The sequence below is a fragment of the Rhyacophila brunnea genome, unplaced genomic scaffold, assembly GCF_057557595.1.
Source record: "Rhyacophila brunnea isolate RB1 unplaced genomic scaffold, BYU_Rbru_1.0 scaffold_4, whole genome shotgun sequence".
Lineage (NCBI taxonomy): Eukaryota > Metazoa > Arthropoda > Insecta > Trichoptera > Rhyacophilidae > Rhyacophila > Rhyacophila brunnea.
The window spans coordinates 40,511,115-40,655,293 of record NW_028233068.1 but is presented as its reverse complement, the minus strand read 5'-3'; the positions used below and the strand labels follow the sequence as shown (position 1 = coordinate 40,655,293).

General features: G+C 31.4%; 1 protein-coding gene across 1 annotated transcript; it reads left to right on the top strand.

Moving 5' to 3' along the window:
* Positions 1-30,125: 30,125 nt before the first annotated feature.
* Positions 30,126-121,800, top strand: LOC147067370 (protein Skeletor, isoforms D/E-like). The gene is made up of 14 exons (XM_085954271.1): positions 30,126-30,508; positions 53,937-54,074; positions 60,654-60,838; positions 67,150-67,312; positions 75,678-75,805; positions 76,514-76,645; positions 107,195-107,294; positions 109,074-109,258; positions 109,942-110,136; positions 111,109-111,336; positions 112,893-113,067; positions 116,987-117,180; positions 118,047-118,274; positions 118,622-121,800. Exons 1-14 carry the CDS (start codon positions 30,457-30,459, stop codon positions 121,289-121,291), a joined length of 4,773 nt encoding a protein of 1,590 aa, XP_085810397.1. The 5' UTR covers positions 30,126-30,456; the 3' UTR covers positions 121,292-121,800.
* Positions 121,801-144,179: the final 22,379 nt, after the last annotated feature.

Here is a 144,179-nt window from a genome sequence, read left to right as displayed (position 1 = left end):
ATTATGTACTAATATATGAGGCAAACATACATGTCAGTGTATGTTTACCTTTGGTGAGTGTACACAGCGCCTGAAGATGCCGAAAGGCGAAACCCGAGTCGCAAAAAACGACTCAAATGGAATAGTAGAAAACTTAAATCCATTAGAATTTAAATTCAAATTCCATCAAGTACCTTCGGTCGATAGTATTAATATTATGTAATTAGTTATACGTACAAACAATGAAAAATGAAACATTTGAAGTGTAATAACATGTCGTTCCACGAAGAATTAATTGAAAATAATTAATAATGAAATGGGTGTATTATTATCTTTTTCAAACGTTCGAAATACTTTCATCCCAATTCAGCGCTTGAAATTGACCGGAACGCGAGAATCCCCGAAACTTCTGCTCCGTCTCATGAAAAAAATAAAGATTGCACTCGAGTTATTTGAGGGAATTATTATGAAAATAATTACAGTCATTTACATTTTAAGTTTAATAAGAAACATTGTCTACAAACGATAATAAAATCTTGTGTAGTTTTGTTACAAAGCTTTTTAGGCGATTTTTTATCTATTCAATTTCGGCCTTCAGCGAAAAGACTTCGTTTTTTTGTTAGGCGTTCCTCATTTACTGTTTACACGTGCATGGATGTACTGTGCACAGTAAGAAAATGTATGAGGAAACATGTATTATTCTGCAGTTGGCAAGATTGCGTGCATAAATCAAACAAGATTGGAAGATTCCGAATTTCCAATGCGACAGTAAGATTATTTTCGATCTGCGCCTGCGCAGTAGAGCGATCGTAGCGAACCTGCCGGCAAAAAATTAACTACTCATTTTGAGCTCCGATTTTCAATACGACCTGTCAGATAGTAGGATAAAATGATAACATCGCGTCTCGCTTACAGTTTAAAATAAGCACAATTGCCGACAGTAATTCCATGCATACAGGTGATATTAAACTAGTAAAAATAATAATTACTGATTGATATACTTACTTAATTATACATGAATGCATGTTTAGTTGGTGTAAATAATTAATTACATACATCGTGAGTTTTGTACCATTCCATAGGAGTTGGGTTTATTATTCCAGGATTCGCCTTCCGACATCTTCAATATATTTGGATATGGTGTGATATTACTAATTTGACTAATAATTAAACTATTGTACATAATACCTACATTCTTTGTAATTACTAATTATAAAGCAGTAACGTCGCGTGGGAGTCACTGCTACATGTCACTATCACAAACAAATTTAATCATGCACTGCTCATATTATTATGCGGCAGATAAAGAAAGGTAAAATAATAATACCATTTTCGAAAGCATATTTTGTAAAAAATAGTTTTTTTCACCTGCGGCACTGAAAAACGTTGCCTGCCGCAAATCTTCAGTAGTAATATGTAATAGTGGGTATATTCTATTCACAAGGTGGCTATCGGCGGCGATCGACGATAGTTTATCATATTTATGTAATGATGTATAAAAATTGTTACAATAAGCCGTATAAACTGTCAAACTGTGTATCTCGCTTTAAAAGTTAGCACAGCCGAGAGCGCGGGGATGTTAAAACATAGCACTTTTTGACTGTTTAGAAGTTTAGATGGTTAACTTACTGTAACAATTAATCGCTTCAATACATAAATATGATAAACTACCGTCAATAGCCGCCTTGTGTATATAATAGCAAACAAACTCGCACCCCTTAAGGGGGTACATGCTCAGCGTAGGTCAAAATGGAGCTTTTATTGCATTTTCAAAGCATGATCCTGGACATTCCTTAAATGTTGTAGATAATCTATTTATATAATTTTGAAGTCTTATTATCCTTTATATTTATTTTAAACATTTGATGACTGCATACAGTATTTTTATTACATAACATAGTATTCTTTTAAACCTCTCGCTCTAATGTTTTAGAATATAGTCATATTTCAGTACATAAATGTGCAGTGGTGTTAAGATTTTTTACATTTATTAATTTTTAAACGCATTTATAAAACCATGAGTATAATATTTTATGTCGACATTATTATAGTGAAATATTTACGATAAAAATTTATGTTGATAATCTCTGTGATCCCAAATTTGACACGAATTAGGTATTTTATTATTTAAAAAATGGGCAAGATTAATACATTTGAAGATAATTCTAAAGATACTAATTATAAGCTATGTCTTTGACCATTCAAGTATGACTGATAATGATAAACATCCTACGAATTGCTTGCTAATATTATTACTGTGAATTGCTTTATAATAATTATTGATCTAAGAATAAGGTAGTGTTTTTTTGAAGTACGCCATTTCTTATGGCGAGCGCTCCGATTCATGAACTTTTTTTATTTCGGGCGCTGTCTTAATTATTCCAGTTGATTGAAGTTAATCTGTTGATTAAGGTTTCATGTTCGTACGCATATAGTTCGACAATATTTCTTCTCTAATCTTATCTTATTCTAAGATACTCGTATCGATACAATTACTAATTTAGTGATTTTTTTGAAAATACTGCATAAATACTGTTTATCAATATAGACGACCAGGTCAAGGCGATCTCTCCTAATTTCAGTGTTGACATACCTATTTGCACTTTTAAATTAATGTTTTTTTTATTTTATAAATTTAAATCACATAAAATTTAATGTTTTATAGAATAAGTATGTGCCTATATTTTTATAATGATAATTACGTGAATTATTACACTGCATTATTACTAATGTATTAAGGTAATGGAAATTGTTTATTACTACATTATTATTGTAAGTAAATTAAAGGTTAAAGCAACCTTGACTATTTCGATGAACCAATTTATTATACCTAAAAATAGTTTTGCGAATAAACAAGAGAAGAAAGAAAAAAAAGTAAGTAATATACGAGGTAAATTATTCAGGGCCGTATAAATCATTACGATAGTAGGTACATCTTTTATCTTATTTTAGACATAACCACAAGGGTAAATCTATGATTTATTACTTCACTACATGCTTTATTATACCGTAATGTATTGAGAGAACAAAAAGATTAATCACCATCTTTTCTTAAATTCGAAACAACAGATGAGAAATAAATTATTTGAAATTAGAAGGGTTGCTGACTTCATGTATTAGTCATAGGGTCATAGTGACTTCGGATATAATTGACCAATAATCGATAGTGTTGCTATTATTAAAATTATGTCAAATTAAAGCCAGATAAGATCTAATTTGCGTAAAATTTGCATCTGGCATGTTATTATTAATATTGTTCTATTGTTTATTGGAAACCCTGACACGCACAAAAAAGGTCTGACATGTTATCACCTGGTGAGAAATAGTGTCATTGTTTCAATAAACTACATGTGGGTTATGTAGTTAACTACTCATATTTTCTAGTACTAGTTGATGATGTAACTATGCGTTTGTAGAAGAAGTGGCGTAAGTTATGTTGACAGATATTTGTAAACATTACATTATTTGGGCAGTAGATGGGTACAGTTTACAACAGTGATGAAGGGTGGAGGTAGGTTGTTGATCCGATATAAATAGTGCGCACTAAACTTTGTCAGTCAAACGTATTTGTTTTCATTGAACTAAGGCTACAATGTGTAGATAGTGTTTGTTAGTTTTTAAAATTCAATTAAACCCTGCCCAATCCAGGCCATAGTAGATAATAATCGAAAAATATTCGTTTATTTAATAAATATCTAAAACTATACCATTGATAGAAGAATATTTTTTATCGATTACGGTTTGGTATACGCATGGCTAAATGAATTAAAAAAAAACTAGTTAAACTAACTAAACATAATTCAACGAAAACAAAGAAATATTTCTGAAAAAGTGTGCAATATTATTGTCGGATCTTCCATAGAATACCTAAACTTTTATGGTTTGGCAGGGTATAATTGAATTTAAAAAAAAAACTAACTAGAACCATCTGAAAATTGTATTCTTAGTTCAACGAAAACAAATAATTATGACTGAAAAAGTTTAGTGTGCACTATTTATGTTGAATCATAACAGCCTACCTCCACCCTTTACCACTGGTTTCAAATTAGGGTGTGTTCATATGCATAGCATGTTGCCAAAAACAGTGATGTACCTATCTATCGGTAATCTGCAGTAACTTTTGACCGTACACATACCTATTGCATTTCTGTGGAAATTTGTGGTAGAGCACTGCTACAGTATTTTAAATCTCGACATATTAACTATTTGTTACAAAATCAATCCAGCATCTCCAGTTCATAAAATTTTCGAGACGATTGGTCCTGAAAATATTTTTAGGTTATTCAATTTCTGTTCAATTTCGACCTTCTTTATAGGTAGGTACTTCCATATAATAAAACAACCCCTGTTAGTGTTTCACCAATGTGTGCCAACAAAATCATTACTTACACTAATAGTAATAATGAATGATTTACATAAATATAGGATTTGGGTTTAGTATTCCAGGATTCACATTCCGACATCTTCAATATCTCTGGATATTGTAGGATATTACTAATTGATATACCTAATTCAACGATCGTACAAATATATTATTTTTAAAAACAAAACTGTGACCTCGTACGGGTGTAGCAAAACCATGCACTGCAGATAAAGAAAGAAAAATAATATAATTTTTGACAGTATATTTTGTAACGATTAGTTTTTTTTCGTCTGCGGGGCAAAAAAAGTTGCCCACCCATATCTTTACCATAGATCCACCAGTATAAGTAAGTTATCCGTTGAGTGAGGGCGCCACATGTCATGCTAACATTTGGTATATAATTCAAAACTTTTTATACTGTGATCAGTTTAGTTCTAAATTCGAACTCCTGGCGATTTATGGTATATCTATAGGAGTGCATAATATGAGATGTCTAATGACTGTTATTGCATTTGCCCGTCTAAGGTAGGTACAAAGGTATATAAAGTATATAACAAAAAAACGGCACCCGCGCTCCTGTTCATAACCTTTTCTATCTCAAACGCTGTTTCACCCGGAACTGCAGGTAAATACGATTAGAAATTGTTTTAAAATAGTGAACAATAAACCCTCGTGTTGTTATACTTTCACATTGGATCTATTATTTATTCCAAGAATATTGTCTTTGTCTATCGAAATTATTCTGGTCTCTCTAGTGTTTATAGTACAGCTTATAATACGGATTCAATGCACATTGTCTATGTCCACAATTACTTATTTGAAAACCTCTCTATTTTGCAATGAACAATGAGGTTGAGTTGCATTTTGCATTCAATCTTTTTATCAAGGCAGGCTAGTATATTATTATCTATCATAATGAATATTAGTGATGGCAATACTGGAGAGAAATAACAATTTAATAAAGATAATGGTACTACCGGTATATACGGAAGTTGTATTATACGACATGTCATGTGAATAAATTCGTAATGTTTGATAAAACGTTTCATTTAAATGTGTCTATTTCTCGTGGAAAAGAAAATCAATTTTACTGAATCCAATCACACTACCCAGAGCTTGGCGTGCCGCGGGAAATCACATTGTATGATAATAAAAGCTTCAATAAAAATAATAGTCGTTTTTAGAAACCGTTTTACATATTTAGAAGAAAGTGAGTAGGTTGACTACCAGTTGTCAAATCCAAATGCCGCCTATGGAACGTTCTGATGGTTACGGTAGCAAGTCACGCCACCTTACGAAGACAGAATTAATACTTACGGCGGATACAAGGTGATTGCAGGTGAGAGCTATCCATGCAGCCTGTCAACACGTCATATAAACTGAAGATACGACGTTGAACCTGGCTCAGCTACGTGTTATGGAGTCTACTCGTTCTGACTTTTCTTAAAGCCAATTGCATATTAAGGGACGCTACTGGGTGTTGGCATGATCTTATAATATGCGACCAAATTGTTAATCTGAAATTTGGTAAACAATATAATACTTATTGTAATTTATAGTATATTGAAAACACACATCGAATAATATTTTATTTCAACATTAATTGAATTAAACAGTTTTTTCATTTCTTGTAAAATAACCAAAATATACCGTACAGCGATTTCTCCGCCACATCTTCGATGTACATTGATACGACCGCGTTACAAGCACTCGCGTTTGTCGGCTAACTCTTTAATGGTTGGGGATAGATGTAATCACTAATAGGCACTTCACGTGAGTGAAAAGTGTTCCAGATGTTGCTGTACAGTGTACTTACTATACTTCGCGCCCTTGTGATTAGGGATTGCAATACCGAATGAATATATCAATACCGGTATTTCGGTATTTCTTATTGCATACCGGTATTCGTCAAAACTTATTATAGAAAAAAAGAAGTAGGTACCTATCAATAAACATAACTACTAAAATCTATTTAAAATACTATTTTTTTGCAATCTACCTACATTTATTAGGTTGACCTTTATACATATCTATAAATGATAATATTTTAGAACTGTTAATTTTTACAAAATACTAGTCCGGGTACAAGAAAATCTTTCTGAAATACGACGTTTGTTGGATGTACAATCAATGTTGGATCAACAGTTATATAATTGGAGATAAATTTGACACGAATGTCTTCTTTTTCCAAATATGTTAATTCATAGCGACAATTCTATAAGTAAATTTGAGGGATTTTGTTTTAATATTATGTAACTTTTATTGATTTCAGTCAATATATTTGCGTTTTGGCAGCATAAATGTATACATTATAATATTATATATTTAAACAATATAGTAGTAAATAGTGAAAAAAATAACATTAATTCATTTTCGAAAACATAAACTTGTATGCTTTCTTAATACCGAAAATACTGGTATTTCGGTATCGATAAATAATTGAATACCGGTTTTTAAATACCGGTATTGCAATCCCTACTTGTGATACAGGGACGTGGTGATTGTCCGAAGAAAATGATACGGCCTTGTGTATGTCATATGTTCTGATAGTAAAGCGTGATAGGGTGGAGTAAGAAAATATAAGAATATAGGTATTGTCTCAAAAATTAATGAGACTTTTGAATTTACTATTCCTGTATTTGCAAATTAAAGTCACTGCAATTTTATTTTGAGAGTAGCCATTTACTTGAAACCTTCGTCAATATTTTTATTGGAATATGAACGTCTTGTTGTACCTTATTTGGGGCAGCGGCGCTTACCACTTTTCAACACGTTCAATGTAAGTAAATCCTCGAAATAATTAATTTTTAAAATGATATAAAAAGTTACCTCAGTAAAACACTTTGGAAATACTAAATATTTTAATATTGTAAAAATATTTACGTAGCTTACCTTAACAATATGCATGCTCTAAGGCTTTTTAGATACTAGTGGTGGTATAAGAGAGAATTAATTTTGCCATTGCATTATATTGTAATCTTCTTATCAATAAACTCGTGTCCAGAAATTTGAACGTACACACTGTAAGCTGTTGTATCAGAAATATATGGCCGTATAGTATCGATATAAAATTCACGTCTAAATAAAGTACGCAATAAAAACCACCAGAATACAAAGAAAATATGTAGGTATGTAAGTAAATTAGAAATATAATCATATCGTACTTATATATTTATATAAGATAGAATTCTGATAGGTGCTCGTAAGTATTGTGATAATAATCACAGTGTTATTATAAAATATTTGATACTAATCAATATCAAATTGATATTCTTATTGAATCTAATGAAATTGGAACATTAGTGTTTGCGGATACTTCACGACCAACGCATCATTTATAAATCTTAATGCTATATGACTATCTATTTCCGGTAAGTTAGCTCACGGTGAATTGACGTCCGATGAAATGGTGTATAATTTACATATAACCCAATAAACTATCATCTAAATCAAGAGTACCCAACCTTTTTAAGATTTGGGAGCTACTTTTTACAACGTTTTTCTTAGCTTGTATTCTTATTTGTCCGGTGGCTCTTTATCCGGTAAAAATCGTGCAATCGATCCAGTGGCCTCTAGGTCCACCTTGCGGGCGTTTTGTCCCTCTTGCATACCACTGGATGACTAGATTTGTCCAGCAATTGCCCCTTCTTCGAGCTATGTGTCCAGTCCATTTCCATTTGAGGTTTTTAGCGAATTTTATTACATCGCAAACCCTTGTCTGTTTTCTTATCCAATCATTCTGCTTTTTGTCTTTTCGCGTTGTGCCCAGCATGCACCTCTTCATGTCTACTATCTATATTATGCACTGTCCATATATTAGAAGATTACAATTATGTCAGCGTAACGTCATTACGTTACCTTACTTTGAAAAGGTTCTAACTGACATTTTGGCCTAAAATGACTTTTTGGTGTGAAAAGATTTCATTAGCCATATTCTATCATATACGTTCATTTCAGAGTCATCTATTGTCACATATGGAAATTAGCAGTATTCCGGAGTTATATCTACATGTCTTTTTATATTCAAAATATGACCATTCCAAATAATTTCAAACGCTCATAGCTCAAAACATGGTCAAGTGCAATTAGAACCTTTTCAAAGTAAGGTAACGATTTTGCAATTCAATCAATTGTAATTTGAAATTCCTCACATCCATTGGAAAAATCATTGCGATGGCTTGAACATTATTTTTATTCAAAGGTGGTGATAAGAAACTGTATAACTGTAGAAAACTATGAAATTCATTTTCATTTTCAAAATCCACAATCGTAGTAATTGAGATCGACCGGTTGGAAACCCTTGATCTAAATTAAATCTTATCTCTAAATTTATTTATAATTCTTACTTAATAATAATCTAATATTTGTTTTGGCAATATCTATATTTGTTATTCTCTGACAATTCTCAAAATCACTTCAATAATTAATTGATAATTTATTTAATTATATTAAAAAATATCCTTTTCTGAGATCTTCGAAGTGTTGAAACATCCGCTGTTACGTTGCGCGAAGGTATGCACAGTACAGTTACCAGTTGCCAGTAGTTAGTTGCCAGTAGTTGCCAGTAATCGCCGGTACATCGGTACTGAATACATCAGCTGGGAATGAAATGGCTCTAGGGCGAAACGAGACTCGAACTGACTACCGTTCAACCGGTGGCATTTATCAAATCACTTAAAACAACTTCGAAATTTGAAGACTTTAAGAAAACCCTACATTTTATAGAATATAAATAGACGAAGCCTAATTATATGACAGCAATGCAGAAAAATGGTTAAGACTAATTATTAAATGAGCCATAAGCCATATCTGTCAAAGACTGCAAGTATTTCAATACAATTTTAGATTCACTCAATCAGTCAATATGGCAGTAATGTGCAGACAATGCAAAGATAATCACTCAAAACTTGAATATGTTAAGAAAGAAGGATAGCATATCATTAAATGTGCAATACATAAAAATAATCATATGGTTTGAATCTGTAACCCATGTTTATTAAATTATTAGCAAGAGTAAGTACGTTATAGCCAAAATTTGGAGTGATCCGAGCGTCGCTTGAATAAAAGAAATAGTTTTTGGTTGAGAGTTAAGTAGGTACGCAAACTTTTAAAATTGGGCCAGCGGTCACTCTAATGCTAGAATCACAAAATTACGATTACGTCTTAAGGCTATAATACTTCAGCTCCATTTAATGTAATGTTTATTGTTCTATTACTAATAATAATAATATATTCATTGCCATGTTTTCCTTTTCAAGTAAATGAGTAACGTTTTTTAGTCATCTTTACACGATTTAAGAATATTATATTCCTCCGTCGCCATCACAAAACAAATTGACGTGTTTACAGCTCGACTTTCGCTCTCCGATTGCCAGCCAGTCCGAAATTTTGTCGCAACTATAGTTGAAAATTATTTGCCGTTTCACTGAAGTACCGTCTTAAGATACGTTCGTATTGATGTATTCATAATATGCTCCGTCTAACATGTTTAGTATCAACAAGTAATGGTACTATATTATATGACTATGAATCATAATTTGGAAGAAAAACTCTCAGAAGGTTGCAAGTAAGATGAAGTTTAAAACTATTTCGTTTAATTTTATTATGTATATAATAATATATTGACCATGTCCTATAAATACTAAGAAGATCATAGGCCCTCACACAGTGAAGGTTTGTATTAACAGATTTAAAAAAATACTTGGTAATAATTGTTTTATTATTAACACTTCATTAAACGTGTAACTGTACCGAATTATTTATACATACTTTTTCAAGCAACAGCTTTCGGGTGTGCAAAGTACAAACATTTATTTACTGAGCTCACATGTTACATCAAGACAGTATCAATACCGTTTAATTGTTTTAGAATTTCAATATTGACACTACCATTTTTTTCTATAAATTTTGATCCGATGTAAATGAATTATATTAATTATTATCGTCTGTACTTTGCATGGATATTATTATCGGTAAATCAAATACTTACTATAACATCTTCGCAGTTTACTCACTTGTCTTGGATAACATTACAAGTAACTAACACGTAAGATTGATGGATTAATTTTTATTATTATATTTTATTTATAGTATACAATATAATATTATGTTTATCGGTTAATTCACTGGGTATGCACGTAAAGTCTCACTGCAGTTTGTGGATTCTTAGTGGATTATATTTTTGTGCATTATAAAGCCTTTTTTTTTGCTATAAAACAGATCTAGAGTTCCGGTTCTGATAAAGTGGTAATCGTTCACTGCATATTTGAAAATTATAAACTCATCAACTTGCGGATTGCAACACATCTCAGACAAAATTAGATAATTCCCACTTCGAATACACATTTTAGAGGTCGAACGAAGTCACGAAGTGAAGTGCTCAGGATACAGTGAAACAGGGGCGGAATGGCCTTACACAGGGAAATATTTCTGTAGGCCGACGAGCCCTAATTGCACACTGTTTTGCTAAAAAATATTGAAACTCTCAATAAAAAGATCAAAAACAAATAATTCCTGTCGCCTTGTCGTTTTTTTATTTGTTACATTTTTATCGCCATCCGAGCCGTTTAATATTCAATAATAGTATTAATGTCCAATTTCATGTCAACACCGATTTTTTTTCGACGTTCATTTTTCACGTGGGTATAATAAAATCGACTAGTCAGTCTCAGGCGACCAATCAACCCTTGCAATTAGGTCTATGTCGTACAGATATAATATAACTAGTATATTATATATATTTAAATACTATGTTTTCCCGTATGTTACAAATGAATGATTAGGTCAATGAAGAAAGTAACAATTAATTTTATTTATTATCGCTCACAATAATATTTAAAGTCGGTTCAAAAGCTCCATCACATCTGCTGCTACCAGTGATGCCAACTGTAAATGCACGGCGTCGAGAACACTACTTACATGAGTTGCATTCACTTTCGGATCATTATGGTTAAAGTATTTCTTATAACAGTGCTCCGCAACCTTTTCTCACCCACGGCACACCAAAGGTCTTCTCAGAATTCCACGGCACACCACACGTAAAACAATTTATACACCAAAACATGGATCCCACATCCTGACTTGGCGCCCCCTACCTATCGCTAAGGTTAAAGACAGTGTGATACTCTAAAATAGCGTTTTTCAAAAGGTGTTCGAGGTAAAATTAATGGTATTGATTGTACGTTTAGCAACTTATGTATTTATTAATACATCCACTTGAATTATGTATGGATAGTTGTCGGGTTAAGAATAATTTTATTATTTGTCGAGTATTGATATAATAATAATAAATTGTATCTTACAATCGCATGTTTTAAAATATTAATACCAGCGTACTAAAATGGCACAGCTGACGACTTTTAAAAAAAAATATTAAGGAAAATTTGTAATTTGTGTTCTCTCACTAATCTGGTTGACTTGCCACGCCGGTCCCACACCCCTGAGCCTGAGCCCACAGGCTAGAGCCCTGTCAGCTCCCCCTTGTGGAGACCATGTACCAAAATTACATTAATTTATGTTTTTTTATTTGATAAATAAATAAATATACAAACAACATAACACACGACAAGAACTAAAAATGTACACATTTCCATGTATTTGTATTATCAATATAATAACTAATTAATGTGATACCTAAGCTTGTTTCAATGAACATATGTTTTGACTTAATATTTGAAAGCAACAGTTCTCGGTCAAGACCCTTCAAGCAAGACTGTTTATTGTTTTTAATTATAACTTGAGTTGAAAAACTTTGCTCACTTAGATATGTCGTAGGAAATGGGAGCTGAACTGCGATAGCTTTGTCGGAAATAAAAGGATATTCTTTATTAACCGAAATCCAGAAAATAGCCAATGGAGCATTGGCGAAGGTCAGTTTTAGCGTCCCGTTGTTTCTCAATCCAGCCAATTCCTCTCGAATTTATAGGGAAAGCGCTTCTACAGAATTTACAGCATTGGTTTCAGTCATATTGATTGTATGAAAGTAATGATGAAATTAATTTTGCAGCAAAGTTAAATGTTTTTAAGACGGATCCAAAATTAATTGTTTGTTTTTAATTGTGGTCAGGTAGGTCATTTGGTAAATTTGTAGAGATTCTTGTCTTAACTCCTTCTACTTTATCAGAGCCCGTCAATATATTTTCAAACAATGCATTAGCATTGTTTTATTAAGTTCAAACAGGTGCTCAAATATATTACCAGCCATGTACGAAAATTTGGCTATTAGTAAGTATTGTATAATATACAAAATTATTTGTATTTTTTTGGGAGCAATGCGCCGCGGCACACTTAGCATCGTCTCACGGCACACCAGTTGCGGAGCACTGTCTTACATGACGGTGTGTTTCTTTCAAATCTTTTGATTAAACAAATATTTTTAATGCATCTTTTCATTGTTTCTACGGATCAAATTTGTACGACTTTCTTTATCATCGAGGTCAATGTTAATTATATCATTATTTTCATATACATATTGTGGTTTTTTGTATTCAACATGCAATCAAATAATATGATATTGTTATTTTTGTGTTTTCCAATAAGTATGAAATTCTTTACTATTTTCATGGACTGGAACGGTAATAAAACGTGGATGTCACGAACGGGTACTCTGTATGGGCTGATGAATATCAATGGCAGATATATATTTAATTGGTATCTCTGCACATAAGCACGATTGCAAGATAATCTAAAGTAAAATGTCATAAATGCTCAATGAAAGCTATTTATATTTTTAAAACATTATTAGTACCTACCTAATGTCTCATTACCGTTGATCATATTAAAAATTCAGGTTTATGAGGGAATGCTTAAAAATCATGTCTGTTAATACACCTCTCACTGTATGTAGATTCACATCAATCTATTGCGTACGCCATCGTAATATTGAAGGCAAGTTAACTATGATATTACAGGGCAATAGTAAATTATGTATGACCACTTGTTATGCCACACATTTGAAAACATGATGAGAGCATATTTTACCGATTTACTGGTAAATAATGCAAACAAAATCATTACAGCATTACCAGTAAATTATATTTATAATTTACCGGTATTTTGGTACATTTATAAAATATATTTTTACCATAGTGGTATTAAATAAAAAGAGGGGCAAGGAATCGGCTTTCTCATACAACTGAATGAAGCAGGCCAATAATAGCCGATAACTTACGAGAAATAGCGACGCGATAAAAAAAATCAGGGCATCACGGAGGATTTACTTTGGTCATTATAAAGTACTCATATAATATAATGTTAACGTGTAAATTTTGCCACACATCGATTACCAGCCCACCTCACCATACTTTTTCACCATACCAGCCTACTTCACCATACTTTCACATAACCTGCCGCCCCTAGATTTTTACTTTTTATGTAATTAATGTAATAGGATTTTTTCTTATGTCCTGTGAAGACTTTTGATGAATTAATTTATAATGTTTTTATTAGGTAATTTAAAAACCATCGATTTTTATAAAAAACGAAAATATGTATAACTTGAAATCATTTTTATTTATATCGCGTGAAAATAATATATACGTGAAATGCCTCATTATGGTAATATTCGTCTCCATGGACTGGTTGTAAATCCAGTTTAGTTAGGTATAATAATATTAAAGTACCCTTTTCTGTGTGCCGTCTTGTATTGAAAGTTTTCGACTCACTTGCAGTAAACATCCCTTTGCCAGAATAACATATTTTCAGAATAATAATAATTGTAAATCTATAATTTTCATGAGCTCAATATATAGTTAGTTGAATGTGTGACCTGTACCTACCTATGTATATTATAAACTTTACTGTCTCATATGAAGACGTTTATTAAGGCATTACTCCACACAGAGCATAATGTATGAAGAAAGAAGGTCCAGACTGGTCGTGTCAGATCCTCAACGCCTTGGACGTTGAGCCACTTGACGTTATGTAGCCAAGAGAATTTCCTTCAACCTATGTTTCTGCTGCTCTCTATATTCCCCAGTAGTACGAGTTGGTGTAAGTAAATTATACTACGCATTGCGGAAAATATGGCCAAAGTATATACTTAGTAGTATATTTTTACGCATCATTGGTAATATGAGCAGAAAAAAACATCTTCATGGCACGCCGATAAAGCCAAATCTCGAAAGCCTCCAGGTTTATTATTGTCCGTTACTTTAGCGTCTTTAAAGTATAGAAAGAATAATTACAAGATAAAAAGAACTTTTTATATACAACGTTTTTAAATTTTCTGTTCAATTATTATGCTCAATATGCTCAAACTTGTACTTATGATATGAAGTAAATAAAAAACAAACACATATAGAATACTGAAATGTCAGTAACGCACGTATATATTAATAATTTAGTTGCTAGGACCACCCACTTAGCAACCAATAATAGTGGATTGGATTACGGATTTCTTCCGAAAAAACTTTTCATACAAAACAGAATTAATTGAAAATGAATTCAATTCTACTTAAAGATGGCTAAAAGTATTAAAAGAATGCATTGGCATCATGTTCTGATATATTCTAAAAGTTTCAAATGTCTAGCTAGTCGGGAAGTTAGTTAAAAATCGATTGCAAGATTTGTACTGGATAAACAACCACCGGACAAATAAGAATACGAGCTAATAAAAACGTTGTAAAAAATCTCTCGAAAGATTTAATTTAACCAACACTTCCATGATCATACAGTTTACAATGAAATAAAAGTGAGCTATGTTGTAATGCTTAAAATTGAAATATTAAAAAACTATACGTCGTGTTATATTATATACGCTACCGAATTTAATTATTGTGTTCTATGGCATTGCACAGCTAGTGTATTTTTTGCTGGGAAATTGAACAAACTGATTGTGGAACTTAATGGAGCGCAATCAAATGAAATTTCACAAGATAATTGCAATTAGTTATGACATTTCAAAGATGACATCTCTTCTGTAAGTAAATATGCCGATCAGCCTTATTTATGAAGACATAAGACGTAGGTATACGGTCTGATGAAAGTAGAAACAAAATAATGAATTAATTAATACGTGACCAAAGAGTAGCGGAGTATTACCCAGAGCATAGCTTACTAACCGGCGTCCCGCCAGATATTAAAAATGAAGGAAAAGGAATTAACTCTTCCTTAATAATATCTCTCGACGTTTAGTTTAGCGATATCCAGTTGTCTAAATTTTGGTAGACTGTAAAATAAGACTCTCTGTCTATTTTAGAAAAGGATTTTATTATCATTTGCCATCGTTATCCTTAAAGTTTGAAGACACTTATAATAATGAGTGACTCTTTTAAGCATCGATTCAGTATCTCAATTTAAATTTCGTGTTTTTTTATACTTCGTAAATATACCGCTAAGACGCGATAAAATCCACTGTAATACTACCCTACCCAGGGGTAGTCAACCTGGTCCCTACCGCCCACTAGTGGGCGTTCCAGCTTTCATGGTGGGCGGTAGGGGTTTTAAAAAGATTTTCATTATGATTATTTTCTTTATAAATCATCATTACTGTGGAACCGGTGGGCGGTTAGAAAATTTTACTACTAACAGAGATACAAAAGTGGGCGGCAGGTATAAAAAGGTTGACTACCCCTGTACTACACTAATAAATATGATATGTAATTTTCATATATTTCTATAATTTTTATAATTCATATAAGTTGTATATTGTTATGCTATTACAAAAAGCTTTATTATAAAGAATCACACATCATTTTTTTCTATTGTTTATACCTACGTGAAAAAAAATATTAAGAGAAAAGGTCTGGAAGCACTGACGTTAATTTATCGAAGAACCTTTACTAATAATTACTTACTTTACACTTGGAGTTTATAAGACCGATATTAGATTTCTTTGACATTGACAATGATCTTTTATCAAATATTTTATAGCATTCCTTTTAATTATTATACAACACTAGAGACTTAATATTACAATCGTAAAATATTTTATAAAAGTTTAAAAAATGGACAACAATTGTAATGTAGGTATTATTGACTTCTAAGTTTATTTTTCGGTAGGTATATTATTATTTCATAATATTCTTCAAATCAATAATTTTATAGATTAATTTCCTGCCGTTGTAAACGAGCTGTCAAAACTGTGACCAAGTGTTGCCATGTTACTGATGTTGCTGTAGATCTACTGATTGTTAATATTGGATTCAAAGTCACACTCGCGTGTTTTATTAAGATACTAATTGTGAGATTATAACAATATCACGCTTTGAAGGTAACTGATTTAATTAATAAATCTGCAGAATTGTTAAAATTTTATCTGGGAACACTGCAAAACACTCTATATTTTATTACACAAAGTTCATTTGATTGCATTTAATTAAATTTATTCGCGTAAGTAGACCCCCCAAAAAACACAACATACGCATACGGCAGAAGTTTTACCAAATTAGTATTAGGCAAACTACTTTCATGAATTAATATTCTTTGAATAATACCCTATACCAGGGGTCGGCAAACTCTTGGACCAAAAGAGCCAAATATGAGTATCACAACGGTTAAAATTTTTTTCGAGAGCCATACATAATATATTTTTATAAATATGATTTATTTCAGTGAATGTTATTGTTTATTTATCAAGTGAAGAAGATTTTTCAAATAAAACTAACGCAAATATAAGTTTTTCTATTGTTGACATTATAAATATAATTTTTACAGAAAATGAGTTACCTACATACAATTTTCACGCATTCCTTAAAACTAATGTGATCAATGACCTTCCTTGCATTTCTTTGGAGAGTGTCTGTATGTTTGGTATATAACTTATAGTTTTCAATTTTAAGCGTGACTCCGAATTCTCATCGGTTATTTGGCTTCTCTAAATGCTATTTATATTGTTCATAGTAGTATCTACCTTATTATGTTTTAGAGCGCTCCGCTGTATTGTGAAATTAAATTGCATTTTTCTCTCTCCAAATCCTTAATTTTGGTGACAATACCTACAAATTTGGAGCTACATAACTCTTTGCTTGTTAAATCCACCAAAAAAAAATATTTCAAAAGTGCTCGTATCAATATGAAATGGAGAAAAATTAAATTTGTCTACTTTTGCAATGGGCAGATTTAAAACGACAACAATCATACATTTTTTGTGAAAAATATGAACTGGGAATTTGGCAAAGAGCCGCACGTAAATACCCAAAGAGCCGCATGTGGTTCGCAAGCCGCGGTTTGCCGACCCCTACCCTATACCTACCTACTTAATTTGTGATCATTTTTTTTATATTTTGATAATTTATTGGTGTATGATTGGTTTGAACTATTTTTTCGACCATGTCCGATCCTAATAAAATCATATTGGCCTCCACAGAGTGGAGGTTTGTATTAATAAAATTTGTTTTTCCGAGAAATGGATGTCAGCCACTTGCTCAACCTATTAGGTCCATACTTTGACTCACACACAAATTCAAAAACAATATGTGTACTTGCTAGACACAGGATTCGAACCTGGGCCCCACGACGCTATAGGCCGATGCTTAAGCCGAACGGCCATCGGGGGTGTAGAACTATTTGGAGGTCCCCCTTTTAATTTTTCTGACGAATCGGATATGCCATTTGCCTCAAAGAAAATCGATGCTGTGTGCACCATTGGTTACCGATCACTGCTCTATACCATATAAGGTAATGTCGCGCTTTTATAAAACGCAACTTTTCTAAAATAATATAGTATATTATACTGTAAAAGATTTCATAAAAAAATATTCTTCATCAACGATATTTGTTAAAGATCTTTTTATATTGTAATTGTACTGGCATAAGAACCAATGATATTATTTCTATAGCAACAATCGACTTAATATTGAATAGTTAATTGAAATTTCGCAATACAAAAAACTTGCATTTTCATAATTTAATATAATTTTTATTTAAAGATTTCTACATATTATAATATGCAAGTGAGCCAAATTAATTGCAAGAACAATAAAAACAAAACAATGCCGTATTGTCATTGTCCGTTTTCCATAAATGGCATTATATCCAAAACACTGCAATATCTACATTCAAAACGAATAAATAATATATTATCCGGATAAGTCGCTCTCCAGCGAATTATTCACCATCTATTTTGCAAACGTAATAACAATTTGAGATGCAAAAAATCCATTCGAGAGTTTGCAATAGCTGAGCCAATACCGTGAGAAAAATCGCTGTTCGGGTCATTACCTGTTATAGGCCAGCACAACACATTATGCATTATTATAACATAACACTGCTTATTATATCACAACATGAAAGAAATTGTACACAGATAACTTTCTATACCTACATCCTAATAATTATTATGACGGTAATTTCAGATATTTTGTAAGAACAATACATCATAGTTCATTCATAATGAATGGATTATATACTGTTGCAACACTTTGCAACGGCTATAGTAACAATTATTATTGGACCATGCATCTTCTTACCACACGTTTTGTTGCAAGTAACTGTATATTAAATTTATATCAATGAAACTTTTTTAATTCACTCATATAGTAGCGGGGCTAGCAGGGTGTACAAGACAGCATAGAAATATGCACATAGTACAAAATCATATTTTCAGAAACACTAGTGCTAAGTCACTGTTTCTGAATAAAATAGTGGCGGGGATGGGCTGAAATCATAATTAACGATAATAAACCTTTTCTAATAGTTTTTTTTCAATATTTCGACAGCAATGAAATGATTATCAATAGTGAAAAGGGCAATAAACCTCCATATAATCGCTTCAAAATAAAACTGACTAATCGCTTCTCATACATCATACTCCTAGTTTCTTGGGAGTAAATACGTTATACTTTTATCATCTATATTTTATCATTTTGCCAAGTTAAAAGTTATAAAACCATAATAAATTGTCAACAGTCACATGATTATAAATTATCGTGTATAATATAATATTATTATTGCAAACCGACTGAAAAAGTGCCTGGACGTAATTAGTTTTGGTCCCGGGTCCTTAACCCGGCGCGCTCTGGCGCCACTACGATACTAGTCAGAAATAATTTTTCACAAGACTAGCAATCAATGGTAGAGCATCAATCCATGGTAGCGCCTCTTCATTTTTTCATTTCGTACGATATTATGTTCAGTGAATATGGTTGCTATGCCCTCACAGAAACGAGAGGTATTGAATCCATATTAACCCATAATTATGATGCGTTTATCGAATTAGCCATTAAGTCTACTCCCAGATAGAAGTTAATTAGCCTAGATAGGTACCTGCATTTTACAGTGCAAGACTTACCCAAGCTCATAGTTCCTTTGATACAGATATTCTCTGTTTGCTCTACTTACTGTTCAGAAGCTTTAAGCTTTAACCGGCGCATCTATGGATAGAAAGTTCATACCATAGTAAAAGATAGTTTAGAGTTTTGTAAAGCTTTCAAAATATTTTCTTAGGGTCGCTGTGCTGCGACTGAGCAATGGTCGAAGAATATATTGTGCCACTGCAGTGACGGAGAGTAAATAAAGGTGACGGTTGTTGTAGCAAATTAATAATATAATATGTTAGAATCATATCATATTATCTAAAAAAAATATTAGCACTTCAAGTCCTGTTTTCCTAATATGTACTGCAATTATTTAGCGTTACTATGACGACGAATTAGGCCAGGTCTTGATGACGAGCCATAACTTGGTAAACGCATATAAGTCATTTGACATTACGTTTATAGAGCAGGTTCGCATAGGTAAGCGTATTGAAAGGTTTTATATCTGTAAATTTTACGCAGATATAGATGTCATGTAAAAATTCATACATATTTTTACATATATATCGGCGTATTATATGGAGCCAGCTAAGGCGTCGACTAATGTAATACTATGTTGGCAAGTTCAGATTTTGATTAGAAAAACTTAACCTGGTCTATCTTTTTTAAAACTAGCAGAAATCTAGAGCGAAGTCATGTAAGCTCACCGAGATGACCGTATGGTATACGGTCTTCTATTTCCGATAAGAAAGTTTACGGCGAATTGTGCCACGGTGAAATGTAATACGTAAAATTTAGATGTAACCCTAAATTCCATCATCAGGGTGAATACGGATGGGCTACAAGATGCTGGTATCGCCTGAGAAAAGACGAGAATGCGTGCAAGCCATATGGATTATAGGAGGTGATAGTATGGATGTCTATGTAAGGAAAGGACGTGCATAGAGAAGAAATTACTTAGCACTTAACCAGTGCATATTTCTTATGTATTTAAAAGTATACTAGTATTGTGTCGATAGTGTAATACGGTGGGTATATGCAAAATATGTATTGTATTAAATAATACATTTATAAAAAAAAGTATTGCGTTGAAAAATTGACAGCGAAGTGAGTTAAACAAAAATGCTATAGGTAGGTACCTATGTAATAAAAATGTAATAAAAATACTAAAGACTATAATAATTCCCAAATTTAGGGTATACATTTCATAGCCAGTTACCTCCACTTATTTCGCTTTATTTAATAATAAGTATTTTTCTATCAGACTATTAACTGTCACATTAAGCTCCTTCCGAATATAACATTGAATTAAAATCTGGCGATTAATTGAATAATCGGTAACATCCAACAGCTTTTTCTTCTTCGTTGTGTTGGGTGTTCAATATCTACAATGTGTCGCTACATAAGACCATTTTCCTCGGCTTGTAGGACCTCGTCCAAATTGCAGCTTACTGGGCAAGCCTTTCATGAAAATTTGTGTTCCATGCTGTGTATTTCGCTACATTCGAAGGTTTGGTCATTGGAAAACCCCCATTTCATCATGTTGTCTCAGCTGCGCCCTACTAACAGCTGATATTCATATATTATTTAAATAATTAAAAATATCATATTGTAATTATTATAGTGTTTTTAATGTATTTTTTTCGCTGTTTGCATTTTTAATTATTTAAACATAAATATATATTATGCAAATATTTTATTTGCAATATTTCGTATGATAGCTGTTTTATACTCATGGCGGTAACTGACTTTGAAACTAGTACCCTTAATAATTGATTTGCATTTAAAACAGAATTAAAACGCAAGTCACGACCGTATTATTCTATGTCGATCTCCACGAAGATAGATGTCTATATAAAAATAAATTCTCTACCAATTTAAAAGTTTTTTATGCATATTTTTTAACAAGTATTCACTAACACTTCCTAGTGCACTCTTCTAAGCACGTTATTAAAAATGCCAAACGTTGGTACCTACAGGTTGGACTAAAAGCAATAGATGGATTAGTATGTACCTATAAAATTAATTCAATTAGAAGAAACTACATAAAATGACAATATAAATTAGAAATATTTTCATAATTAATTCATAATATGTGCGCACATGTAGTTGACATGAAAAGAAAGTTCTGAATTTACGGAAGTGTGCAAATGTTATAAAATCACACCAACACAAAAATAATATTATATTCTTTTTGTCGTCTACAATTTTATAGATATTCGTCGAAGCTTTTCAGACAATACTTTTTTATTATTTTACTATACTTATTACATCCGTATTGATCTATACAGCATCTAGAATCTAGATCTAAGCAGCGTTTCCCAATTAAATTTAGTCACGGAATTCTTTTATATTTTTAAAAATATTGAGTATTTATTAAACTATAAATATTTTAGCGCAATACATATTTTTTTTCAAGTAATGGAAAAGATTCTTATTTTTTTTATTAAATATTGCGAATATTTCAGAATTTTGGATCGCAACGATATGTTTGATAAACAATTCTCTCTCTGTCTCTTCTCGGTCGTATGAGTATCTTCATGGTTGAAGATTATAATCACTCTGAAATTTAGTCCTCTATCGAGCATCTAAGACTCTCTACTCCTCACGACCCTCTGGTTCTCTTAAGATAGAGTGAAGAATGCTCTTTGAAGGTCTTTCAATTGTTGGTCGCTTCAGCGCGCTTATACTCTTTATCACTTTCGCCTCTTCTGGAGACTACCAAAAACAACTATTCTCTCCAGGTTATCTGGTCTGCGCCAAATAACATGTCCAAAAACTGAAGAATGCGTCTCAGATACATTGTCGAGAGACGTCCTTTTATCTGGAGTCTCTTCTGATTCATTGCTCTCAGTACTCATAACTGCACACAAATATAAAGAACAATAATATTTGCACAAGCATCACTTTCATGGTTTTAAATTTCTCAATACTTCTATATAGTGGTAAGAAGTATTGTCGCATTTTTTCAAAATATGTGTGGGCCTTGTTATTTCCGCTTCAAATTCGTTTTTTTTTTTCCAATAATGGTCGATTAAAGATAAATACAAAATCGTTCCCTGTTTCTAAATTTCGGAGTGTATTTGTTGCGGGTAGAAAGTTAACCCGATCGATTTACAAGAACTTACAGGAATATACCAAGTTAAAACAAGCCACATACTTCCCTGACACTTACCTACAGATAGAACATACGAAAACAAAATACACTACACACAAATTCCACACTCTGGTATCAGACTTCTAGAAAACATAAGAACAGTTGACGAAGACGCTAAAACAAAATACCACTTCACAAGATTGGAGATCTACACAGATGGCAGTCTAATCGATGACAACGTAGGGGCAGCTTTTGTAGCCTACGAAAATGGAACATTAATAACCCCCTGAAACTTTAAGCTATAAAGCTACTGCACTGTTTTACAAGCAGAAATATTGGCTATCAGAGAATCTCTCGAGTGGACACTGAAAATATTAAAGTTCCACAGATACAACTATGTTAACATATTCTCAGATAGCCAATCCAGTCTGGTAGCTCTCCAAAATCCGTCATCCACACACCCACTAGTAAGAGACATTTTAACACTATCAACAGAGCTTCGAATGATAGGAACAAACCCTAGATTCTTCTGGATAACAAGTCACACAGGGATAGCCGGAAACGAGGAAGCTGATAAATACGCTAAACAAGCCACAACAGATAAAAAACCTTCAATCTACACACACTTCCCTCTAAGTCACGCAAAACAAAAACTAAACGAAGACATAATAGAGCTATGGAACCAAATATACACAACATCCGCCACAGGATCAATAACGCAGAATTTTATTCCAAACATAAACTCTGCCATCACTCTTGCCAGGAACATAAAAATATCACACGATCTCACACAGATACTAACAGGCCACGGAGCGGTGCGATCTTATCTAAAAAGATTTAAATTGATGGATGATGACTGTTGTCCATGTGATGGCAACACGTCTCAAACTGTGTGGCATGTCATCAATGACTGCCCTATACTAGAAAGGAAGCGATGGACTCTCAGGACTCGGTGTAGACAGCATAATCATGAAATTTACCTCCAAAAGCCTCACGAAGTACTGAACAATAGAACAAGACAAGAACACTACACAACATATTTAATCCTGGCCATAAAGAAAATTAAAGATATAAATGGAGGAACCTAATTAGCCCCACATTATTGCAACTAACCCACCCAACCACCTTGTACGAAAAAGAAAGGGCATGGTTATTACTATTTAAAAAAACCCGATCGATAACCATTGTTTGATCAAAAAGTATGCCATAAAGTCTTGTTGCAGTTTAAACATTATAACGTGCATACTATCTGACTTCTCAAAGCAAAAGCATGACCAAGTGGTGATCAACCCTTCTTCACATATAATTTTATATATAAATATACTTCGTTTAGCACAGTTTTAAGTGTGATTTTTTTGGTCTCTTTGTGAAAATATATAGTTATAAATAAAATCAGAAACCCTAACGAAATTCTTGATTGGATCTCGCGCTACCCATTTAGGAAACTGAAGTCTGGAAGTTGAAGAAACCCATCATCAGAAAACTAGAGGCTTTCTGATTTGGAAGAAACTGTGTGCGACAATGACTTGCTGGGCAGATCACGTTGTCACCGATGAGGAGATTTTAAAACGAGCCAATAAACCAAAACAGCTACTGTTAAATTAACGTAGAAACATCTGCATACTTAGGCCATATTTCCGTAATGAGAAATAAGATCTATTACAAGTCGTTGTTGTATATGATGCGATTCTCTTGACTACTCAACCTCAGTCAGTGGCTCAATGTTCAACAGGTTAATGATTTGATACGACTGGCCCAAGTTGAGATGCATTGCAATTTGGTCGAAAACTTTTGATATAAGATAGCACTAGTAGATGAAAAAAACACAGGTATTTTTTCATTATCATTAATAGATTCCATACAGTTTTCAATAATTATTTAATATTGTTGGGTCTATTATATGAAAAAGAAATCATCATAAACAAACTTCTGATTCTAGAGGTACTCTCTTCAGTTTGCTTATCCTAAAATCTTTATTTTTTCGGTCATATAGTGAGTATTACAACCTGAAAAAACTTGTGGGGCAGGTCGAAGGTCAGAGAGAATGAGGAAGAGCTCCGTCTTTGCTATAAAAATGGCTGCTTGACAGTGAAATATCCTGGTCACGATCCTCTATTAGTCATGCCATGCAGCCCCGACAAAAAAATGATACGATAATCAAACCAAACAGCATTGTTACAGAATATGGTAGTCATCGGTGCAATATGGATGGTTCCTAGGTAGAACTGAATAATATAATATAAGAGATAAACAAATGTCCATTGTGACATAATATACAAAATAAATAATTGCTTACACTAAAAAAATGAATCTTTTATTTTGTTTAAGTACAAAATGTTTCGAAACAGTTGAAAGTTTGACCGTAAAATAAGTTAAATAAACGTATTTATTAACTGCATTTATTTTATGCATCGCACTGTTGAATAAAGAAGAGTTATTTTTATCGCTTCCTGATTTTTTTGTTATTTCGGAAAACCTATTATGGAGTTAGGTGTTTTAGAAAATCAATACAATATTTATCAGCTTTTGACCGGGCATAATTGAGAATTATGTAAAAGTGTTCATGCATAGTGCATACCTGCAGAAGCTGCAATAATTTGTGTTATTTAATTTTTTTTACAGCCGTTGTAATTTGATTAACGTAAAATAAGTTGTTGCAAATGTTTTTATGATACTCCTGTTATGTGATTGATGTTTTTGATTATCTATTGCAGTATATTATTGAGCAAAAAAATCATGGTTAACACTGTTTTATAGACCGGTAAATTGAATTAAAAATATTTAATGCATTTTACCAGTGGCGATTGTATATTATGTTGATTATGATTTTGTTAAATTAGTATTATAAGCTGATGCTGGAGCTTCCAATGGTGTGAGAGAAAATTGTACCAAAATGATCAGATATAAGTTTGCTGCAGCAGTCATCTGAAATTACACATTGCAATTAGTACATAAATTATTTATACATACCAATGGCGAGGGGTGGAGGTAGGCTGTTAAGGTTAAGGCACATTAAACTTTGTCAGTCATATTTATTTGTTTTCATTGAGCTAAGAATACAATTTGAAGATGGTACTGATTAGTTTTTAAAATTAATTTAAACCCTGCCTAAACCGTATCATAATTAATAGTTTAGGTATGCTATGAGCGATCCGACAAAAATAGGGCACACTTTTTCAGTCATACTTATTTGCTTAACACATATAATATTATAGATGGTGTTAGTTAGTTTTATAATATTCATTAAGCCCTGCCGAAACCAAACAGTAATAGATTTTTTGACTATTATCTACTATGCCTATTCGGCAGGGCTTAATTGAAATTAAAAACTAACAAACACTATTTAAACATTGTAGCTTTAGTTCAAATGAACACAAACACACATGACCGATAAAGTTTAGTGTGCACTATTTATGTCGGATCTTAACAGCCTACCTCTACCCTTCACCATTGCATTCTATTTTTTTGTGTAAATTGTTATACCTGTTTCTCATTAAAATTGATCGCCATTGACAATATACACACGAATAACTTATATTTTAAAAGCAGGCAAATTTTAATGTTAATTTATTTATTTTGAGGTAAGTATTTGAATTATTCAGGAATAGGTTAAAATATAAAGGCACTGATGTTATTAATTTAATTATTGTCTGTCAACTCTATTAAAACGCTGTACAAATTTATAAAGAAGTAACTCCAATATGTAATATAAAACGTTATTTGTTGTAAAACAAAGTGACCAATACACAATATTACCTATTATTGTTAAGTAATGATTATTAATTTTCAGTATCATAGTAAGCGTGCACCCACGTTGGCCGCGCGGCTTAAGCGTTGACTTATTGCGTCGTGGGTCTCGGGTTCGAATCCTGGGTCTGATAAGTACACATATTGTTTTTCAATTTATGTGTTAGTCAGAGTATGGACCTAATAGGTTGAGTAAGCGGCTGACATCCATTTCTCGTAAAAACAAAATCTGTCAATACAAACCTCCACTCTGTGGAGGCCCATATGATCCTATTAGGATCGGACATGGTCAAAAGAAGTAAGTGTGTAATAGTGTTTTTTAAAGCCTATGAATCGGCGGATGAAAATTTCGGCACGATTAATCAATGTAGGTAGGTATTTTCTTCGTCAAAATGACAGTATCGATTTGTACCTTTATTTTCATATAAAAAATATTATAATTGTGCTTATTAGAATATTCGAAATATGAAGATTCGGAAAATTATTGAAACTTCTGAAGTTTTATACTACGCGAAGAATAAACGTTCAGTATGATATATTTTACTATTATTGGTACCTAATTTTATCGACATATATTATTATGATAATATATATTGACTAAAAATATCGGTTTCTACCTACCAACATAATATTATATGGAAATAAAATAGAACATCAAAATTTATTGTTATACATTTTTTTCATTTTATTCAATCAATTATATATATTTGATTATTATTAATTAATTATTGCATACCGAACTATTATAACACACATGTAAAATAATTTAAACCTAATCGGTTATATAGATTCTAGTAAAGATCCCGACATCGGATAGGAGTCAAACTGGATAGGTACCAAGTACGTATTATTAGTACCTTGATTCAAACTATACAAAGCATATTGCCAAAATTGACGGCATTTTTGAAGCGTTTCAGATGTAGATATGAATACCAGCTAATTTCGTCATAATTAGGTAAGACGACGATCGCTGAATTGGTAAAACACAACTGTAATCCAATGGAATCCGATGCTCAGCGTCGTATTTTTCTGTCGGTGTTTTCAAATTACCTAGGTTCTATGTTCAATTTATTAATATTACGTTTAATTTCCTCGTAAATTCGAGTGATTTAATAATTAGTTTAATAAATATTATATTAATAAGATTTCTAGATCGTTTATTATTTGATAAACGAAACGAATCTAAATTCCATGCATTGCAAGCAGACATGTCATTATTTGGTTGTCAAGAGTTCCAAAGGTTTTCAAAATCACACACGAGGAAGCCTTAAAAATGCCACTACTTTCTTACTTTCTTTGCGAGTCAGGAATTTTTACACATTAATTTAAAAATAATGTACAGAAGTGGGCTAGACCCCGAAGATAATATCAAAATTATTCTGACATCAAAAATGCCGAACTTTGATATTGTATAAAAAATGAAACAAAATCATTTCACCGAAACCTGAAAAAAGTAAAAATGTTTTCAATGAATGTCATAAAATCTCCATATAAATGAATTAAATAAACCATTTTGAATTTAAATACTCTTTGAGTTTTTAGAATTCTGTAGAATTTCAGAAAAAATCTCACTTTCAACTCGTGGAGTAATTATAGTTTAACTGTACAATAGCAAAAAATTGCCTGTTGCAAGTATGCATAGTATTACAAAATATTAAAATATGTTGCACTATTATTAATTGTAGATGATAGTTTATATTCCAAATTAATTTTTAAATACATTATCTTATATTATTATAAAGTGGTCGAAGTCAATAAATTAAATTCAAGGTTCTATATTATACCACAAACTATAAGTATTGTACGACCATCACACGTGAAAGTGGGGCGACTGTGTATACATCGTTAACAGACCACACTGAAAAATGAAAGTCTGGAAACCTATACTATATTGTAGAAGTATTCCTGAGACAAAAACGATGAAAGGAGCTTGAGACATAGGGAATATAGACGTTTCTTGGATGCCTCCAAGACTAGGTTATAAATAGTCCGATGATGAATGAATGTTTTAGTATTGTTAAAACATTGAAGTCATTTCGGCAAGTCATTTTCTTACCCATTTACCCACGAAGCCGTGCCATCATTATGCAATAGATAAATTTGAATAAATTTTCATCTTCGATTGTTGCGACTGTAAGATTTTACTAACGACGTATCTTTATGTAAGATCTCGGGTATTATTTTCGATACATTCTAATGCTTTTGTTTTGCAGTGTTGTTCGTTTTACTTTCTTTAGAATTCCATATTAATAGCGCTTCGCTTAAATGCCTGACAATGGGCATTAATATTTGAAATAATTCATATCCAAAAGGCGTTATGATGTGGGCTAAGATGGTTTTGCACTCGTAAGAGTGTATGTCCTAGCGTAAATTTTCCGTATTAACTTAGCAATATTTAAAAAAAAGATAAATCTATATTCTGTAATAGAGGAAAAAAACATAAACTTTTTGTTTTAATAGTCATTCTAGAACGTTTTTGGTATGATAAACCATTTCTTTTTTCAACAAATAGTTCACTATTCTATACATTTACTACATTAAATACATTTCTTGTAATTATCATATAAAATAGCGGCCTGCTGTTGACGTCTTACATTGGAAACAATCTTATTTTTGTGTCATATTACATACAAAGATAAATCATACTTAAATAATTATTTATTTATATCTTTTAGACCGCTTTACTGTTATGAAATCACATAAAATTATTCAGTAAATACTTACATTATATACTTACTTGGAATATTAGTGATTGCCCATCTAAATAACAATGGTTTCCATAAGAATAAGGCATTTTACATTATTGCGATTATACCAAAAAGTAAAATTGTGACGCTTATTACAAATGCATCTGCAATGCAAAATGATTTTCAGCAAATTTAATATGACATTTTAATAACTTAAGTAAGTCACAAGCTTAAATTTAAATTTAAATAGATTGATGGCAACCATTGTTATAATTTATATTATTTAATGAAATACTCAGATACATGAAAGTCTGAAAGCTTTTATGGTTATATTAAATCATGTTTTCTTGAAATCTTTGGGTTTTCATCGTATATATACTTATTGTAATATTAATAAATAATAAATAACGATTTCGCTTGTGAAAGTGTAAAAGAAAAATGATTTGGGTTGAAAATGATCCATAGTTTCACCCACATAGTACCAATGACTCTATCTTTGAATCATTTATTGTGTGTGTTTGTTTTAAATATAGGATTGTTTACATATAAAAAAAATTGTTTGAGAAAACAATAGGTACTACCCATCTAATGTATATCTTTGTGAAAAAAAGATATTATGTTGTAAATTAACCCTATTTTTTGTTGACGTTATCTTTTGGCCTTGGGATGTAAAACAGATAACTCGACACGCCATTTTTACGTACCTATACGTAGAAATCTGTTGTAAACAATTAGATGAAGCCTAATATGTTTTTCACGTTCCAGCTTTTCGTATTTTTTGGATGGAAGAATGTTATCCCTTCTATGACTTTGTTCATTATATAGTTTGATGCATTGATGATAATTTCGGATGCCTGTGCCAAAAAAAATAATAAAATTAAGACCTTAGCGACATGTTCAACGGTGGGGAGGTACGTACAAAAGATGCCGTTAACGATTATTACGTGCAATTGAAATCCATTATATCGGATGGAACATTGTGTTGTTGATGCCAGGTAGAGTAGTAGAACTGTTTGCTTCATGTCGGCCGTCTGGTCAGAGAGAAAGAATTAAAGTTTAGTGATAAGTAGGTGAGCGGCTGCTCAAATCACTTCAGTTTGTGCAGAACTGTCGAGCGGTGCGCATGCGTGGACGGCCACAAAACGGCGCGAAAATATTCTCAATCCATCATTAATTCAAACTTAGAACATAAGTTTTTTTATTCAACGTTGTGGCTATCAAGACATTAGCATTTTCGCCAGCGATTATTTATTTAAAGAGTATTTTTAATATAAGGTTTTAATTGTAATACGGACGACGCGTTGAGCTCTCTTTGACCTTTCGCGAGTGTTATTTAATATAATATTTAACGATCGATAATTAATCCGCCAATCGAATCGAACCGGCGGGATGAAGAATTTTATATTGTGGTTTTTTGCTTGGAGTAGTCTGATTTTATCAGGTATGTAAATTATATAATATATTAAATATAATAAACTTTATTGTTCAATAGCAACTAATAATTATTTGAAAACTAAAAACTATTTAATTTATACAAAACTTTTAAAGTGAAAGTATCGTCGGTTAATTAACGAATAAAAAAAAACTAGAAAATCTATAAACTGCATTTTGTATAATTTATTCTTTTGAAACGATGTTTGCATATTCTTCGGCGGTATGCAAATTATATTCGTTGCTAGAAAAAATAACGTGTTTTGGATTAGAAAAAAATAAATGTAAAATAATAAAAAGAAGTAAGACGTCGTTTTCACCAAGCAACAAAATTTAACGAATAAAATAATATGGCGATTGAATTACAGAAAAAGTATAAAAATATAAAATTGTCGGTACGTTCACTTCATTCTTTTCAAGAATTTATGTTTAACACAAAAACAAATGATTTGTAAATAATAATCATTTGTCCAGTCGATAGAATTGTCATAACTTAAATTTTTTGTCAATTTCAAATAAAATAGCCAAAAATGTATAATATGTAAAAACAATGATTATTATTTATCGACAAATACTATTTACAGTTTTTATTATTGTATTGAACTTGCTGTGGAATACAAGAGATACGTACAATTATAATATTTTGTACGTGGTATTTATTTTTATTTCTAAGTTTATAATATTTAAATTTGTTCAAGTTTAAAAAAAATATCATTAAAGCCTGTTGCAGTATAAATTAAGATAATACTTAATGTAAATTTATTATTTATGAATCTCTCTCAAGAAAACCAGTTTTGGTATTGAAAATATATTAAATTAAGCGTTATTACTGCCAAGCTTCTCGAAAAGCTCACAATGAAATGGAAAATATATTTTTTCTTATCTACAATAAAATTATATCGACGATTAATTATTTTTGTTTTTTACAACAGTTTTTGAATGATAGTATATTATTTTAAATGATATGGAGCTTTATAATAAATGTAATATTGTTTTGATTTTAATTTTGCTTAAGATAGCTTAATCTACAACCAATCTAAGATGATGAAAAATATTAATCTTAATATCAATTATTCATACTTTAAAATATATATTTATATTATATGACGGAAATTGACATACTTGAAAAGCACTTGAGATACCGTAGTTATTAAGAAATATCAGCAAGAATGTTACTTTGGTTGATAACTTAGTGACCAGAACACTCACCCGACAAGGAAAATAAGTATGTTTGAATCCCACTCGTCCTAAGATTTTTTCTCTAATAATTGATATGTTTCTAAGTTATGTGATATATACAAAACAAAATAGTAATTATTAGAAATATTCATATAAACTGATAATATATGTATATCCACATTTGTGGACGATCCGTCATAATTATTTCATCTATAGCAGATATAATGAATAAGTCAAATATGCATATTTATTAGATTAAACACAATCACTGCTGAAGTTTTAGTTACATTTTACTTACCACATTTAAATAACACGTTAATTATATCGAATGGCCATCTGCTCTAAGCCGCGCCAGTCGCGGTGTTCTAAATGAGGTAATAAATTGAAATAAAATTACTGATAAATATTATTATATTATAAAAGAAATTATACAAGCCAAAAATTTTTATATTTTAATTTTTTTCGTAACACATCATACGCATAATATCTATTAGAAATATATACAATGAATGGGACTAAAACCATAACCATCGCATTCCGAGCTTTGTGTTTGTCATACGACGGTTATGGGTTCAAGTCCCTTTAGTTGTAAATATTTTTCATTATTGTCCTATAAGTATATTTCTTATATATACGTATAGTATCTTATATATACGTAAAAGTTTTCTAGATTATTATATATTTGAAAAAAAAAATTAGTTATATATTGATCGATGTTGTTTCGAGGGAACAAGAGAGTGAATCAAGTACTATCATATGAATACCTACGTATTATTAATTAGAAAATACAATTCTAGAAATGCAAAAATTTATCATTGGGAAAATTTTACTTAATGCCCAAGTTTCCACTGTAAACCGACATGTATGCAAGTTTAATACCACAGTTTGCTATCGTTATATAGTTTTTTAAGATTTAATGTAGGTACCTACATTCAGAAATTTTACATTCATTCATTACTTGTGACTTATTACTGTTTGACTTTTTAAATCTTAAAATACTTGTGGGTATAACCAATATACCAATTTATTACAAAGCCTGTATTGCGTCCTTACTCTTCTGTTCAGAGATATTTTAGTTAAACCGAGTGCCATACTTTAAGACCACATATCGAATATTTGTTGTGACAGACATACATTATTATTTCATAATTATAAATACAAAAAGTGAAATAGAGTCTCACAAAACACATTATTAGAAAACCATATTTTGGTTCCGGTAATATAATAATATATCAACCTCGACTAAAAAATGTTAACGACCATGCAACTAACTCACATTTCAACCCTATTTTACTGGATTTGATAGTTGATGATAAGTTAAGTACTTAATGAATAAAATTCTTAACAAATGTTAATACCTTCTATTGTTTTTGTTTTGACCGATTTCGCTGTGTTTATCCATTCTCATTCTCAAATAATTGAAATTTATTCGAAAACAAATGATGTACGAAATTAATGTCAACTGATGGATTTTGAGTTGAATTTAAACGACAAATTATTTTGTATATTCACTGTGAATATTGCATTGATAATATAAGTAAGTGTTTGGAATGACTCACATAAAAATACTTCAATGGAATTCTGTTTAAAATACTTTGACTTAAATTCGGTCACGATTTACTGTTACTTCTTAATAGAGTCAAACACTAACAATAAAAAGTTTGTCAGTCAAACAGTTTGACATCATATATTATTATGATACAGATAAGTAGATTGTTATATTGAATCCATGGCAAGGTTGTAATATGTTGGTACATAGTTGAGTAAATAGTAAACTCAATTTATATCGAGCGAAATTCCTTTCATAATTTTGAATTACTATTCAAATCAAAGCTGTCAAACAATAGTAATTTATACAATATATTTATTGGGTATATGATTGATTTAAAGGCATATAAGTACCTATATTAGTAGTAAATAAGTAATCATTCAGAATATAATATAAACAAAACTAAGGAAAAATATGCAAAAAGACTTCATGAGCCATCCTGGAAAATTAATTCAAATTGTTAAATAAATTTTACGTTCTATTTATCATTATTATTCAATTTCTTCTTTTGACTTCATCAATCCTCTATCTTTACAAAATTCTGTCCTCTTTGAGAATTTATCGAGCATTATCTTCTAAATGCGGAAGATTTCTCATCCATTGGAGCTTCCCACCTAAGTCAGAACATTTTTATAATATGTATGGAAGTTCACTGATCCTTATAATAGATTTTACAATGCGTGATTACGCCGGGATTTTCATAACCCTCCGTTATTTACTGGTCCAAATATTAGTCGCAGGATCTTCATTTCAAAATTATATATTAGATCGGCATTTGCCATCAAAAATTTCCATAATTTACCCCCATATAAGGTTTATTGTTTTATCCACTAGTATCTTTGTAATTCTGTGTACAATTACTTCATTATTATTATAATTTAAATGATTAACAATTTATTTTATATGTAAAGCCCTACTATAAAATATGAAAGATTTAATAAGTAGATAATATATGAATGGAACAGTGTACATTGATGTTTTTTTTTTAATTTGTGAGAACAATCACGTACATACACAAAATATGACATTGTTTATAATATAAAACTATTATCTCTAAAATGAATAATAATTAATCAGCAAAATTTTTACATCAATTTTATGAAGTATTTTTTGTTTTATTTATCATTTAGGTACCAATCTACATAATAGAATAATACATATTATTTAAAGTTTTGTTGTTATTATTCTTGTGTACTTCTATTTAGTTACCTAGTCATCTATTTTGTGTATGTAATAATGTAGGCTCCTATTTATTGTAAATAATATAATATTGTTCGTAGTTTGTTATTATGTATAGCACAGTAGGTATTAGTTTATGGCGCGTAATTATTTTTGAAACACTTAAATACTAAAAATAAATAAACCTCTCACAAAAAAACTCAGACAAAAAACACAAAGTGTGATGGAAAAATACTCATCTCTAATGTTAAAAGCAAAAACATTTTAAATGATTCATTATAAATAATTAACTGAGCAAAAAAGGAACAAGTATGCAAATTGATTGTTGAAATTATAATGAGGAACTCAGACAGTTTGCACAAAAACAAATATCTTTTTACGCTATGTCAGATTGGAAACAATTAAATCTTATGATAGGATTAACAATTGCTTCTTATTTAATTGGCCTGTGAATGTAGACAGCCGTTTAAAGGTTTTGTGTAGGATATATGCGTGTTAAAAGATTAAGTTATTAATTATTAATATCTTACGTATATCAATCAGTAAAAATAATTGTTAGGTTCTGTGCATATTTGTATTGCATCTTCTAGGTATCCAGGTATTACTTACTGCAGATAGGGTCTTTCAAAATGATCTACGGTAGATTAAAGCAATTACATCTATAGATTCACCAGTATAAGTTGTCCGCTGAGTGAGGGCGCCACATGCTAACATTGACATATCATTTAATACGTTTTATACTGTATGAGCTTATATCTAAATTCGAACACCTGACGATTTATGATGGTATATCTATATCTATAACCATGACCATGGTGAATCGACCAGATAAGTGATATAAACTGACATCACACATTTGTTTAAGTATTAAAAAAGTCGCCTGCGGCGTAATGTTACTTCGAATTTATTAACATTTTAAAATGTACGATGCAATTTAAAAATATATCGATATTCGATAATTGAAGTAGACGTAGGTATTCAAAAATAAAAAAAAAAGCGCTAAAAATACACTTCATTATATCGAACACCATTTTGGAAAACGCTACTGTAGAGCATCACACTGGCTTTAACCTTAGCGATAAGTAAGGGGGCCCGTCATAGATCCTAGACCGGGTGACTTAGGTCTTAAACAATAATTATGATTTTGTTATTTAATCAAATCAAATAATTATTGTTATATGTTAGAAACATATTATTGTAATTATTGATGTGCATTAATATGTAGCTAAAGAATCTGGAAACAATCAAACACAAGACCATGTCTTAGAACCTTTAGAATAGAAAGGAGATTAAAACAATAGATTAAATTATTCGTCTAGAAAGCGTTATAATAAAGATATATATTATTGTATCATGTATTTGGTTTCAATTATAAAGTTTTCACTTATTTTTACTATCTAATGAGTGAAACAAATTTATGCTTTATCTTTATACCATGCACTATTAGCGCGCATACATAGACTGGATAAAAAACCGAATTGAATTTGAAATATACCATATTTAGGGTAACTTCATATGGATATTATGTAAATTGTGTGAATTTGTACATGAACTATTATGAAAACGAATTACCAATATAATTATTCATATTTTCTGCAAGTAGTTGGGTGTGTACACCCTTTTATTAATTGCATATTCTCGCCCAAAGGTAGATAATTAACCAAGGCTACTTTTTTTGTAGAAACATAAGAATGACGTTTTCCTTCAAATCGACTGAAAACGTGTATATTAAGTTATCATTATTTATTAATTACCATCGGTAATCAAATTGAACATGTTAAACTTCCGATAAACGAATATTTTACACATTTCTATAGACATTTTGATTATAATTTGCATATACTGCTAAATTCTCAGAAATAACTTAAATTAATTATATGCATGATACTATAGGTATGATGATTTAAAAATGACATATAGGGTTAATACTGTATGCAAAAGAAAAAGGAGAAAAATCACCGCTTCTTGGTAGAGCCAAAAGAAAATATTTAATTTTCCAATCTTTGTACGGGAACTATGCAAATATGTATGATGATTAATTATGATGTATTATAAGTTCGACTAGCCTACTAAAGACAAGTCGGTGCATTGAATTGCAAGTTAGGATGGTAGTGCTAGTTATTAAACATTTTCGAATGCAATGAAAAAACCTATTCGCTGTGAATGAAGATGTTTGATTGTATATTTCGTTCAAATCAATAATTAATGTATTACCATGTATGAAACAACCATCATTTTGTACAAGCAGTTTACGAAATTGCATTTGAAGTATGAGCAATAACTAGAAAAACGATCGAAATTTACAGTTTCGTTTCACAAACTGACTATTATAATAGAGGAGGCAGTGGCTCCTATATTATAATAGTGGCAGTGAAGGTAGGCTGTTAAGATCTGACATAAATCGTTTACATTAAACTTTGTCAGGCATACCTATTTGTTTTCATTGAACTAATAAAACAAATTTCGGATGGTGCTGGTTAGTTTTTCAAAATCGATTAAACGGTACTAGCCAAACCATAATAGTTTACACCTATCTGACAGTGCAAAGTTTTTCATTCACACTTATTTGTTTTCATTGAACGAAGCATAGGTAGGTACATAATATCACAGATAGGAGTAGGTAAGATTTTTTAAAATTAATTAAGCCCCGCCTAAACCAAACCATAAAAGATAATCGTTTCGTATCTTTGACAACGATTGTCAAAAAAAATGTGCTATTGGATTTATTGCAAATAATTTGTATATATATATCGATAAGTTTGTAAATTTATAGTAGTTTTATAAGATTTTATCACTATCCAAAATTTACTATAAAAAATTATTGGTACCTAAATATAGTAAAAAAATAATCTTTTTAAGGTATTTTCCAATTATAATGATTTAACAGAACATTACAAATTAAAACACATGAATGACAATATTGAATGAAATAAATATTGATATTTGGTATAACAGTAAGATCTAAGATACTTTTTTCAAGTATAATTTCAAAATTAAAGATTACAAGATGTTTTATTAAGTATATTCATGGTTAGTAAATAGTACTTTAATTAAATGTTTGTAAATAGTAACTGGCAGGCCGAGAATAATTAGATTTTAATTAGGTTCAGAAACTCGCCGCAGAAGTTGCCCAAGCCCTAGGCTTTTACTTAATAATTACCCAAAAATAATTGATCTAGTATTTACTTTTAGTGTAACAAATGGCACTCATTTAACATTTGTGCACGAACATTACTCATTAGATCGTCACAGTTTTGTTTTAAATTCATAATACAGAAATTATTATGCTTGCACTGCGGCTTGCTTTTCTTGCTTGCCCGAGCGTTGAAATTATTATTCAACAAATTCTACTCTAAATAATATACTCGTAATTATAACTTGGAAAATTTATTTAACCAACTTTAAATTTTACAGAAACAAATAATGCTCCTGTAACACTGTATTGTCTGTGTTCAGATAGTTACAGCTTCATGAAATTCAAAGTCGAAACAGTTAAACAAATTACCCGCACTTAAAATGTGTATAGTTACAAGATATACTTCAGCTGAGGCACGGTCTAAAACGATCGTGACTACGCAACGCACAGATTATGCAAACGACGCATGACGAATAAAACATAATTTGTCATAAAAATTCAACATGCGTCCATTTAATGTTATATTAATTGTTATTTAAGTAATAATAATAATTTATTCATTGACATGTTTTGTTTTTCGAGTAAATACGTAACATTTTTAGTCATCTTTACACGATTTAAGAATTAATTCTGCCGACGCCATCACAAAACAAGTTGACGTGCGAACAGGTCGACTATCGTTCTCCGACTGGCAACGCATGCAAAATTACGTCCCACCTATTGCTGAAAATTATTTGGCGTTTCACTGCAGTATGCTCTTAATAAAATGTTATCAAACAAGAATATGCACTAAAAATATAAGAAAGTCATGTCAGGAGAAGATTAGGTACTCAGGCTTGTGATTAAGTTAACTAAGTATATCTTATTTTGCATTGTAGATTCATTTCTAGCAATAAAGTAAACACGTGAAAAGGTGTATATTAAATACACCATAAAACACATAAATAAACCATACTTTAATTTAATTAAATAATTATATTACATCAGTGAATATCACAAATTATATATTATATTATTAATACTGTCGACCGAGGGTACTTGATAAAATTTGAATTTAAATTCTAATGGATTGGATGGAATGGACCAAGTGCCTGAAGATGAAAAAAGGTGACACCCGGGTCCCAAAAACGACTCAAATGTAATAGTACAAAACTTAAATCCATTAGAATAATGTATGTCTAAGACATTCTCAATATTATTACATAAAACATAAATAATATGTACATAAAAGTATACTTAATAATATAAATAAAGTATACTTATAAGTAAAGATGTGGGAAAACCGAGTGAGTAACTAATTATTAAATTATTAAAAAAACGCCTACATAAACTCACTTTCACGCTAGTGGAACATATTGATATCTGACCGATTTGGTTAAGCACATTTTTGTTAACAATAACTCATGCTCCGAATTTCTTCAATAGTAATATAAAATGCACACGATATATATTATTATAAAACTTTAAAAACAAAATATAATTTATTAAACAAATTTAAGCTATATATTTAATTGTATGCATTATACACTATATATATTATATTTCAGTATAAACCTACTTATTTCATGACTCAATTAAAATTCTAGTGACAATAGTTTTCTACCGAAGTCATATTATGATATATTTACTATAATCACTATGTTCAATAAAATTTATCTTAACTGGCAATATTTTATAGAATAGTTTCAAGGTAATAACTATTTCAATATAGGAAAGTAACTGACCACACCAAAGTGTCTGGGTGAGATAGTTTCGAGTTTTTTTTATTAGTCATTTGCTCAAACCATTGAGTCGGTGCACTGAATGTATGATCAGTGGGATTCGAAATCTTAACCCACTGATTAAGAGACTAGCATGTCGACTATTAATTAACTATTATAGGTGCACAGTGGTCGTGTCGAAACGCAAGGATGTCGATACAGGTAGGTATACATTGAATTACTGACCTAGCAGTTATTTTATTGTATGGCGTGGAATCAGAACCACCTGTAATATGGAAACACGGCCAATGATCTGATCTGAGTACGGAGTGGTGCCGAAGAATGCTTACGGCGCTAGAAGATTGGAATTCGATTCTCGGATGGACGATGGACCACGGCGATAGCTCGCTGCGCTTATGGACTGGTTTCTCAGTAATGCGGCATATATTAACTGTACATCGTTTGATACTGAACTGTTGGCTCGTGAAACATCGGCAGTAAACACTTAAAATTAAAAAAAAAAATAACTTAATTAGAACTGAGTACTTAATAATGTGTGTCAATTTTTAAAATTAAAAATTCAAAACGTTCTTAATATAAAAAATATCGTAATCAGAAGATACAAAGAAATAGAAAAGATTAGATGAAAGTATACAGTTTAATAATATATTAAATGACTATCACCCAAGTGGAATAATTATATCGATATCCGAAGCGTTTTGGGTGAAAACGGATATTGCCCGCCCAATTCGCATTACAAATGACTGGTAAGATCAGCACCTTGAGAGAATAAACAACTGATGTTCTAAGATCAGGGATCCACATGTCAATATTACCATATAAGAATAATAAAATTATACTAAGACAATTTTATTTGTCACAAATGTTTTTTTTCTTATTAATTTTCTACGGTAGTCTTCTAATTTGGAGTGAATTTTTGCCGCGTAGAATTCAAATAAAACTTAAATCAAGCATGTAAGAATATTTCAGAGTTATTTAAAAATGTAAAAAAAATACTATTTGATAATCTGTTATGTCAGCACTGAAGGACATAATCTATGATGTTGATGTATTTTTATTGGTTAAATCGTTCGTTCCGCTTACGATTTCGTCTTTTATTTTAAAACTATGTTGGTAGGTACATTGATTCAATTTCACATTTTTCGTATGAATAAATGAATAAATCTTAAAAACTTTTAGACAAGAAATTTCCATTGTGCATTAAAGTAAATTGAAAAACTGTTGTAGTTTATTGAGTTATATTCATTTTTACTATAAAATAAATAATATAAATAAGGGATAATGATTATTATAAATCGTACGTTTACGTAATAAAGCGTAGAATAATGCAATATTTTCAAAAGGTTGGTGACGACTGCGCCACATATTTTATAGCAAGAACTGTATCAATCAAAATAAAAATTCTCTAAACTAGTGACCGAGAGAAAATAGCCGACATGAATAGTTTAAGCAAAAGCTATACCTATCTACACTCAGGTCTCCCTATTATGTATTCGATTGTACGTACAGAATGAATGTCGAAATTAGTATCGAGATAAATTGTTTTTCATCATAATATTGTCACCATCATCATCAGCTTAGATACCTACATCTATTGCTAAACGAAGGCCACTCCAGGCGAGTACCATTCATTTTGGCCCTATGCGTTACTAAGTATTATATTGTGATACGTCCGTATTGGATAAAATATTTTTTCGGAAATTTTCCCTTATTTGCACTGCGTATAGCTCATTTATTTGATGGTAATTATGTATTTGAAAATGAATAGTAATATGTGATATATGTACATATAGTTGTATTTTACAGGTTTCAGATATGATAGTATTATAATTGTACGTTTATACCTATGCGTGTACAATACGTACCTAGGTATTTAATAACGCCGATATTTGGACATTTTACTTAGTAAAATTAATTTAATCTTAAATATAATAATAAGAGTGCTTTTTATATAATATCTACAAGCACGAAGGTACATGGTTGCTATATCGGTCCCGTGCAGTTTTGTTTCAGGACAAGGAAGTATGGCACTAAATTTTTTTCATCCTGGCACGTTTATAGCGTCATGGAAGGCGGCCGTGCACAAACGGTGTTACATGCTAGACTCAGAACATGGGACAAGCATATGGTCATGCATCGAAGGAGAATTGATTACGCACATACTATAAACTAAATGGAAATTCATCAAATTGACATTTAAATTTTGCATTTTAAATCCTTGAAATTTACTTATATAGATTTTTTTATTGACACTAATAATAAAAACAGAAATTCAATAATACTATTATACTCATAACTTTATGTAAGAAGAAAGAATAAAATGTAAGATATTATTCAGATGATTTCAAAACAGATATATTTGTTTAAACATTGTTTTGAAGACATTACCGTAATGTAATATTTTCTCATCAGTTTTCGTGTAGGTAATTATCAATAATTAGAGTGAAATAATATATAAATTGCAAAAGCCTCAAAAACACAACTATATAATAGAAAAATCATCCCGATTTAACTTGGGTCGATAGCTCAATTGATAGACCACTCATCTAGTAAGCGTATTCTAATAAATCAGTCCAAGATTTTTCTAGTATTTTTATCAGATATATATATTTACGCGTTACGTATTTTAAACAAAGGATGCTATATTCTTTAGTAATGTCCAAATTTATATGAAAAAGAAATAACATTATGATATTTATTCATTTGTAATTAACGACGCGTATACAACATATTATCATGTATCGTTCAATGTGAAATAAAATATAAGAAAAAGTCCAATAACATAAAAGTAGCATATCAAATTATTGTGAAAAGAAGTTGAATAGGTAGACACTAGAAAAAATCTTAATTAGCTGAATATGTCAATAGAATAACTATTAGAAAGATAAATGTTGGCTTTAACATAATATTCAGTTAAATAATATACAAAATCAAATTAAATAAGATAATGTAGATATTGCATTGTTATTATTTAATCATTTGACGATTTTATATAGGAATGCATGTTAAAATAAATATTATTGCGGTAAAATTTTTTGTCGTTGTCGTAAGTGGAATGCATCGTTTTTACGACCAAGCTCTGCCGGCCGTCAATTGTTTTTTTCCTTCGCAGTTATTTTGGTAAGCTCGATAATGTTTGTCTTATTGCATAGGTATCTCAATAATGTCATCGTTATTATGTGTAAGTACATGTTATGTAATGTAAAAAAATTCACTTAGCCTTTGACACATCCTCAAAAATAACCGAAACGCAATTTATTATCTGACTCAAGTATCAGAGATTATGTAATATTATGTAGTTAGGTACTTCTGTATGTTTTGACCAGAAAATACTTTACCAAAGAAACCATTTAAGTTGATTGCATTATAAACATCCATCAACTATCTAATTCATTTGCTAGATGAGTTGACAGACGTTTTACGCATTTTTTTATGTCAAGTGAATTTTATTTTATCTGAAGAATAGTAAAATTAAACGTTATAATAATTGACTTTATTAATATACAATACCGATTTGATTGGATTTTCATTCATCATTTTTTACCTACAAATTCGCCAGTTTCGCTTTTTTTAAAATTGAAAACGATTGCATTTGGTAGCTATATAAATAGCTTGACTTAAAATGATATATCTTATTTAATGTTAAGTAAAAAACATAAATATAGATAAATTAGGTATGTATCTGTCAATATAATCTTATGATACAAAATCAAATCAGCCATTATCCTCTATGATAGCATTTCCAAAATCTTTAGTGGAACACTGTGTATTTGTTCCATATTGATTATACCATAATAACTTTGAAAATCATAAAAGTTATAAGAAAAAAGTTTCAGCGATTTATTAGCAAAGTGAGCCGGATAGTTTATGTACGTAGAATTATGTTTTTTCAGTGAATGCGATTCTAAGTGATATTTGAAAATTAGATGTTTAGTGTATTAAATTAATGAATAGTTTACAAAGTAGAAAATCTACATTTCGTTAAAATATTACGAAATTATGCGAATAAAATGGCTGCCAAAACGCAGTTATCAAGAAATATTTCTTAGTTTGACCGGTTAAAATCTGAAATTTATAATTTATAGTAAAGGGTAACTTCACATGGTATAACTATAATTTCTTCAAAAGATGAAAGTGATTGTAATGTAATCTTTACTATGGCGAATACTTGGACGTAGTCGCCGTAGTTAAAATATGTTATTCCGTATATGTCGTTGGTACGATAATTAAATCCGTTACATTCGAATCTGATGGGATTTAAAAAAATTACCTGCGTAGAGCATAGAGAATGAGACATACTTCGTCGTCAAAATTTGGTGTACACCGGTAATATCTTTGCCTCCAAAGTGATACTAGCAAGTTGTAAGTTTGTGAAACGCTGCTTTATATTAATGTTAAATTAGCTATGGCATGTTTTTATTCAGGTTATATATTATTTTAATAATTTAACTAAATTTAAGCTCAACCGTCTTATATATAATAACCACTGTTCGATTATTTATAGTAATAAACCGGCTACCGATGCCTTCATTATCTTATGTTCATTATTTATAATTATAGTAGGTTAGCGCAGGTTTAACAATAATATTGGTTATTCTTAAAATATTCCTTTACAATTATTATTGTATTTGTATTATAGTAATATTCATAATCAATTAAGGATTTTCACATTTCCATATAATTAGTTTGCGAATTTTCAGACATGCAAATTTCCAGCATTGTTAAAAATGACATGGCTATTTTATTTACGACATACTTATTGCGTGGTTCATAAAAAATATTACGAAGTGTTTAAAACAGATAATGAAAAACTTGATTATTATGGGTTACAGTTTGACCTCCTGCACAGTTGTTAAAGGTATGCTAAATATTGAACAGCGTTGTTATTTGGGACAACTTGCGCAGTGTTCAAGTATTTTTAAGTAAAGGTAACATAATGGCTTTTAAAAGTAATTTATTGTATGTTGCGTTCATATTATAACCATTGCAATGACCTATTTAAAATATAATTTAAAAATTTCTCAAATATAAAATCAATAAATCATTACCGGGAGGTGAATTCTTGGTATAAAGACTGAGTAAAATATATTCTTCAATATTTTATTTATATTTAAAAATGATTGGTTTTAAAGTTTGATAATTTCTTCAAAATATGTGTATGCATACAATTTAAAAAATAAATACAAAAAACTGTCACAAAAATTCCTGTATTTTTCGCTGATTTTTTGGTTTAAAATATTGTGAAAAGACACGCCCCGGAATTACAAAAAATATATTATAAGAAATTAGAGCTATTAATTAAACACTATATAGCGCAGAAACTAGAATATTTTGTATTCGCGAAAAATTACAATATGTTATCGTATAGGAGTGAACAAGAAAAATATGTCTTCGGTAAACAAATATCACAACTGATGAATCAGGACACGATTCTATAACAACACAGTACGAATATTTTGTTCAGCGGCCTCAAATTTGTATATCATTTATTTACAACCTTTGTAGAAGAGGTTTTATTAGTTGTCATTCATATCTCATACAGAAGCATAACTTATTAGTCATTATCGATAAGTTATTAGTATAATCATATCATGATACGTAATCAAGTTTAATGTTTAGCACAGGGAAACAATTTCAATTAATAAAACATAATGTTATATTAATTTGAGACCTAAAGAGATTTTACAGATGCTAAAAATAAGCTAACAGATTGCGTATAAATAATATGAACATTGACTGTGTATATTTAAGAAAATTTAAAAGGTATTTTTACTGCAGATGTAAAAAAATCTAAGTCGAATAACACTAATAACAGTTAATTGGTGCTACAAAATAACAGTCGGTGTACTATTTTGCAGCAACCTTGAATAATAATTGAATGCTTAACTGTGAAAGTCAGTGCATTTTGGTTAATCTACATAAAACAACATTGCGAAACTTTCCATTTTAACTGACTCTCCGTAATAAAATTTGTAAATGGGAACTGAAATTAATATAATTCCGTGCTGCCATCTTGAGCTAAATATTAGTGACGTTATTTTAACAAAAAGAAATGCGAAAACCTCAACTGTCACCCATCTGTCATAAGATGCGAGAATATTATTTCTTCCCATTTATTTTCTACCTTTTCCATTTCTAAGTGAAACTTTGACCCACTGAGTTTGCAGTTTATAACAGATGACGAATATCAGCTGTTCTTGGAATAATAATATATTATTATAATAAGGAAAAATATCATCAAGCTTTGTTTGCGGCAAATGTTGTTATTTTCTGTGGTTGGCAACATTCAGAAAACTAAGATGCCTTTGGTATCGAGAATAACTAATATTTCCGTCATGAGAAAATCAATCGCATAAAAGATAACATTGCTATACTAGGTATAAGTAAAGTTTTTATATATTTATTTCGTTGTTTTTTAGTGATTTCTCTTAGCAAAGCTTGGCTATCATCGGTGATTTTACCACGTTTTTCTTAGCTCGTATTCTTGTTTGTCCGGCGGTTGTTTATCCAGTAAAAATCTTGCAATCGATTTTTAACTAACTTCCCGACTAGCTAAACATTTGAAACTTTTAGAATATATCAGAACACGATGCCAATGCATTCTTTTAATACTTTTAGCCATCTTTAAGTAGAATTGAATTCATTTTCAGTTAATTCTGCTTTGTATGAAAAGTTATTTCGGAAAAAATCCGTAAAAAGTAAAATATTATTATTGGTTGCTAAGTGGGTGGTCTAGCAACTAAATTATTAATATATACGTGCGTTACTATAGAAATCAATATGAAATGTCAATATGATATTTCAGTATTCTGTAATATTTATTCAGTACCTATTTCTATCAAGTACAAAAAAAAGTATTTATTAATACATAGAATTGTCAAGTTTATATGATTCAACAGAAAATTTGAAAACGTGGTATATAAAAAAATCTTTTTTATCTTGTAATTATTTTAGATCATGAGGATTACAATGATTTTAGTATAGCTTGAGCTTTCCGCAATGTAGTTTCAAAGACCTAAAATAGTTATTACAGCCCTACTTTTGTATATATGGCACTAAGGTTATCCATTATAGGTAATAAATCAGACTTGTCTCACCCATTAACCAACTTTGTGAAAGTCGTTTTCAAATTAACCAATAGGAAATCTGCAAGACTTCGTGAGTGAGAGAAAGAGAATATGTGAATTCACGCACTTTAAACTGAGGCGTACCTACTTCTACTTACCGTCGTGCAGTAGGCTCTTTTCACAGCAGGATAATAATTTGGCGATAATTGCAATGAATGACCAAAATAATACCAAGGCATATAATTTTCACGACGAATGAGAAATTAAATATTTATTTATGATGTAGTATAAGCGTTGTCCTTAGTATCTTCAATCAAATATTACATTTTTATTCAATTTAATAAATAAAAATGGTAGAGTGTGGATAACCTTTTGAAGTTGGGCATGCCTGTAATCATGGGCCCCACATCCGGAAGCGGGCCCCCAGGGTAGGATGTTTGGCAGCCCCCCTACCTATCGCTAAGAGTAAAGGCAGTGTTACCAAATGGTATACGCGGTAAAATTAAGGTGTATTTTTAGCGTTTTTTTTAAATGTAAGTACTTCCATTTGAATTTATGGAGTTGTCGAGTGTCAGTACACAGTTAAAAATCACATTTTTTTTACTATTAGAGCCAATTTGTGATCTCTGTTTATCTCACTTATCTAGTCGACTCGCCACGCCGGGCCCTTCCTGAGCCCGGACCCCCAGGCTAGAGCCCTGTCCGCACCCCACTTGTGGGGGCCATGCCTGTAATAGAGGAATATAATAATGTAGATTTCGGTAGAGTGATGTTTGTATTAGAGGCCTTTATTGCTTGATATGTAAAAAGATTGTTGGTTAAACATTATTCGAACAAGCCAATTACGGCTAAGTTTCCAACACTTATATTTATTAGAGTTACATTATATCCGACAAAAAAGGCAAATTGTGAATGTTTTCCTATCTGACAAGTTAGAAATTAATTGTCAAATATTGTATAATTGTGAAAATAATACACTCTCGCCATTCTGCGGTCAGATTTTTTAGTATAAGTAATGTTTTTTGTTGTATCTAATATAACTATCTAGTATAAAATACCTAATTATATGCGCACCTATGTGTTTATATTGTATGACAGTATCAATAAGAAATGAAAAAAAATTATCATGACATTATTTTCGCAAAATATCGAATTTCAATACAGCGGCGTGTCCCTATTTTAATAACAGTTACGTAACACACATATTTTGATGCCAATAACACACTTCAAAAGCAGTTGACATCAAAACTGTCTTTGCGTCAATGCAAACTTTTGTTTCTGTACAGATATTTTTTGCCACTTATTTTGGCGTTCGAAAATATCTAAATGGCTAAGAATTGAATGCAAATAATTATTTACAAGAACGGTAGAAAATCATTTTGAATTGTGCAATAGCATGGTACTACTTTCTTAATACAATGCGAATAATATCCCGACAGATTTAAAAAAAAAATTATTACATGCTGTAAATAAGAATTCTATCATTATTGCTAGTGTTGATCTGTGCATCCCTGAAAAGTATTTGAGAAATCAGAAACAGTATTTGTTTGTATATTTCCCAATATGTAGAATCAAGCCGCTATCGATTTTTCTTTTTGGGAGGGCAATAACTGAGTTCCACCAAATTGTTATGCATATTGATATTTGTATCCAATACTGACCTTACCATGTTTTTCAAGAGTCTTACTATATAATATTCTAATTTACTCAGTATACTTACATGCACTAATCTTATATATAACTTAATATTTTCCATAATTTGAAACCTAAAATGCATACGAGTTCTAATTAAAAAAAATAATGTATTCACTTGATTACATGACAGATGAATAACATAAATGAAAATAGCGTTGCTGTCATTCGTATTACCCACTGACAAATAGTCGTTATGAATTAAATTCACGTGAGTATTATATTATTTATTACATTAAAATTATTATTGTGGGTTTTTATAACTATGAGAAACGTTTTGAAAATCATAAAAAAGATTTATTGGAAGAGTTTAGAAGACATTCTGGTCATTTTGATTTGATGACTTTATTGATGATTAATAATTGTGAAATTAATAGTTTTTCAATGGTATTTTTCTTGGCAGTGGTAAAAAATTAATATTGATAGGATTAACTACCAATTTTATAAGGGAACCTTTTCTGTTATTTTACATAAGACATGCTCCTAATTTATAAGTTAACATAAAGTTACTAGTAATTAACAAGATTTTAGATAATTTTTCGTACATTATTGGAATGGTTTCCATCTAGTATGTATGTTATAATATTATATTGTTTTTAAATGAATAGGTACCTATTATCTCATTATTTAACTGGCAGTAGGTAAATATTTTCTCTCGTTCTGGAATATGTAATTTATTACATTCACTCATATCAATAATAAACAAATTTTAATTTAATATTAATTATATAATTTGATATTAATTTGAATTCGAAAGGTGAACTCATAATAATAATTATTAATGAAATCGTCATATAAAATCATTTTTTGTTCATCAATGCTTGCAGTTAGTTGCTGGTGTATCATAAATATTAAAATATTATAATAATACGGATGAAACATCAGTATCTTTTATTTAAAAACAAAAACAACGAAAACAAAGAATTATAGCAGAAAAAATAACTCCAATTCATTTGGTTAGAATTTATTAAAAATAAATAAATAAGATTTTGATTTGAAAATATACCAAATTAAATGATTCACGGTTGACAAACTTGTTTGGCATTTAATTTATTTGTTAAAAGCGATATGATAATAATGTCTTCCTTGTCGACTCTAATTTTCTTTAGGAAGAATTTATTTTATTGTATTTATTTAGAATAAAACGCTGTAACAATGTTGTGGCAGTTTTTAAATAAGACTAAAACGTAAAATATTGTATTGACTATTTAAGTGTAAAGTTGATAAAATTTATTCGATGTAACGATAATGCTTATCTCTTTTCACCTTTGCGGTTTTACTATTGGAAAATTATTACTATTTTAAAATAAAATAGTAAGTATAAAAAAATAATAACACAGTAAAGTTCGACGTTACAAAATGGAAATGACAATTTCTCTCAGTATTACTCAGTACTGATTATGATAATATGTAAGTATAATACTTATATATTTTCGTAAATTTTTTAATATTTGTTTTTTTAATATACAGCTATGAAGTCTTTAATCTTTAGATCTATTTTAGATTACGGATATTCGATTCTTACATAAATAATAATTCTTAAAATCGCTTCCGATAAACACCGATTTTTTAAATAACAACTGAAGACATTCTCCAATCATATTCTCACACAACATTCAACGTTCAGATTCAGAATCAGATTCTATAAATTCATCAAATAAAATAATTTAGATAATTTTTGAAATTGTTTTAATTATTGTCTATGTATTACTTTGTGGTATAAATAATTGTTTCGTAAATCTACGTATGTAGTGGCATACCCACTCATCAAAATGTGTTATATATAAAATTGTAGAAAATTCTGTTCGCGATTACTATCTCTAATATTATGAAACATTTAGAGTTTTTCCGTGTTTGTATCTAAATTAAATCCACGAGAGCCAAAACCGTAAATTAGAAACATGCCTAATCATTTAATATTATATCGTTTTATTTCCATAATAATTAAATGCTTCCCATCCAAATTATGGATTCAAATATTTACAATTTATCATATTCCCATATTTCTATTTATTTAGGTATGTCTATAGATGAGATGTGCATCGTTCAGATACGACTGACTTAAAACATATTATGTGTCAAAGGCGACTCATATTAAGTGGATTCATCATGACTGACTCATGACGTCATGAATGAACAGTTACGACATACATATTGTATTCAGATGCGTATTTCTGCTGGCGTACTGCATAAAAAAAATTGAAAACAGAAGCGATTCAGACAGACGCAGTCGTGGTGTGAGAGATAGGGAAGTGAAATATCATTTACGGTGAGTAATTAATTATATGGTGAGAAAGTGACGATGAAGAGTGCAGGAATTTTGAACATCGTAAGTAAAATGACCGAATCAGTCAGAACGAGTCATGGATTGTAATTGACGCAAAGCATTATGTTCACATCTAAATTATGAATGTAGACGACGTCGTTCATACAGTTTGTAATGAATATTCATTATTTATGTAAATATAATTATATCATTAGTATACATACAACCAATTCAGGTAGCGTGCGACAATTTCTGCTTTCATTCTGTTCATGCTAGACTTGGCACAACGCAACGCTTAGCAAAAAGTGCAGTGACGCTATGATTTATTCACTGTCATAAACCAATAAAGAAACCACCAATTCTGCCATCCAAATTATAAAAATAAAAATATTAATCTATTCAGTTTTGCTAAAGAACCAATTTTATGTTTAAAATATTATTCGCGACGTCTATTAGAAGTTGTATTTAAATAAAATTATGATTAGTGATTAAATTTCCTGTAATAAGATACTGTGGTATCTCAAATGCAGTTTTATCTATACAATTTTAATGAATATTCAATCATTCATTTAAGGGTAAAATTGTTGTATCTAAATTCAATTTTATTCTGGAGTTATTCATAAATAATTACAAGATAAAAAGAACTTTCTATATACATTGTTTTTAAATTTTCTGTTCAATTATTATGCTCAATATGCTAAAACTTGTACTTGATATAAAGTAAATAAAAAACAAACAAAAAAATATAGAATACTGAAAGTCATTTTGATTTCCATAGTAACGCACGTATATATTAATAATTTAGTTGCTAGGACCACCCAATTAGCAACCAATAATAGTGGATTGGATTACGGATTTCTTCCGAAATAACTTTTCATACAAAACAGAATTAACTGAAAATGAATTTAATTCTGCTTAAAGATGGTTAAAAGTATTAAAAGAATGCATTGGCATCGTGTTATGATATATTCTAAAAGTTTCAAATGTCTAGCTAGTAGGGAAGTTAGTTAAAAATCGTACTGGAAAAACAACCACCGGACAAATAAGAATACGAGCTAATAAAAACGTTGTAAAAAATCTCTCGAAAGATTTAATTTAACCAACGTAAATAATAAATAAAAACGTTGTAAAATACGATTTTATAGCTAATGAAAATATGCATAATTGTGCACTGGCGTAGACTCTAGTGAAATATTTACTATAGTTTATTCGGGACTTACTATTTTAAACTTTGAAATATCTATTTCAATGTTTTTATTTTAACAATAAGTATCTCTACTTCTATAAATTACTCCATTAATATTATGTCAATTATAATCAATTAAATAATTATGCATACACTCTCTCATATTTTGAATAAAATATGTAATATATTTTATTATTATGAATTAGGAAGCCAGTGATTAAAATATAAAGGTTTTAAATAAACCACAAAGTTTCTAATCTCAAAAGCTAATAAACATCTCAATGTTTCGGTGGTTTATGTATCTTTAGCATTTTAAACAGGTAACGGAGATACAATTTATCGTTTCATTCATTTTGTATTTCTCATAAACTGTGTTCATTTATTATTTTACATAGCACACAATTCGTTAACATAATATATATTATCAACCATGATGATAGATAATTTTAACTTTACATGTTGAATTTGTAAAAAAATGCTACTAGTGTCTCGTAAAATTGAATAATAAAATCATATACAAGTAAGATTATAAATAATTATTTGATTTATTTATGTGGCGGCAGGTTGTCAATGGTAAAAAAAACTGTGATGAAACGACTCTGTTAAAACTTAACGTTAAATACGCCTGATATGACGGTCTTCTTGTTGTATTGCGTCTTTGATTTAAGCTGTGCGACAGCTTATAAAATAGAATATGTTAGGGACTGGAGTGCTTGATAATTTCCCGAAAATATTAACATATTTATGTATATTATATATATATATTTGTTAAACACGTACCTAGCTTGGACGGTGAAATAAAATCACAGCCTTTAAACTTGTAGCATGGAAGATCAAGACACGCACAAATTGTCATTACCACAGCCGAAAAATAGGATATATCGTATATATTATATAATAATATATATTATAAGTAAATGAATTTTAGTGAATTAATAATTCAAAAACCAAAACGCAATATTTACCTTATCAATGAGACGTAGTAATAAGCTCGGGGATTTCATAAACCGAAGCTTCGTTCTGGTGCGGTCCGGTTCATTTAAAGCTCTGCTGTGCATTCAAGTTTAAATACTGATAATAATAGAAATAATGATATTGTTTTCAAATAATACAATTATCATTTAGTAACAACTTAAAACATAAAAGGAAAATCTTTTTTAAATGTATTTTGAGTTATCTGAATTAGATCTTTAAAATAATCTACGATGAATAATCTTATCTTATATTGGTAGTCCAAACGGCTCGCAGTGAAAGGTGTGTAATAAATCGATTTCAAATGGCAGAAGAGAGATAATTCTGTCAAATGAATTAATTATGCTCGCTAAGTCTTTTCAATAGATCGCTTCCAATATTGTAACTTTGTGTTGATTTGTAGAGAGAGGAACTTAATCTGTTTAGGCGTATCCCAATATATTAGCAACGCGTAATAATTTAATGAAACGAATGAGTTATAACTTCTAAATAATCTAAATTATCGCGAACGGTAGTTGGAAACGGATTGCTTTACAGCAAATTAATTATTTATTATACAACTTCGGCTGCCTAAAGAGAATTATACAGTAATTGGCTCTCTTTGTAGCAAACCCATAAGTTATAATCTCCATATATAATTCTTCTGAGCGAGCAATACTTTCTATTTTAAATCACTTTTTCTTCATTTTTGTGGATCTATTCATTTATAATTTTTGGATACCAAGAAGGATACTTTTTATATCACGTTAACTTCAGTTTAAATTCTTCATACTCACGTATTCATAGCTAATTTATTATTAAGATGAACAGTACTAGGTTTTATCTATAATATTCATTAAATGATATCAAACATTATTATTGCTTATGTAATAAAAGTTTGACCTTTGGGCGCCAAGGAATATTATATATTATAGTACATAATTAAAATATTCAATGGATCGTTACCCAGATTTAATTATTATATACAATATACCTAATATATAAAATAATATATTATCGTCTGCCTATATATTTCATAAATATTATTTTATGTGTAAAATTGTATATATTTTATATTTTCGGCAGTAATGACGGAAACGCTGCCAATCTCCTGATATATTTTCTGACCAGTTCTTTTTTATTTGAAGTATATTATTGTAATACAAGGGCGTATTTGCCAAAAACTGTGGTCAAATAATAATTATTTACTAATTAAAAAGTAAGGAATGATGTCAAATTATATATGCGTATTATTTTGAAAATATTAATCGTGTAGTCTAAAAAATAGTGGTTGACTATATTAGATGTATACTTACACGATTAATGTTTTGAAATTTTTCAAGGTATTTATACTACACGGCAATATTAAAATATACTGAATCTTAGGCACTGTCTTTTTCCTTGTGTCTTCCGTTAATAGATTTACTATCAAAACCTTAAATAATTGTACCTCTATCATAATTAAATACTCATTACATGTATGCTTATAATCATTTCATTATTTTATTACAGACGGAGTTCTTGGCGCATATTTTGGAAAATCCTTGGGAAAGTTGTCAGAGTTCCACCATGGAGTATCAGGTCACGTTTACGCCGTCGATGGGAGGACGCTCTTTATCAAGGACTTCACTTACGATGGAGAAGGACCAGGTAATTAAATTATACCCGTATTTACATATTTATATAACCATCTTCAATGACGATATTTTTGACTTTATTGTAATGTGAATATGATGGCTTATTAACTTAATGGAAGCATCTAGCTATTTTTTGATAATTTGATTATCACTGTATGTCATATCTTCGCTTCTTTTCCGATATTTTAAGATCCTTACGTTTATTTTCATTTCTTTATATTTAAAGAGGCCAAATAATCGGGAACATTTTGTAAGTCATGAAAAAGATTATGGAAAGAGTAGAGCATAGGGTTGTTAACCCCATACTCTACCCTTTCCTGTTATCTGGGCTTAAACTCGTCAATGGCGTCGGTAATAATAAATAAAAAAATTGAGATATTAGATTTGTAAACAATGTTAACAGAAAAGTAAGAAGCATGAAATATTCATGTATAAATATATTTATTAATATATTTAAATGTGTATGAAAAATAGTGAATTATATTATTAGATATTGGAGATAATTTAAAAAAGTGTGCACGAGACTGATGTAAAAACCAAATAAAATACTTGATATTCATACACATAATATGTTAAATAATAACATTATATTATTATTTGATTACCTACGTCTAGATTTGATTTTGGACTTTATTAGTATAATATTATTATGTACCTATATACCATTTTTTGAATTTGATATAATAATATCAACGGGTACCTATGACTATCAGGTAAGCATTTAGTGTCACGTGTAAGAGAATCACTATTGCTGAGAAATTGTTATATCAATGATTAAACTCGTCTACTGGGAAAAATGTCTATACCATTTACAATTAATGTTGGTGTTAATATACATTATAAAGCTGGTATAACTTGAAAAATTTAACAGGCATTTAAAATACGGTGAGAGAAATTGATTACTTGACAAAGCGAATACTGATGAATTAGTAGATACTAAATGTAGATACATCACCTATTTGCGATGGGTTACTCATTGGATTATATTTGAAATGTATCTTAATCTTTATTTAAATTATTTTGTGATATTATTTTTCTCTCGTCGTAGAAGCATGTTTCCTTTAAAATATATTTTTTATAGCATGTGGAGAAATCACAAATAGCTATTCTATTCAAGTTCATAATGTCAAGGATTAAATAAAATAAATTAATATTAATTTCGCCCACTGCCTGGTCTGGTTACATAAATGTTTAAATTTCTCAGTTTTATCGATTTTTAAAAACGTCAATGTAACGTATAAAATCGCAAAACATGAAATATTAATAAATATTATTACGCCGATCGTGCTTAATTTTTTTGAGTTGTGAACATTAATTATTTAAACTACTGAATCAACCTAATTTATTTGGATGTAAAGAGATATTATAAAATATTGTCGTGTTTATTTCTGTAAATAAGAACCTACTTCATTTTATTTTTAAATGAAGTCATACATCGTGAAAGGCTACAGGGGTCATTTTTTAATTTTATCTACTTAATAATATAATATTTGGTGTCAAAAAGCTATGTTAATCATTTTATATAAAAATATATGATTGGGTCATAACTATTGAACAAAAATATTATCAGGTCAATGTTCCAATAGTGTAACAATAGATATTGATTATTTATTGTTTTTAAATAGTTTTCAAGGATAATTCACAGTATTTTGATAAAAAATGTGATTTATAATAATTATAGTGGACACTGCAGTACACATTGTTACTTCAGATGTTTGGAAATGAAGCCGGCTCGGTCGTTAATGCTTGCCCAGTCAAAATCTGCTATATTGTAAACCATATTGTCATGCTGTCATTATCTTGATCTTCAAATAAACAACGTTCACTGTTATAACTCTTGGGTCCGCCATACTAAACGAACCATCATAATAAACAGACTCTGGTTCAGAGACGCAAAATTTAGCCTCCAACATGGGCCAAAAAGTGATAGTGTCGTCAGTTGCCATAAAACTCACTAATTCACAGAACTTACAGGTTCATATTGCCCATCTTGGGTACCAGATGATGTACAGATACATACAATATAACATAATATTATAATGAATTGCAGCTAACACCTTGTCATGCGACTGCCAGAAGGAAGTTCTTACCAAATTCTTGGTGGGTGGTCAATATACTAGACATAACTACATACAAAATCTCAGTATTGAAATTAAGCTAGCAGAATAAGATAATAAGCTATTGCTTTCTCTTAATCTGCCATCATTAGTCCGTGATAAAACACTGTAAAGTATTGTTTTCTATGCCGTAATGTGCGTACCACTGATGCTACGCAGAAGGATTTCAAGAAAAACGCTGATTTTTTGTACTTTCAATGATATGGTTCGGAATCACGAAAAATATAAAACCATAATTTTACCACAATGTTCTTCAGTTTTTCGGTCATAAAGTACGCATTTGGTAGTATTCCGTAGAAACTACTCCTTTATAAAAGAGCATGCCCGATCTCGAAAGACACCGCACGCCATTGTTAGATAGTTAAATAAAATGCACGACGCTAACAATCCGTTAAAGTAAAAGTAATTGTTATGCGTACTATAGGTAGCTAATATTCATAATAAATGGTCCTTATCACGTGATGATAGAATCGTGCATGAAAAATAGATCATACACAACAAGCATCCCATTAATAAACCACATTATCATGAAGAGAAGATTTTCTTTCTCAACAAGACAGACTGTGACCGTTTCTTCGTCACGCAACGCTAAGGTAAGAGACAAGACGGTCACAGTAAAAATGTATGCGTGCGAATGTTTCAAGCGACATAACTGTCACTTTCTAACCACGTTTTTTTCCAAGCCTACTAGATAACCATTACTCGGGTGTAATCGGTGCAGAATAACTATGACTGGTTTTTTTTCAATCTCCTTCGCGAATCTTTCTCCAAGCCAGTTTCAGCTGCAGCTTGGCTTATACTCTCTTTAATAAATCGTTTGATAATGCGTTATACCAAACAACGTAGTTATCGTTATACAATAATTACCTATTTGTAGTTTGTATATTATACTAATACAGTATAATTATTTTGCATACCATTAAGACAGTTTTAAACTTTCTATACATATATAACTATAAAGCTACCCACTTAGTTTTGTAATAATTATAGCAGAGGGGTTGTTTATGTATGGCGTCACGGCATAAAGGGGTGAAAACTTTGATATAATGAAATAATTTGAGATGAAGAGGATGGGACCACAATTCTTAGTCCACACTTTTTCATTGCACATTATGTATACTGAAAACAATTATATAATATGATAAATGTGTAAATGGGTACAAATTTATTACATATTTCTGTATTATATACATAAGCATTTATAAAAAGCTTAGCACAACATGAAACATCTAGTTATAAAACAAAGTTCGTTTGCAATTATTAAACAAAAGTTTTACATATGACATGTACCTACGCACTTTAAGGCCAACTATAATGCTTTAAAAAAAATTGTGAACGACGCATCAAGATTTTTTAGCGTAGTTTTTTTCGTATTAGTACAGTATATGTAAATTAATTAGAATCATTTATTTTTGTTAAATATCAGTGTTCCCATGGGTAGTTCGATTACATTATATCGCAGTACACTTGAGTGCGTGGCGACCTCGGTCTTGGGCATCTGCTCCTGATACATTCCCAGGCATAAAGATGCTTCACATCCAAACAAAGGGCCTCGTGATAGTCTCGATTAAGACCGAATGAGGTGCGGGGCGGTTTGGTTTGAAGGGAATTATTAGATAGTCGCTTACCTACATATTTCGCCATTTCGCGATAATTGAAATAAAAACAAGTACATTTAGAATTGCATATAGAATATTAATTCCTTTTTACAAAAATATTAGTAAATAATTATTAGAAAAAGTGAATAGCTACATAAAATTACCGAAGAAAAACTAGTAAAAAAAATGTTTAAAGTTGGTCAGAATAATATAGAAAATGGCGGCTTATGAATATAAAAGACTTTCCAACACCTTTCGGCTTAATACTATTATTCTAATAAATTAAGCTGGATTTCATAGTTTATGAATATGGCCACTTAAGTAATTTTTAAATACCTATTTTTTGGCATTTAAGAGGTCATTCTTTGACAGTTGGGTTGAATCCATTTAAGTATCCATTTATCTGTCACAGTCATATTTATCAAAAATGTATTTATCACTAATATCCGGCGATGAATTGTTAAGAAAGAATTGTTGTCGAATAATAATCATTGTAGACGAAGAATGTTCCGGACACCTTTTTACCCATCGTTAACCTCCCTTCAATAGTCAATCTTTGCCACCGCATAGAAAAATATATTATAAAAGTGTCATCGCAAACTATTTTCTGAGCCAAAGGAGCATCTACATTTTAATCATGAGTAAGATCAGTTAGTCGAAAACCGGTCGAATGGATGCTGGATGACTCTAGCCTGTCACGTAATAATTACTTAATTTAAAGTTGACCGATGGTAAAAAGTGGATATCGCGTCCGGTGACACAATATCATGTTGATATGTTGTTGCATGTTGTTACAACCAGTGACGTCCCTAGACAAAATGCTGCCCCATTTTTTAAAACAGTATTTTTTATCATTCTTTCACGACTACAATATTTTAGAAATGTGTTTTGTGGATACATTACTAACAACATATATTTACCACTAAATCTATTTTTTTTAGTTGCCATCTCTACTTCAATGAATAGACAATATTGCGAGTCCATGATTTTAGATACATTTAAAAATATACATAACAACTTCCTAAACTCGCGAGTGACTGACAAAAATATTTTTGAATACATTTTAAATTAGGTATATACCTACATATAATTCAAATATAATTAGCAAATCTGCACGTGTCAAGACAACGGAAGTAAACTAGACATCGCAAACCCGACAAAAATACAGTCCCGTTAAACCTTTTATGTTAATTAACACATTTTGTTTCCAACCAGTGAGTTGATTTTTTTAATGGAGACATTTCCGTTATTACTAAGTTTGGGTGGCTATTTCTACATATACCTAATGATTCTCATCGATTTGCCGCCCTTCAAATAACTGCTGCCTCTAAGCGACGCTCAATCTGCCTACCCCAACGGGACGTCACTGGTAACAACTTTAGTGTATAATATTATAGTAGAGCAATGAATCAGAAAAGTATTTTAAAAGCTAATAACATCGCGATTCAGTACCTACTACTTTGGATGCACTGGTTCGAGATCCTATACGATATAAATAAAACAAACATTAACACCTTTTAGTATCACTGTCGATAATATAAAAAAATAGATATACCAGAAAATGATAAACAAACGTGAAACAATCATTCTTGCGACCTTGGAACTATTTTTAGATATACTTAATATTTTTTATCATATTATGAGTAGGTACTTAGATTTATATTGGCCTACTAAATAGTAAGTAAGTATAAGGAAAACACAATTCCCAGTATTATGAATTTTTTATGTATGTATATTGCAGACTTTACAAGCTCAACGTTTTTTTAAGTTAAAATTATTATAATGCAACGCAAAGCATGTAAATCGCAATACTTTCAACATAGTATAGCTGCTCGGTATTGCTCCCTGTATGAGAAATGTGGCATTGTGCATGATAATTGTTCTATATCGATATTAATAACTAATTCGTAAATACGATAACAAAATTTAGCTTGCCCTTACCACACTTTCTGTCATCGGAGAATTCGGTAGAAATAATGTATTTCAAAATTGGAATATTGGCGTGCCAAAGTATACTCATATATGAAAATTATATAGGTATATATGTAATTATTAAAATACCTCTTGCAATTATAATGAAATGGCACCTACATGATTACATCCAGTATCTAATAGTGCACAAGATTTAAAAAAAAACATTCAAAATTGTATTTTATGCAAAACCTACTTAAATAATTAAAATCTTTTAAATACACATTATTGAGCCTCACGGTGGAGTAGTGAACAATACAAAGCGCCCATCTTTGAAACTGTGGATGGATGTTTGAAAAAACCTGAAAAAAATGACATATTGTATTTTCCAATATAATATGTTAGATTCAGAGCAAGCACACAATGGATCGGGAAATAATTAATAACTATTATTCATAAAATATCTGAGAATAAACCTCAAATATGTATAGGTATTTATTATTGGGAGGAGCCCTCATGGTCCAGTGCGCAAGTAGCTGTGGTCTCACTCGGGTGCTCCGGGTTCGATCTCGGTGAGATCACATCATATTTATGCGATTTTTTCAAAGCCTGTGTGTATATGTGATTGTTTTACTTACTGCACTACTGTAACTGTTTTACTACACTATAGTCATTGGGTTTCATGGCATGCTGTAGTATTAAATAGACAATATGTTTATCTATTAGACAATTAATAATTTAAAGACAACAATATGTTTAGTTTATAAGCGAAACTTTTAGGTAATTTTCTGTTTACTTGTCTCAAACGTTGCATATTATGAATTTAATGTATCCGAAGATTCAAGATTAAAATAAAATTGATTTTAAATATTTACATATTTTCACGTGAATGCCGGCAACTATAAAATTATCTTTTATGTATTTATCGATAATTTGTTAATTATTTAAAATATCTTATTTTTACAGCCGCGTTCTTCTACGTGGGCAACAGCAAGTCTCCGAATAACGTCGGAGCCCAGCGTCTGAGGGACGAGAGAGGGTCAGCAGGGGTCCTCCGGAAGTACAGAGGTCGCGATATCACGCTGACCTTACCAGAAGGAAAGACTTTCCATTCGATTCGCTGGTTCTCTGTGTGGTGTGACGAGTTTTCGGTAAGTTGTTCTGACCTATTTTTCTTCTTTTTTATTTCTGTGGCAGGTATTTGCTTTAGACCACACACATTTACTACAATAATATCATAAAAAATCGGTCGATTCCATCAATTTTATTATAAAAAAATATTTCGCTTATTTTTTTTTTTTTTTTTTGTGATTTTACCGAGGCTTTGACTGCGACTCGCTGTCATATCGCCTCTTCTCTTCTAGAAGGGGATCCGTCGATTAGGTCCTCACTCCTATTCTGTTAAATAACTTTACAATTTTGCCTAGCTCTTCCGTCTTACCCACCGCCAGGACACCCTTCAATTCGTCGACATTCTCATAGATATCTGCAATTCGCAGCTGTACTCTGTGAATTTCATATTTGGGGCATTGCAGTGCTATATGTACAATGTCCTCTAAAACATGACATTCATCGCAGAGCTGCGATTCGCTTCTTCCCATGAGGACATCAAATCTTTTGCCCATGGTGTGCCCTGTTCTTAGCCTCAGAATTAACTTAAGCTCATTCCTCGTCAAAGAAGACTCTACAAACCAGGGCACCTCTCGTGGTGATGGTAGAATTGACTTACTCCATTTCCCCTTTTCTAATGATGCCCTATGGTGAAAATCTATCCACATACTATGGCACATTTTTTTTATAGCCTCATTCCAGTCCAGGTTTTCTGGTATCCACTGATGTGGTACCCCTGAATGGCCGGCTTCCTTTGCCAGATCATCTGCCCTTTCATTTCCCTCAATGCCCATGTGCGATGGGATCCATTGAAGGCATAGATCTCCTCCTCTATTTTTCTTGGCGTCGATCTGGTCAAGGATGTGGTATGCTATGGTTTTACTGTTATGTGAGCGAGTTGCTGCGGCAAGATGTTGTAAAGCGCTTTTGGAGTCTGTTAAAATGACAGCGGATTGCGCCGAGAAATCATCGCTTAAAGTGTATTTAATTGCTTCGTTTATCGCGATGAGTTCCGCCGTCATTATTGGTATCGCTGGGTTTAGCTTCCAGCTCTTGTTTATACCTACTTCTGGTATCACAAGAGCTGCTCCTGCTCTATTCTGATCTTTGGATCCATCTGTATAAAGGTGGCTCCATCCTGCGTACCTCTCTGTCAGCATTTTTTCGACACGCTCTCTTGCTTTATCGGATACTATGCTCCGTTTTGGTTTGTCTATTCCTTTGACCTCTAGTTGGATAACAGAGCTGAGGTCGTAGGTACCAACTGGCCTCCTCAGCGAATACATACCTAGGCATTTTGTATTTAATACCTCCCAACTTTCTGTGGCTTTAAGGATTCCTACCAGTAGTGGGAGCTTTCTTTTCTCATAGTATGTATTGCTTTCAACGAGCTCGTATAGGAGTTTCACCTTTGCCAATATGGGGTTATCTATTATAGATTTCCACTTCATCCATGTCTTGGTAGCCAGTGCCCATCTCCTGACATTCAGTGGAGGTACGCTGAGTTCCGCTTGTAGCACGTGAATGGGCGTTGTCCTGATAAATCCTCCACATATTCTTAATGCTTTGGACTGGATGCGATCTAGCCTCACCGAATTAGTTTCTGCAGCGGAGTGGTAAAACATGCTCCCGTAATCTAATCGGCTTCTAATGAGTGCCGTGTATAACCTTCTCATATGAATGGGGTGTACGCCCCACCCACCTCCCGCCAGTACTTTGAGTATGTTCAGAGGTTGTGTCAGGCTATTCGCGCAATGACTAATATGATGCTTCCACGTTAGTCTATAGTCCAGGTTCATACCTAAAAATTTATAAGTGTCTACTCTTTCTATTATAGTGCCGTCGATTTTTAAGTTAAGCTGGTTTTGTCTCTTGCCTCTGGCAAAAAGTACCACCTTAGTTTTGCTGGGAGCTACTTTGAGGCCTCGCGTTTCCAATAATAATTTTATTTCGTCAAGACTCTTCTGCATTAACCTTTGACATTCATCTACTCTTTTTCCCGAACAAAAAAGTGCAAAATCATCTGCATATTGTACAATGTTGACCCTTGTTATTAACTTTAATATGTCAGTTGTAAGAATGTTGAATAGTAATGGGGATAGGGGGTCTCCTTGCGGAAGGCCTCTAGAGCATACCGTACTCTTCTTTTCATTATTAATGCACATGGTGATTTTTCTTTCATTTAAATACTGCTTAAGATATTTAGTGATCTTCCCACCGATTCCCCATTCATTCAACACCCTTGACACTTCTTTCACATGCACATTATTATACGCATCCTGGATGTCCAGGAATGTTGTCAGAGTTACTTCGTTTTTGACCTGTGCTGCATTGATGTCTAGTACTAGGTTGCCTATGTTCTCCAGAGTCGACTTTTGCCTTCTGAATCCCGTAGTATTGTGATGAAATAGTTGTTTTTTCTCTGCAAATCATTCGATTCTTCTTGCAATCATCTGGTTGAACGTTTTGCACATGCATGATATGAGTGCAATTGGTCTGACTGACGACACTAGGGTAGGGTCTCGCCCTGGTTTTAAGATTGGGATAATCATCGTTTCCTTCCATTGCCTAGGGACTTTTCCGGTTTCCATGATTAAGTTGAATATCTCCACTAGTTTATTTTTTCCGGTCTCTGGCAGCTGAGCGATCATGGAATATGAAACTTCGTCCATGCTGGGGGCAGTGTCTTTATTTTTGGTTACTGATCTTAGTTCCGCCACTGTAAGAATTTCATTCAATGTATCATTAGGATTATATGTTTCCTGTTCTGCAATTTCTTCCTTCGTTTCGTCACTTTTACTTGCTAGTTGTTCAAGGAGGAGTGACGCCATGCTTTCATCCAGTTGATTTTTGAATTTGTTTCCCGATTTGCCCTTCATCCAACTCATTTTTCTCCACATTTCTGAGTAGGAAGTCTCCGAGTTGACGGAGTCACAAAATGCTTTCCAACTTTCTCTTTTGGCTTTTAGGATTACTTTTCGAGTTGTGGCTTGCTTTTTCTTTAGTTCTAGGTAGTTTTCTGTTGAACTGATTTTTTTGAAGCGAGTATAGGCAAGCCTTCTCTCAGCGATTGCCTTTGATACTTCGGAGTTCCACCATGGTTTTGGTCTAAAGTTTGGGTGACTGCATACTTTGAGTCTCGGAATGCTTGAATTTGCCCCATTATTCAATATTGCCTCCAATTTATCATACTCTACTTGTACATCTCTGGTAGGTTCTGTAAGTCTGTCTATGTCATTTGAGATGATTTCTCGATATTGTTCCCAGTTTGCTTTAGGGTAATTTCTTCTTGGGATCATTTCTGTTTGGCATTGATTTTCCACAAACTCGATGATAATGGGTAAATGGTCACTGCCCATAGTATCGGAGTCTATTTTCCAATCGGTTTCCAGTACCAGCTCATTGGAGATAAATGTTATATCCGGTGCCGCTCCTCTCTGATTTGGAGGGGCGACCCTGGTACTTTGTCCATTGTTAATCGCTACTAAGTCAGAGTCAAGACATACGTCAGCGACATCCTCTCCTCTTGCGTCTCGAAGTATATGATCCCACATTGGGTGGTGTGCATTGAAATCCCCACCCATAATTGATCCTTCTCCCATTTGATCGAAGAGCCTGCTCCATGCGTTTTTCCGAATGGTAACATTGGGTTTACAATATATTGCTGTCACTGATTTTAGTTTTTGTGTCCCTCTGATTTCGACTTGACATGCCTCCAGTTCAGTTGGAAGGCCTTGTAGGGTCTTTTCTTTAGACGCCAGTGTTTTATGCACCAGTATCGCTATTCCTCCGTAACCATCCCCTCTGTCTTTTCTATACATCGTGTAATCATTGAATTTCAGATAGTCTAATTCAGACCTCAGCCAAGTCTCTGAGATTAATGCTATTGAAATTTTTTGTCTTATTAAGTAGAGTTCTATATCATCCTTCTTTTGCTTCATACTTCTGGCATTCCATTGTAAAATCCTAATTTGTTTTTTACTATCCATTTTGCTGCAGAACCTCCCCTAGAATTTCCCCTAAGTTTCCTTCTTTGAAGTGTTTGCATACCCAGTCCACTGCTTTAATTATTAGTTGTTTAATGATCTGCTGCCAATCTCCCCCTTTCAGCAAGACTTTCATAATTTCTCCCATCGCGTTAACCTCTGTCTTCCCTTTTGAATTTTTCTTATTTTTTGTAGGCTTTACGCTACTACCTGTAGCTATTATTGTTGAGCCTGAAGCTTCTACCACCGCTTCTTCTTTCTTTTTGATTTCCTTAGTTTTTTGAATTGTTTCGCTTTCATCTCTTCCTACGATTTTTTTTTGTTTTAATATGTCAGCATAGCTATTATTTAACATATTTTTTTTTGCTTCCTTGAAAGGTATGTTCATATTTTTCATTGCTTCTTTGCAATTCTTTTCCTCTTGCCACTTTGGGCATTTTTGGCTATTTGCCGCGTGGTTGCCTTTGCAATTGATGCACGTAATTTCCTCATTTTTTTCGCAGGTTTTGTGGTTTTCACCACACTTAGGGCACGTTTCTACTGTACGTCCGCAATTGTTCGCGATATGCCCATATCGCCAGCATTTGTAGCATTGCATAACCCTGAATACATACGGTTCTACAGCAAAAGAGACTCCATATATGTAAATTGTTCTCGGCAATATTTTCTCCCCAAATTTAATACTGACTGACGAGGTCTTTGTTAGCTCTCCTGTATCACCTTTTCTTGTCAACCTCTTAAGGTTGATTACTTTTGCATCACTTTTGATTTCCATTTGCAGTTCTTGGAGGTCCATATCAATATCGACTTTTCTTATTACTCCATAAGAGCAGGAGTCATTCTCTTTGGTCACAAAACCGAGATCTTTGAGTTCTCCAGCTTGTTTCACTTTATCTGCTTCTTTTTCGTCTTCTACTTGGATGTACGTCTTTAAATTTTTATTGTAAATTTTCTGTACTTTTACTCCTGCCTTATGCAGCATCTGCGCTATTTTCAGCTTTAATGGAATTTTACTTCCCGTCGCTATCATGACGATGTTTTGGTTTCCCTTTGGAGTGACCCCAGAGTCTCTTCTGGGTTTTTTTCCAGAGGTCACCGTCTGCCATTCTTCTTCTTTTTCTCCAACCACTTCCTCTTCATCATCGTTTCTTTTCTTCTTCGTTTTTTTCGTTTCATTCACTTCCATTGTGGTGTTTTCCATTTTATTGTTTTTGCCGTTCACGCGGTCATGGAATTCGCGCAACAGTGTGAACAAAAAACAGTGTGGACAGCCCCTCGCTTCACAGCGTTTGACGCACTCCCCGCACAAAGTGCACTATCCGTGCAACAATAAATATTTTTCACTTTTTCTCAAGCACTGGCACTGATTGTCAAAATCACATGGGACCACACATGTTGAGTTTATTGTCAAATTCATTTACAAACAATATTATTTTTGTTGTATCACGTATTTATAAACGTTCGCGAGTAACCAGGCGAATGCGACACGAATACGCAAGCGAAGTTGTACAACCTCACTCCACCGCTGTTGGCTTCCGACTGCATTTCGCTTATATAAATGCTGTTTCATTTGGGTAAAATTACATAATAATTGTCATTTTTTGTTAAAACATATAAGCTTTAAAAACCATTCGATAGATTTAGGTAAGTCAGTCATGATATTATTATCGAAGTGTTTTTGAAATTACATTCCCTTAAAAAAAACAAATAAATTTCCCATAGATAATAATAATATTCCGAAGCCGTAACAAAAAATATATGTATAATATATACATTACACTGCATCATTATCGTTCATCCTAAGAGGATCAAATGGGTCTCCACAGAGCGGAGGTTGTATTAATAGATTTTTGTTTTTACGAGAAATGAATGTTAGCCACGTGTTCGAACTATTAAGTTAATACTCTGGATACCTACAAAGCAACGTGTGGGTTTACCAGACCTGGAATTTGAACCCGGGACCCATGACATTATAAGACAACACGTTATCACTCGGCCGTTTTGGGAATATTACATTCGTAAATCTTGAGAATTATTCTCTCATTAATATTAAAAACAGAATTAGTAGTTTATAATAAATTATCATGAGTGAATATATCAAATGATTTCAGTGTATATAATAAATCTACTTTACGGGATATAAACCTAAAATGTGGTGGTTGATGCTAGAATAAATAATGAAAATGAGTGCTGACGAAATATTTACATTTTTTTAAAACCACAATAATTCATTTTTCTTATTTTATAAAAAAACTTGAAAATAAAAAAAAAAATGTTTAAATTTTCACAAACATTAATTAATTTGCTTTATTCTTTAGTTTCCATTTTCAAAACCTAGCTAAATGTTGAATTTGTTATTGTCACAGGTCAACTTTGGAGATGTCAAGATCCCAAGGAACATGGATTTCCCTAAGCCTCAAAAGATTTCAGGACTGTCAGGAGTCCATGGAGTTTCTTCAGATCCGATTGTGATTGTGGATGCCCAGACTCTGCTTATACCTAACTTCAGTTACGACGGCGAAGCACCAGGTAAGATTGAAATTTAAAACAATGCTTCATCATATAATTGTTCAACAAATTTAGTAGGTACTTCACTTATTTTTATTACCATATGTAACATTATTTATGATTGTTTTTCTCGATATTTTCCTTTAAAGATAATTAAAACAAATTTATTACCGATGTAATATATAAAATATATAATAATCATAATGTATTATTGTATAATATGTTACCAGAACAGAATTTTTATATATATATAACAAATACCTACATACTTTATTGAACATACATAATTTTAAAACATCTCAGAAAATATATTAAATAGTAGTTTTAATTTTGTCGCAATTCGATAAGACGGACATAGTTTAGTTGGTAAAGTACATGAACGCTAATCCCAGGAGCGCGGGCTCGAATCCCGCTGGGCGGCGTATTTTTTTTTCAAAACAATTTCTTCGTTCAATGGTGTTCAATAAAACAATGATACATTCTTAAATCTTGTGAATTATTTTTTATCCGTTGGATAAAAAATAGCCTATTTCTTTATTAATGAACAAAAGCTTTATTATCTTTCACGCAAACACTGCATAGCTTATATATTTCAGCTAAGTATCTATATACGTATCAAAACTAAAAGAATAATTTATTTGATTAAAACTGAAAACTTGTGAAAACACTCATAACATTGGTTTTATGCGCCGGAAATAGAAACCTCCTAAAATATAGTACATTATAATCTTGGTGCGAATTTGGGGATTAAGTACATTTTATATATATATCGAAATATTGTAGATTTTTTTGTGGGTTATCATTTTTATTATCATAAGCAAATTCGTCGTATGAGGAGTGGGATAGTCCCGACTCCTCTGTAGACTCATCCATTTCAATTCGTGACACTCAGTAGGGCGTTTAACGTCGGCGGACAGCAGAGCCAGTCCAAAAACAAAAAAAATCTTTCTTAACTTTCTTTTTTAAGCACTACGGTGCATGGATGCAGCATCAGTCCCGTGCGGCTCCGTCTCGGGACGGAATGAGCACTTAAAATCACTTCTTTCAGACACGTTTAAAGCGTCATGGAAAGCGGCCGTGCATATCCACGGCTGTGCATATAAAATGACGGGTGGTGGTGGGAACTTTAACGTATATGCGGTATTTTGAATGAATTTCAACTATAAATAATTGAGTATGTTTCCATATTATCCTTCAAAGGCGGCCTTTAATACAAAAGATAATACGCTGGGTAACTCAAATTTGTCTGACAAATTGAATTAATTTTGAATCTATTAATCATTCAGCTAATGCATCAAGCTTTCAAATTTTATAATCAGTTTTTTTTATGTATCATAATAAATCTAGATTGAAAGACATTTTGAAAGACTATTGGCCATGACATTAATTAATCTATTATATAAAATGATTATCTCGCTCATGAGAAATTAGCGCTTTTAAAATGCGTATTATTTGAACGATGCACTTTAGAGTACCGTGTAATTATCTGCCTTCACTAAAAATATTCAAATCGTGATTGTGATATACCTGTAATTATAATTTGTCCATATGAAATGCACAACTTAATTGATCACGCACCTGTTATTATTAATAATCGTTTTATTCGGTCTGGCTTGCAGTAATTTATTAAAAGATTTTATGGATATATGGTCACGAAATCGCATTTGACGTTGATATTGTAGAATAATTTAAGAGACATGCAATGCAAGGGTTTGGGAACATTCATCGCACCCAGGGAACTCAGAAATAATGGGAACTAAAATACATAACGGGTAAGGCGATAGCAGGTAACCGACTCGAGTAAGGAAGAATCCGGGTTAAACTTACACACGTGTCAAGAATACGTTTTACGTCGAATACGGAAAACTGCTCACGGTTTATGCATTTACGCTCATTTAAAGTTGGTAACACACACTATTGCACGTGCATAATGCGTGCTTAATTTTCGTAGGACACTCACACATTCAAAACCTTGCATCAAGAAGTGGCGTATTGAATATAGCCTATCCGTATTCTATTTATTATCTGTTATGTGATCGCGCCTATAACCCATAACCAAAATGTCACCACCGAGACAAATCAAAGACGTCTCCACCATTAAGATTTATGAAATCAATTATGTGAAATAAGTACTAATAATTAATTAATAATGATGTGGTGGCGTCACTTCGAAAAGAGACCCATAGATGGCGCGGCCCATTGACTGGAATCCGCAAGCGCTATGTAGACGGATTAAGCTTTAACTCTATGTTAACTCCGTAATTGGTATCTCTCACACCAAGACATTGAACATGTCCTCTGAAATTGCCCGATTATGGAACCTGAACGAGCAAAGCCAGGGTCCGTCCTCACACGGACTCAATTGGCCACGCAGATCAGATCGCAACCGAGTAAAACTTTGCGGCATTCGATAAATTTGCAGCATCGTATGGGGAGCGGGATAGTCCCGATTCCTCTGTAGACTCGTCCATTTCAACTCGTGACACTGAATATGCGGATACACAAGGCGCGTAACGTCAGCGGACAGCAGAGCCAGTCCATTTTTTTTCTATTCTTAACTTCATTCTTTAAGTACTACGGTGCATGTTGGCAACATCAGTCCTGTGCGTATCCGTGTCGGGGCGGAACGAGCACTTAAAATCACTTCTTTCAGACACGTTCATAGCGTCGTGTACGACGGCCGTGCATATTTACGGCTGTATATACATGACGGATGGTGGTAGGAACCTAGTATTACAGCCAGCCAGCTTAGTGCCCACACGCACTTGCGGCAGGCCGCTGCGGCTAGCCGCGATGCGGCCTGCCGCAAGTGCGTATGGGCTCTTAGTCTGACTAGCTCTGACCATTTTGATCATACATGTTCTCTATTTTGAAACTAAGTGCCTTACACTATCAAAATTTGTTTCTAGTGATAATAGTGTGGTTTCTTGTTGTCAAATGTGATACCTACCTGAATTGAACTAATCCTTTAGCAAGTTCATCTGGTTATCTGGCCGAGTGATTTTTAATCAGTTTCGTGTACCGTTTGAAATATTCTCTGTTATTGTCTACATCTGTGAGCTCTGAATAAATACTAAAACCGGAAGCGATTCTATTTTATAAATAAAAAAGATAATATTATACGAAGTATTTTTTTTATGTTTCTTTTATAAATTTTGGAATGCGATATTCAATTCAATTAGTAACTACTTATTCATCAATAATGTTATTAATAGCATTTGATTTGAGCAAAAAATAGATTTGATCTGAAGCCTTGATCTTAACTCTATAATAATAGGGTCAAATAAAAGTCCATCTATCATTTGGTTTTCCAAAGGCTATCTACCTCCGCAAAGAAGAAGAAAACCTTCATTTTATTAAAGATAATAAAATTAATAATAATGGCCTACCTCTCCTGCAGTTTGGTATGTTTTGTTATTGTAGTGAGTGATTGACTCTTTTAGCGAAGGAAAATGACGCTCACGATTCTTCTATTAAGTGATCAAATTAGTATGACAAGATCGTGAAGGTGATATCGTTCTTTGTAATTGGTGCAACAAAATAATTTATCAAGGTGCTATTCGAAGAGTACAGTAAAATGACTACAATAAATCTATTTAATTAATAGTAATTTTGTAGATACTTAATTCAACCTACTAGGTATGTTAGGGATTGAAATACCAGTATTTAAAAACCGGTATTCCAGTATTTATCAATACCGAAATACCGGTTTTTTAAATCCAAAATACTGGAATTTTCGGTATTAAGAAAGCACACTCATTTACGTTTTTGAAAATGAACTATAATTATGTGCTGCTAAAATGCAAATATATTCAGTGAATCCAAATAAGGTGAAAAAATAATAAAAAAATTTCATCAAATATATTTATATAAGTAATTGTCGCGATGAATTATCATAATATTATTTCGAAATAGATAACATCCGTGACGAAAATGTTCAATTATTCTATAAGCGTTGAATTTAAGAAGGTTTTCCTGCAGCCGGACTTATTTGCACTTGACGAATTTTTGAGGGCTTTAGTTAAAATTATCAATATATTCAAATTATTTGTAAAAAATCACTAGTTTTACAATTATGATCAATACATATTTTTAATGTCAACATAATAAATGTAGGTATGTAGGTTTTTGCTATAAAATAATATGTTCAAAAGATTTTTATTGAAAGATATTTATTGATAAGCACCTACTTCTGTGTTTTTATGTTTAAGAAATACTGGTATTAATACCGGTATTCAATAAGAAATACCGAAAAACTGGTATTGATATTTTCATTCGGTATTGCAATCCCTAAGGTATGTGGTAAATCATGAGAGTAATATATTATAATTCATGATAAAATAAAACAATATAGAAAATAATGATTTTCCTACATCAAAACACAGTAGAGTGTAGAACATTAACTATCCAGACTAAGTGGGAATGAAAACTGTCCGGATAATCACTTTCAGATAATCTAAAACAATTTGCATAGATATTTTACTTTATTTCAATTTTCTCTTAAAGCAAGCTAAAAAAGTAAATAAAACGATATTTTTGTTCGTAGAAAATAATACGAGTATCATGTACCTTCGTATATGCAGTTACGTAAAATAATTACTCCACGTAGGAAAAAAATTAGGCTTGTAGGAACTCTGTTGGAATACACCTGGGTCCTCAAAACGACTTTAAAACGGCGTTGTTTAAATAAAGTTACATATTTTTAACAGCTTGCTGTTTTTGCATGATTTAACAAAAATTTGAACTATGAATGTTAATGAATGATATAAAAAAATGTGGATATTATAGTGGAACAATAAAATTAAACCTTGAATGTGCATAGATGCAATTTTTTATGGTGCGCAAGAATTAATGTGAATATTTTTACGGTTGTTATCGTCGACTCATAAGCAATATCACATCGCTTTCTCCTACTGAGTGTCCTTCCGCCTACGTCGCATTTACTGTCAAAACTATCGAACCTCACGCTAATGTGGTATGTTGATAGTAAATATTTTTTGTCGGTGGCATATTATATTGCAATCGATTAAAATAATAGTACATTTTATCAACAGTAGCTACACTTAATAATTTTTCGTACTCCGTAGCCCCGATCTATTTTGGGGCCCTGGGCAATTTAGTAGCCCTTTTAACTCAATAGCAAATCCGCTACTGACTTTATCGTTGTTTTTATTGATGCTATATTATGAACAATAATTGTCATTCTCTGTTTCAGTCATTTTACTAGATTGCAATATGTAGTTTTGTTCTGTCTAATTTCCTAACTCGTATTCAGTATTCGATACAGGCACAAAAAAGCAAAAGTTTATCATGCAACATGACTGATATAATATTTTAAATTATAACATACACACCGTTGTTTATTTTATGTAATAATAAAAAGGTGAAAGATGCTATTATAAAATTTGGCAACATAACTCAGGAAGTGGCGGATTAAAAAGCAATAATTTGACTTCTAATCACGATAAAGAAGACCGCTCTTGTTTTTTTAGTAACGGGTTTTGGTTACGTAAGGTTAAAACACCTTTTCCTTAGGCCAATATTAATAAGTAACAAAACACGCAAAGCGTATGTGATAAGTTATTTGAAAGAAACTAAATCTTTCGTTTCTATCATAGCTGTTCTCAACCGTTGTGTCGCGACATTTTGGTGTGTCGTTGGTATTTATTGAACGATATTCGCAAAACAAAACCAAATAAGAATAGGATGATTTGGTGCCGCCGACTGGACGCCGGATAACTGGAGTTCAAATAGATGACTGAAATCTATGTACCGTTACGTTATGACTTGAACCAGCAACCAGATGACCAAGCTTAATGTCGACTGTCGCTTTCATATTAAAATTTTGCACTGAATCTCAGTGATAGACTTGTCAGTTTACGTACTGGTCCAAATCGTAACGTATAGTATACGTTTTATAACTTTGCATTTTTTTTGCATCTTTACTATACTGATACGCCTTTTTGTCTGATTACTTCGCATAAAATTAGATCAAATGATATTTACTTGTGTTAATATAATACTACATATTATGTAGTAATACATAAATGGACTGATAATATATTATGTAAAAAGAATATTTTTAGAATATATTACATAATTTTCACCCTAGAGCCGGAGTGCAAAGCTATGAAGCATATACTCTACGTGTATTTATTTGCACACGTTCCCTAGCCTAAACCCACAGCATATCCGCAGTGGAATACAAAAAAAGCAAAGAAATTTATATCAGAACATTTAAAATATATTCGAAAGTAGTTTTTATATAACTTTTATACGTTCGCGCTCATTTACTATGTATCTTGGTCTGTACTAGGTAATTAAATTTACCTGTACAGCGCTTAGATGTCGTCTCCAGATGTGCTCTCATTGAGCTGTCCATCTGGCGTCGCTTATCAAGTCGGAGGTACCGAATCGTTCTCTAGACCCAATAAAATGATGTATATAATGCAGTGTATGAATAATTTGTTTTTTTTTCATGGATATAGAGTATTATTATGTTAGTTACAAAATACAATATTACCGATTAGCTGATGCTGGGTAAATTTATGAAAGGCTTTTGCTATTTGGTGGTTTTGAAAAATATAAATTAAACATCTTGTCCGTCTTAGCCTACATAGAAAAATAAAATTATTCAATATTGTTGTCTGATTCTCAACATAAACAATTTTTTAAGTCACTCAGGTAGAATTATTGCAATTAAAAATAGGGCTTTGTAAAGTTTACATGCATTTCCTAGTCATGATAATTTATCACAAAAATGATAAATTATTTATATCTCTCTCATCAATGGTTTATATTTAAGTATGTAAAAGTTATATAATAAATTTTGTATGTTTTGAGCAGTACTGTAATGACGAAAGTACTTAATATAAATGTGGTGTCACTATAAGAAACATGTTGAGAATACCTTCAATTCTACTGTTATAATGAAACATAGTATTTTTCGATGAGTGCATTTAAATTTATAATACTTACAAGTGTTAATTAAATAAGATGTTTTTAAGCTCACATATCAAATGATATTATACTTGAAATAATATGTATCAAAGTAAATTTTGGGTCACTCAGTATAAATAATCACTGACTAATTTCATAATTAAAGCAGTAAAATGATAACATTTTCTCATCGTAGATAGGTAAACATATCAAATTTAATTTACAATTAACCAAAAGGAAACGGAAAATGTTAAAATTGTAATAGTTTAGCTCAGCATTGTTAATCAGCATGAGAAATCTTCACAAAACATGTTCGTCTGATAGAAAATTCGCACGCAAAAAAGTTGTTGTATGAGAAAATTTTAAACTGAATTTTTGACGAAGTTTTGAGCATCGAACGAGATCGAACTGTTTCTGAATACGACTGAAATGATAGTATTTATGAGTTAGTTGCAGCTAAAAACATTACATAGTAATCTCTGATAATGTGAATGTTTTCGTCTGCTGAAATAATATGGAATCACGGAAGCCTAGTTTGATAATAATTACCTACGTAAAATAATTGACATCAAATTTATAATTACATGATTTTTAATTTTAGGCGTATGTTGAAAGATAAATGAGAAACAAAGAAAATGTAAAAAAGACCTTATTCCATGATAATGAGGCTGATAATAGGATTATTGGAGCCAATAATTAAATTAACTGCATATAATTTTACATAGTAAATTCATTTAATTAACCAACATACCTGGGATAAAAATACGTCTAGAAGACCGTATCTGCACGTAGGTATAATATAATCGAATATTTAAAAAAAGTTTCGGAATGCGTTATAATACAAAAAGTCAATAATATTATGTATTGCTATAATTATAGATCAAATTCTGATCGGAAACTTACATAGTTTCATCTTTTTGTATCTTCAATAACGTGTCCGGAAACTTATACGTATGCAGTTCGCCGTATCACACTTCACCGTGAAATGTTGTATCGGAAACATATGGCCTTATATTAAAGACCACCTAACCTCTTTGGGTCGTACTCATATAGTACTGACATCAAATTCATGTCTAAATAAAACACGATTCTTGTCGGTTTATACTTTACAGGAAGTCAGCAGCAAACAAATTTTGAAAATATCCGATATACTGGATTATTTGTTAGGTTAAGTATTCATTCTTGAATTCATGAATTTTGGCAAAATCACAACTATGAAAATTGAATTAATGTTCATATTAAATCTAATAAAATTGGAGACCATATAGTATACGGTCATATCTTTCCGATGGAAAACTCACGGCGAATTGTGTCACTGTGAAACATTTTACGTAACCTAACCCTCCAATAAAGTATCTCATATTATAACGGAAATGTAGGTATTGTAAGTTTATATGAATGATTTATTATTGAAATAAATTTTAATGTTTTTTTCTCCTCTATTTAGATGCCAAGTTTTGGGTCGGGCGAGGAGATAAACCATCACCGCAAGGAATCAGGATTCCTGATGAAAATGGAAAAGAGGTTCCGCTCAGACTGTACGATCACAAGACCATTGTCTTGACTTTACCGCAGGTAACTTTGAAATATCTAAAATAGACTGAAAATATCAAAATGATACTAAGTATTTATACACTAATCATTGTAATACCGGTTGAAATATTTATTGCGAGGTTTCCGAGATTAGTATTTGGAATTAGACAAAAACTAGTAAAAAAAAATGAATCGTATATTGGGGCCTTAGATTAAATTAAGTAAATAGATGCAGTATTTGTATACAACAATAATACGAAAAAGTTTAGTATTTCAACAAAATTCGATAATCAACTATTAATAGTTCTACTGGCTATTGTATTTTTTTCACAATGGACAATAACGTCCTACTACTCTGCTATTAACCAGTGCGAATTGCATGTTAAAAGTTATCTCATATTCAATCGCTGATTGGGCCTTTCTTACAAGTGAAGTAACATATGAGTTTCCAACTAAAGAACAAATGTAGGTTGTTTAATAAAAATTAAAGACTATGCTGTAAATTAATGAACGAATGGTCACAGTATATAATACATACGATATTTTAGAATTATGTAGGTTTATCTTTTTTTTGAGAGCATAATTCCATGACATATTGTTGTTGAAGTCATATCGTTTTCTGAACATATATATATATATAAAATCTAATCCTGAATGCAAGCAGTATTGCAAACTCTAGTAACTACTGATCATTTATATTATTTAAGCTTTGATAAAAAATGTGAGTAACGCTAAAAAATCTTTTACCAGGACCTGACAGTGTTCGACATTGGCCACTTTGGAGTGTGGTGTGAAGCCTTCACCGTGGATTTCGGCCACATTCGTATTCCTGAAATCACCAATGTTCCCCCTTCGCTGAAAATGCTGGGAGTCAGTCCACAGGTAAGATTATGAAAACTTTGCACAATTTATTACATTGAAGCACTTATAATATATTTGTACAATTAAAAAAAAAAAAATGTATGTTGGTATTACAACTTTAAACAAATCAAACTGGAAATAATAATAAATAAAATAAATACGAGTACAATATAATGATCGACTTATTTGAAAATAATGATGCAATTATAATAAGTCGACCCAAAGAGTATAAACGTACTATTGTATATACCTATTATGTACTATTTAATATTAGGCTAGTCATAGACTGGAAGATCAATCAATTATCAAATCAATTATTGTGATATTTTTGACATCGAGTCCATCTTTGTCATCTCTTGTGTTTGTCGTTTCGTATCTGGTATTGATTGGAACGTCCATCTTCGCCTTATATCACCTGTATACGTGCATGGATTTACTTACACTAATATTGTGTATTTTAAACTATCGCGATAATAAGTGTTTACTTATTCTTAAAGAGGAAGCGTAGTATTTGACAGATCGTGAACATCGGTTAACCTCAAACTGACTCTCTGCGCGATGTAGTTTGTTTTTTACTGGCAGGTTTGCCACTATCGTTCTAATGCACACACGCAAATATCGCACAGTCCAATTGTCGCGTAACAATTCAGAAGGTTCTGAACTTTTTTGATACTTGTCTTCAATCTTGCAATTTGCACGATAATACGTTATGGCCGCGATGAGTAAATGCATAATATAATACAATATATAATATAAATCTATATAAACGGGGTATAACATCTCAAGTATATTATATTACTTAGTATACAATATATAATTTATGCTCAAATATAAATATAAATTTAATGGTACGGCGTCAATTCACTGATTCAATGATTTCTGTTTTTTTTTTGGATTCTACTTAAGAAACTGCAATCAAAAGTTTTAAGCTTCATATTATCTCATATGGAGAAAAATTTAATTGGATAACGTAGATAAATTAAGTTTTTAGTAAATAATTGATATTTTTACTTTAACTTCTTAAAATAATGTCATAAAGAAAGGCTGTGTGCTCCACTGGTGTATGAATTTTGGCTTTAATAAAATCATCATAATCGTGTTATACTTACTTTATTCTACCGAAACATCTGATTATTACACTTCTTGAACAATAATTTACAATGTTGTTATCCGAACACTTACAGTTACTTTACGGAGAATCAAAATACCTTGCAAGCACACTTACTTACTAGAGTGTGCAGCATCTTTTGAGAAAATCAAGTACTACGGATAAGACGTAACACGAAGTAACTCTTTAACTTAAAAGCCATTAAAATATTCCAAATGTACTTAATTGCCGATTTTATTATTTAAAAGGAGGTTCAATTAAATTGATGTTAATTAAGATATTGCGCGAATGGTTATAATTATGATATACTTAAGTATGTATAAGCACGCTCATATTATAATATAGATACTGTGCTATGTAACATACTATTTATCTTTTCGAAACTACATAAATTTGATGTGCGTATTTTATGATGAAAATTTTAATTCATTGATTTAATTAAATAGTTCAGTAGGCAAGCACTTGTATGAATTATATAACTATGCATTTTTCGATAGGTTAGTTATGAGTCTCAAAATGCAAGTCTAGGACGATTTGGCGCCGGGACAACTGGACGCCACGAAATTCGAAAATAAATATACGTTAGGTACTTATAGGTACTTTTAAAAATATATTTTATATTATTATTTATATTTAGGATACTATATTATGATTTAATCGTGTATATGTTTAAGTTCCAACTAAAAAAGAGTTTGTTATTTTTATATAAAGCCTTAAGCATGGTAATTCTCAATCCGCAATAAAAAAAACATTATGTTAAGAGTAAAATGAATTAAAACTACTAAGTAGTACATAGAAACTGATTAAAATTCCTCGCCTACGTTCTGTATACGTATCTACGACAGTGCGGCGTCCAATTGTCCTGGCGTTCAGTTGTCCCATTCCCTAAAATGCCGATGTAGGGATTTTGACACGTCATGTTGGGGTTTTGATTTTCGGGATTATAATTTAAACCTGTAAGTGAACATGTAAACTATAATCATATTCTGTAATTAATTAATTATAATAAACCAAAGTAATTCATAGTCGTAAAAAGTGACGTTCATTTTTTATTAATAAATTCGTTGGATATAATATAAACTTAATTAATTTTAGACAGTTGTTCCAGTTTCCATTTCTCGTACAAACAAAATCTGTTAATACAAACTTCCACTCTATGGAGGCCCATATTATGATCCTATTTGGATCTGATATGGCCGGAAATAATATATACATATGTAATTTATTATTATACGAGGGTGGGTCAATAAGTCCTTAGAAAAGCCGACAGGTGGCGCGACTAGTACTGCAAGCGGTTTGTTTTCATGCAGCGGCACTACCGATTCAGTATGCTGCGAAGTTTCAATCAGATTGGTCGGGTTGTTGTGCGTTTCTCGTACATTTAAAAAAAAAATTGCTTGTGGAAAATGGAAAAATGGAAAATGGAGAAAATTGAGTTTAGAGTTTTTATTAAACATTTTAATATAAAAGGGTTAACAGCAAAGGAAATAAAAAATGAGTTGGATTTAGTTCACGGCATATCTGCTCCTTCACTTGCAACTATTTATAACTGGTTAAATGAATTTAAACGTGGTCGTACATCAACAAAGGATGAACCACGCTCAGGACGTCCTGTAGAGGTGACTACACCAGAAATGATCAATAAAATCCACGATATGGTGTTAAGTGACCGAAGATTAAAGTTGAGTGAGATAATTGAGGTTACAGGGATCTCAAAAGGTAGCGTCATTTCTATTTTACATGACAAATTGGGCATGAAAAATATTTTTGCAAGATGGGTGCCGCGTTTGCTCACAGTCGACAATAAACGCAGTAGGGTGGTGGCCTCTAAAGCCCTGTTGTCGCTCATGCAACGCAATCCGGATGAATTTTTTTCGTCGCTTTGTGACTGTAGATGAAACATGGATACACCACTATACTCCCGAGACGAAAGAACAGTCAAAGCAGTGGATTGCGAAGGCAAACCATGTCCAAAGAAGGCGAAAACCGTAAAATCAGCTGGTAAGGTTATGGCTACTGTATTTTGGGATGCACGTGAAATTATTTTCGTTGACTATTTGGAAAAAGGAAAAACAATAACAGGGGATTATTATGCATCTTTATTGGACCAGCTAAAAAACAAAATTGAAGAAAAACGGCCTCATTTAAACAGGAAAAAAATCCTCTTTCATCAGGACAATGCCCGTGTTCACACATGTTTACGATCAATGGCTAAAATTGAAGAATTGAAGTTCGAATTGGTCGACCACCCACCGTATTCGCCAGATTTAGCCCCCAGTGACTTTTTCCTTTTCCCAAACTTAAAAAAATGGCTAAGTGGACAACGTTTTTTTTCAAATGAAGAAGTCATCGATCGGACAAATGCTTATTTTGAGGACCTTCCGAAAACTTATTTTTCTGACGGTTTAAAAAAAATTGAGAAACGTCTAACCAAGTGTATTGAGCTCCAAGGAAATTATGTTGAGAAATAAAAAAAAAATACAAAAATAAAACCTGTTTTAATGCTTTTTTCTAAGGAATTATTGACCCACCCTCGTATATTGTTTTACAATAATGTAATAATAAGATAAACTTTTAACCAGCTAACTTTATTAAATCAATTAGGTGTATAAGGGAGATGTTCTTGATTTTTTCATCGATGTATATCGTTCAAATTCAATATATATATATTTTTACATTATAGTGAACATTACAAATTATTAATTTAAGACGTTCACAACGTGACATTTATAAACAAAGAAATATTATTAAAACAGTATTATATAAAAAATAAATAGATCAGTATTAAGTTATTAAACAGTAGAAAAGTTTAAACACAACAATATTTATAAATTAGATACAAGAAAGTACACCGAATGAGCTAAGCAGACCCCATTTTAAGAATTTATAAAACAATGCCTACCAAAACCCCATCGTCATGCAGGTGGAATATCCGAAGTGATTTGGTTGAACAGAGTTATTGTCCTCCCAATTGCGATTACCAATGGCAGGTTAGTTCTGCACCTCGGGAGAACAACACCCTTCCTACTAAAATCACTATAAATACAATGTTATTTTGAATTCTGTTCGTCATTATCGTATAAAACGGTAAGAGTATAATAATTATTACTATTTTAAGCTTCCTGTAATATTTTTCCGGTTTTGTCATCATTTTTATTTTCGGATGTACCTACTTATAATATACATTTTTCAAATAAAATAAATACTAGTTATTACTATCTGTTAAACGATATAAAATAATTAGATTTTGTTAATAAATAGGTATTTTAATAAGGTAATTTTTTTTTTACAAATAATACAAATTTCAGTTTTTTAATACACCTTTTAGCTTAATTTTTGTCTCCAAAACGTAAATACTTATTGTAATTTATTCTACTTTACAGTACGTATTGATAAAATAATTAAAACTGTACTCGTAATTGGAAGATTTTATTTATATGAATGCTACAAAATTAATATAATTAAATTAGCATAACTGCGGGAATATTAGAAACTTCATGATATTGTTGAAGCTAAAGAATCAGATGTTAGGGCGTGTAAGTTATTACGTTGATCATTCATACAACACCTAAGAGTGGTTTCACACGGAGGATTCACATATCCGATACAGCAGTGGAGGTAGGCTGTTAACATACGCCATACATAACGCACATTAAACTTTGTGAGTTGTACGTATTTGTTTTCATTGCAATAAGACTACAATTTACAGATGGCGTTGGTGAGTTTTTAAAATTCAATTAAACCCTGCGAAGCCCAAGCCATAATATTAAAAAAATACTCGTCGATCTATAAAATATCTAAAAATAAACAATTAAATCATACATAACTTTGGATATTGTATAATAGAATAATATTTTTTATCTATTATAGTTTCGTTAAGGCAGGGCTTAATGAATTAAAAAAAAAATGAACCAACACTAATAATATTTGTGTAATATGTATTCTTAATCTAACGAAAACAAATAAGTATGAATGAAAAAGTGTGCACAATATTGTCGTATCGCCCAAAATAAACTAAAAGTATTATGGTTTAGTTAGGTTAGGTTAGGTTAGGTTAGGTTAATAATATAATTGTAATATAATAATAATAATAATTGATTATTAAAAACTAATCAACACCATCTGTAAATTGTAGTCTAAATACGTATAACTAACAAAGTTTAATGTGCACTATTTAGGCGGATCTTAACAGCCTACTTCCACTCTTTGCTACTGCGATACAGATATGGCGTTATTGAGTTTACTTAATACGCATAAGTATCTCTGTATGAAAGGTTATATTTGTTTAAATTTAAATTATGTATCCGTCATACCTGTATCACATACGTGAATATATTGTGCAAAAACGATTTAAGTCAGTATAATGGATGCAATGACTTACATCCTTTAGCATCTGATAGAACTCTAATAATATTATAATAAACAAAACTAATAGTTTAGCTTAATTATTCTAGCAAGGTCACGTCGTGCAATAATACATTTTATATGTCGGATCAACAACTCTGCTCTAAACACGTTCTATAACGAACTGCCATCTTTAATCTCTTACAAAAAACACGTCTTGAAAACATTAACGGTTGTTTATATAATAGCAATGAAATGAAATTGAAAATATTGTTGAATTTCAAAGAGACGCTGAAATATTTTAATCTCTAGGTAGGTAAGTCAGGTATTTAAATATATTATTCATATTATGGATAGTTGAAGATGATATTAATATTATAATGAACATCGTACACTTCGGATTTTTGACGAGTGTGAGTAAATCATAAGAAACGAGAGCGAGCTCTCCCCCGGCAGTTTTATTTTAGGAATATTTTTTCAGTACGCAAAAATTAATAATATAATACGTAAAAAAATAAATCGAAAGAATTGATTCGGTGAGGCTTGGTTACATTTTTTAAACAATATTCTGATACATATTAATATTTGTTAATTTAACAGGGACTTGTTTTAATAATGAAGAATCTATACGAGTATATAAATTTTGTGTTTGATTCGATGATTTGTAATTAAACTGTTTATTAAGAAATTTTATATTTGGAACTGGTCTGTCTACCAGTATTTCTCCATGTGTCCCGCCAAACCAATCCGTCAATATATCTATGAATGTAAATATTTTCATGTTTGCGAGATGGGTAAATGTAAACAGTATACCATTTATTAGTGATTTTAGAATAAATAATAACAATATAAAAGGAACTTTTTATATACCACGTTTTCAAATTTTCTGTTGAATCATATTAAACTTGATAATCCTATGTATTAATAAATATAGAATGCTGAAATGTCATTTTGACATTTCATATTGATTTCCATAGTAACGCACGTATATATTAATAATTTATTTGCTAGGACCCACTTAGCAACCAATAATAGTGAGTAGTAAATATTACTTTTAACGAATCTTTTCCGAAACATACAAAACAGAATGAACTGAAAATGAATTCAATTCTGCTTAAAGATGCCCAAAAGTATTAAAAAAAATGCATTCCCGTCGTGTTCTGATATATTCTAAAAGTTTCAAATGTCTAGCTAGTCGAGAAGTTAGTTAAAAATCTTGGACAAACAAGAAAAAATCTGTACGGGACAAACAAGAATACGAGCTAATAAAAACATTGTAAAATAATACTATTTAATTTATTCAACGAATAATTCACAAATCCGTGATGTTGGTTAGTAATTAAAGTAATTATTACCTACTTTGATTTAAAAAAAAGCCGATTGCCAATAGTAACTCAATTTGGAAAGCACTTCAGAGTGTGTTGTAAGAGCCATTAGTTAAATTTTGTTGCAATTAGATATGATACCTATGGCATTGTAGTCGATGTAATTCCAAGAGACGTAGGTTCGATTCCTGCTCGGTGTCGTATTTAAAAAAAAGATTTTTGTATTGGTTATATATTACTTTCTCAGAAATGTTTTCAAAATTATCTATGTAGAAAAATATTACCACTCATCTGGTATGGTTTACAAACAGGTTTGTTTATAGGGGGCGAAAATTTTTGCACATTGAAATAGTTTCGGGTAATTATTTCAGACTTTCAGATAATCTTAAAAGTGGTAAAATTGTTGTAATATGATTAATTAATATCGTTTTGAAATTCAATTAAATAAGAAAATCGAATGATCACTACTTACATACATATTTTTGACAACGATTGATCTAAGTTTTCATCATTTTGCTAAAATGGTCTGACTAATCAAAAGCGTTCTAAATCTTCTCATTAATTTATTTTATCTTGCACTGTCAGTCTTAGATATTAAAAAAAAACACTCTGTAGGTTATTTTTAGTAGACAACACAGTCGTATGTATTATCTTTAACTATTTTATGTGTCCTCTATATTTAATATATATATTTAATTTAATAAAAAAAACCTCTTAGCAATCAATCACTGGATAAAGCAATCGTATAAAACTCTGTTTTTTCGCCTGACCCAGTAGACGTGAAATATCACCGTCGATTTAGTAGTAAGTAAAAAATCTCTTTTGTGTTGCATAATCGAACACGTCTCGGTCGAAATTGAATTTTATATTATTTATAGATTTATGTGGCCATGAAAACTGAAATTTCATTCACTTACTTGACCGTGCCGTGGGAAAAGAAATAAAAACTGCACACCTGAGAGGAATTGATTTATCATCAAATTGTCATTTCTTGACACGTACACTCCTTTTGTGATTTTCTTATATTTATTTCTATGAACGTATAAATATTTGAGGGGAAATGTATTAAAATATTAAATATTGTAACGCCCACGGTGGCCGAGCGGCTTAAGAGTCAGTTTATAATATCGTGGGTCCCAGGTTCGAATCCTGGGTCTAGCAAATACACATATTGTTTTTCAATTTATTTTTGGAGTCAGAGTATGGACTTAATAGGTTGAGCAATTGAAGAGAATGATGCTGTTTTATCCGAATGGAAAATTCATCGTGCAACTCTGCCAGTGCAAACATGCAGTGTCAATGCAAATAGCATAATATTAAAAATATCTCGCTTAGGATCGATCTATGCTCCGTACTTAAGTATGTAAGTAAGTATAAAAACTAACTAGGTACTTAGATATTTATTTTTTAAACGAAATTGTTTTTAAATAATAAATAATATGCACGATTTAAGAATGTAACGAATTATAACATAATATATTAGAACAACCCTAGAAACATATATTATGTCTTATAAATCCAACTTAGGAATAATTAATTGTCAGTATTATCAATAGCTTGTTTTAAAAAGATAAAAAATAGTAATTTACTTAATTAAGTCATTTGATCATAAAATTCTAAACAAAACTTTCAAATAATGTTAAAAGCCACTCGCCACATAATCGGCTTTTAGTAAGTGACATTCATGGCCCCCATGTCCTGAAGCGGGCCCCCAGGCCTAGATGTTTGGCGGGCCCCCCTACCTATCGCTAAGGTTAAGACCCGTGTAATTTTCTACTAATACAATAGTGATCCCCAAATGGTATTCTGCAGGGTTCTGTGTAAAATAAAGGGTTTTTCGAGATTTTTGGCATTTTTAAATTAATCAACTTCAATTGTCAGAACGGTATCATATTATGAAGCAATGATCGCGACCCCCTTTTGTGATAGCCAAGTAACATGCGGCCTTTCGCCGTATTGGATAAAATAGTCGTTTTTATTAGCCAGGAAACACACTAAAAATAATTATAAAATAAGACTCCACTTGTGAAATAGCGCCGCAGGCAACTTTTTTACGATTAGCGTGAATTTGTAGTGTATGTTTATCTCGCTTAAGTGATCGACCCGCCACGCCGGGCCCCTCCTAAGTCTGGACCCCCAGGCTAGAGCCCTGTCATCCCCCCCTTGTGGGGGCCATGGTGACATTATCACATTTTTTAAGGTTGCAGTGGATACTAATTATGCATTTTTAATGCCGACTTATTTGTCGGTCATATACGGAGTAACACTTTAATTCCAAACTCCGTTTTTTTTTTTAAATTTCTATCATACGCCAGTATCGACCATCATTGATTACTACATATTATTGCGGTATTCGTTGGGTACTTTGGGTCTTATACCTATAGTTCTAGTAAATAATATATTGTCTAAAATAAAAAAAAAATACATAAGTAACTATCTACATTAAAATAACTATAAAATGTGAAGATAGAACTTTTCTGATATGTTAATTTAATTGGTGCACAGATACTAAATTCTACCCAAAATTTGTTTATATGGGTATAAACTAGGAGAAAATAATTAAAGACTGTGAGAAAAGGTATTAGTTGCAAAACCACTTTTTAAAATTGAATTAAAAAATAACATCCATCATTAAATAGTAACATTATGGTATAATAAAGAAAAACATGACATGTAATTATAACAATGTAGATATTTTAGATATTGATTGATCTATTAAGGACGAAGTGTCTGAAAAACCAAATTCCTACAATATATTTGTGTTCATTCCATATTTTTAAAAATATCCATGTAAGTAATGGAAAATTAATTAGTACTGTGTAATAATGGTCAATTTATTTTGTAAACTGGCATAATTTGTATACCTACGTCAATTTTATTCATTCTTTAATATTTTAAAATATAAGAAAATAATTAAATTTTATGGGATATTCTTTAAAGAGAATTGTTATGAATACATATTGTATGTGCTTAAACTGAACTCTTACTACATTGCAGAAGGGTGATTTTGTCAAATCTCTATAATATTTTCTAGAAAAAACACTCATCTTTCCATTAAAATATTTTATGGAATGGTATACCCTGAATAGGTATACGAGGTCAACGATTTTAGTTTCTTCTGTCGTTGAACAAACAAAGTTTTTTTTAAATCCCTAGTATATCCCGGTTTTTGTAAATATCGTGGAATAAAAGTTCACAGAGTACCTAACTGACTTTGCAACTAAACTAGTTCCCGTATGTGGAAACAAAAAAAATAATGATACATATTGGTTATATTTTTCTTGAAGATGTGTTTATGAAATACTAAGAAAAAGATACTTATAATCAATTTAATTATGAAGGTGTGATCACTTAGAGTTGTGAGCACTTATAAATTTATCAAAAAAAGAGTTTTATAAGGTGTCGAAAGTGAGTCATCGTAGTTGATCAGCCAGTGGTGGCTCGTTGAACCCAAACACTTGTGCAACGAGCAGATGTAACGCACACACATAATGGATATAGTTGTTTTTACAAAAGGAGGTAGACTTTCATTTATTATTAAACTACCTATTCAAAAATCCTCGTAAAAGTATAGGTATATGTAACTTTATGAACGCTGATTAAAAGGGAGTCTGTACACATTATCAAACAATTAAGTTTTGCAATTCTATAGGTATTATAAATTATAATAATTATAGGTATGTATATCACTATTTTTATTGCCACATCTCAGTTTTCAATATGTAATTGACGTATTCTATAAAACAGTACGGTCACTATACTATACACTATACTATAAAACAGGCCGTGTTAAAAGATAGCACGTTTGCCGATTAACCTCCAGTGATAATTAACTGCCTATGCGTCTATTCCATACACAAGGTGGCTATCGATTGTAGTTTATCATAGTTTTGTATTGCGGGGGTTATTTGTTAGACTCATTACAAATTTATAGAACGGTTTTGTGTAGCTTTTTGTGCTCAAAAATAATAGTTTAAACTAAAAGATTATATACAATAAAATTTAGTTAAAATAACTGATAATACTGACTATTTATATCGGCCAATGGGTAGCCATATAAAGCAAATTCTATCGGATAACAAATATTATGTTGGTGTTATTGACCATCTTAAATATTAAATTCACCTCTACAATAAGTTATCCGTCTAAACTGTCAAAAAGTGCTATGTTTTAACAGCTCCTCTCTTGGCTGTGTTAACTTTTAGAGTGTGAAAGACAGTTTTCTTATTGTAAAAATAAATTTTCATACCTCCATACATAAAATATATGATAAACTACCATTAATAGCCATCAATAGCCGCCTTGTGTATAGAATATTCCCACTGAATACACAAAGTGATAAATGCGATATTTTTATCACATCTATTACCTTTTTATTGCTTTTAGAGTAAAGTGATAAATGTTAGAATAGCCTCGCAGGAACTTGTGAAGTGATTCGTGAGAAGGAAAATGTAATTTACACATTTAACATTAAAGTGACTAATTTTTATGACTACTGTGTTGACTCTAATGTTATATTATGCATAATGATAATAACAGATATTTTCGTTATACATAGTTTACTGCCGGATTTTTAAAATGTGCACTGGTTGTCAGAAATCTGTATTCTCGTGCGATATCTAAATACGGATATTGATTGAAAAAATTATTACTTAAGTGAATTTGACCTGGTCGAGCTATTTGAACCTGTTACTCTTTGGGTCAAGAGATGAGTGTTCTAGCCTAGATATTATATAATAATATAATACTAACACTTCACTACTATTTTATATACGATTCCATATTATATTGTGAAATTATGCTGTATCTACATTTTTTTTTTCTTTTTGCAATAGGTAATCGTAAAAACTGTCAATAATTATTTTTATAACTCACCTATGTTATGGACGATTACAATCTCTCACATGTACTAAATTGAATGATATTTGAGAAAAAGCCAAATGTGGGTCGAGTTAGCATTCACTTTGAAGAGTTGCACCGAGGACTTGAACGGGTGTCCTTCAGAAAATTTTATAGCATAATAAAATATATTTACTGTCTTACTAACCGAACTGGAATGTTTTATTTTTATAACACGTTATGAAGGATTTGCTTGCACATTAATATTTTTAGAGCCATAGTAAACGGTGTTTAATGTAGGTACTTATCCTATTAACTTTATTATAAATACAGTCGAACTTGGTTATTACGAGGAAGATGGGACTGACTGAATTTGCTCGTAATAAGCGTTACTCATTACATCAGATAAGAGGTATTTTTTAAATGAGCGGTCACACTACACAAAAAGTCAAAAATAAAAAATCTGAAAACCATCGTAAAAATCCCCGAAACAAGCATGGCATTCATAAACTACAAAAGAAGTTGGTTACTGTAATGAACGCTGGTAGGTACCTACGGACTTCACAAACCTTGGATTTTTCAACCATATGCGTGGATACTTTTTTATTATTGTCGGCGAAACACCAATTAGGTAGGTAGGTACTTAGACACTTAACTAGTGTCATAATTGTAATCCGACCCTGGCGGCATCCTGTTTGACCGGATTTTATTGCTTAGGGTCGAAATGTTTTTAAAAGATCGACACATTAACAGTATTTTAGCTCGGTATATCCGATAAGTTGCTCGTTATAACAGTGAATCATAATGTATGAAGAAATTCATAAACCAAAATGTCAACGAATGTTTCCTCATTACATCCGAGATCTCGCTATGTCCGAGATCGTAATAACCGAGTTCGACTGTATTATGAAAATTGAAAACGCATTTATAGTAGATTGCTTAGTTAGTGCAATAGTAGATAAGATAGTATAAGATGCTATGACATGAAGGATATTTCGCAAAGATTAAAGTATTTTTTTTCCTGTGAATTGACATAATTTGGCTTTAAGTTTGGATTCTTCTTAAATATCATATTAATATTGAGAAGAAGAATATTTTTACTGTTTATTTAACAATGTTACTGCGATTATCGTTCATTAGGCTCTCTTTTTATATAACGTTTGGTGTATTTTTGCATAATGCAGTCGATGCATGTGAAATATATATATATATAAGTAACTATTTCTATTATTCAACGAATAATTCACAAGATTTTAGAATGTACCTACCATTCTAATTATTGAACATACATAATTCTGAAAACACTCATGAGAAAATATATAGAGATTTTTTTTTCGAAAAAAATAAGACACCCGGCAGAAGTCGAACCTGCGTCTCTTGGGTATCATGTCCTGTGCTTTACCACTATGCTACGAATGTCATGCTTAACTGCGATAAATTCACGGATCACTCCAATATTTTCTGTTGTAACTTACTAGAACTTGCTAATAATTATATTAACTATTTCTTTTATTCAACGGATAATTCACAAGATTTAAGAATGTACCATTTTAATTATTGAATACATATAATTATGAAAACACTCATTGGGAGAGCGCTTATGAGCATGTTTTAAAAAGGCTAATAGTTAAAATTTATCGCAATTAAGCATGGAAGTCGTAGTATAGTGGTAATGCACAGAGCGCGATACCCAAGAGACGCAGGTTTGATTCCTACTGGGTGTCTTACTTTTTTCGAAAAAGATTTTTTCTATTAGCTATATTTTTTTATGAGTGTTTTCAGAATTATGTATGTTCAATAAATAGATATGTTTCATAACGCTTTTTACCCCAGTTTGCAGGTGCAGGAAAAATTGACCGTGCTAGAAATACGATGCAATCATTTAATTAAATGAATTTTCACTATTTTCTTCTTTACTTTGTGGTTATTGCTATATTTAGAAATAATTTAAAAAAACATCATTTTATTATCTGTAAAATCAATCTACTAAAAAATAAAGAAATTCTCCAATCTGTATTATCAAATGTTATTCGTGGTATAATGTTGTGGGAAATACAGAAGTATGTTTTTATATTAATATATTTACTAATCATTAATTTTATTCAATATGGCTGTGAGTAAACAATAGTTTCTTTAATAAGCTTTTTAATATGTTTATGCGTGCGATGTCCGCGATTACCAATTATTGTCAGATCAGTCTGAGATCACTATATTTCGAGATTGTGCGGGCAACGAACAGCTACGTTAATTAATGGCCACAAAACGTGTGAGAACTAATAAAAAATATTAACATTTTAAAACAAATTCATCGTAAATCTTCACCTAAATATATAATTCAAACAATAATAGATAATAATTTACGTAAAAAAATATACAAAGTTAAATTATTGTAACATGTTGAATTTAAATTGAAAACAAACAGCATGATATTATTATATTTCTGATGTATTTATTATAAAAGTTTGAAAAATAAGAAATCAAGTAAAATCTCAAAAATGTTTCCTCAGTAATTTATAAAAAAGCTAATTAAATAATTAGATTTTCACTTATTCTGACCATGTCCAACCCTAATAGGATCATATGGGCCTCCACAGAGTAGAGGTTTGTATTAATAGATTTTTTTTTTACGAGAAATGGATATCAGCCACTTGCTCAACCTATTAGGTCTCATATAATAATATATGGTATTCCGCAGTATGGAGGTACATACACTAAAATACTTTTTACGAAGCATGGTTGTTAACCGATGGTTGAGTTGTTTGATATTCATTTTTTTAATAAACCCAACCGTGAAATTCAATCTCGCGACTTATGGGAGAAAAGACGACCGTTATAGTACAATTCACTTTACGATTACTATCGTCAATTAGTGCCAAAGCGAAAAAACCATATAAAAATAAAGAAAATAGATTTTATTTATACAGGTACACCAAACACGCCGTGAATATCTTGATCTATAGATACGGACTCTAAATAATATGAAAATGGAGCTAAAGAAACGTTTACGAAGGGTAATGATTAAATTAGCTCCAACTTGTTCAGAATTGCAGATTCATTTGTAGCAAACATCACACTTTTGTATCATAAGATTTATTTTCCAAGATTTAGAATTACAAGCTGAAAATAAATTACCAACGTACCACCATACTTATTGTATGTAAAACAACTTAAAGCCTAAATTATTGTATATACATGGGCAAATATAATGAATTATCATAACTTATAATATTTATATAATACTCACAAAAATATAATATACATGATACGTACATACTCATAATACTGAAACGTCAATAGCTGTTGAAGAACGGAACGTTAATTTTATATTGTTAGAAATTTAAATAGAATACGTTTTGGAATCGCTATCAAATGTTGTAATACAAATAGTAAATAATAAATTATAAATCCCTTAAGTTATTTTATAGATCAACAGTTAAATTATTATACACACAAAAATACACAAAAACAGAATGAAATCTAAAACTAAAAATAACATTAATATTTAATTATAAATGGGTAGATAGGTTAACATTTGTATGTTGATATAGGTTTATGATATTATTGAAATTTATCGTATTCATTAGATGTAATCAAGGTCGATGACATTATAATATATTGGAAATGCCGCGTTTAAAGAAAGCGGGTGAGTTATTGAATGGATCAATGGTGGATAAATATTTATATAAAAAAATATTACAGGACCGTCGAATGAATGAGTTTGGGTTGAAACTAGAGCTACTTAAACTGACATGGTATAAAGCTTGGTGTCGGTGTAAATCTCGATGTAAAACGGAAACCCAATAGTTATAATACTTGGCACTCTTGTTATGTAGTTGTGTGGTGTTTAATGATACAATGTTATAGGTATTATGAAGACCGAAAAAGGAAACTGTTTAAATAAAATATGAGCATGAGATCACTGGGAGAATAAACTTGTATATCTCCTTTCTAAACCAGCTGAAGCGCAACCTACCAATATAAGGCTGGTGTTCATTTTAATAATAATAATTATATTCTTAGAATTAATTTTTTCCTCCTTCAGCCTTTCACTCATAGTTTTAATTTAATTATTATGAACATAATATTATTAAACTATATTTTTCTTGATAATCTACGATAACTATAAAACCTTTTCCTATATATTTTTTTTATGTATAAAACATTTTTAATCAATTTTTGGTAAAATTTCTGAAATATACTTATTTATTAGAAAAAATAGAAATAAACCTTGGACTGCATTGGGATTTAAACACACTTATTATTTTGCTTCTAGGGCAAGTAGTTTAACCGTTGAACTATAGACCTAAGTATCCTTCCTACGACCTTCTATTTTATAATTTTAAAAATATAATATTCCCAATGCCTTAGTGCTGTCGACAAAGGATATAGTATAATTATTGCTTATATAATATTTGAGACTTTATGTATAGTAAAACGTACAAAACCATAATAATATTATCTTAGTTTTATCTAAAGCTTCTTTATGGAATATTCTTTTGTTTTACTATTTGATATTGAAATACTACAACACAATTAAGTATACCTAGGTCCTAGTATAACCACAAAAAAAATATTTTTCAGTTTATATAGTCGAAATGGTCGATTCCAATCTTAGATTATAGAAAAATATAGATAGAGCTATTGCAAGTGTTTGTGCTTCAAAACATGACGAACTTTTTCACGCACTTGCCTCGCCCCCTTCACGCTTCCTCCGCGACTATTTCTTGGGTTATTCGAAAATATGTGTGACAGTGTGCGTGTCGTAGTGTTGCCAGATATCGAATATTTATTCCAATGTTACAATTTTACAAGCGATGTTTTTATAAATTATATGATGGCAACACTGGCGTGTTGGTTATGCACTTGGTAAAACTAAACTACTCACTAAAATCGGCTCATGCGGAGGGCTTGATTCCAATATATGATTTGAATTTATTTTAAAGATGTTTCACATTTACATCACATTATTAACATTGAGAATAATCATAAAACATATCTTTTCTACTCGTATAAACGAAATGTCAAAAAGAAATAGACGTAATTTCTAACACGGGTTTAAGTACTAGAATAGTTTTTTTTAAAAAATAAATTAATAACATTCTAACGATACAGTACTGTTTATTTATCCAGAATTAATTATTAAATTTAACGACTTGAATATCTTTGAGAAAACAGCTGAAGTCAAGAAGTTGCTCTGCAAGCTTATAGAATTCTTGGAAATGCCTGCTTGCATTAGATCATCTACAACTTTTTGTTTCTATATGAGAAAAGTTATTATAAAAAATAACTCTAGATATACAATATTATTATCTAGTCAGTGCACTAATCTAAAACATTATAATAGTATTCCGCCTCGACTATTATATTATACGACTATAATATTATATTACACAAAAATATGGTGTAAAAAGTTTGAATACCTCGGTGAAATTATCTTTATTTTTCTAAAATATTTTAGATTCATTAATTTTATTGCTTTACGAGACTCTTTTTTGAAATAAAACTAATCGAGAGGTGTGAAACCACAGCTCACTATTAATATTTATTAATATTTTTTTTTTGATAAACGTGTCAAGTTTTTTGTCCGTATTAGTCGATGGTTATTATAGAGACAAGATTTTACTATGTTAATTTTTTTTATATTTTTTTATGCTTACGCTTTATTTTTTGGTTTATTTATTACGTCGTGTAAAATTAGATTTATTTTCTATAGAATTATATTTACATATATCCTTATTTACACCTGCAAAAGTAGTAAAATTACGATGAAAGATATTACATAAACATAAATGTGGTAATAGGGGTGCTTAAAAGGTTATTATAACATATGAAACGATTTTTTTCTATATTAATTATAATTATTTATTAAGCTATGATAATCGGATGAATAATTTTATTCTATTAAATATTCGCACCAAGGAAATATTTTTTTTTTAAATTAAATATTATTAAGTAGATTGAAAGCTGTATTAAAAATGATATTGTATAGGACATGTTCTCACGTCCCACTGCTATCATGAACCCGCTTTTTGCCCTCCGTCCGCCCCGAAAAACGTCACAACCGATCAAATGAAGAGCATCCGTTTTTTTCTGTTGTTGCAGAAAAGAAACCAGGAACTCCTTTCCTCCTCCGGCAGGCCGTCGTCTTCCTCCCAGTCCTCAACATCCGCAGGCCAACATCAGCCCGGCAAGACCTCCAACAAGTACCAAGGCGGCGGAGACGTAAGACCTACGACTTACAGGCCCCCTACGGCGAGACTGTTGACTTCTAATCTAGAGCAACAGCCGCGCACCGTTTTTGAAGCGCCGCTCAACGTCAACGATGCCAATTTCCAACTCATATATCCCGTAGCTCCGTCCGCTATTCATAGACGGGCCGATAACTTCAGACATCCTCAGGAACAACAGCTTCTGAGATCATACGATGGAAGCTCAGTCAATCGCTACGATCAGAAAGGACAGCAAATTTCTGATAAAACTCTGATTCAGCCGTCCATGGAGATTTATATAAATCATGAGATGCAACAGAAATTGCAGCAATTATATTACAATCAACTGCAGAATGGACAAAACAATCAAGCACAGGTATATCAGCAACAGATAGCACAACCTGCCCAGCAGTTTGTCCAGCATAGATCTTTGCTGCAGAATCAGCCTCAGTATCAACCACAGTATCAACAACAACAACAACAACAGCACCAATTACACCAGCAACAACTGCACCAACAGCAATTGCAGCAGCAGCAGCAGAATTATCAACAGGGGTCCGCCTATCAGTCGCTCCCGCTGTATCAGACGAGACAGGTGCACCCGTCGCAGTACAACAAGAATAACCTTGGGCAATCGAGATATGACCTTGGGCGGGGACGATTTGACCTTGACCTTGGCGGGGGGAGGGCGGACGGGCAGGCGGCCGGGTCCTACAGTCGCTTTTCATTCAATTCCGGGAACCCTAACACAAACTCATACGTCAATAATTACTCGTAGAATATACATTGCCTTCTACGGAGGTTCGCGCTATAGGCTACGTCGTCATACATTATGTGCATCGTTAGGAATATCTCACCGTTTCGATACTTTCATTCGTACGTAATAAATTCATCAATGGATTATATCTAAAATCATTACTCATCACTATTATATAGGATAGATTACATTAAATATTCGATTTTACCATAATAAACTGTGAATATTTATTAAATAACATTTGTTAAAAAAATAATGAAAGTCAATGTTTCATATTATTAATAAATTATAAGTACTTATAGTGATTGTATTTACACATTTTATCCAGTGTTGAATTTATTATTTTAATGAAATTATACATTTCATTCCTAGGCACATATTTATATTTATCTGAAAAATAATTCACACCTCATATTATTTTATATCAATAAAATTCTTGTTACGTTTGTTTATTGTTTTTAAGAAAACATAAAAATAAGCCCATCCAAACTTTTGTAAAGTTTTATTGCTGTCTCACGGAAATTTATTGAAGGGAATCATTTTATTTCGATAAAAAAGTATTTTTTTGCTCGATTATATTATTAAAACAACATTGGACATTCATGATTTTTAAAAATATTGCAAAGTACGTTTTTTTCCGTAAATAATGAGTAACATATTATAAATATTTGAAATGCATAGCGTATTTAAGAGAGTGAAATAGTCTTGAGTATGTTATTCAGAAATGGAATGTGAATTGAATATCACACGATTTGTACGTAAAATAAATATTTTTTATAGATACAATTACATTACCGTCACCAATCCATAATCAGAGTCGCAATTTGATTCTTTGAAATATATAACAAAATTCCTTGATTAATACATTGCAATGGTTTAAATTTAGAGTGCTAGTATTATAAAGGAAAATAGCGTACTATGAAAATTGACAGCGCGAAGCACTGAAATATTGAAGAAAATTGATAATAATTTCTTCATTCAATTTTAAAAAAAGTTGTGTAGGTATAACGACTTGGTTTCACGACAATTAGTAGTATTTGATAATATGACGTGGAGAGTCTCTTTTATAATTCTGAATACCTAATTCTATTTTACGGTCAATTAAATTAGTTATACCTGTCGATTTTCATTGTTACTCATTGCTAAAAATGTAACACTGGACAGGTATAATAGTGTTATAGTTAGTAACACGTTTCATATTTAATTAACTGCTTCCAGATAATCAGTGTGAGCTGCTTGAATATTTTTATGTACTTTATGTAAAATATCTTATTTCACGCTTCTAAATTTCTACGTCTTTTCTCTTTCCTTACTCTCAGCTCTTTTTAGTTTTTAACTTCTCGAAGTCTATCTAAATAATCTCTTCTTCTCGCATGAGGTCGACCAGTTCTTCATTTTTCTTCTGGTTTTCCTAATGTCAGTCTTTCGTCACGCATGATTCGTTTATCCAATGTACATTTCCCAACCATTTACGATTAATCAATTTGATATTGCCCTCGTATAAAGCATACAGCTCGTTATTATATTTATGTATATACTCCGAGTGCATCTCATTGACAGATAGGAATATACTACGTAGTGCACTCCGTTCAAATGAGCCTAGTACTATTTTTTATATGTTTCGATATGCATCAGGTTACTTTAAATATGATTAGAATTAATCATTATGCTGTTGTTGTATGCCATGGCTCAAATCTTTTGCAGTAACATTTAAGTGATTATCCGCGAGTTTATGATTCCTCCACATGCCTATCAAACGGTAAATTATGTTAATGACTAATCGTTGAAAGATAATCGCTGTATATGCAAATATTTACAGCTATTCGATTGATGTGTATGTAGGGATTGAAATACCGGTATCCCAGTATTTTTCGATACCGAAATACCGGTTAATACCGATATTATTCGGTATTGAAAGTGGAAACAAAATGTATTAATTATTATAAAAGGCTTAAGAGGACTGTATTTTTGTCGGGTTACGCGATGTCTGGTTTACTTCCGTGGCCCTTAATCGTCCTTGGTGACCCATATGTTATAAAATATAAATACTTGAAGAAGTTTCTTATATAATATATTATAATATGTATTGCTAGATAATTCTATTTTTCCCAATTATTTTACGAATACCATTATTCAATAGGAAATAATGAAATACCGGTATTGGTATTTTAATTTATTCGGTATTGCAATCCCTATGTGTATGCAAGCATTCTTTGAACTAAAATCATTTTACTCAGCTACGTTGTCTTGAGTGATTTGTTAGGCATAACTATTTAAATACATATATTGGAATGCTGCTAATTATATCAATAAAGTATTGGATTAGATAGTTTTGCCAGGTTAATGTTAATTCAGTACCTGCTGAAAACACGTTATTTATTTTAGGTGAAAATGATCCGCCAGTGAATTTATTCGCCATTGATTCTCATTTATATCGCATTATGCAAATGAATTGAATATAAGAGCGTACAATAAAATTTAAATTATTAATTTTCAAACATGTTTAAAATAATTTTATATTATAAATACTATGTGGTTTGCCTTCATAAAACAGTCAATAATAAATATGTCTTTATCATCAAATCGAGTGCATGCATCCTATTCGCGGATGATTTTCTATGAATAATCAAATTCAAGTAGGTATTTATTTACGTATTTTTATTTACTTATGATCAGATTAAGTAATTGGCGTGATTTAATCACGTTGAAATTAGTCTCAGTCTAGAAATGAGTTTTCAAGAATTTCGAGAATAATTTTTTCTCGAGAAATCATTAATGAGAATAAGTTTTTAGAAATGCAAAAAAAAGCTCTCGATTCTCTCTCGAGCTCTTTGATTCTGACCGGAATATCTAAAATTTTCAATTAAGGAAGCAAAAAAACGAAAAAAAAAATGTCAAGGAGAGAGAATTCCATAATAATGTCGATGTTTTGAGAATCTTGAGAATTTTAGAGAAATCAAAAAACCAATCTCGAATTCTTGAGATATTCATATATATATTGGAAATATTCTTAATTTCGAAAATTTTCAAATCTCGAGAAACAAAGGAAGTACAGAAATCACAAGCTCTGTCGACATCTTCATCTTCATCGACAGAAATACGTCTTCTCTTCGTCACAATATTATTTCGAAGCTTTGATAACGTTAGTGTTTTGATACTTTGTCTTTTATTGTAAGTACGTAAATATGTATGTATTACATAATAATAATATATGTTCATGTCTTTTGCCTTAAAGCTCGTAACTTTATTAATTATTATTACAATTTTTTTTATGCAAAATAAATAATGAAGTATGGTAAATTTTATCGTTTACGAATGCTGTTATCTTTGGTTATTAATAAATAAAGTACGATTGTCATTTAAATTAACTAATAATCAGACCGAGACGCGAATAAAGAAAATATCGCAGTATCTTCGATTGGCGTTATGTCATCCGAAATAGTCTTTGAAATTTTAAATAATCTGGGTTCATTATGCAAAAAAAACTTAACGATTCAATAAAAAAAAAACAATGCCAATGACATTTGAAATGGTCAATTAATTATTGCCAGAGGAAATTAAATTGGGTATGCAAATTGCGGATACAAAACTAAAAGAAAATAATGTCAGAAAAGACTATATTGTGCGTTTTGCGATGTTCATATACCTAAATATGTTTGTAATCGAATAATTTGCAATGTACAAAGCTTAAAAAATATAATGCAATAACATTATGTTATTCTTTATTAATCTATCGACTTCATTTAAAATGTAAATCACAGGTTGGTACTTGGTTAATACTTATTAGATATGATATATATTTCAATAGATATCATTTTAGTCATTGCAAATTTTGACGAACAAAACGTTAATATTTTTTTCGTTGCTTTTATGGGGAGCGGATGTTGAGTCTATTTACATCACTTACAGTGACGTGTTCCATGGGATGTTTTTGAACAAAATTTGTGAAAAAAGTCGGTTGTAGGTAGAGTTGGGTTTCGGGAATTTCCCGACGGGAATTCTCGAGAAATTTTCGAGATTTCCCATCCGGAATCTCGAGAATTGAAATTTTAACATTTCGGAAATCCCGGATCTCGAGAATCTTTTCTTGAGATTCGGGATTTATTTTTTATAAAATATTTATTGAAAAAACGATTTTCTATATCAAAAAAGTGGACATAAAACACAAAACGTTCAAAACTGATTGGGGCATTTAACACAATTAAGCCAATGTCGACTCAAAATGAGGGCAATTTTTGCAACATCAGGGTATTTTGTGTCTCAAAAGCGTATGCGATTGTCAGACGCTGCGATTGACAGTCTGTGTTTTTTTAAATCCTATTTTAATAAGTAATGTTTTGAATTATTTTTGCTTTCCTACTTCTATTTTGTTTGTCTTCTTAAATAAATAAAAAAGTCGTTTTTTTTAATTTGTCTGATTTTAGGATTTTTATAGGTTTTTTTTTTAAAATTTCCCGATATCTCGGGAATTCTTGAGAATTCATTTCTGGAAATCCTGAATCTCGGGAATTCAAAATTTCATCATTTCGGGAAATCCCGAATCTCGAGATTGACATTTTCTCGGGAAATACCCAACTCTAGTTGTAAGTACCTTTTGGGAGGTTTTGAGATAATATTGTTACAAATTTATTGATACTATAACGACTTGTAAAAATCGTTATAGATATAAATACTTGTCAATAATTAAAATAATAATTATTGATAAATATGTTAACACTAATAATATTATTGAATTGATAATACACACTATTCAAAATTATTTATGTCACCATTTGTTATTGTTAATGTTTCTTTTATACATTTTAGTGTATAATTCATTATCTAAAATGTTTTAAAATGACATATTTAACGACTGACCCAAATGACAAACTCCAATAAAAGCTCCATTTTGACATTGTTTTAATAATCGGGACAGTATAAATTTTGTAAATCCTGAAATGGTAAGGATATAATAATTAACAGGATGTAATGAAAGACTATGATTCTTTTTTAAATGTGAAATTATGACAAAGTTATTTTTTTTCATTATAAATGTAAATACGGTACAATATTATTGAATTTTAATGACGGAAACATGATTATTTAATGTTCATATAAAAAAATGTAGGTTGATAGCTTTCTGTATCAATAGATGTAAATAGAATTGCATCCGTGTCATAGAAATGCGTGACATCGATTGTTTTTAGACTGATAAAAACATATTTTTACGAGATATAATTATGTTAAAAGTATAAAAGTCTTTGTGTTTGAATTGACTCGATGAATTAATATTATGAAAAGACGTCCGTTACAAATCATGAATGGGGGAGGGGTTGCTATAATATGGAAACATCGTCATTATTCGCAAGACGTCCACTCAAATTTAATCGATTCATATAGACAGGTAATAAAATATGAGCAAGCCACTGATTACTTACCTGGCCGAAGGGGCATTGACATCTGCATTGTGTAACGAACGCAGACTCTCGATTATATTAAACCTCCTTACTCTTGTGGATTGTGATGCAACCGAGTTAAACAACCATGTATCTATACAGCCATTTATAAAGAATCAGTTACTTTGTATGTATTACAATTATTGCTAACAATCACATTACAAAATTAAGAGAATAAATTATTACATCCTACTGTTTTATGTCGCAGATGTTTAAGGAGAGTTGTAGCATTATTATATAACACGGCTTTGTGGGATAACATAAAAGCATTCTACAATAGAATAAAGAATAATATTTTCTATAGTAGGTACATACTAAAATAGAGTTTATGCAATCAACATTCGTATGTAAGTGCTGTCCAGGGAACATTAATCTGTTCTGGGGTGCTGTCATATTACTCGTATGTTCACTACAGAGATACTCTTTAATACATTTTTTTTTTAAAAACATTTCCTCATCCCTGCAGTGTTACAGTTAGTAACAGCTTTATTATTTTCCATTATACGCTTAATTGAAAAATACTGATATAAGTATCTAGTAGTAATGCGAAGCCAGTCGCCATAGACTATGACGTTAAAGACAGATTTGGTTTATGATTTAATAACGGTTAGGTCATAAACCGTAAGAAGAACTAAGCTTCTGGAATATGCTCAAATATTAATAATATTGCATGCACGTTTCGTTTACGTGACAGGCTTAAATGAAAATTATGGTACAGATATAATATGCGGATTTATATCTAAATTAGCAATTTTATTTAAATAGCGCTTCTCTAGATGAAAAAATCGATTATTTCAGATGAATATAATATTATTGCGAATTCTTATAATATATTATGTTTAATCCCGAGGTTTCAGGATCGATAAATCGAACGAGAAACAAAATTTCTCGTTCCTGTGATTGCAAACCCCTTTAATTTTTGAAGTACTTTTATTTACTCTCAATCTTTAATGCGAGTACCTATGCTGTACTTATTTATAAAAAAATCTCAATGTAATTCGTGGCAAAAAAATGAAACATCTTATACAATATTTTTTTATGTATGAAAAATTTAATTTAATTAAATCACCGGTTGTATTAATTGAAGAGATCATACGTCGAAAATACTATACATGACCAATAATAAATTATTATTACATACTAGCTATATGTACTTAGGATTTTATATGAGAGAAATAATGCATTAAAACAGCTGTGGTATTCACATTTTTTCTTAATACATTATGTTATTATTTCATATCACTTCGTTATAAAATACACAATTAATTTGCCTTCAAATTTAAATAAAAGATAAATCATATATTTATGTTTTGACATAGGCTATTTTACTACAACGCTCACACAATTGTCATTAGTATTAAAATAAATTCGTTCAGTTTACAATTTAATCTCCAAATTAATGTGTTTTCATTAAAATGTTGCTTGATAAATATAATAATAAAAAAAAATAGTTTAACTTTCTCCTTTAAAAAAAATTCAAATGCTAACAAAAGCTGTTTTCTGTTTATTCCTTTTACAAATAATTATTAATGATTTATATATTTATTTACATAATTAAGTAGTCTTTTGGTAAAATGTTAAACATTTAAAATATTTACATAATTAATCGTTTCTACAAGTCATTAAAAATCACAGTAAAAATATATTTTAATAAATTCACATTTTAATTTAATTAAACACATTGTTGGAATTTGGAGGAGCTTATTTATTTTGAGATAGCACAAATTATAACTTAAATTGTATTAAGTATAAAGATGTATATATATTTTTTAATTAAAGTATTGGTATATATTATAATTACGGGATGCCATCCAGAGATATATTGATGCCGAAATTCTTGTATTGAAAATGCTGAAAGCCCGTGATTTCAGTATTGGTTTATAATTTGTCCGAATTTAAATATCGATTTCATCATATTTTAGGACTTAGGTATACCCTTCATATGAGATTTAAAAATTAATATTGTTACTTTTAATAATAATAATAATAATAATAAGAGGGGTCGTATCATGAAAATTGTTTTAGGACATAGAAAAAAGTTCTTTAATCAAGGATAGGTAGTACCTACCTACTTAGGTACCTACGCAACAAAATGTTCAGGATTTTAGTAATCGGCATCTTTTTTTACGTACCGAACAGGGCTCGAAATGGACCGGAACGCATCGGAGAGCCGTTCCGGTTCATAAAATCTCCAAAATTATCGCTCCGTCTCATGGAAATATTAATTTGACCGCCTGAGCTAGATATGTCATATAATAAAAAAATCTAACAGACTTATTTTTATAAAATACATATACAATTAGATAACGTAAATATTTTCATAATATTATCGAGCGCTCCGGTTCGTAAAATTTTCCATTTCGAGCGCTGGTACCTAACTATATAATTTCTCTCTACTCAATAAGAATTAGGGTTCGAAATGAACAGGAGTGCCATTCCGGTTCATGAAATCCCCTAAATCATCGCTCCGCCTCGTGGAAAAAAATAATTTGACCATTTGAACTGGAAATGCCGTATAACAAAAAATCTAACACACTTATTTTTTTATAAAATATATTATATAGATAGCTATGTTAATATTTTCGGAAAATTATTGATCGCTCCCGTTCGTAAATATTTCCATTTTGAGCACTGATAATAATAAAGATTTTTAATGTCTGTAGGTAATTTTTAATATTTGTACGATGTAGGTATATTACTACTTTTGTAAAAATCATATTATTTCAATGCACCTGTGTGGTATCACTTTTACAGCGCTTTTCAGTTTGCGCGAGCTTCAGTTTTCCCGTCCATTTATACGGGCTTCCCGATACAACCCGGTTTGCACGCTTGCATTACAGCATGAGCGTCTAGCCGGCGCTTTACAACTACCTCCTAGGATCGACATCAAGAAAACTAGTTCCAAAACCCCGGTACTGAAAATTCTCACGGATTTGTACTCCATAAAATTATTGCTTAATAGATTTTCATTATAATTTTCAGAATCTCCTTACACTGTTGGGATTATTATATTACTATTCCATATCAGTTTTTTTATAATACATTGGTGATAAACAGCTTATATTATAATCTTATAGTTTTATGATAATGTCATTCTTTTTTTCTTAATTACATTTATGTACGAGGACATGCACGTTTTAAATGTAATATTAAACGACTCACTCGAAAATTCGTGTTGGTTTGCAAAAACTCGCGATGCTATGCGCATAAATTCAACCCACTGGACGCACGGAAAGATAACAGATCACTGATTACATTATTATGGGTTATGCAACAATTATTCGGATTGTTCTCACGGTTGAAATGTGATAGCTGGTGATCCGATAGGGAATCGAGCGGTGAAAGTTGAATCCGATCAGACAGACCAAATGATTTGTAATGAACTATCTCGCCGATGAAAGTCGATAATAACTAAATAATAAACGATTAAAAATATATCTCGGCTTGTTACAATTTGCAGCTGATCAGAGATGCGTATAAACATAGAAGATTAAATGTTTTGAGATAAATGACTCGGGTTTAATATGAATATTATTAAGTACATTTTGTTAAAAAAAATCGTCATTTTCTGAACGAGCTTTTCCTTGAAAATAATGAAAGTTATATAAAGTCTCTTTTTTGATGGTTTATCTCAATTATTCTCTTAATAATATAACTCTTTGACTTTCATTGAAATAACATATCTATTGCTGTTGAAACTATCTTTAAAATTAAAATACCTACATTAAACCAAGCTATAGTCATATCTGATGAGGTATTAAATCATACTAGGTTTTAATATTATCTATTTTTAGAACTAATTAAATTCTCATAGATTTGAATAATAAAATTGGTCCTTCCCATTAGTTTTTTTAAACTTAAATAATAATATTATATTTCAATTTTAATTTAGTATCCGCGGTCAATTTGCCGAGCCTAAGCAACGCATAAGCATACTTAAACAAATCGATTATAAAATGATATCAGCCAACTGTGTCATATAGAAGGCAACCAATTTTTAACTTAATAATAATAACAAAAAGATATAATATAATACATGAGGTCAAATAATAATGTGTATGAATCGATATATGTAATTGGGTGTTAGGTACATATTATTATTTTAACACGTGTTACGCAGACCCTGCAAGAGATCATTAGAATTAAAGTCACTTAGTACATTAAATGTAATTAAATTAATTTACATTAACTTTGACTCAATGTCTTGGGATAATTGCCTCATATAGGATTAATAGAATTTAGAATTAGACAATTCATTTTTTATGCACTTCGTTTGCCCTGAATAAAATGACCGTGAGACATAAAAAAGCAATAAAAGTGTTAAATCATCTGCATCAATTAAGACACTAACATAATTTATCTAAAAATATAATGGATCCAGCACGTTCTTGAACTTTGATAAAAATTACAATGATCAAAATAAAACTCTTTCAATTCGTATGAAATACATTTATGAATACGTTTGTTTATCAAATCTGGCCTTCACATAACAATATACCTACCTACTAATATTAATCATTTTAAAATTGATGTTATTGAGAACACGATAAAAAGTATTTTTTTCAAAATTTAATAAAATTTGCTTCAAATGTGTTCGATTTCAAACTCACATGAATGAACTTTTTTAAAAATAAAAATCTCCCAGTGAATAACTTTTTGTGATAGGAATAACCAAGCATAATATTTTTATTACATCACATAATATCTACTTAAATAGAAAATAACATTTTAATATAGGTAAAATGTATTAATAATAATTTAATATTTTCTGATGTTATAATAATAAATGCATTCTTAAAGAATAAAAATCATTTTAGTACCTACATAATATTATACTTAATTAATTTTATTGTTCACCTACCTAATGTTGTTACCTACAAAACTTTATAAAGAGTGTTACCATACATACAATATTTTATAATAATATATTTTTTATACAAATCTACATATCTACCTAAATATGTTTATAGGTACATACCTAATTTTAATTTATTCATAGTTATTATTTCATCAAAACGTTGATCAAAAAGTTACCAGTTATACATTATATTGTGATAGGGAACATTGCCATAAATTAAAAAAAAAAATAGGTATTTACTCTATTATATTGGCCAGTGAAACATGAGTGAAAAATATATTATTATTTTATAAAATAAATAATATAATATTGTATAGAATTTATAAATTGAAAATTTGCCGAACATATTTTTATTGTTATAAGTTTGAATACCAACATATTAATTATATTTATTTTATATCTTTTTAGATTTTAAATAATAAAGTTTTTTTTAATTTTTGTACAGAATACTGTGTTTTTTTTAGTAAATTATTGTGTTCCTACTACAGTTTACTTATCCAAATATGATTCCTATTATATTATTGATTGACATGTTGATGGTAGGGTGCCTCATCTAAAAATAAATAAACAAAAATGAAGGTAAAATTATTTAACCTTGCCCATTATGTGGTGTCAAGTCCTGTTACAAAGGTTTTTTTTAAGTTTAGCCATGCACTATATTTAATATTTTTATTATTACTAGAATCATCAACAACTAGATATATTATAAACTTTAATATGTTGCCAAAACCGCTATTTACTATTTATTTTGTCTATGATACTATAAACATACTAAGCATGAAGTTCGATAGTTTTGACAGAAAATATGACGTAGTTATAGCGCTTGTACACGTGCATGGATTTACTGGCATCAATAGTGTGTCAATTAAACTTAAACTATCGCGATAATAACTGTTACTACAGTGTCTGCCAATGTCTCGCCAATCTCATTATTCAAATGTAAGCGAGACGCATTGTTATCATTGTATCATTGTATGGTGCAAGAAGAATAGTGAAGATTGGTAAACGTCACAATGCGTTGCCCAGTGTAGTTCGTATATTTTCCAGTAGGTTCGCCACTATAGTTCGACTGCGCATGCACTTATGTCATGCAAGTTCCAACTATCGTGTGAAAATTCAGAAGCTTCTGAGCTTTTTGATCCGTGCATGCAATCTTGCAACTTGCACGATGATACATGTTTAAACGTGAATTTTCTTGTTATGGTTGCGATAATACACACTGTCAGCAGTAAATTCATGGTCGTGTAAAAGAGGCATTAGAGCAGCGCTGAAGAGAGAAAACGATGCAATAGTCTTCATGTAAGAGCAGTCGGAAATAATAATGGTAAAAATAATAAAATTTACTCTATGTAATTCGTGCGCAGTAGAACAAATCGCAATCTGCGCAGTTTCAAGATTTAGTTGTTTCACTATAGGAATACCTAGTTAAGATATTAAATATGTCATGAAGTGCACTATTAAATTATAATAAAAAAATATTAGCCTTTGTAACATAATTACACCATTGAATGAGCAAGATTATTATTATTATATTATAATATATTAATTTCCTTTAAATAAAAATCCATATAGCAGTAATTGAAAAGATCTATTCATTTTAAACTATAGAAACGGTTTGTTTAGCTGTTTTTGGTGGTGGTAGATCCCTAGTATATCTGTGAGTAGGTTTTAATTTAAATTAATGTATTTTTTCAGTCAAAACTAAATTGTGAAGTCCTCTACGATGACTTGGCTTTTGAAGTGAGGTGGGCAGTAGCCGGTGAGAGCGTAGTCGTGCAACTGGTAGCCAAATTAGGTGAGTGTTAATAGTCAAAAATTATAATTCGGTTACTTATGTAATAACATGTTTTTATTTTAAAAAGTTCATTGCACTTTATAACTGATGGGACTGCAATTACTTAAAATTTGCAACAACAACAAAACATGAGTGGTAAAACAAACAGGTTTAGCTTTTAGGGAAATCAGCTAAATAATTTATATTTAAAATTAAATTTGAATTATTATAAAGCTTAATATGTAATTGAAATAGAGCGGTGTAATTTTTTAGGCACCCAAGCATGGATATTCTCTTTTATTTGTCATTCTAGGAGAGAAAAACTTCTTTTATAGAGATGTACCCTTAACGTGTAAAAATTAAGTAAATTAATGATCCCTTCTCTATTAATTTCTATACAAACAAGTTTGTCGTATAAAACATATCACTGACAACCAACTGGAACTTACTTTATTGATTTTTATAAGGGAATCACAGCCATTATTTGTTCACCATTGTATCATTCAACGTGTAGTGTACGCTAGAATAATGAGAACAGCAGAATTGTCATTTAAAGATTTAAAGATAGTGAATAAGGACTTCTGTTGGTTATTATTATTAACACAATTAATGAGACGTAAATAAAAAAGCATGGTTTTAAGAAGAACGCGTTTAAATATTTTGTTGCTTTTTGTTATGTACATTAATATTATTAACATAATATTGCTGGATGGAAATGATTTTTAATGGCATTGTAGAGTTTATAAAAATATTGTCATGCCAGAATGCTTAGACTATAGATACATCTAGACGCCACCCACTGCATTGCTAAATGAAGCTGCGTGCCGTGCGTTTGGTTTGTGGGCGAGTGAACGCATTCGTACACAAATGTTTGAGACCATAGACCATTTCGCTAGTGCTCGCCCAAAGTGCTCGCACTAGACGCTCAGAATTAAAATATAATTTTCTATTTTTTTACGTTATATAGTATTTTTAAGCGATCAAAACGCAACCATTAGGTAAAGATATCCATAAAGTAATTTTAAAGAAACACTAGGTCACTGATATTAAAATATATAATAATATATACAAATAAATTATCACGAACATGTATCAACTTACTTATAAAACGTAATACCATCTTCTTGCTTATCAGTACGGCTACCACATTTTAATACAACACACAGAACCATCTTTTTTACTTAATTAACTTAAAATATTTACCACTGACTTTATGTTTAACACAAAAAATATCAATTTTAGCAACCCGCGCTCTCAGGTTATCGACGCTTAGTTAAGCAACAAACTAAGATTTGGCAGCGACACCACAGCAAATCATCTCACACATCTGTAAACCTTTTATCTTACTCTAGCACGTGTCTCAGAAATTATAAGGGTGCCGAATACTTTCTCACTCGCACTTATGCATCGTTTTTGTTCAGGCCTTGCCAGAACGCCTTAATTTTACTTAATTATAGGGACAGAAAAATTTATTTTACTGTTCTTCTTCTATTCAAATTCTCAATTCTTCATTGGCGGCATCCATAACATAATTTAATGATGCCAGCAGTAATATTTTTTTATGTAAATCTAGTTTGAATTTTTATTTCAGGCCTTAGGTGCAGATTTAAATTAAATTGTACACTCTAAACTTCTAAAGAGACATGGTTTAATAAGTACACTCTAAAGTAAGAATACTTTTCCATGGAAGTAGAAGTTGCAAGTCGTATTAATAAAACATTTATTATAATAATAATATAATAATAATATATTAATATAATAAAAAATATATATTAAAATATTTATTTGTATCCTTTCCAGAGGATGGTGAATACATGTCTTTCGGTATATCTGGAGACGACACTCACAGTCAGATGGTGGGAAGTGATGTCACCGTTGCTTGGGTTGATAAGTCCACACTGAAGGGATACGCGTTTGATTACTATCTTGATGCTAAATCTCAGTGTGCTGGAACCAGAGGAAGTTGCCCTGATGAAAGAATTGCCGTAAGTAGCCAACATTTTTATTAAAATGATAATATATTATGTCAATTGACAATATTATTATAATTTGATTTTCCATCTGTGAATCATTATTGAAAGCTTATAATATAATCGAAAAATAAATTATTGTCAATTCCCAAAAGTTTTGACAGTTGAATCTTTATGAAAGTAATAAAATAATATTATATTTCCTACCGACTATTTAGCAATGATTGGTAGATGACAGAATTTATCGAAATAGATGGACTATAACATTATAAAGAAGAGAAAAAAAAATATAAAATACAATAGAAGTCCAGCTAAAAACAATTTGGTAAAAATATAATTCATTCATTATGATCAGTAATTGTCTACAAAATCTTCAGAAATGATTTATTTCATGAACAAAAACAGGTATAAAAAATGACTTATTGATTGGAATTGAGACAATCATAACTACTATAACAAATGGAGACAATTTTAAAATTTGATCCAACATAATTTTGCAAAAATCGTTTGCAGTAAATCTATTATGGATGACAACTGGTAGTAAAACTATTTATAACATTAATTAAAATTACAATAACCAAAAATATAGATCCTGGATGAAATGCAATTGCTGTGGTTATTTAAAAAAGATAATATCTTAAAGCAATTTGTAATCAGAGATGTAGCTGCATTAAATCAATATGTTTATTTATATTCAGGAAAAAACCAACTCAGTACGTCTGTTGAACGCTGCCATGGTGAACGGATATTCGATTGTCACCTACCAGCGACCATTGAAAGCTGCCGATGAACTTGACAGAGCCGTTGTCTCTGATAAACCTCAACCAGTCGTTTGGGCTATCGGGCCACTCAATTCAAGAAAGGAAGTTTCATACCACACCCACTTCCCTAAGGTTTGTTATTTTTCTATATTTTTTCTTGCTTCTGTAGAGAAGAAAATTATTGGAGAGATGTCATGATCGTAGGTATTTATAAAAATTTACACTATAAAAATAAACTCTTTTGACGAATAAAAAAAAATATACCCTTCTTTAAACATGTAAAACTAAACAACATGGTAATAAATAATAGATAAATATTTTATTGTTCTCGGTCACTGACTATAGGTAACTAACTGAGAACAATGACATGTCTTGTTTACGTTGACTTATCTTTTAATATGAAAATTTTTTGTATCTAATAACACAATCACAATTGCCACGAATAATCAAAACTGGTTTTTAATTCTATTCATAAGTAGGTAGCACAGAACAGATTAATAAATATAAATATAAAAGCCATTGCCATAAAAAAGCTTTTGAAGCAGGGTACTTTTATGGCGGTCAGACCATAAAACCCAAGTATAACAAAGGCCACATGGCTTAAGCGTCGGTCTATAGCGTCGTGGGCCTCAGGTTCGAATCCTGGGTCTGACAAGTACACATATTGTTTTTCAATTTGTGTATGAGTCAGAGTATGGACCTAATAGGTTGAGCAAGTGGCTGTTTCGCCCATTTCTCGTAAAAACAAAATCTGTTAATACTAACCTAAAAAAAACAAGGCCCATAATATGATCTTATTAGGATCGGACATGGTCGAGGACAACAAAGCATACCAACGCCCCTCAATATTGCATGCACGTTACATTTACGTGTAATGCATATTATTATCATACAGAAAATAACATATTATTTAGTATATGTTTTTATTCCATATTTTTCCATATTCAATAGTCGTAGCCTGTTATACCACGCCCAAGTCTCTTCTCCACTGGCTGGTAGAGTAATAAGACTAACTCAAACAAAAGGCTGACTAAATAATTTATTAAAAAGATCCAAATAATGACTTATTAACTTTGGTTGAATCGTTTTATTATTTTGTCTCAGGATGACAGATTCCTCGATTTTGGACGTCCTCCCACGTGGAACTGCCCCATGCCGGAGATGGACGATGTGGGAAGTGAAGAGGTCAAGAAGCAAAGTGGGGGAAAGCCGGCCACCACCAACAATGGCCAATACTTGGTTGAGACTACAAATGGTGGCATCAATAGAGGAAACAATAAGTTTTCAAGTGATAATGCAGATAGCGATATCAGTGAAACTACTGGATACAGGGTACTAATCAATATTACTTATATGACATAACAATTTGATGTATTTAGTTTTGTTCTAACGACCCAATAGGTTAGTCGAATGACTAACAATATTCCTTATAAAAAATCTGTCAATTAAACCTCCATTCCGTGGACGCCCAGGTGCTACGTGCGCTAAAAGGTTTTTTTTTTATTATTAAAATGTATTAATGTATAGTTTCAATACCATGCATGTGATCTGCAGATGCACATTTTGTATGGTATTTTACAGTTAGAATTATTGCCAGAACTCTAACTAAGGCCTCTTACACACTGTCGACTGGTCTCCCGCAACCATGGTTGCCAGCAACCAGAAACTCTGGCGTGCGCCACTACATTTGTTAATGGTGGTTTCCTTTCTTTTGTTACATGGTTGCTATCAACCAGGTTGCCAGCGACTGGTGGACAGTGCGTAATAGGGCATAAATAGAAACTCTCAATATTAAACTAAACACGTTCGCAGAAGATGTTAAATGCAAATCATTCTTATTGTAATGTCGGTAGGTACAATACAATATGCGTAGGTACCTACACTTGTGGCTTAATTACATTGGCAGACGCGCAGACCCAACCCGATCCAACAACCGTCGTGGCCAACATTTTAACACTATTTGCAATTACACACAACGATTCAATCGCGTGTGTCCTTGCTTTTGATTGGTTTAAAATAAACATAGTGTTGCTATTATTAAAAATATAGGTTGACCGAAAACTAGATATTTCTTAGATTGGTGGCTACACTGAACGTATTCCCGCGCAATTTTACATAAAAAAAACTGAGCTGTCAAACCTAGCGAGCATCTGTTGAAATTTGCGCGGCCGTTTGACATTTATAGAAAGTTTTGTATACTTATTGTTAATTTACAAATTTACATCATGAATAACTAGGCGAGCTTGAATCTCCAAGCCAATCGATTAAGACTAATTGTAGCGAGTATGGATATATTTCAACTTGCGTGTATCGACGAGCGCTAGTCCATACATTTTTTTGAGATTTCGCAGTTGTTGAAATCGAGCGGTAGAATGAACGACCGTTTGCGTGGCACGCGAGCGGGCGCGTATTCGGCTATTTTTGTATGCTTTCTGCAATCTTTGCTTGCTAGTGAATGGATCGCACAACGTAATAATAGAAAATTTTCCACTTTTGTCCCGATCCCTCACGATCCTTGAAAACCATAGAGAATAGAATTTGACAGTTGTGACAGACGATCTGGCCAGATGCAATCTGCCAATGTCATTTGAGCTTTATACACAATAAAATATGCATAAATCTATGGTCACATTAGCAAAATAGGATGACAATGCTGTAAATACATAATCGAAAATTTGCAATAATCATTCTTATTGCAAAGCAGGTAGAATTAATTCTTCAACTGTATTCATCTGTTTACGAAAGAATGAAATTTATATCCGCAGACCCAGATGTCTATGTGCAGGGTACTTTGTCCATTCATACTAGACGCAGCTCTCAGACTTATTGGGCAGAATATAAAAATGTCAAGTATATTTTTATTAAGTGTTTTCACTTCATCTCTTCAGGAACAAGCGACTCGTAGAACTAACTCGGGAGGAAGACCAGTGCCGACTCCTAAGCCTGCTCCAAAGGGCAATGCCTGGGTCATACCACCCATCGAATGTAACGAGCCAGAAGATGGAGTCTTTTATGCACAGATGGGACCTACTGGTGGAAAACAAGGATATCCTGCAATTACAGGTGGCTTAATATAATAGGTCTCTATAAAATACTAATATTTCTTCACAATCATGGTCAAATCTAATAAACCATATTTAATAATCTACAAATTTAAAATCTTATTTATCCATGTTATGATAAAAATGGTTAAAAATATAGTGACTTACACCGATTACATATTCAAAATAATATAAATAAATGTTGATATGACCAATTTAATTTTGCTTATATCTATCTATTGCATTGAAGGGTATATCAATAGTTAATAACAGTGGACATTATTGAACTAATTTAAAAATAAAATATGATGGTAAAAAGAATCGAATACATCGACGAAATTCTGTTCTGTTTTTGAAAATAGATATCTCGTAATATCAAAATATAGCAGTCCATTCAAATAGGCTGTCGAATGCCTTTTATTGCCATGTAACCTTACGTCATAACAGTTTATTACTATATACAAACTAGTCGAGCATTCATTCAACTGCGTGGGGATCTGTAGACTCGGATGCCGCCATGTTCAATTATGCTCCATTCAAATCACGGTGCTTTGATGATATCCTCATATATTTGGATCAAGTATTTCTTGTACAAAAACAGATTTTTTTTTCTCTATGGTCACTTTTTAACAAGTTTGATGGTTATGGGACGCTTACGTCAAACAAAAACGATACACAAAGTCAATTTTTGCATTTTGTCGCTAGATACCCCTAGTAGTTATATAGTGGCAATGAAATGTGTAAAAATCGCTATTGCATACGTATTATTACATACGTACATACCTGTATTGATTTATATTACATTATGGCCAGATAATCCGAATGCCGAATAAACGTTATTGAATTAATATTATATCCATTAGGTACGAGGGTGGGTCAATAATTCCTTAGAAAAAAGCATTAAAACAGTTTTTATTTTTGTATTTTTTTTTTATTTCTCAACATAATCTCCTTGGAGCTCAATACACTTGGTTAGACGTTTCTCAATTTTTTTTAAACCGTCAGAAAAATAAGTTTTCGGAAGGTCCTCAAAATAAGCATTTGTCCGATCGATGACTTCTTCATTTGAAAAAAAACGTTGTCCACTTAGCCATTTTTTTAAGTTTGGGAAAAGGAAAAAGTCACTGGGGGCTAAATCTGGCGAATACGGTGGGTGGTCGGCCAATTCGAACTTCAATTTTTCAATTTTAGCCATTGATCGTAAACATGTGTGAACACGGGCATTGTCCTGATGAAAGAGGATTTTTTTCCTGTTTAAATGAGGCCGTTTTTCTTCAATTTCGTTTTTTAGCTGGTCCAATAAAAATGCATAATAATCCCCTGTTATTGTTTTTCCTTTTTCCAAATAATCAACGAAAATAATTCCACGTGCATCCCAAAATACAGTAGCCATAACCTTACCAGCTGATTTTACGGTTTTCGCCTTCTTTGGACATGGTTCGCCTTTCGCAATCCACTGCTTTGACTGTTCTTTCGTTTCGGGAGTATAGTGGTGTATCCATGTTTCATCTACAGTCACAAAGCGACGAAAAAATTCATCCGGATTGCGTTGCATGAGCGACAACAGGGCTTTAGAGGCCACCACCCTATTGCGTTTATTGTCGACTGTGAGCAAACGCGGCACCCATCTTGCAGAAACTTTTTTCATGCCCAATTTGTCATGTAAAATAGAAATGACGCTACCTTTTGAGATCCCTGTAACCTCAATTATCTCACTCAACTTTAATCTTCGGTCACTTAACACCATATCGTGGATTTTATTGATCATTTCTGGTGTAGTCACCTCTACAGGACGTCCTGAGCGTGGTTCATCCTTTGTTGATGTACGACCACGTTTAAATTCATTTAACCAGTTATAAATAGTTGCAAGTGAAGGAGCAGATATGCCGTGAACTAAATCCAACTCATTTTTTATTTCCTTTGCTGTTAACCCTTTTATATTAAAATGTTTAATAACAGCTCTAAACTCAATTTTCTCCATTTTTGTAAACAAGCAAATTTTTTTTTTAAATGTACGAAAATAAAAAACAACAACTCGACCAATCTGATTGAAACTTCGTAGCATACTGAATCGGTAGTGCCGCTGCATGAAAACAAACCGCTTACAGTACTAGTCGCGCCACCTGTCGGCTTTTCTAAGGACTTATTGACCCACCCTCGTACAATGCGTACGAAATCTCATGGAAGGTAAACAAATAAAAAGCAAATACTTATCATGAAGCGATTTCAGCACAATCTTATGAATTGTGAATTTAAAAAAATATAATTTTGTATTAATTAGGTTTTCATTAACTTGTGTCTGATGTGTCTTTACTAAACTCTTGTTTAATTCGAAAGCGTCATTGTTTTTACAAAATTTGCGGCGTTGTAGGTTAGTTTCATCTTCGAAACCGAAGTTTTGGATGAATAAAGCAGTCGTGATTGAATTAAAATGAGGCAGCAATTATTATTATCAATACTAAAATGATCAAAATAATTCACTCAATTATAATGAAACACGGAAGAAAAAAAGTATTACAATCGACAACAAACGTGGGCTGTCAGTTGCAATCTGTCAAATTTGGCAATCGGTTTGTTCAACTTATGGTAGAAAGGCATTCGGTGTACGGCCATGACCAGATGCTTATGTACAAAATCTCCATGAACCCAAATCATACGTTCCATATGACGTGTGGCTTATAACCGTAGGTATGCGGTTTTGTTGGATGAACCTTAGTGATTTCCAAAGATTATCATTTAACCATAGTACAGAATCAAAATATGTCTAACAAATTATATGTAGTTGGTTAAACGTTTCTATATTCATATAATAATAAGAGAAAAAAGATAGCGTCTCGTATAATAATAAATTATTATACATATTGTGAATTCTGTAATTAAGTTATTAATTCAATTGCATATTATGTAAAGTCAGTTTTGCATGGATTTACTTTCACCATCGTTGATATACAGATCATTCAATTTGGTTCTTTTATGTAATGCTTTAAGATACAGAGAGATGGCCTCAATTTTGAGAAACTTATATTTAAATTTGGTGATTGGATGGCAATGGGTAAACAATACCCATGTAGTCTGTATTTTGGTCTTTTATTAATTGCTTAAAAATGAAAGTCAAATGTATCACAGTTTGATAATTAATATCAAAACAATAAAGCCTGATAACTATTGATTATTATTAAATTTATACCCACTAAATCCGGTTTCTTGACAGTTAATGACTGGGTATTATATCCAATGACATTTAATATGGACGAATCATGTGGAAAAGAAAATGACACTCACTTTATTGTCGGGTCTGCCGAATGGCATAATCTGTTCTAACGCAATTACAATAAAGGTGATATTGCTATAAATTCCTGATGCTTTTTGTTGGGTCTGCCGAATGGTTTGGTTCGAACGGGTTCGCTCAAATGAACATTGACATTAGAAACACTGCTCTTACGCCATTACAATAAATGTCATATTGCTATAAATTCCCGATGCGTGATATCGCATAATGGAAATTGCATGACGCCTACCTATACATGCGAATTTATTTGCTAGCTACTGTATTGAGTGCGTCGTCCATTAATAATGTCATTGATTATATCTCAATAACTTTTAATATAACCATGACTGTGTATCGTGCAATTAGCTTATTTGATGGCACCATAAAGGTTGATTTGTTTTTTATTAATTATATAATGTTTGTAGACGTTTTAAATAGGATAAATTTATAATTGTATATATTATCATATTTCTTTAATATTCACACATGCTGTCTTTTCCACTTTCTTGTCATATTAGTTGTTATTTGTAATTAAGATATTTTTATATATTTGTATGTATTATGTATTATGGCGCATTGGCCAAAAGCTGTAATGCCGTAATACTCTTTTTTTATAAATAAATAAAATAAAAATAAATAAATAAATAAATGACAACGTATTAAATTTATACAGGACATGTCGGCTGGGGAATTTCATGGTATATCAATGGTCTTCTGATTCCCGAACTGAACCTTGTCCGAGGAAAAGAGTATACTTTTGTTGTGGAGGCAGGAGAAGATGAAGATATTCCTGCGAGATATCATCCATTCTATATTACCGATGATCCTGTTGGTGGCTATCAACACAAAACACCCGAGGAGAGGGCTGTAAGTAAATTTATTATTATTACGTATCTAAATTAAATCATAAAATATATTATGTATATATTATCCATTCTTTTCGTTTCGTATAGAATAATAATATTATACTTACCCCGTTTACATGTGCACAAATTTACTGCTGACAGTATGTATTATCAGAGCCATATCAAAAAAATGCACGTTTAAACATGTATTGTCGTGCAAATTGCTAGATTGCATACCTGGATTAAAAATGTTCAAAAGCTTCTGAATTTTCATGCGACTATTGGAGTGTACGATTCTGTGCCTGCGCAGTAGGACGATAGTGGTAAAACTGCTGGTATAAAAACGAACTACACCGCGCAGACTCATTTTGAGGTTAACTGTTTTTCACGACCTATCAAATAACACCATTAAAATGATAACATCGCACCTCGCTTACTCTTGAAGAATGAGATTGGTGAGACAGTCAGAACTTTTACATGTAAATAGTTATTGTCAAGTAAATCTATGCATGTGTACAAGTGCTATTATATTATATTATAACTTCAGTAATTTAATCTTTTTTTGTAATTTTTTCCTGTGTTGCGTTTATGAATAGTATTATTATCTGTCTTTTTCGCATATCTCATCTCTCAACATAATTGTCAATAATGAATCTCGTAATATCACCCTTCCGGTTCCGGATTGTCTAGCTTTCTATTTCTGGAGAATCGTATTACTATAAACTTGGGTTTTGCACCTCTAGAAGGTTGACGCTTCAAATTTTCTCACACGTACGAGCTTGTCCGGTGAAAACACACTTTATTGTATAATTAGCATTGCTAACATCCATATTTTGATATTTGGGGATATTTGTGTAACTCACTCATTTTATTTTTTTTCTTTTCTAGAAAATCTCAATATATGCAGGTGTAAAAATAAACAGGAAAGGAGATGTTATGCCATCGGGTGTAGGCCGCTCTTGCAATTGGACTCCGGATATTGATGGGCCACCAGCCGATGAATTCTCTTCGTTTGGAGCTTATCAGAGATCTTTGACTCTTAAATGTGACGTAGGTAATCCTGGAATCGTCACTTGGACTCCAGATAGAAACACCCCTGACACTGTTTACTATCAGGTGAGAACAAATTGATTATTCAATCTTAAAAATAAATATGAACTAACCTAACAAAACTTCATTTATTCATTAAAGTTTGTGGATGTAGTATAAAGGAAAAGAGCTCTTTGATTTTCTATAAAACATTATTTATGGATTTGATTTATCAACTGATTTTATTTTGAAATGCCTACCGACCTAATCATAATCAATTATTATTAATCTCTTGGTATATGCACTACCTAGCACATATCGTGTTTATGTGCTAGTTGCTTTATTAACGGTTTTAATTAAGTATTGATTATTAATCAATTAATAATTTGAAGCAATGAATAAATTTTTCATACTGACTTTTTTATAATTTTCAGTGCTTCACTCACCGTTATCTTGGATGGAAAATAAACATTCTTGACTCATGCGATGATTATGCTCAAGCAAGTGAGAAACATGAAGTCTTCGAATCACCCGATGACGATATGTCCGTCAGTGATGATTTATTATCAAGACCGTCCATCCGAGTTGCTACAAGAATAAAGCCAGACAATAACTTTCTTTTGGAGCAGCAAAGAGAATCAGCTAAAATTCAAGGCGTGAAGCAAGCGACTAAGAATCTTGAAAACCATAATCTTAACGGTCCAACTGATAGCCGTGTTAATATTAGAGAAATTGGCAGAAAACCTAGCAATCATGATGTAATTAATGGAGAACCGATTGCCAATACGTTTTCAACTAATTCTAAAAATGTTTCGCCCGAGTCAAACCCTAGACCTGATTATGACCTTCCTATCACCAAAAATCAATTCAAGCAGGTTTTAGATTCTGTAGAAAATTATGAGACGAATATGAGAAACCAACAAGATGAAAGGCACCCGGTTTATCATCACACCAATCCAAATGAAAAAGAAGGCAACACCAATCCTAACGAACAAGGCAGTATGCAAGACAGACCAGGAAGAAACAATGAAGACTTTCTGATGGAAATGAAAAATGTTCACAACCAAATGGGTTTATCTAGCAATCAAAAACCAATGACTTTGCAAACATTCATGAGGCCTCATGGTAAGCCAATGATGGGAAATAACATGTTTTTCCGACGGCCCAACCCTATGGACATGAGAATTCGAAGACCGGGAATGCAGAAACCTATCATTGGCATGCCACCTAGACTACCACCTCCACCACCGTTCATAATGGGTCAGCCCAATTTTATGTCACACAAAAAGCCAATATACAAAATGCCCGGTATGATGAATCGTCCGCAGATGAACGGTTTCGGAAGACCACCAATTAATTTGCCAAATAAGCATATTATGAACAATGGCATGACGCCTAAGCCATTGTACTCTCAAACAACACCTAAGACTACACCGCAGTCGATCATTTTAGGCAAGCCCAATTTGATGTCACAGACTTTGACGCTCGGACAACCGACCATAATCGGGCAACAAATTGTAAGAAGTCAAATGATCCTTCCGTCTGGAGGAGATAGTACTCCACAACAAACTCAGCAAAATGGACCTCACACTTATTTGAATAAGCCGGGACAAATTATTATGGGTAAGCCTATGGACAGCCCAATGCCATTAGATCAACAAATGATTCAAACGAAACAGCACATTTCATTTTCAAACATACATTTCTCCACCCCCAAACCTGTAAATAATAAAGTTGAAATAATTAAACCAGTACAAGAAGTAGAATCATCTTCTAAAGGATCAAACGGTGTTCAAGTTATCACTCCTTCAGAGCTAATAAACAATTCTTCATATACTACTGAAACTATCACCATGAGACCTGCTGTAAATACTGGATTCAAGCCAGATTCCGTTGTAATTGAAGGCGGATTTAAACCGATTATTCGTGAGCCACTTCTGTCTGGAGAGGACAGAATAACAGATTATGATTCTGATTCGGTAACCAATAACAGAAGGGTTGATGTGGATACTTCAGGACCAGAACGAGAAAATGAAGGCTCTAATCAGTTACTTAATAATGAGTTTTATGAAAAACAATTGACAGAGTCTTTTGAGCCAATGTTTATTCCTTCCCCTCCAGACCGTCACATGCAAATTAAAAATATTACAATCCCCCGCGGAGAAAATAAGGGAGTTCAGTATGTTGATATAAGACCTAGGCCTGTTTATGTAAAACCTTCTGAAAAAGGAACTGAATCGGGGAAAGAATCAGAAAAATTGATGAATAAGAAACCGAATGATGACATGGCGATGGCTGCCGATAGAGTAGACGCATATTATTTACCCCCTGAACAAAAATCGAAGCCAATGCCTAATCACCCTGTTGCGGTTGATCTTCCAGCAGGCACTGTAGTATCATACGATGGACACAAAGTTTCCGATTCAACATTAACTACGCCTTCACAGAAAAATGCCGTAGGTAAAATATATTCAGCTAAAGTATCCAGTAATTCAGAACAACTAACAAAAACACCTCAATTCGGACCATTCAAAGGTGAAATACCCAGTGCACTTGAAGGGCAGCTAGGATCCAGGCCCGTCACTAAATTACAGACCGTATCTAACAGTCATAGCTACCCTGGTAGTCTCGGACCAGCTTTTAGTACAAAGGACAAATCAACCCATCTCTCTCTAATTAGCTCGTTATTTGGAGATGATACCAAGTCTTTCCTGGGCGACTTAGTGTATGAAGCATCTGAGAATAAAGAAGAAGTATCGGACGATGATGACGACGAATCGAAAGATGAAATCGAAAGTGATGATGATAGTAATGACAGAGTAAGGAGAAGTGCTCATCACACGCCAGATCACACAGATTATCCAATGCTCAATAATAATTCTATGCATGATGATCATTCTATGCATGATCATTCTATGCATGATCATTCTATGCACGATCATTCCATGCACGATCATTCGCAGCACAATCATTCCGACCACGATCATTCAATGCACGGTCATGGAGATTTAATGAAAGCTTCAGCAGCTGTCACAAATACAATTAGTTTGCAAATTATGGTGCTAATACCTTTCTGCGCTTTAATCGGTCTTAAATTTGTTTAACGTTAAACTAACTAATTTTAATGTAATATTGTTACTATATTATTGTTGAAGTATTTAAAAAAAATGATGTTTGAGTAACTTCTGTCGCACTTGCCATTTGCTAAGCTCTCTACTAATTAGCAAATTTCTTTATTTTTTGTGGAGAATCAAATCCTAAAGAAAGTGTTAGGTACTTATATATCGGTGAATAAAATTTAATTAAATAAGACTGTAAAATATAAACCTGTGACCAAAAGGTTGACAAAAATATCTTTATAATACAAAGTTTCATTATATTAACTTGGTTAATACTTTGTCACAAATAATTATTAATTTATTTGATATTCGAATTAGTATCAGCGTAAACCTATTACTACTTATGACTGTAATGAATAATGAAAAAACATAATATTATTATTATAATCTTTTTGTACTTCGGGTTACCAGTATAAATTTTCATGAAACATTTAAAACTTGTGTATTGGATATCTATTGTAAATATTGTAATTCCTAAAATAATAAAATAAATAATGTCTAAAAATGTTTTTTTCTACACCCTTCTTCAAACAATCACCTGTAGATAACAGTGGAATAGGGTGGAGGTGGGCTGTTAAAGACATAGTGACATCTGTTTGAATAATTATGAAATACTAAGCCTTAAATTTAATTTTGATTTGTATGCAAGTACCTATCAATAATTATGTTACAATATCGGTGTCAATACTAACTATCAATATGTCATGGGACAAAATATCAATACTCATTTTTGATAAGTTTTTAATTTTACTCTTAAAAGGATATCAATTAAATATCGATACCTACTCTAGAAATAGTAGATAAATATTGAGATACATACCTGTTTATTAAATTATTTAGTAGCATTAATCGCATTAGTTACTATTTTTTAAATTTACGTAAGTAAGAATCTACTGCCATCTATATCTGAAATTAAGAAGATGACATCTTCGGATTGTCACTAAAAGTATATAAATATTAGTCTATGGTCTCTAATAAGCAAATAATAATAATTTTGCGGGATTTTTTTTACTTGATAAAATAATTGTAAAAGCAACTAGCGACATCTAGTGATGGCATTACAAAACATCAATAGGTAAATCTAACTAAAACATTCAGAAATACTTTTTTAATTAAAAAATAAGCTTCAAAGGTTGAGTGATCACCGATTATTGCAAAGATTCACCCTCAGAATCAATAGTAACTGTCATAATATAGTAACCTCTTTATAGTCTGGCAGCATAGCTCGGAAAATCCAACGAGTGGTGCACTTTTGTATAAATGCATGAACTTTGGTATCATGAATAGGAGTTATTTTTAAAGGCATTAAGCTCATTCAAAATTCACCTAAGCTTAAATTCGAATTAGTATTCAGCAATATAAATGAATACAAGTCCTAACTAAAAATCAATAAAATCAGATGTTAATTATAGAAATTTGAATTTTTCTCTGCCATTTTGGCATGTACCCAATCACTCTTGGGTAAATTTTGAAGTAACTTAAAATCTTAAAGATTGACGTGGCATGGAAGGTTCATGTTGGGCATGACATGGAAAGACCACAAAACCAATGAATTAAGATTCAGATAGGTGTAAGTAATGAGATTGAGGTCGTCAAATATGGGCCCGAAACGTCAGTTGACGAGTGGATAACTGTACGAGAAATGCAGTTATATAGTGGAAGGTACCCAAAGGGTCCTAAACAACCGCAGCATCAACAAATTCATTCAGTTTGAAGATATACGTATCAGGGATGAACTGGGGACTGAGAAGAGTGGAAAAAGCTAGAGAAAGCCTTCTTTCAGTAATTGCTACTTCGACCATGCATCATTAGGGTCGTTATATCGAAAGAAACGTATTGGTACTTTTTTAACGGCTCTATGGATGATGATGCTGTTTAATTGTTTTGTATTTTTTTACATATGTAAATATATTTTTTTTTTATCATTTATTATTATTATTAAATTTATGTACCTATATCAGTGGCGAAGAGTTGGGGGGGTAGGCTGTTTAGATCTGACATTAGTGCACACTAATCTCTACCAGTCAAAAGTATCTGTTTTCCTAGAACTAAGATTACAGTGTGTAGATAGTGTTTATTAGTTTTTAAAATTCAATGAGATATCCTAATCCAAGCCATAGTAGATGATAGTCAAAAAATATTCGTTTGTCTATAAAATATCCAAAAGTAATATTTTATAGATAGAATAATATTTTTTATCGATTATGGTTTGGTTTATTAGGCAGGGCTTATTGAATTTTAAAAAACTAAACAACGTCATCTGAAATATTAGGTATGTATTCATAATTCAACGAAAACAAATAAGTGTGACTGAAATAAGTGTGAACTATTTTTCTTGGATCGCCCATAGCATACCTAAACTATGATGGTTTGGTTTAGGCAGGGTTTAATTGAAATTTAAAAACTAACCAGCACCATCTGCAAATTGTATTATCAGTTCAATGAAAACAAATAAGTATGACTGACAAAGTTTAGTGTCCACTATTTATTTCGAATCTTAACAGCCTACCTTCACCCCTCGCCACTGAGTTATATATTAATAAAATTGGTAATTTCATAGCGAGGAGTTTGGGACCTAGAAGGGTGTTTGATTTTATTATTATTATACTAAAATACGATTAATAATTATTGTAGATGTTTATATAACTCTCTTTTTTGGAATAAAAATGGTAATTTTGCGTTTTCACATTATTATTACCTACCCATGACTTTATTATCTTTTTTAGCCCTCAGTAGAAAACTTTGGAAATTTTATATCATTCGACCGTAAAACGTGACCTTTTCAAAGTAGCAACATGCTCACGTTAATGGTTAGTTTGAAAACGGTCCGAGTTTCATGCAAACGTAGATGCCGAAATATTTTCTGCAAAGGTAAACTTTACATTTTAATACTTCGCTGAACTTTTCTACACACTCTATTCGAGTGGTCGAATTTGAATGTCCACCGCTGGTCTGCGGCTTGCCTACATACCCTACATTGCAAGAGTGGACCTAAGTATATTAAATACTTTTATAGAAAATAAAATATAAACTTAGCTAAATTTACATAGAAACTTTTAATGTACGAGTATCTAATAAATTATACTGTTAAAAGTAAAATAAAACGAACTTAAGTACCCATAAAATTGTAATTAATAGTATTTATTTCTACGTACCTACCTATTATTATGTATTCTACAACAAATGTGTATATTCAGGTCCATTCCAAGGTGGTGTATAATTCTACGTAAGTTGCAGATACGTTTTATGTAGCATTATATTGAGACTTTGAGTAAAAGAGAAGAATGCTTTTTATATTTATGATATCATTTAGTTATATCGGAAATAGTACATATCTAAAAAAGATAATATTATATAAGGTATATTTTTAGATATATTTTGCGTTCAGTCTTCGAAAATCCGTGTTAGGTACCTATTTGTGGTGAAACAGAGTGGCTAATTGTTTTTTTAATATCATTGTCACGCTAATTATTGAGGGAGGGCAGGCCGGAACCCTTGAGGCTGTGCCACAAGGGTACGAAGTATCGCACTCTCTCGCGGCATCCGGAACACATGTCCCAGCGACGTAAAGCATCTCTTCGTGATAGTCTTTATCACAGAGGTCTGCTGTATCTGCTCAGGAACTCGAGTATTCGTAACGCGGTCGTACCAATGTACCATTAAGATTCTCAAAGCTCAAAAGTCGAGACCTTTGAGTGTACTACTATCCACAAAATTCTTATATGGAAATGTTGGAAACATTGCTCACCCGCACATAGGGGGAACGTTGCGCTGGTATTTAAAGTTATCGACTCTCTTGATGCACTGTCATAAATCAGAGAAAAATCTAGATCCAAACAGATAACGAATTAGGATCGGCTTATTTCTCATAATCAGTTTTTATGATAATATGGTGGTGTCAGAATTGTTTGAAATGTTTGTATTTAAAATTATTCTACGATGACGAACTTAGACTGTTTGAGGTGCAGCTGGTTTGGTCATGAAAACTTGCTCGATGATTTTGTAATCAATGTAAACTAAGGTAAAATGTCATCAACCAAAGTGATTGAACTGCTAGAGGTAGTAATCGGAACTATTCGTATGCAATGTAGATAGAATTGATTTTTCAACTACACACTTACAATCTACCATAGCCAGCGACGTCCCTAGACAAAATGCCGCCCCTAGGCAGCGCCAAAATGACACCCCATTTTTATACAGTATTTTCTTTATCATCCTTTTATGACTCCAATATCGAAGAAATATTATGTTGTATGGATAAATTACTAACAAAATATATATAAGCTCACAAAATCTAATCTAAATGCCATCTCTACTTCAATAGACAATATTGAGAGTCCACGGTTTCAGATACATTTAAAAATACACTTGAAAACTTTCAAAACTCGCGAATTACTGGTAAAAATATTTGGATAAATTAATTAGGTAAGTATGTACCTACATGTAATTCAATTATAATTCGCAAATCTGCACGTGTCATTGCTGGTCATCAAGGACGTGGCGTCCAAAGACAACAGAAGTAAACTAGGCATCGCGAACCCAACAAAAGAAAATACAGTCCTGCTAAACATTTTATGTTAATTAGTACATTTTGTTTCCAGCCAGTGAGGTGATTTTTTTAATGGAAAAGATATTTCCGTTATTACCAAGTTTATGTATCTATTCCTATATTATATCTAACGTTTCTCCTCGATTTGCCGCTCTTCAAGTAACTGCCGCCGCCAAGCGACGCTCAATCTGCCTACCCCCACGGGACGTCACTGACCATAGCGAGTTGTGGTACTTCATAATTAAATTTGTATGAGAAGGGTCGCTGAGTATTGGTATAACCATTTCAAGCCAGATATTCATTAACAAGGTCGAAACACGATGGTATTTTTATTTTTCAGGAGCAGTGCTCATTAACTTTAGGCACATCAATGAAGAGAGATACCTATTTTATATAATAGGGAAAGTAATTAAATTATCTTACATCACAATGTTTTAAGGATGCTTGAATTAATAACTACGAGTATTATACAAACTATATTTTCAATGTTGGCAGCGTTAGGTACATAATTTAAATAGTTACAAGATAAAAAGAACTTTTCAAATACAACGTTTTTAAATTTTCTGTTCAATTATTATGCTCAATATGATCAAACGTGTACTTGATTTCCATAGTATATATATGTCATTTTGTTTTCCATAGTAACGCACGTATATATTATTAATTTAGTTGCTAGGACCACCCACTTAGCAACCAATAATAGTGGATTGGATTACGGATTTCTTCCGAAATAATTTTTCATACAAAACAGAATTAACTGAAAATGAATTCAATTCTACTTAAAGATGGCTAAAAGTATTAAAAAAATGCATTGGCATCGTGTTCTGATATATTCTAAGAGTTTCAAATGTCTAGCTAGTCAGGAAGTTAGTTAAAAATCGATTTCAAGATTTGTACTGGACAAAGAACCACCGGACAAATAACAATACGAGCTAAGAAAAACGTTGTAATAATTACATTCATTTACATTTTTAATAAAGTTGAATAAGAAACATTGTCTTCAAATTATAATAAAATGTTGTGTAGTTTTGTTACAAAGCTTTTTAGGCGATTCTTAATATCTATTCAATTTCAGCCTTCACCGAAAAGAGTTTTTTTGTTAGGCGTTCCTCATGAAAACAACGTCTGTTATATCAACACTGGCTAACGAAAGTGTGAAAGATATGTACTGGATAAACAACCACCGGAAAAATAAGAATACGAGCTAATAAAAACGTTGTAAAATGAAAATTGTGCCCTGCTGATGACGTCTTGCTTTGTTCGTTTACTTATGTAGCTACTACGTACTGTTTTTTGTTCATATTTATATTAAAATGATGCATTATTGTATAATATAAACGTATTTTTTGCGTTAAAATAAGAGTTTAGATATTTGCAAGGCGTTTTTTTAAATCTCAGAGCGTATAATACTTGCTGATTTAAACTAAAATACGAAATAATTTGCAGTTAATTTAATCATTAGTCTAGATCACAATTTTTCAGGTGAACTCATAAAGGTGTTTTTTAAGCCCGATAGAACTTGAAAATGTAAAAAATAACACAAAAAAATATTTTTTATCATTTTTATTTCGAAATACATTTAATTAAAAAAATGCTTCCGATACGTACGGTGGCTCGACAAATATAAATGAGCATAAGTATCTTCTGCGTATCGTTAAATGATGTCTTTTGTACTTGTCCAGCGGTTGATGCATTAAAAGCTTTTAATAATCGTACAAATCTCACATATTTTATTAGAACATTAACAATTTAATTAAGGACAGACAATATAAAATAATTTTGTTTCGTAATACGATAGTTCAAAAGAAAACTCAAAATTTTCAAACGGTGTGTACATATGGAATAAAGTTGTGTGTGGATAAGGAAAATGAAAACAGCGCATGCGTCGTGGAAAAGCGGTCGACTCCGAGTTTTCCCGACGAAATTCGAAGCCTCGCTTATTACGAGCATCGTGATAACAAATCACATGTCATGACATTTCCTTATGTAACAAAATATTGATTGTTTTGGCATTCCGCAGACTACGGCAACTTATTTTAATAAGAACCGAACAGGTCTGAAATACTAGTTTCGTTGTTATGACAGAATAAGATGACAAGACATGGTTTTATATTTCAATATTATTTTATCTTACAGAGAAATAAATGTTTTGTTTAGTAAACATATTGAGTATTGACTTATTTAGAGTATATTTTTTAAGTTACTTTTTATATTATATACAACAACATTAATAATAAAAACAATACGTATTAATAATATGCTGTATTCTGTTTTATCTTGTTCCAAATAATATCTTCAGTTTTAGTATTTTTTCGAATGTTCGGGATATAGTTAATCTTTATAATATGTTTTTCATACTATAATTTAGTCTCAGTTCTAACTGTTGTAGTTTATTACAATAAAACTTTAAATCAATGTTGTATATTATTAGAATTACATACATATAGTGTGAGATCATTCATTTTTATAATTTCAATAATTAAATACCTACTTATATAATACTATACTTACTTATCATATTTAAAAAAAATATTTATTAAATATTTTAAATAATATATCAGTAGCAAGTGCAAGTACGTTATAACTAAATTTTTGAGAGATCCTGACACCGGTTAATAATTAAGGTAATTAATACTTTGATTTAAAATACAAAAACTGACTGCCATAATTAACACAATCTGTGAAGCGTTTCAGAGAGGTGTAAAATCTACTAGTTAATTTTATCGCAATTAGACGGGGTGCACGTAGTGTAGTTGGCAGAGCGCATTGGCAAGAATCCAGTGGGCGTCGTATTTTTCTACAAAAAGATTTTTTCTAGTAATTATATATTTTCTCTGAGTTGTTTTAAAATTATGCATGTTCGATAAAGAATGTTAAAATCTCAAATCTTGTGAATTGTTCGTTGAATAAAAATAATAGTTTATTATAAGTATAGGTATATAAAGTAAGGTTATGGGTCTCAATCATATTTAAAGAAACATATATAGTTAAAATAATATTATATTGTTGCTGAACGGCACAATAGCATTATTTGTAAGCCTGTCCATTTGTCTATTATTATGATGTCAGGTCGATTGGCTGAAATTATTCGATGAGTAATAAATAATAATCAACCCATCACAATAGAGCATATTATAGTGGTAATTTATTATTATATTGTATATATTTATTTTTATAGTTCATTTTACTTTTTTTAGGAATGAACTACACGATAAGGAGATCAATTTTTGAATATGGAAAAGCAACGTAAACAGAACGTTCGTTTGCCTTGTATTTTTTTTCATTTTTCTTTATGGTTTGAAGACTCTGATGGTTTGAAGGGATTATAAAAGAAAAAAAGTTTGACGGGTCTCGTAGTTGAGGGACGAGACCGCTGTAATTGGGGATGACCAGGAGGTGTAGATGGAGAGTCATCAGGAGGAGAGATAAGAAGTCGAGATTTGGTAGTTGCTCCGATGGATGGAGGAGTAAGTTTTATTTGCAGTGTAAATAGTTAGTACTAGAGTATGTTACAAGAGCGTTATGTTACAATAATTATCATACTGTTCCGAAGCCCGAGCTCGGTGGAATATAATGCTGTGCGGAGCGATTTAGGCGAAGCTTACTGATCGGACCGTGATTAAGATTGATACTAATAAGTATTTAGACTGACTAACTTATCAACTATGACCCGCTGATTATATGCATGAATATTCGGTAAATTGCGAGTCATTGTTGATGAAGTTTGCAATTGAGAAATCTGCTGGCCTCTGCATTATTGCACTTCGAATGTTTCGATCCCATCGAAGAATGTCACGTGTGAAGAATATGCTGACTGTAAATGCGACAATAGTGCGATAGTTTAAATGATTTGCTAATTCTTACACTGTTGAAATAATGCTGACAAGGCCCGAAGTCATTGACCGCTACAAAAACAACGTTGATACAATGAGATAATATGGTGTTAGAAGCTTCAAGATGAGAATATAGTGAACTGTTAAGAGGCGTAAAATCTCCATACTAAAGGAAGCAATAGCGAAGGACAGGCTCTCCAAAATATGTCTTCAGAGAGTTTTGCAGTTCTCTGATCACACAATCAAAATAAATGTTGTTAGTGAAAACTTTGAGCGTCGATTTAGAAGAAGCGAATCTCCAATCGATAATGGTGAGTACCCCAAGTGAAAGATGTTACTGGTATCTAGTATTTTAAACCTATTCTAACGGTGAAATGTAGAGATTGATAGACATAACAATAAATGCATTTCTATGAAGTCCTGATCGTCGGAGGCTGACTGACCATGTACGCCAGGCCCCTGTGCATGGGTTGATAATATTACATGCCATTATTATATTTTAACAATTAATTGGAAATTTTGATAAGGTATACATACATAAGAAAACTACCTCTTCAATCAACAATATTTTATAATCAATAACAGAGAAAATTGCAAGACACTTAAATAGCTGGTTTTATAAACCTAAAATATTGTTTCGTACTCCATTACTTATGATGTTGGTAAGCTCATATTGAATGAGTGTTCCTGAATGACTATATTAGAAAAATGCTGAAAATGTTCTTGAATCCCATTTGCTATGAACCTTTTAATTAATATTTAATTACCACATATAAATAACATGCTAATTATTGGCCACACGATGGGCAACGCACCAGTTGCGTTAGACGCAGTGAATAGGATTTATTAATGAGTTTGAATTTTATCACAGACTCTGATCCCAATGATAAGACCCTGAGTTTTAAATATGTTACAATCATTTTTTTTACCGCTTCCTTATATTTTGTGTCGCCGGAAGTCACTTAGAGTGCGAGGCCCTGATGAGTGCCATCGGTCCATCTTAAACCAGGAGTGATAAGAAACATACACAATTAAATGTTAATTTGTCAAGTATGTAGTTAATTGGTATGAAGACGAAAAAGATTATAAAGAGAAACGAAAATTATGCGGTGGTATAAATTTAGAAGTAACAAGAAGATAAGAATTCGTATGATTCAATCACGTTGAAAGTGAAGAAGCGACGTTGAATCAGGTTCGGCCACGTTCTACGCCTCAAGAAAATTTAAGCCTAGCCTATTTCAAGCCAATCGGATTCTGGCTATTCTATTATATATAGGTATACCAAGAGAGAGTGGCGCAAATCATCAGAATGATTTTACACATTGAAAGCGAAAGCCAATAAACTATACCTTGGGCTTAGACAAACAACACGGCAAAAAATGATTTTTAATTCTCCAGCACCCTTTTTAGTAAAATTTCTTAGATTATAATTTGTAACACAAAATTTCGAAACACTAATGTCAGGTTTTTTTAGAAACCTTTTCCCTAATGAAATTCTCGGTGTCTACTCGAATTCCGGAGTGGTATTATAGATCATGGCTGGGGAGGGTTGACAGGGCTCTAGCCTGGGGGCCCGGGCTGTGGGGGGCCCGGCGTGTTGGGTTGGCCAGATAAGTGAGATAAACACACATCATAAATTAGCTTTAATAGTAAAAAAAGTCACCTATTATACTTCATGACTATGAAAATTTTAAATTATATAATTGTCCAATATACTCGTATATTCTGATTATTGTGTGTCGATACTCGACAGCTCCATTATTAAAGTGGATGTTTTGAAAATCGCCAGGTTTTTACTGTATAAGAACCCTCAATTTGAACTAAAACACAATTTGAAAAACGTTAATATAGTGTTTCACACTGCCTTTAATCTAAGCGGTGGATAGGGGGCCCGTCAAATACCCTAGCTCACTGGTCGGCAAACTCATTAGTCAATAGAGCCAAATATCAACAGTAAAACGATTGAGATTTCTTTTGAGAGCCAAATTTCTTAAACTAAAATTATATACGTAGGTAGTAAGTAGGTACACTGCTAATTTACTTAATAAACTTTAGTTAAAGTTTTAAGTCCTAATTACATTATAGGTAGGTACACTGAATAAAACTGAATATCATACGTAATAATGATCTTATTTATTAATAAAAATTAAATTGTAAGTCAGGTATCCATAAAATTGAATCATGACAATGACTGACAAACTCGATGTGAATAATGGCCTTGCATCTCCTTGTAAAGTTTGGGTAAGTCAGGTTCGTATGTTGTCGATTTAATTTTAAGCACGATTCCAGGTCCTCATCAATAAATCAATTTCTCAATTTACTCTTGATTTCCTCTCATGGAAATCTTTTTACTAACCACAAAACTTGCAATATTACCATTGTTGAAAGATTTTATTCAGTACCTAATTAAATTCAGAACATTATTTTTCTTCACTCTTCTCCTCAGCTGCTTTCTTCCTTGCATCATCGACAGAATATTTAGCGCAAAATTACGAGTTTTTAGTTGTAGTATCTCTCTAAATTTGAATGCCCCAATTTTTCCCGACACATAAATGCAGGTCGGTAAGCCATTTAAGTTTTGAATAAACGCGAAGTCTTGGTCTATTCAACATTACATTTACGGTTATCCTCTTCCATTTTCTTTTCTTCTTCTTTGTAGCCATGTCAAATATGGCAGAGAGCATCTATGGCAGAGCTGCACTCAAGGGGCCAAAGAGCCGCAGTTTGCCGACCACTGCCCTAGCCTGAGGGCCCGTTTCAGGATGTGGGGGCCATGGTGTAGGTACACCGAGTGCAATAGACAAAATATCGATAAACGAGATATTAGGCTGTGTTGTATTGAGTAGATTGTGTATAATTTAAATGCAATAATACCTTTTTTGTCCATTTTCAATTAATATGTTGGAACAAACCAAAAATCTGCGATAAACATTCGACGAAAAGAACGACTACACCCACTACGGTGGTGGTGTAAATCAAAAGAACATTTTTTTTGGTGGAATTCGGCATAAATATTGTAGCTCTCTAGACTAGTGTTCCCCAAACTTTCGACATCTGTGTACCCCTTCTATAATTTTCGTAACACTGAGTACTCCTCGTCAAAGAAAAATGCATATAAGTACTTCAATAACAATCAAAATATATTTATATAATTCCTTTTGTAGTACATAAACAAAATAATTATAAACGGAAAATAAAATTCATTCATAATAAAATATAAATAAAAGTTATATTATAAAAAATAACATTCATTATAAACCATGAGAAGGATGAAATTATTTATGCTGAAATGACAGATCATCATAATTTGGTTCCCTGGTTATTAATTTTAATCAGAGATGCGTTTCCACATCCAAAAGACTGATCCTTTTTTTGACTTAATGTCTACAAATGCTGAAAAAGAAACTTCACATAGATATGAAGTTGGAAAAGGCAAGATGTATTTCAGGAATTTCTCTATTAAAACTGGATATACATTGCAACCTAAATGATGTTTAAGTACACTCCTTATATTTATTTTGCAAGAATCCGTCTGAAGCTAATAATTCCAACAATTGCTCTTCTTTCGCATGCGATAAACCTTCTAGCATGGATGTTGTATTAATGCTTGTTGCACCAAGCGTAGCCATAACCCGGTGCAGCGCGTACCCCCACCAAACTCTTCCTGTACCCCAGGGGGTACGCGTACCACACTTTGGGAAACACTGCTCTAGACCAAGCGGGTAGCACAGCCGATATTATTTAAGTAATGTTTTAGCATACTTGGTACACATGTCCAGCATGGTCGCTGTTCACTTCCAAGCCGCCAGTCGCTGATGACACGCTCAACGGTTACCGCCACTATGCCTCAAATTTAATAAAAACTAGGAGAAACTGTACAAATATATCGCTGTGTATTGTGAAAATATGTAAAAATATTTATATGAAGAAGAAAAAGAGCCTATGGGACTAATTTACATTCTCCTCCTTGGGCCCCCCCAATAATAAATCCTGGTTGCGCCACTCCCAAGAGAACCAAGGACAAATGGCCTTTAATCATCATCGTCTGTAGTAGGGAATCCAATCCCGAGCCAAAATTCTGATCCTGGGATTTCGGGATTACAATTTGACAATCCCGGGATCCCGGGACTGGTCCCGGGATTGGCATTTTATTCCATTGTTAATATAATTTTTTTTATAATTATAAATAATATTGATAAAACCGGTCAAAAATAAATTCAGTATAATTTATACTATTTAAGACATTTATTGTTAATATTGTATACGTTCAATCTTGGAAATACATAAGTTTAATGGAGTAAATAATATTGTAATATAAATAATAATGTGAATTTAATATGAGATTGCCGTTGCCGATATGAAAGACTTAATGAATGGGTTAGCGAGATTTAAAATAGTAAAGCAAATCACATTGTACTTATGGCCTTTCCAATTCATAAATCTAATTAGTCAGCCAAATATGAAACTGCCGTAAAACGTATGAGATCATGGTGGAATTACTTTGTTAATAGTGCGAAGCATTGTTTTTTCCAATCTTTATCATTTTTATTAATTTATGTGAAAAAAATGAATCAGCAACTTACACATGGGTATAAATCAAACTTCATTCAAACTCAGTTTACTTCTAATGTATTTATTTGTTATTAAAAGTATTTTTTTTGTTATATTTTCGTTTTTTTTATTTTCCATAAAAATTGATAAAAAAATCAATCCCGAAAGTTTCGGGATTATGTTTATCAATCCCGGGATTCATAGGTATCGAAAATAGCTCGAGATCCCAGGATCCCGGGATTGGAATCCCTAGTCATTTGTAGGTACTCAGATTTGTTCGTCGATTGTAGACAATATAACGAAGAGCGTATGGTCCTTCGCTCCGGAAGGCCACTAAATAACATCGATAAATTATAGGATTACTTGAGAAGATGCAAGAAAAATCTTAATAAGGGGCGGAGATGGATCAAGAAGAAGAAGACGATGTAGTAGTGAATTTAACATATCCATGTGGAACGTTACCCGAATGTAACTATATTATTTTGAATTGATTAAGTATTATCTTTTATTCAACAACACGCCAAGATGATTATCAATAAACTGGATATTTTTACTGTGTAATTTATTTTATTGTAAATTCTTGTTATAAATATAAATATTTAATACTTTTGCTAATTATAGTCAGCGATTCTCTAATAGAGTTCCGCGAAATAAAATTAACGATTTCTCGAGAGTTGTTGTTTTTGTGAGATAATATTATTATTATGACAAAAGGATTAAACTAAATAAAAAGAAGACTAGTTATTAGTATAAAATATTTCAAACCGACTTATAACTGTGCCAAACGAAGCGTTATAGATTGTTAATTCTGTTAATAGTCAACCACTAAAGTCACATTGATTTAAAATTAAGTGTAATCACCACTCGAGCCTGCTTTTGCATTCGGAAGTCAGGTGGCATCACGAAGTAAAGTCCTAGTTACAATATTTAGATTGTGGTAAGAGTTGTTAATACATTTTCCGGATTATGGATTTTGTGATTATCTTGCCGATATATTTTTGACAAAATTAAATAAAGAATATATTTTATCATTTCAAAAAAAAGAACGAAGATTTTTTACTGTTTCGTAAATTGTAATTTTAGCTTTCAGCTGTACTTGAGATCTACCTACTGATTTACTAAAAAATCCAAACTAAATAAATTCATAGTGAGGATAAAATTAAACTGCACAAAATCTTCTTGATGTAGTCAGGTACGAGTACTATGCTGGAGGTTCTATTATGTATGTCGTGCAAAATGTAAAAGGGTTCTGTCACTAAAATTAATTGAGAAACGCCGGCCTAAACAAAAATGTATTATGTTATGTATGTACTTATACAATACATATTACATAATATTATGTCAGCAATGTTTTTAAAATTCAATTGATTTTTTTTATCAATGTTATGCAATGGAAGTCACTAACCGTTGCGGAACGTACAATGAATGAATAATTATTTATTAATTTCCGGCATACATAAATCCACAGTATCGTAGAATTTAACCAATAAATTATTTTACATAAAATAAACTAATTAATATTATATTATTTTATTTATTAACCAAATGTGTTATTATTTGTACAGACTTAGTTTTATATTAAATCTAATAGGTGAGGCTAGCGAATACGTGGTGATATAGGTTATATTGAAAGTATGAAGGGTGGAGCACGTATGGTGTAATTGGTAATACATAAAATGATATTCAAGGTATTAGGAAGAAAAAACTAAGTATCACAGCATCCAAAGGTCACTATAAATAGTGAGGCTGTGGTACGAAACTGTAAACTTCGATGGTAGTCGTAGTTATTGCTCATACTTAGAATGTAATAATATGGTAAACTGTTTGTAGAAAATGAAAGTTACATATTAAAATAAATGGTAATACTTTGAACGGAATATGCTATCGAATTTTTTTATTGATTGCGAACTGGTTACCGTATTGAATTTGAAGATAAACAATAACTAGTATTACTGTCGTAATTCGCATTTCAGTGCCACGGCCTATATATATATTCGGCCTTGCACAGTGCCGAAGTCTGTTGGACGAAAATAGACGATGAAAGCAAACGAAAACAATGTCCATTTATACTACTTATACAATGACTCTTCATCTTTATCATCAGTCGCGATCGATTCATTAATGGGAACATCTTCTTCCCTGGTCTAGCTCATTCAATTCTTATAGGTCTTTTGCTCTTCGTTGTCACTTACATTCAACAAATTTGGTGAGCTCGTCAAACCAGCGGGTTTTACGGCAGCCCTGCATTTTTTTAGTGTCCCTTGGGTACCACTGTTTTATTTCATTTTTCCGGCGGTTGTCCGCTCGCCGAGCGACATTGAATTTTTATAAGTTTCACGACGTCAATCATATCGCGCAGTCTTGTCTGTATCATCAATGAGTTTATATTGTAGTATTTTCACGTTATGCCTAGCATGCACGTTGCGTTGCTTGAAGTTATGGGATTTTTATTAGATTAGGGATAAATATTCCACATGCATATTATCTAAAAAATGGTAGCATACATTGGCTGAACATTTTACGCTTAGGCGCAATGTGAGGCCACTTTAAAAGATACTGTTCAGGCGTGTGCGACCAATCTCGTCATACATAGAAGAACCCTGTCAATACACATTTGTTGTCCGAGATAGACGTAGTTATTTACACACTCGATTTGTATGACATTAATAAAGATTTCTTTTGGGTATGAGTTCTGCAAAAAATCTATGATCAGACTCAGGTTGACGAAATATGGCGTATTATGAATATTAAATATAGCGAAAAAATGATAGCATTACTCGCAATATACCGATTCGACGACTTCGGCAGGTCATACATGAATTGGATGTTTGACGCCGTTGCTTGGTGCATTTGTATTATTTAGGATTAACACTAATTGCTAGCAGATGGTTATTGAATTTGCAGTCTACTACTGAAATTTGCCCGTTTATTTTTGAGTTATTGAGCCAAAGATAATGGATAACGATTTCATAATAATAATATATAGAATTCCTGAATGTAGCATTTTATAATTAAAAACAGGTACAATATAAAAAAGAACGTAAATATATTTTTTAGATTTGTGGCAGGTATGAGGGATTAAATGATATGTCAGTGTTGCCAGGAAAGTGGTAAATTGTTTCCTGAGTTGCGAATATTTTATGACAGCCGCCACAGAGGAACGATGGCACTGCGTACCTATAATACGCGATCGTATCTTTCACCGCTAGGCATTATTATGATGCGATCCCGTGTACGTACAATGGGCGAGCATAAAGGTGGATTATCTGCGATCTTTTCGCTTTCATAAAAGGCCTGAAGGGATTTTGGAAACTAACTTGCTTATATCAACACGTTATTTATGTAGGAGAATGACATGATGGGAAAATTAATAATAGTGGAAACCTTGCGCTCAAGGTAGAATTTTATGAATATCAGAACACTATAACTAGGTACCTAAATACGTATATAATATATCTTAAGCTCCCATATAAGCCATCTAATGTAAAATGTTGGCTGGATGTATGATTGATGCTTACACAATGTCATGGTTATGAGTGTGAGGTTTAAATAATAAGATCAATTATTTTAGTTTTGTATAATTATTATTCATATTGCTTTTATATTGGTTTGAAAAGCAAAATTTACGAGAATGTATTAATTATGTGTGATATTATTAGATTTTTGATAAGGTAGAGTTGCTGAGGGGATTCACTGTTAAATCGATAGCATCCATCAAAAAGCTATTTTGCGAAATATATATACGAAATATAATATACGAAATTATAATATACGAAATTATAATATACGAATAGGTATATATATACGAAATTGGTAGGTACTCTCTACCAATTTCGGAGTGGTCATGATCCTCAGGACGAGGTTACGGTGATTTGAAGTAGTATGTGATATTTAAAATATAATGAAAACGCACTTGTTTTTTTCGATGGATTTAAAATGACTAAGGTCAAGTTGTGGTTCCGTCATGTTTTCTAGACATTTTATTAATTTTTATGATCTATTTTCGTGTTTGAGGCATTCGATGATTTTTTTGTTTTACTTTTGATTTTATATTATCATTTCATTATTGTATATTTTTGTTATCACATATAGAACAATATCTTAATACGAATGTTTCAGAATAGGTCAAAGTCATGAACGCAAATTTGAATTTGATTGCAATGTAAGGTACGTAGAGTTGTACATAACATTTTTAAATATAATACATGTAGACATGGCTGGTTAGCAGAATAGGATAGCAATGTGATTTTTCTGTATGGGGAGCGAACTTTAACCATTACATTTTTAATTTACTAATATAATGCAATGCTTATTTGCGTCACACGATACATATTTGGTATAGTGACAGACTCTTTGTATAGTGGATGTAGGCTCGATCCCGGGTCTGGACAAAAGTTTCAAATATTTTTTTTATTACTCATAATAATATAATATGTTCTTCATCTAGAAAAAAGGTCTAATCTGCTAGGAGAATGGCTAAACACATTTCCTTCTAAAAAGTCTGTTAATATAACCTACTTTCTGTGGTTATATTATTGTGGTTGTGCTCAGGATCAAAAATGTTATTATCTTTATTATTACATTATAATATATACACAATATATAAATAATTACAATGTAGTATAATATAGTGATATCAACCGATGCCAACTTGAGGTAGGTATTTGAAAAGTTTGCTGTGTCATGGAGGACGGAATAATTCTGAAACCTCTTAGATTAATCACTTTGAACTCTTAACTTCTCTGTTTCGGCAGAGTTTTAGTAAATAAATATGTACAGATGACATGAAGCTAAATGACAAAGTATGTGAAGATTCTTTTTTTATTTTCTAAACTCTTTCTTTAAGCACCAAGGTGCTTGGTTGGTACACCAGTCTCGTCAAATTACGTTTCGTGACAATATGTGTGGCACCAAAATCTTTTCATTCTAATACGTTTATAGTGTCATGGAAGGCGGCCGTGTACCAATCGCGATTGTATATTATACATGACGGGTGGAGATGGGGTAACTCAAATCATTGACCAAATAAGTGACCAACATACATTTCTCGTAGGTATCAAAAATAAATGATCTTCTTAGGATTGGACATGGTCAATATATATAATAAAATATATTTCTAGCATTGAATATAACAATATGTAATACAGTTCTCTTTTAGTAGTAAATATCTATATAGCGAAGTATAAGTAACTCTAAAATAAATTATTAAGGAGTTTATCAAATTATTTACTTGGCCAATCACTAAACTAGGTAACTACATCATTGATATCTTATCTGTATTCAAAATAGCAAAATAATAAAGATTACACATACGTAGAATTATTAATACTATTTTCCTTATTGATTGTTCATATTCCTATTAAATAATCTGAGAAGTAAAAGCTTGTTTATAATCTGCACTATTTTTATTGTTTAATTTCAGCTCAATTAAATAAAAAGTCTGCCGAGTAGGCGCTTATATTACCGTGTAAAAATAAAATGAAAATTACAAGAGAGTTCCAATAGCGTAACCCAGATAGCGTTCCTTATCTGACAAAATGTTTCCATCTGAAAATGGCCGTCGTCCCATTTATATTTACTCGCTGAAACAGGAAAATCTATTAGCAGTGGCAACACTGCCGACCGTTCTGCACTGCCGCGGTTATCTTCACTGCAATATAATTGCCTCAGGCTATGGAAAATTCGGTTTGTAATGAACATAAAAAAATATTTTTCGTTTTTACCATTACGTAGGTATATTGATCGGAATTCCTAAATAGATGATAATGTTATCATAAATAGTAATGCGTTATTTTAATTAGTGAAATACCACTTGATGGAAAACACCTAATTGAATATTATTAATAGATTTATTATAAATTATACGAAGGAAACAAAAATATTTTAACATACATGTTGCATAGTCGATAATTTGTTTTATATGTGCACAGTGTAAATTAAACAGTAAGTAACTAAATATTTATTAACCTTAACACAAATTGACATTGATAACATGAAGACGCAAGTGCAATTAGGTGTTATTATTTTTCAAGATGAGGAAAAAAAAATAGTTAAAAATATTAACTTCGGAAGAGTATAGTAATTGAGCACAATATAATATAATAATTTAAAAACTGATTGGTATGTAGGTACTTATCTATACATAAGTAAATGGTAAATATTTATATGCATTTTTTATAACTTTGAGTTCTCACATATTCAATATAATATTTAAATATAATAGGGACTGTTGTTGAAAGTACCTATATAAGTGATAAATAATATCTAAGTATATTTTGGTTTTCATTTCGTACTCGAGTTTTCCAGTATGGAGTTCGCGAGGCCCATTTCCAAACTGGACCGAAGTGATCATAACATTTCCCCGCTCTGCTCGTTCCTCCTAGCGATTTTCGTTTTATTCAGTTGGCATCAAGTCTTGTCGCGGTCAGGTTTGTCGCCGTGTCGCCCTCCGCAGTGAGACGTTTCGACAACTGTCATCAGGACTATTTTATAACCAAATAAATGTAACGTATCCGTTTTAAACGATCGTGCGTCGAACAGCCATAAAGCAAACTGAAAAACAAAAGAAAAACACACATTTGAAATTCGCTCCATTCGATATCAATCGAATAAACGCCGAAACATTACAAAATACTCGATATAACGACGGGATAGTATTTGGTATGGTTAATATTTACAGACTATTTCGTATTTGTTGTATATTATTATAATAACTGTTGACATTTTGCAATTTGCAATTATAATTGCGTTGTTATTTAATGTATTGTAATAGTTGTTCGTAAGTGAATCGCCAGGAATTTGAGGTGTTAGTAGTATTTCCGCAATCGATTTTCTTCAAAGGTATTTCAGCTATTTTCAACTGAAAGACTTTAGTTTTGAATAAGTATTGTTATTTACTGTTGCTATTTTGTGGCTGCAGACAGAGATTAGACCTTTGGTGTTATTAATCATCAGAAGGTGAGTTATTTCTAAAAATTAATTAATCGCTATTTTATTTTAAATTTAAATATTCCGTTAATTTATTTGATCAATGTTTTTCTTTATGTTGTATTAATTTGAGTAATGTGATCACATTTTATAATTTCATTTATAAATAATGTATGTATACCTACATATTATTATCATATTATGTTTATCCATTTATGTTAATTAGTTATTCCGCTTGTGTTTTCGTATTATTTTATTAAAATTTGTTTATGTACGGATGCTTATATTTTCAATAAACTTTATGAAATCTCTATGCTTTTTCTTTATTTTTCAAAACTTTCAAATGTTTACACTGTAACTAACACTATGAAGAACTTAAAGTGCGTAAGTATTTTTTTCTATTGAATATTATAACAACATAATAATATAATGGCAAAATAAACATATTGATTAAAAATATATGTACTTAAATGCATACTGTTTTTCATATATTATAAAAACACGTCATATAACATATTTTCATAATGGTATGCTTCTTACGCCCTTTTAGTTATATGAGTATACTATACCGCTACTATCTGCACTATCTTGATAAGAAAACACTTAAATAGGTCTTAACTTTGCACTTGAAACTAAAATAATATTTTAAAGTTTCTTTCATTAGGTGTGATTAAAAATTTCAATTGTTATCACAATATAGGCGTAACTGTACCCAACTATGCCGGTACCTTTCTAATTATATAACTGAACGATTCTCACCTATTTTCCAGTGATGACTTTCAACGACTATGCTCCATAGCCTTTGTAGGTAACCATTGATTAGTTCAGATGATTATTGAAGATACTATTATTACATATGTATCTATAATAAGTCATCTAAATTTGTATGTATTGTTGAAGAAAATAATGAATAAAATAGTTCCTAGATAACTAAATATCTAGGTAGTTGATTATGTTATGTTATAAAAAAATATAGTGGTTACATCGGTTAGTACAATAAATGCAGTTATATGTACTTACCTAACGAACCTATTGATAATGCAAATTTAAAAAAACCTAATATGATATTATTGTAATTGTAAGGTGTTTTAGAAAGGTAAATATGACTTGGATTATAGTACAAGAAATCGATTTATTTTGGAACACGCCCCCATAAAATTTCTTTGCAGTAATGAAAACATATGGTTAAAAATACTTTAACAGGGTATCTCAAAAAATATCTAGCCGATCAACACCCACGATGGATAAGAGGTAGTGTATTCTTATGAACCCATGGGTCATAGAATCAAATACCACGTCTGGAGAATTCACATATTGTTTGTTGCAATTCAGAGCATTGCTCTAATAAGTTGAGCGAAAGGCTAGCAACCAGCTCTCATAAAAAACCGTTAAGAAACCTCTTCAGTAGGCGATTAAAATCCATGCTAGATTGTAGACCCAACTAAGTGAAATAAGATAGGTACATTCATATCTCTTGTACCAAGACCAGTTGCCATATTTTTCCATAAAAAATTATCATAAAAGTAAATGTTTTGTTTCATTGCAGATTTTCTACGTGAACATATTATGTAGATAAATTAATCATTAAGTATTTACAATCTACTTTTTAATTTGAAACACATGACCGCAAGTTACTTGATATAATATATTATACAAAAATTGGCAATCCATAGTAGGCACGGTATGAAATTCCCATGCACCTTTCCAGATCTTCCCCCAAGACCGACTTTATTCATACCGTAGCACTGAATTCTGAATTACAACAGTAGTGACAATTATTGATTATTTTTGAATGCAATGCGGTTATCTGTTCGCAACAAATGAAGATTTTATATTGCATATTTCGTTAAAATTATAACCATTTATTTCAATATGTAACAGTTATCACCATATTGCATTCAAAGTATGAGAAATAACCAACACTACCATCGAAGTTTACAATTTCGTGTGACGTCTTAATAATATTAGGCTTTGTCTTCTCCTTAGTTAAATATCATGAGAATTCTAAAGTAAGTTATTGTCCTCTCTTTGGATAGTATGGTCAAAAAACTATAACGCAAATAAACCGAAGCGAGTGAGAAACACAGAAATTTGTCGACAGTTGTATGTTAATCTGAGTTAGGATAATATGTTAATCTGTTCTATTCTTTTATCTTGCTTTCATGGCTTAAAATATTTCTTAAAGAGTTTTTTTGTGCAAACTTAAGGATACATTTACATAATCATCAACATGTTAGATTCTACAACGATCATATGGGCCTCCACAGATTGGAAGTTGTACCTAGTACCTAAAAAAATTTTGTTTTGACGAGAAATTGATGTTAGCCATTTGCTCAACCAATTACCTCCATGCTCTGGGACCAAACAACACACTTTATACATATCACATGTATTATGTATACATAGGTATATTATAATACTATTAAAGATGATCAATTCTTAGAATTAAATTCAAGTTGGCATTAAAGAATCGATTCTACAACAAATTGGAATGATTTTCTTTTTAAATAACATGAATATTTTTTCATGTAGGTACATATCGTGGGTATTCTGCGAATAAGCATTAAGTCAAAAATATTAGTTTTGAGATAATCGAGTTTGAAAGTTTGGACGGTCTAAACTTTTTTTATATATATAAAAGGCAAATTCCTTTCCGCGATATTGCTTTGAGTATGACTTAGTGCAGTTTCGCACGCAGAATTTTGTGAATATAGCCTGAGAATGAGAGAAGCAAATGCACTAAGTCCATTTAGTGCTTTTTCTCTGAATAGATTATGTCTTTTTGACTTATAACATAATTTATCTTCGCCAGTTTTATAGATAAGACTGTGTGTGTTTTTGTAGACTATAGAGCGTACTCTTAATAAGATTACCTCATCATTAAGTCAAAACAGCAAAATTTTGACTTAGTGCTTTTTCGCAGAATACCCACAATATATGTCTAGAATAGATATATGAAAAAAATAGAGATCGTACACTCATCGTCTACATCAAAAAAAAATCTTAAGAATTT

Coding starts and splice junctions, on each gene's coding strand:
- LOC147067370 (XM_085954271.1), top strand. CDS start 30,457: ATGAAGAATTTTATATTGTGGTTTTTTGCTTGGAGTAGTCTGATTTTA. Junction 54,075..60,653: donor TTACGATGGAGAAGGACCAG/GTAATTAAATTA, acceptor TTATTTTTACAG/CCGCGTTCTTCTACGTGGGC. Junction 109,259..109,941: donor GCCCTGATGAAAGAATTGCC/GTAAGTAGCCAA, acceptor ATTTATATTCAG/GAAAAAACCAACTCAGTACG.